The 144,179-nt window shown below is 41.1% G+C and overlaps 2 protein-coding genes and 1 non-coding gene across 4 annotated transcripts; 2 read left to right on the top strand and 1 right to left on the bottom strand.

The window, feature by feature from the left end:
- Positions 1–2,424: 2,424 nt before the first annotated feature.
- LAMTOR3 (late endosomal/lysosomal adaptor, MAPK and MTOR activator 3) lies at positions 2,425–13,853 on the top strand. The gene is made up of 7 exons (XM_005910305.3): positions 2,425–2,532; positions 2,833–2,878; positions 5,766–5,800; positions 8,043–8,101; positions 9,621–9,754; positions 11,043–11,106; positions 12,841–13,853. Exons 2-7 carry the CDS (start codon positions 2,870–2,872, stop codon positions 12,912–12,914), a joined length of 375 nt encoding a protein of 124 aa, XP_005910367.1. The 5' UTR covers positions 2,425–2,532; positions 2,833–2,869; the 3' UTR covers positions 12,915–13,853.
- Positions 13,854–14,678: 825 nt separating this feature from the next.
- On the top strand, positions 14,679–14,750 carry TRNAS-GGA (transfer RNA serine (anticodon GGA)). Its single transcript has one exon. It is a non-coding gene; the product is annotated as a tRNA-Ser (tRNA).
- Positions 14,751–17,209: 2,459 nt separating this feature from the next.
- On the bottom strand, positions 17,210–74,829 carry DAPP1 (dual adaptor of phosphotyrosine and 3-phosphoinositides 1). Of its 2 annotated transcripts, none has more exons than XM_070372102.1 (9): positions 74,606–74,829; positions 52,855–52,977; positions 50,340–50,473; positions 31,844–31,974; positions 26,818–26,865; positions 25,165–25,227; positions 24,397–24,482; positions 21,216–21,303; positions 17,210–19,707 (listed from the first exon to the last, which is right to left on the bottom strand). In XM_070372102.1, exons 1-9 carry the CDS (start codon positions 74,704–74,706, stop codon positions 19,651–19,653), a joined length of 831 nt encoding a protein of 276 aa, XP_070228203.1. In that variant the 5' UTR covers positions 74,707–74,829; the 3' UTR covers positions 17,210–19,650. The 2 variants fall into 2 exon arrangements, with proteins under 2 accessions (XP_070228203.1, XP_005910366.1); XM_005910304.2 differs by having other exon boundaries at positions 17,210–19,887.
- Between the last annotated feature and the right edge of the window lie 69,350 nt (positions 74,830–144,179).

Here is a 144,179-nt window from a genome sequence, read left to right on the forward strand (position 1 = left end):
CAGTTGTTCTTGGTAATATATAGGAACATTCAAGAGAATATGATGGATGAGAAGGTGTTATAAGGAAACAAGATTTAAATAGCTAAGGTAGAAAATAAAGGGGTTTAGAACACGTCACCCTGAAATATGCCACAGCAAATGCATGAAAGGCTCTCTGACCTCCCACCTTCACTTAAAGGCTTGTCATAAAACTTCCCATGGGAAATGTGCCCTCCTTCTACCAGGAAGAGAAGAACATTCTTATCACCAGAGATGGGACTGACACTGATATGGACCTATATAAACAAACCTACTAAAATAACCCTTATCTTCCACTAGTTTATTCCATGTTTAATAGTCACTGTCATACAATTTACTGCTCTTAGCCTAAGCCCCTTGTTTTGTCTCATCCTCACAAGTTTATTGTTCTTTGTGTAAAATGGCATATCAATTTTTGGGCCTAACCAAGTTTTGGAACTTCCATTTTTCTTCTGAAGACTCTCATGTACATGTAAAAGTAGTAAATGCATTTCTATGTTTTGCTCCTGTCAATCTGTCTGTCAATTTCACTGTTAGCCCAGCCACAAAATCTAATAAGGTATAAGGAAGTTTTTCCTCTCCTACAGGAGAAATAAACATTTCAGATTTAGGAATTTCCACAACTGCCTGGGATAATAGCCATTTTGATGGAAGGGTGAGATAATCAATTTGGCTGAAAAATAGGATTCACATTAGATTGCATTTACAAGTAAAATGATTAAAGACTATCAACTATTGTCTGCAGTGGTATGTAACTAAAGATTTGTTTGGTCAGCAATAATGTACATTGTTTTAGAAACGTTTAACTGGGCTTCCTTAAATGGCTACTGATACAAGTCTTGCTGAATAAGGGTTGAATGAAGAGCTGAAAAAATATAAATGTAAAAAATCATTGTTAAGTGAGAAAAGGACATGAGAAAGGAAAGAGAAAACATGATACCTGACAGAATCATGGAACCAACAAGGACATAGATCAGGAAACAGGTTTACTGGAGTTTTTAGTACCTTTGGGTTAGAACTGACAGAAGTATGTAGAAATATCCAATATCCAACCAGCAGCTGAAAATATGAACCTCGAACTCAGAGGAAAGGTGCAGATTTAGGAATCACATTCTCAGGATACTGTGGAAAGAAAAACAGCAGAAGAATTGAAGACAAGCTTTAAGATTAAGGAGATTGGGTGAGAAACTAAAATAAGTGCGGTGTTCCAGAGGCTAAGAAATCAACGGAAAAGGAAGTGGTCTTAAATGATGTCAGTTGCTATGGAACTGTCAAGTTCTCTTATAATGACAAGGAGATCATTTTTAACAGCTAGGTGCTTTGTAACTTACCATTTCATCCTCCTAAGGGTAACTAGCAAATTAGTATCTTTCCACCATACCTTGGTCTATAGCTGGTTCCTTTTGCACTTCTATCTTCAGGGATCCCTTGGATTTCAAGGAGCTCAAATCAGTCAATCCATCAACCCTAAATTTTCACTGGAAGGGTTGACGCTGATGCTGAAGCTCCAATACTTTGGCCACCTGATGCGAAGGTGACATTAGAAAAGACTTGATGCTGGGAAAGACTGAAGGCAGAAGGAGAAGGGGACGACAGATGAGATGGTTGGATGGCATCACAGACTCGATGGACAGGAGTTTGAGCAAGTTCTGGGAATTGGTGAAGGACAGGGAAGCCTGGCGTGCTGAAGTCCATGGGGTCGCAAAGACTCGGACAGGACTAAGCAACTGAACTGAACTTGATGACCTGTGGAAAAGAAGTTCCCCTAGAACTCATTTTCCTACCACTTACTGTAGGTTTTCCTTCAATGTGCAAACAAGCAATGCACCAAAAAAAAAAATTATAGACAGTCCTTAAAAGTACGGTCGTCTAAACAAAGAGCCAATGAAAGAAAGTTGCTCCATGTCTGCATATGTAAAAGCTTGATGTACACACAAAGGAGATCTCCAGAAAGCTCAAGGATCCTTGATTCAATCCAGACAAGTCACAGTACGAGGGTAGCTCCCACGGGAAGCGAAAGGATTATTAAATTGCTATCAGAGACCGACGGACCTGGGGCTTGCTCTTCAGTATGTAACACCACCCCCTTTAAATTTATTCATCTACAAGAAGAGGTTTTAAGATAACGGACCCTAAGAAAAAAATAATGAAATTTATGCACCCTCCCCAAACAAATACGTTTTCTTGCTTGCGTTTTCTGGGAAATCTTCAGGGTTCCGCGTTCTCAAAGCAAAGCAAGCTCTACTCAAGTGCAGAGGTCTGGGACAGCCGGAACTCCGCACGGCCGCAAAAAGCACCCGCGTTGAGTGGGCCGGGGCTTATCGCGCAAATGCGCGCTCCCTTGTCGAAGTACCGCCCCGGAAATCCCGAGTCACCCAGCGTCGGAGTCTTGGGAAGTGCTTCCGGGAGCACAGAAGAGGTCACAAATCATGTGACTGCGGCTTTTAGAGGAACCTGTCCGAGAAGTTGTCCCTGAAGTGGCAGTTCAGAGAACCAGGCAACCCAGAAAGCCAGGTAACTGCAGCCACTTTGCCCGGTGGCTTAGGCCGCAAGTGGCCCGGGCGGTGAGACGGAAGAGAAGACGCCGCTTTCGCCTCCCGGTTGGGCTTGGATCTTGGGGGTTAGTGAGCTGTCAGGCATCTCGGTTACCCGCCTGAGTATTTGGGAACTCCGACGCTAATCAGCCTCCTTGGCTGGAGCCCTGGAACCGTGGATCCTTGCCTGACCCAGCGGAGAACTGACACTGCTTATTAGGTTGGGGGTGGGAGGGAGAGGAAGTCTTGAGGGGAGAGTCACCCGGAGTTTCTCTTTCAGGCGTGGAGACTGATCCTGCGGGAGGAAAGGGTTCATCATGGCGGATGTGAGTTAACACCCCCACATAAGAGGAAGGAGAGAGTGGAGAGTAGGTTGAGACTGCTGGGTGGGGAGAGAGAGCGCTTCCCAAATACAAATTTGTTTCGTTTTACCGCTTCCCTCCAATTGCTTTGTCTAGGATCTAAAGTCAGAGACTAATACGAGTAATTTTCGGGGCCCTGAGTTTCTGCTTGGAATGGGGGTAGAAGACACTAAAGGTGCCTGAGGTTGAGACAATTTTATTTTTCCCACACCCCAGTTCTGCGGGCATAAGACAGGTTCTTCATATTTACCCATTCAGTTTGTAAATGGTGGTTTGCTGCTCTGAATCTTTTTCCAGTTATGTCTCTTTGGGTTCACTGTAGCAATTTCAGATGATTTATAACCATTGCCTTTTTAACACAGCAATATAATTAAAATTCTAAATTTAGGAAACTTTATTGTACTAGTTTCTGGAAACAACAGGGAATTAATATTATTAATGTTTATATTTGTTTATATTTTACATACTGTTATTTTGCTTATATTGGAGAAGGAAATGGCAACCCGCTCCAGTACTCTTGCCTGGAAAATTGCATGGATGGGGGAACCTGGTAGGCTACAGTCCATGGGATCACAAAGAGTCGGACATGACTGAGCGACTTCACTTTCTTTCTGTAATTCCTTTTGGAGAAAGAAATGGAAAGCCACTCCAGTGTTCTTGCCTGGAGAATCCCATGGACAGAGGGACCTGGTGGGCTGCAGTCTATGGGGTTGCAAAGAGTTGGACACGACTAAGCAACTAACACACACACATTTTGCTTATATACATGCTAAATATTCTTTGGAACGTTGAACAGATACTCATTTAATTATTACAATAACTTTCATGAGATATGCACTGTTATTATTATCACTGTGTTTATAGATGAAGATGCTAAGTCACAGAAAGATCCAGTAACTTCCTCAGATTACACAGCTAGTTTGTTGCTGAGTCAGGATACCAACCCAGGCAGACTCCAGAATCCATGCTTTTAACTACACTAAATGATTATTCAACAATATGAATCTGATTTTTCTTTTAGGTTGCAGGATTATGTGTTTCAACATTTAGCAACTTTTTATGTCTTTATCACTCCATTTTTGGGGGTCTTCCAGTATATTTTTGAGGCCTCATTCTCTAGGCATAATCAAATCGCTGAATTCTTTTGAGCATCTCCCTTGAAAAGATTGTTCTTTAAGGGCTGTGGGAGAAATAAAGATAACTAAGGTATAATTTCTCTCCTTAAGGATTTTTAAAGGTTAAAAAAAAAGTACAGTAGGCAAGTGATCATAGATATGCATACATTATTGTGTGAAAATTCAGAGAAGAGAGGGATTACCTCAGTTTGTCTTTATCAGGGAAGCCTGTTTGGAGTATTTGGTGGTTGAGATTAGCTCTAATTGATGAGTAGCATTTTTTTTTAAGATCCAGAGGGTATTAATATTAATAGTTAGAATGTAAGCATGAGCAAAATTAAAGATAGGAAACAGAAAGATGTGTGTTGCAGAGCTGTAAATAGCCCATTTCATCTGGGGCTGAGGAAATGTATGAGGGAGTGGTAGGAAGCAGGACTATAAAATGTGTTGTAGCCCATCCATATTGTAGAGAGCCTCAAATATCTACAGGATTTGTACATAATTCGGTAAACAGTGGAGAGCCATTCAAACATTGGTTCATGATCTTGGCTGCATGAAAAATCCTCTGGGGAGCATTTTCAATACAGGCATCAGAGTTCTTTTTATACTCTGCAAGTGTTGTCCGTAGCCAGGGTTGAGAGTCACTGCAATTGTCCATTTAGAGAAGGAGAATTATATGATTATTGGCTTTGTGTAGAAATGTGTGCGATAGAAGTGGTAGGCCATCATACCAATTGGGAGGCTGGTGTAAGTCATAAATATTAAAATGAACCTAAATTGTAATGTCATCCGAAAAGGAGAGGAGAACATCAGTTTAAAAATACTTGACTTCACAAGTGGTTTTTAAAGTGACACATGAGTTTAGGGTGATTATATTACCTTAAGTTTCAAAGCTAAGTAACAGGGAACAGTAATGCCATTAGTGGACGGAGGGAGAGATTGGGGAAATCCAGATTTTGGATGGAAAATGATGAGTTTTGTGATTTTGTGTTTAAGATGAGAGCAAAAGTAAGCTGGTGGTGATAGCATGGAATAAAATCAACATTCAGGTTTGGAGAGTAGTAGGAATTAGAGGGTCAAAACAAGATATATCTGATTTACCTATGTAGAACTCATGATTGCTACCTGGATTGTCAGTGAAATTCCCCAAATGAGAGTGTAATGAGACCAAGTAGTCTTCTAATTTTTTTAAAGTCATAATTATGTTCCATGCTGAATGCTTGACACACATTGTCATTGTCTTTAGTCATGTAAGAAAACTGAGTTTCATGAAGTTAGTTAACTTACCTTGGATCTTAAAGTGATGTTAAAAAAGTCTGTGGACGTGGATAAGTATTCATAATATATTCTCAAGTGAACTCAAAGTTAGCAACAAGATGTACAGTAGTATGAGAAGTGTGATCTAATATTATAGCTAATATGTATTTGTGTTTCCACTGATGGATATGCTAACCACTTGACATGAGTGTTTTCAATAAACTTTAGTAACAGTCTTATAATGTAGGTTCTTTAATTATGCTTACTCAGCAAATAATGAAACTGAGGCTTAGAGAAAAAGATTAGTTGTTGCAAGTTACACCACTCCTTAAAACATCAAAAGCAAAACGAGAAAGACAAAGCACAAGCAAGAATGGTTGTGAATGAATACTTAAGGTACCTGAGATGTGGCTAGGACAGTATCTAGAGAACCAGTACTGGGCATATTATTATAATATAATTTTTATACTCTCTTTCAGGATCTAAAACGATTCCTGTATAAAAAATTACCGAGGTAAAAAATTACTACTTTGTTACTAAATGAATTCTGCTTAACATGTTTTGTTTAGTATTTCGTTTCTGTTTATCTTAGACTAATCCTGTGTTCTGCTGTTATTTAGCACTTTCAAATAGCTAACATAATCGTAGGTAGCACAAGTGATACGGTTTGAGTTTGCAGATAAACAACATGATCCCCCAGGGAAGTTACATGCCTTGTCTCAAATTAAACAGCTGGTGAATGGTGAAGGGCTAGAACCCAGTTTTTGCCACTTTAGAGTTCTTTCATAGCAGTTTACTGGATTAAAAAACCTAGGAACTTGCCTTTATTTTTAATACTGCCTTTAAGACCTAATTGCTGCATCTACGTGGGGGTATACAGTATAGTGATGCACAATTTTTTGTAATGCAGGAGACTCAGCTTCAATCCCTGGGTCAGAAAGATCCTTTGGAGAAGGAAACGCCTACCCGCTCCATGGCTATAGCCCATGGAGTCACAGAAAGTTGGATACAACTTTGTGACTAACACTGCCACGTTTTGAGTAGGCAATATATTTATAAAGTTCAAGATGCAAAAGTTAATTGAAGGACACAGAGTGAGGAGCTTCTTATCCTTGTCCTCCAGCCACACGATTCCCGTCTCAGAGACACCCATTGTTACCGTCAGAGATACGCTATGCACCTGCAGATTAAGTTAATAGTAATACTCCTCATTCCTAAGCTAAAATATTAAGCTAATACTTCTCTTTCCTAAGCTAATAACAATCATCCCTTTATTTGGAGATGTAGTAGGAACAGCAAGCATTGCAGCTTGTAGATATTTTAAGATACAGGCATGCCTCAGAGAGGTTGTGGGTTTGGTTCCAGACCACTGCAATAAAGTGAATATTGAGATAAAGCAAGTCACAATTTTTTCTGTTTCCTGTTGCATACAAAAGTTACGTTTACACTCCACTGTAGTTTGTTAAGTGTGTAACAACATGATGTCTAAAAAAAACAATGTACATTGTTAGGTAAAAAATACCTTATTGCTAAAAAAGTGCTAACCATCATCTGAGCCTTTAATGAGTCTTAATGTTTTGCTGGTGGAGGATCTTGCCTCAGTATTGATGGCTGCTGACCAGTCTGGCAAGTGGTTGCTAAAGATTGGGTGACTGTGGCAATGTCTCCTGCATTAGCAGGCGGTTTCTTTACCACTGTACCATGTGGAAGCCCAGTATAAATGATGATGATTTGAATGTTTCCCCATTATAATTTTTAACATTTTGGGGCTCTAGGAATTCTCACTAATAATTTCATGTTTAAATTGCAGGGACAAATTATGTTATTCTCAGGGTGTACAGATGACAACATTGATATTAATTCATATTTTTGAATATTAATCATGTACCAGCCACCCTCCACTTTGCATGCATCATTGTATTAAACTTTATGGTAGCCAAAGGTTCAGCAGTAAAGAATCCGCCTGCAATGCAGGAGACCCTGGATCAGGAAGATCCCCTGGAGGAGGACATGGCAACCCACTCCAGTATTCCTGCCTGGAGAATCCCATGGACAGAGGAGCCTGGCGGGCTACAATCCATGGGATCACAGAGAGTTGAACAGGACTGAAACGACTTACACACACAGATGAGTACAAGTATCCCCGTTTTCATATTAACTGAGGCTTAGCGAGGTTTTGTAACTGATGCCAGGTAGCATAAACAGTAAACACCAGAGCCTGAACAGGAGCTCAGGTCTTTCTTACTTCAGAGCTGTGGTCTTGACCATTCTGTTTACTTCTTGTGTAGACGTGTTGAGGGGATTGCCCTGTGACCTCCCTTCTTTCTGTCCTCTTCTCTCGGCTTACAATGATCTCCCCACTCCACTTTTCTTATTACCATAATGTCTCAGCTGAGGAACCACTTCCTCCGGGAAGCCTTCCCTGACCCACCTATCTGAATCTACCCCTCCTTTTGTAAGCGCTCTCGTGGCCCCACACATCTCTTAATGGCAGTTCTCACAGTTGTAGTTTTACATTTGTGTGAGGTGATCTGAATGATAGCCACTCTTCCTTTTAGATTGTAAGTTGTGTGAAGGCAGCAACTGGATCTGTTTTTGCTTCTTATGGTGGAAGAGTTTTGCAAACGTTACAGGAGCTTATATCAGTGATTGAGTCCTCATGGTTTTTCAGAAATATACATGAGAATTATCATTGTGATTTTGAAGGTACATATTTTGAGACAATGTTTTATCGTATATTAACTTTTCCTTTCTAGTGTTGAGGGGCTCCATGCTATTGTTGTGTCAGATAGAGATGGAGTGCCTGTCATCAAAGGTAAAATGCCGCAATTACATGTCAGTGCCATGTTCGACTTCGAATAAAAATGTATTTCTATCTGAGTAATACAGAAAGCAAGCAAAAAATAACCCATTCAATACATTCAGGACATAGTCTTAGTTTGGAAGAAAATGTTTGATTTTGTGTGTTGAAGGATAGGTTGGAATCTTATTATATATCAACGATTTCATGATAGCATGAGTTTAAGTAAGGATTTATTGAAGGCCCAGTTTCCCATTAAAGACATTTTATGTATAACGTAAACGATTAGTAAATCTGAATGATGAGAATGAGCACATATACAGCTAGACATATTACACCCATGGACTCCCCCAGCATATATTTTTCATCAATATTGCTGGTGGTTTTAGGATAAACAGCCATACATTTGAATTAACATAAATTTATTGTTTTGTTTACTCTTTCTTGTTCTTCCTTATTGGAAATAAGATTTTGAAAAACTTTTAACTTCACAGTTACTTTAGTTAACCAGAATCTAGCAAGAATTTTTGCCTAAAGAAAAGTTGGTTAACCTAAAAAAAAAAAAGGAAAGAAAAGGTTTCTTTTTGCCTAAGGTTTAGCTTTTTTTTTTAAGTATATGTGATATGACAGAAAGGTTAAATAATGTCCTGCATATTTTGTTTATAATACATTCTCCACCTGGAGTTATCATATATGTCAGATAATTTCAGAGTTTAGAATTCAATCAAAGTTTAGAATTTAGCTAATGTAGTTCTTTCATTTTATTAATGAAAGTGGTCAGGTGCAAAGAGTACATTGTCAGCTGCAAGTTGCTCATGAGTCAGTGACGAGATAGTCATAGAACCCATCATCTTCTGATACGTGATCCAGTGTGCTTCCTAACCCAGCACAGAACATAGGTAGCCATGGGCAAATCACTTCCTTTTCTCAATTCTATAATGAGGACTTTGAACAAAGTAATCTCAGATTTTCAGTTCCAGTGTTCTTTTTGAGGATCTCTGTGTTAAAACCTTAAGCTCAGCACTTACGGTACAACCAACTCCATCTAGACCTTTCAGTGAGTGTAAAAAAACTTAAATCAGTGGCCAGGTGTACAAATATCATCGTCTACAAATGATGTTTCTGTGGGTTTTGTAAGAGCAAAGGTTTATGAAACTTTTTTTCAGTATTCTCACTTTGTTCATAGTTAACCAGAATGTTCAATTTATTAATTGTACTGATAATCCTAACCTGTTTTAAGTTAGATATTAAGAAAATAGAGATATTTAGTATTCATTTGAAATTTTTTGAAAAATTGTGAGAACCAGCATTTATTCCCTTAGTTGTGATCCCTCAACTTCTGATTGAATGGTTTTTCTCACCTAAACTGATGAGACCCAATTAGTATTATGAAGTTCAGTGTTGTGAAGCCTAACTCTTGTGCTTCTTTTTTTCTGTAAGTTTATGTTTTTGTCCAAAAAAGCAAATAACTACTGTAAATCTCTTCCCACTGTATATCCTGCATAATTTTTACTTAAATCACTTGTATTTCCAGTGGCCAATGATAATGCTCCAGAGCATGCTTTGAGACCTGGTTTCTTATCAACTTTTGCCCTTGCAACAGACCAAGGAAGCAAACTCGGACTTTCAAAAAATAAAAGTATCATCTGTTACTATAATACCTACCAGGTAAGTTCATAATTATCAAATGGTTTGCTGATGATTTCAACTATTATTATCTCTTCTTTGTAGAATAGTTTGTTTATATAATTCTAAATTTTGGTTTCCAAAGTGATGGAATTTTAACATCTTAACCTTCAAATTGGTTATGTTAAACTGTAGAGATTTTTTTTCACATTTTATTTCAGGAATTAATTAATATGAACAATTAGATTAAAAATTAAATAGTAAAATATATGTCATCCTGAAATGGGTAAGTCAGGTCACTGTTACTAATACCTCCAGTAGATGGTGCCCTGAGCTTATTTAACAACTGATTTCTCAAATGACACACTTGTCGTCGTCGTTGTTGTTGTTGTGACAGATACAGGATTTTCCTTGAAAGTCAAATGATAGTTATTTACATTTGTTATTGCTACTAATCCCATCTTTTGGCTTGAAATATATAAATATATAAAATAAATGAGGTTATTATTTGTGGGAGAGAAATTAGTTGCTACAGATCTCTTGATCTCCAGCTGCATTTTCTTTAGAATAAATCAGTAACTTCTTCACAGTAGTAAAGAATCTGCCTGCCAATGCAGGAGACACAAGACACTGTTTCAGTTCCTGGGTCGGGAAGATCCCCTGGAGTAGGACGTGGCAGCTTACTCCAGTATTGAGCAACTGAGCACACACGCTGCTTTCTACAGAGCAGTGTTTCCCAGGGTATAAGTCATGCACTACCAATGAAACATGTATGGTATTTTTTATTTTAAAAGTTGTATATTTTAGTGTCTATTAGGCAGAAGATAACCAGCTCATCTGACCTTTAATTTAGTCAGTAAAGGTTAGGTTGAAACTAAACTTTTTAAAAAGATGGCTGATTTAAAGTTAACTTAAATGTAAGTTAATTTAAATTATAGTGGTACAGAGGAGGCAAAAGATTGAGACTTTATAACCACTTGAATGACTGAGAAAAAATGCCTTTAGCTCCTTAATTATCAAATATTTATTGAGCCCCTACTATGTCATTGACACTTTGCAGGGCTTTAGAATATAAAAAAGATGAGGAAGATGCAGCCCCACCTTAGAAACTTTCCAGACTAAGTGGTATTAATGTCTCTAAGAAATAATTAGTAAGTCTGTTTTACGGAAATACTTATTTTCAACTCTTTCACCTTTCATGACATAATACCATGATGTCAAGCTAGTATCTTACACATTTAAAGTTTTTAGAAAGATTAAGATACTTGATTTGAATTATACCGCCTTTTCACTACATAACAGTATACTTTAGATCTTGTTCTCTTTTTAGGTGGTTCAATTCAATCGTTTACCTTTGGTAGTGAGTTTCATAGCCAGCAGCAATGCTAATACAGGTATGTTTTAATCACCTTAAATACAGCTTTTAATCTTTATAATACCAGATCTGAATAGTCTAATATGATAACACAGATTTAGAGTAAGAAAACCTTAATGCATGGCCCAGTGCTACCATCTATTCCTTGTTTTCTGGAAATATAACTTCTCTGAATTGTTTATATATATATATATATATGTATATCTGTATAATGGAGCTAAGAACTGCTTTCTTGATCTTGTGCTATTATTTTTTAGTTCAGATGAGATGACGTATAGATAAATATCATTTAAGATAGAACGGAAAATTAAATGTTATTTTCACCTCTTTAATACAGTATCTTGCTCATATTACAACAGTTTCAGAAAGCAAAAAAAAAAAAAAAACAGTAGAGAAAATAACCAAACAAAACATAAAAACGATCACAGATAAATTCAGGACCAATCTATAAAATCTTGAACAATAGTGGGCAAGGTAAATGTGTTTGGGAATTTAAAGAGTGTGACTAGGATGAATATACTCAGTTCTTTTTCACAGTGGAAGAATTTGAGGACAAACACTTGGAAGCTGTACTTTCTAGAGAGCATTGTAAGATCTCATTATATCCAGGGGTCTTCACTGGCTATCTTTGTGTAAAATCATAACAGTATTCAGTATTCAGTTGAATTACAATTTTTTTTTTTTTACTCTGTTTTAGTTTAAGTGGAATTTTTTAAAGGTCTATCTCCAGATTTCACCAATGTTAGAACTGCTTTACTTTCCTTTTCTGTTTTTTTATTTGCAAGATATTTGAGCCAGTTTTGTTTCCAGCTGTCACTGAAGCCTGTATTTAGATTGCTTATGTTTAAAATGTGGGGTTTAGATTGAATGAACTGTTGGGTGTCTTTCATTTCTAAATGCTTTCAAGCCGTAAAATACTGTGTGTGAAAACTCTTTGTAAATGTATAGGATAGTAGTGGTGTCGGTATTTTAAATATGTTAAACCTCAGTTGTGGTAAATCACTATCATACTATAAAATCATCAGTTATTATAAATTATGATAATCTCCAGAATTGTATTCTAGTACATAGAACATTTCCTTATGAATCCCAGGTGCTTTGAATGCTGTGTGAGACAGGAAGATCTTTAGTTGAGCGAAAAACAAGCAGTGTTTAAGATTATATAGCCTTCTACCCTAGGAAACTAACAAGCTGGATGTGCTGATTTCTAGATTAGCTTGCTGCTTTCGGTGTGTATTTTATAGTCCTATGAGGAGGCATCTTTAAAATATTTTTGCCTTTGAAATATGCATTTGTGCCTTAGCTTTACTGAATTTATATAATAAGTATCTAATTTTTCCTTTGCTATCTACCTATCTTTTAATAAAGTTCATTAAAATTGGCTCAGGAAAAAAGTCTTTTTTTTTTTTTCCTTTAGTAAAAATCATGTGTATTATTCCTGAATTGGTGCAAATTTTGAAATAATGAGGTATAAATGAATTGAAGTTTTTCATAAAACTCCAGCAAAATTATAGCACATATATAATTTATTTTGCATCTTCTAATGCATATCAATGGTTTTATTTACTTACATTAATAATAGATGATGAAAGTAAACTTCATAAGTGTGGGTTTTCAATTATTTTGTTCAGAATTACAGTATTTTGTTTTAAGTGTAGTTATGGAGAATGAACTATGTCTCATTTACTTTTTAGTATACAAATTTTGATAAGCATTTTTCTAATGTTCAAATTTCTTAATCTCTTTGCTTTAGGACTAATTGTCAGCCTGGAAAAGGAACTTGCTCCATTATTTGAAGAATTGAGACAAGTTGTGGAAGTTTCCTAATCTGGAGTTTTCTTCATCATATCATACACAATATCAATCCAGCAATCTTTAGGCCACAGTGACACTTGTATCCATGTACTCAAGGACCCCCTTTTTCCACTTTACTCTAGAAAAAGAGCCTTACAGATAGAATTTATGGACAGGTTGATGGTTATCTTTTTTTGTGTAGGGCTGTTTCTTATTTAGTGAGATCTGGGGATACCACAGAAATGGTTCACTCTATATCGCAGCTCCTGTGGAGTTAGTCCAACCAAATATGTGTGAGATCCTATTTGGTGGCTCAGAATCAAAATGATACTTTGATCCCCTTGAGCCATGAAGTGCTCCCTTTTATACCATGTGCCAGGCCTGCAGAATAGGGCAGACTCTTTTTATTGTGAATAGTGAGGACATATTTTTCTTCATATTATTTTCTTTGCATTGAGTGTGAGAAAGATAAAAGTGGCTTAGGAAAAGTGAATGAAACCAGTACAATCACTAACTTTCATTTGTATATATTGTTGTGCACTGTAGGTGAGTCTTACTAATGAATTTGTTTCTTCTTAGAGGGTGCTGCTCTTTGATGGAAATGAAGATGATAGCTAATGGTTTTTTCTTCCATTCTGCTTTCTATAACCAATCAGTGTTTTTTTAATGTTTGTTTATTCTTTGTAAAATTTAGGTGTGATTCATTATTGAATTCTGTTTCCAGTATTGGTATGTATGTACGCATGGTAGTATATCCCTTTTTTCATACATGAGGATAAATAGTATTTTTAAAAGTACAGTTTGAACACTATATAGCTTTCCTCCCCCTCCCCAGACTGTTTTCAAATGTTTAAACTCTGTAATTTAATTCACTCTTGCAACCACATAAATAAGTGTTTCTTGTCTAGTTTGGAGACTGTTTTACCTTAAATAAGTTGTCAGTTGGAAAATAAACCTCATCCAGGAGCCTAATGTAATCTCTGTGTAATTGGTCTCACAGTTCTAGCATGTGGCTTTTCATGTTTAGGAACGCAGTCTATCATTCAAGGTTTTAATTTCCTCCTGGGTTCTTTGACAGTCAGAGTTCATCACTGGTACCTGGCATTGAGTAGCAAATGTGTGCTGTTCACTAGAAGTACCACATTGCAGAATTCTAAGGCACACAAGTGTATGTCATATTTCTGTGCTCCAAGGATGCATTTTATGTGCCATAAGACTGAGTGCAGTCCCTTAAGTTGTGTGGTGAGATTGGCTAGGCACTGGGCCTGCCTCCTTCCTTCTTCCTCCCTCCTTCCCTTCTTCCCTCCCACTCTCCTCCCATCCCCTACAAATAAGAGACTAAATCGTGGTACCTATCGTTAAAGAATGTACAGCTCAGTAAACAAAACAGGCATAGGAAGTGTTGCGATGAAGCTGTGCACAGGATGCTATAGAAAACACAAGATGAGGCATTAAAATTTAGCAAGGACAATAGTCTTTACAAAGAAATTAGGACAAGAGAAATGTTTCACCTGCAGCAAGCTATAAATAGTTAGTTGTTACAACCTAATGAGGCATTAGACACATTGATAAAAATCTAGAATCCCCATTATCCCAATTTTTATTTAATTGTGCCCAGGAAGTTTTTGCCAGTGCAGTGATGCATGAAACAAGAAAGTCTTTTATAAATGAGGTGACCAAGATTGTGATTTTATTTCTCTATATATTATATATTTTATACACACACACATACACACAATGTGCATACATACACACACCCCAGGAAAGAGAACTAATAAATGGAGATACTTAGGGGCTTCCCTGGTGGCTCAGTGGTTAAAGCGTCTGCCTGGAATGCGGGAGACCCGGGTTCGATCCCTGGGTTGGGAAGATCCCCTGGAGAAGGAAATGGCAACCCACTCTAGTATTCTTGCCTGGAGAATCCCATGGAGGGAGGAGGCCATGGGGTCGAAAAGAGTCTGACACGACTGAGCGATTTCACTTCACTAACCTTTGCATAGTGAATAGTACTACTTTTAAAATTTCCATTTTAAGAGGTATAATAGATTCTATAATTATTCTATAGTTCATTGGAAAGGTAAAACTTAAGGAATTTTTGAAAAGATAATATAGAACTAGATTATTTTTAAAGATAGTACAAACCTACATCAGATGTATGACTAGACAGATCAGTAGAACAGAATAACCCAGAAACAGACTTTAGTACACACATATAAGACATAAAAAATTGTAACAATGACATCATAAGTCAATGGGGAAAGATTCAAAAAGCACATTTTTTAATTCCCCACTGTTGGAAATGTGAATTGTTATACCCTTTTAAGTAGCACAATTTGGCAATCTATACCAAGATCAAATGTGCATAATCTTTGACACATTGTATTAAGATTCTCCAAAGAAACAGAACCCACAGGCACAAATGTGTAATTTGGGCACCCAATGACTGGTGAAGTTGACACAAAAGCCCCCAATTCCACTTCTAGATATTTATGTTGCCAGTCCATAGGGACGTGTGAAAAGTGTATAGTACAAGTGTATTCACTGCAATTTAGTAACATTAAAGGATTAGAAACAGCTGAAGTATCAGGCACAAATGTTTAATTTGGGCACCCAATGACTGGTGAAGTTGACACAAAAGCCCCCAATTCCACTTCTAGATATTTATGTTGCCAGTCCATAGGGACGTGTGAAAAGTGTATAGTACAAGTGTATTCATTGCAGTTTAGTAACATTAAAGGATTAGAAACAGCTGAAGTATCTATCAGATAAGGTGACTTTTTTAAACGTCAGTTTATACCTGCTGTTCTTGGTGTAATCGTTAGTGCTCCTTTCAAGTGTCCCACTTTAGATAAATTATATGTTCACTCTAATATAGAGGATTGGTTAGAGAAATTTCTACATTGGCTCAATGGAAAAAAAAGAAGACATTAGGTACTGAGGTGGAATGATCTCCAAAACATAATGTTCAATGAAAAATAGTGTTCGGTGAAACTGCAATGCTGCAATTTATGTATAGGAAGAAAAAATACGTGTGCATGTTGATACTTGCTTGTATTGATATGATGGTGTCCGTGGAGATACACAGAATGGGGTGTCATTGATAACCTCCATGAAGTGGAACTGGATACTTGGGGAACAGAGATCCTAGGAATGACCCTTTTCACTGTAAACTTTATTGCACTTCTTAAATTTTTAACTATTCAAAAATAATAAAATATTTTAGCAAACAATAAAATATAAAATGATGAGGTATTTGGGAAAAGAAGTTGTATCACTCAGGGTTCACCGAAGAAACAACCAGTCGGATATATATGAACTAGATTAAATTCAAGGAACTGGTTACCTGATTTTGGAAATTGGCAAACCTCAAATCTGTAGGGCAGGCAAGAAAGCTGGAAAATCTCAGGCAGGAGCTGAGCCCGCCATCTGTTTCTTCTCTGTGGAAACCCCAGGTTTGCTCTTCAGGTCTTTCAAGGGCTTGAATGAGGCCCACACGTGTTACGGAGGATAACCTCTTTTATATAAATTCAAGGGGCTGTAGATGTTATTAAGCACATTATAGCAACATCAAGATGAATTCTTCCTCAAGAAGGCTCTGGTATGTTTTACTTGGCAGTCCACTAGCCAGAGCTACTTGAGATGTAGTCCACAGACTGGGCTGTTCTCTTAGTACATGACAAATTACAGAAGTTGAGAGTTCAGGGTATAAAAGAACAGCAGGTATACTACATCTATTGAATTTTAAAAAATATTTTATCTATTTATTTGGCTGCACTGGGTCTTAGGTGTGGCCCACAGAATCTTCCATCTTAGTTGCAGCATGTAGGATGTAGTTGCCTGATCAAGGATTAAACTTGGGCCGCCTGCATTGGGAGCTCAGGGTCTTAGCCACCGGACCATCAGGGACGTCCCAAGTCTATTGAATTTTAAAAAATGGATTGTGATAGTTGTATTTGTTTCTTCAGTTTTCTAGTAACTAGATTTTACAAAATCCCAGTGATCATAAATATCAAAAAAGAAAAAAAAATCTGCCCTTTTCCACAGATAATTTAAGAAACTCCTGAATCCATGGTAAGCAGTGTGTAAGGCTGCATGTGGCTGGAAAGATGGGCAGAAATTCAGGTTTGCTGCAGTTGACCTGAAGTAGCAGTAGAGGAGGGGAGCAGAATTTACATTCACCCTGTAGTAATTCTCTTGCTCTTTCCTGAAACCGACAGTGTGACTCCCTAAGCTGCACTCCCAGCGTGAGAGAGAGGAGAGGATCAAAGAGCCCACTTGTGGGTGCCGCCTGGCTGGATGAGAGGGCTCTGAGCACTGAGCATTCTGCCCAGCGGCCCTGGAATAAGGGCAGGTTTCTCTGGAGGCAGTTACAGCCATTCCCATTGTTGAGCGGGGCTCCCCTCATCCAGAGGCAACAGTGCTTCTGTGGGGCAAGATTTTCCCTGGAGGAATTTTGAGAACAACTGCTGATACTTCGGCAGGGTCTTGAGGTACTTCCTTTACAATGAGCACGTACTGTTAGTGACAGCTTGACACGGACCGCTATTATCTCAAACAACCCCACTTGCCTGCCATTGGCACGAAATATCCTTTGTTCGAGGCCCTTTTCCTGATCTCCCTCAGGAGGCGAAATCACGACCACTTTCCAGGGCTGTTGAGAGCAGGTAAACATCTGGGTTATTACTAATTACATAGTATGTGTTAGACTGCCCTTTTCATGTCAAAAGCCTCCCAAAGAATGATTTCCTCCATGCTGAATCCTAAAGGAAATCAATCCTGAATTTTCATTGGAAGGACTGATGCTAAAGCTAAAGCTCTAATACTTTGAACACCTGATACAAAGAGCTGACTCACTGGAAAAGACCCTGATGCTGGGAAAGATAGAGGGCAGGAGGAGAAGGGGATGACAGAGGATGAGATGGTTGGATGGCATCACCAGCTCAATGGACAGGAGTTTGAGCAAGCTCCTGAAGGACAAGGAAGCCTGGCGTGCTGCAGTCCATGGGGTCACAAAGAGTCAGACGTGACTTAGTGACTGAACAACAGTCCTGCTAAAGCACACCCCATCATCTAGCGCTGCCTCACTTTCAGCATTTATCGTGTTTACTTTTATGCGTTATTATGCATGTATTTCTTATCTTGCCTATATTCAACTAAAAACTCCTTGAGGACGGGGACTATTCAACTCTGAATCCTTCAATCCTTAGTAACTTGTAGTCTAACCAAAGTGGATTCTTCATTGCTATTTATGGTATTAATAAATTGTATTTTTTTAATTAGATACTAAAAACACTTTAATAGCAAAATATTACAGACAGCAAAATCATGCTCTTTTTGATACAACCAAAGGATATAAATAACATATTTTACAAAAAATAGAAACAATGCTACCTACACAAACACTTCTGGATCTAAAACAAAACATGAAACTACATCTCAGTGAACATTTATGTCTAACTTCTTACTTTGCAAACTTGACACAATACATTTTAACTTGACATTTGCTTTATCTCATATGATACAAACATTACAAAATACATTAAAAACCTTGTTGAAATGTAATTTTTGAGAGATGTTCAAATAACAGAAGAAATGTATTCAATAACAAAGTTGCCCTTTGGACTGTAAGAGCAGTGTCATAGCTTTGCCCTACAACATCTTTATTTGGTTTCTTCCTACACTTTAATCGCCCTTCAAACTTCAGCCTATTAAAGCATTATTAATAAAGATTCTAGAAGGAGTTAGAATCTACTTAGGAGCTCTGGATGATGGTATCTTATCTCCCAATTTCAACCCCCTTATTCTGGCTTGAAAATGCTGTGTAACACATCATTACACTCCGCATGTGGGTTAGTGTTGCTCCCTCAGTAGGCAAAAGAAGTTGCTCTTGAATAAGGTGTAGGATGCTCCTGGCAGTGCGGGATACATCTTACTTCTCTTGGGCCAGTACCTACTGCTCACTTTTTGGAAGGCACTGTTAAAACACACTCTCCTTGAGAAAGGCTGTTTGAGAAGTGTGGGATGAAGAACTTAGTGCTTACAAGTCCTCTCTTACTGTTACAGTAATAATTGTCATGATTATTATATTTAAACTAGAAACTACCTATACTTTCTCACTCTTCCTCTATTTGTTTTCTCATTCTTTATAAGAATGAGAATAATATAAGAATATTAATAATATAAGAATTCTATATTTCCCCCAAAATGACTAAAAGAGATGATTTTTTAATATTGTACCTCCTGTTATCTTTATCATTCTGCCTCATAGCCCATAGGAGATTTAGTTCTCACGGGTTTCTCATTAGAAGGAAAACAGGACCCATTAGATATCTGAGCTGTTTACAAAGAGAAAATAAATATTAAAAATATTTTCCATTTTTGTTTTGGAAATAGCTTTGTTTTTTGTATAAATGAGGGAAAAAATTAAAAACAAAAATACTGCCCTCCCACCAATCTTGGACGTTTTCTATCCCAATATACTTTCTGAAGAAGCAGTCTTACGCTTCAGGCTACATAAATAGCCATTTCCTTCCTGGTTAAACACACAGTCTGGGACTCAGATGAGCTGACTATGATGCAGGGTGGGACTCCGGGTAACCAGTCAACCAGCTTGGGGACAACAATGAGGGAATACAGAACCATCTCCTACTGCATGTTCTAAGAGCCAGCATGCCTGGTTGCAGTGGTCTGTCCATTCCTGTCAGAACGAGGACGCTTCGGTAGTCTCAGGGAGATGGCAGGATCCTGAAGGGCAGCAGTTTTCCCTGAGTCAGCAAATATGGTGTCTTCTGGACGGTCCAAATCTGCCTCTGCTTTTGATTTGTTTCTACAGAAAAGCCCTCAGTCAGTTCTCATGTGAAATGTGCCGAGGACCCCAGCATTGGGAGCATTCCACCCTGCTCCTGCGTCAGGGTCTCCCTCACCGAGGGGGATCTGTCTACTGAAAGATGAACGACCGAGATCGGACTGTGCCATCCCCTTGATCGAGCTGTTTTCTTATTTGAGACTGTAAGAAAGCACACCCACCTGTATGGACTATTGAGCAACTTTAAGATAACAAACTTTGGCTTTTAACCAATATTAAATACAAAATGCTGACCGGTAAGAAAAGTATGCAACAACAAGTAATTATCATATCCCCACTTCCCCAATTTTACTCTTGTTTTCTGTTTTTTTCTCAGGAGAAATACTATAAAGTGGTTGCTAAAACATACACAAATTGGGAACCGGCCTAGCACTTTTAGTAATAGCAACACTAATGAATCAAAATGAAGATATAAATCTAAATGTATTCATATGGAAAAATGTTCATGATATATTGTTAAGTGAGCAGATGAAGAACACTACAGAATGATTAAAATTGGTTTTAAATGTTTATATGCAAAGGGAGAAATCTGAAATGTTCATTTGCTGTTTTTACTTTAAATTTTCTATAATGATTATGTGTCACTTTCAAAGTTATCAAACAGAAACAATAAAAAATAATTCATATTTGAGCAAAGACTTCATATGGCAAAATATTTCCCCACTGAATATCAAATACATTGGAACTATCTCAAAAGGAGGGCTATAGCTCTTTGGATCTAAAATTGAAAAGACAACCAAAGGCAAAAATCCTAGTATTTAGAAAGGACTATTCAGTAAGATTCTAAATATAAGCTAATTTCATTTTGAAAATTGGAGATTACTGTCTATAGCTGAAAACATCAAGGGATTCAAGGTGGTATTTATATGAAATTTGAGAAAGCTTTGACAAGCTCTTGGCTAACAACTGACTAACTTGCAAACACACACACGCACAAAAATTGCATGAGACTAGTATGTTCTTATAAGCACTTTGTCTTCCTCCCAGGAGGTATATGGAAAGCAGATAAATTAGAATACCTTTTGTCCTTGACCTGCACAAAGTAACGATTATACAGGACACTAAGCTAAGTCTTTCTGGCAAGTCCACCTTCTCTGACAATATAAAAGGATTTTCTACTACAGAGGTATGTCAGCGTTCCTCTTATCTGTCCTTCTGGTACCACACGTCCTCCTCCAGGCCAACTTGGACCACCCACACACTAACAGGAAGTCTGACAGACATCAGAAGTCTGATACACACTAGGCTAGGCTCTGGCAATGAGACCCCGGTGCAGCCTCATTCTTCTGTCCTTACTCCTTTCTTCAACCCTTCCATGTTCGAGAAGAATGAAGAGACTCTTCCACAAGCCTGCATGTTGACTTCCCATAGGTTTTCAGGGGTTCCCTGACTCTTCCAGTAGAAATAAGTTTGAAATCATCAACATGTGATTTGGGAGTACTAGGCATTCAGAGACACGAATAACTTACCAACTTCCAGCGTAATATCTTGATCCACTCATCAGCTTCTACTCCTGTCTTTGCACAGAGGTAAAATGTCCTGAATGGAAATACTAAGCTGATAAGACAAAAGAAAGAATGTAAGATATTCCAGACCATTGAACATCTTATTAGTTGAGCACTCATTAAAGTATTCCAAGTGGAAAAAGAATTGACGTAGAACTTGGGTAAGAACCTCAGGAGTTGTATATAGAGAGCTAGGCCTGCTGGCAAACTGCAGAAATGTTGAGGATGTTGTAGATTCACATTATTATTTTTACAGGCATATTTATATATTTTAATGAGTCCAAAGAGTGGGATGGAGGTGGGAAAGAGGTCCAGGTCAAACCCAGATCCTTTCATTGTTCATGATCTAGGCTGAATACACACATGTGTTTATTCCGCTGATTTGTTACATGGCTCAGAACTTGTGCTACAATTCAAAGAACAAGCAACACAAATAAGAGAGTTTGCTGAAGGAATTCATTTGTGTTAGCTGGCTGCAACAAGGAAGACAGCGGCCTCTGTGAATGAAGGCAGTTTTAACTTTTCAGAGCGGCAAAGGAGACAATAAATCTCTTCAACTATTCACTTTGCCTCCTTCTTGCCATGAAAATCTTTGCTGAAGGGAAGACAAACTTGCCTACTGGCATGAAAGACTGTTCTAGGAACAGAATTAACTCCTCCTTTGATTGTGTCTTGGGTTATAGAGTCAAAATCATTTGACTCATGGACTTCCCTGGTGGTCTAGTGGCTAAAACTCCCAGCTCCCGATGCAGGGGTGCCCAGGTTCAATCCCACACGCTGCAACTAACAGTTCAAACGCTGCAGCTAAAAGATCCCACATGCCATAAATAAGACCTGATGCAGTCTAATTAATTAACTTAAAAAATCATCTGATTTATATCTTGCCCACACTTCCTATCCTAACAGTTGAGACACAAAACACTAAAAAAAATTTTTTGTCCTTTTCGTGAAAAAATAAAAATAAAAAAAGCCTTGAACTGAAACCAGAAGGGTTTCTATACTCTAAAACCAAAGCGACGTATCTTGTTTACACTAGTAAATAATGTTGAATAGACAAGAGGTAAGTCTCTGTGTATGAAAGGTAAACCTTGATGTGAAGTCCCCTTGGGCAACTAGTAGACAGAGGGGAAATTGGGGAGGGGGTGTGACTGATTGCTGGAATTGTCATTGTTTGGTACTCCTTATGAGAGACATGATTAACTACCTGTTAATAGAGATCATTTTTCCTTTCTTCTTGCTAACAGAACCCCAGGCAATAAATTACAATTAGAGCCAATTATAATCATGTGTGCATGCTCAATCACTCAGTTGTGTCCGACTCTTTGCGACCCCATGGACTGCAGCCTGACAGGCTTCTCTGTCCATGGGATTCTCCAGGCAAGAATACTGGAAAGGATTGCTGCGCCCTCCTGCAAGGGATCGTCCCGAGCCAGGAATTGAACCTGTGTCTCCTGCATTGGCAGGCAGATTCTTTACCACTTGAGCCACCTGGGAAGCGCAATCATGATCATACTAGTATCCTTTTCTAGCTTCCCTTGCTGCTGCCGATGGCCATTGGCTGCAGTCTTGGCCAATGAGATAGGAGGGAAAATATGATAGGAGAGTTTCTGAGAAAATGTCTGCTTTCCTGATAGGGCAGACCTGGCTCCTCCCATCCCAGCATCTTTCTTCATGGCTTACATGAAAATATGAGACCTACAGCTAGACTATTTCTCTTGGCCCCTGAAGTAGTAAGCAAGAGGAAAAGACCAAAAGAACTATATAGACATTGGACAGGACCTTGTCAGTGTAGCCGTCTGCCTCCCGATTGGTTGTTATATGAGACATATAAACCCCTGTTAGTGTGTACAGTGTCTTTATGTGAATTTAAAAAAGATTTCCATCATTGGCTGATACTATCCAATCATTAATTAACAATAGTTGATGTTAATTTTCTTAGGTAGGACAGTGATATTGTTCTACAGGTGATATTTTTATTCTTAGTAGATACAAATTTAAATATTCACGGGGAAAGTGCCATGATGTCTGCAATTTACTTTCAATTGGTTCAACAAAAGAAAGTGAATAGATAGAGATAAAGCAAATATGCAAAATATTAGTGATTGATGCATCTAGGTGAAGGGTATATGGGTATATAAGTCAACTTTTTTTATTCTTTTTTTTTTCAAACTTTTTATTTTGTATTGGAGTATAGCTGATGAACAATTTTATAATAGTTTCAGATGAAGAGCAAAGAGACTCCGTCATACATGTCCATATATCCATTCTCCCCCACACCCCTCTCCCATCCAGGCTGGCACATAACATTGAGCAGAGGTCCATGTAAGTCTTTCAAATTTTATATGTTTAAAAACTTTAAAATAAGTGGTGGGAAATAAAACACTTTTTTCTCAAGACACTTTACTCCTCCCAGTTGGAAAATTATCATGACACACTGATAGTGTTAGAATAAAACAGTTTGGTGCCATCTGCAAGAATTGTCATAATTACACAAATCACTCATTCTTGGAGTCAGCAAAGTTATAACTAAAATTGAATAAAACATCTCAAAGGAATGAAAGCTGTCTAACATGTGACTGGCATCCTGCCATGGGCATCATACTTGTTGCAGTGTGCGATGTAAAGAATCAGACCCAGCAGAACTGCTTATTTGTTTATACGGCTTTAAATGAGTATAGGGCTTCCATGTGGCTCAGTAGTAAAGAATCTACCTGCCAGTGCAGGAGATGTGGGTTTGACCCCTGGGTTGGGAAGATCCCCTGGAGAAGGGAATGGCATCCCCCTCCAGTATCCTTGCTTGGGAAATCCCATGGACAGAGGAGCCTGCTGGGTACAGTCCATGGGGTTACAGAAGAATCAGATACAACTTGGCGATTTTCCCAACCCAGGGATTGAACCCCCGTCTCTTACTTCTCCTGCATGGCAGGGAGATTCTTTACCGCTGTGCCACCTGGGAAGCCCAGCTTAGCGACTGAACAACAACAAATGAGATTTTATGTCACATTCAGCTGAAAGGACTCCTAATATGCATGTACCGCCTCAGATCAAAACATCTGTGTACATTAGACATACAATTTTTTATTCTGCTAAAATAAGTGTCTGGCAAGAAGATTTTAAAAAACATTTCCTCTATAAAACAACTTACCAGAAGCAGTTTACCCTTTCCTGTGAATAATCAAATTGTACAGCTGAACATTCCGTCAAATCTAGGATCCGAATTGGTTCTGGTGACTTAAAACAAAAGGACAAACTATGTCATGATAAAACACACACACACAAATCTGTTCCTCACTCATTCCCCAAACAAGTTTCCACTATGAGTGACTGTTAACTTTACTTCCACTACAGGAATTGATAATAGAAAAACTTCCTAAGGAAAGCCACATGCTTATCTGGGGATTGGCTTTTCATGAAATCGGACATTAGAAAGACACTTTCATTGTCAATTCAAATTCGGTGGAGATGGATTTTTAACACGTGGAAGGAAGGCATATTTTTCTCCTGTGTTTTTAGACATCCACTTTCTCAGAAATTTTGTGTAGGAAAAATGAGAAGAGATGAAATAATTTTAAATTTGCTTAATGAGTTAGACCTGATAAATGGACATATTTTTAATAGAGGAGAACACTGCTACAGAGACAGTCCACCCAATGTGGTAAGGGAACAATTCCACTGCTCTAAACATAGGGGGTGGCATGCCCCTGAGAGCTAGAGGTTAGCCAGACTGAGAACAGTGTCTGCTATACAGGTCTCATTTATGCAAGAAAGCTCTGCTCATATCAGGAATCAAGAACTCTCATCTCCAGTCATTTAAGGGATGTTTCCTATAAATTTCAGGGATTTTAAAAGGCAGATATTCTTTTCATTTCGAGAGCTCATTTTTAAAGGGAAAATATATGATCATGTTTCTTACCATCTGGTCTTTGAAGTACTTCAGTTCATTCCTGTGCAAAGTAAACCACCTCGTTTTCCAGGTCTGAAAAAAAAAAATGAAACATGTAGGCTTTGCATACACGATTATAATATCTGGACCGGATAATTTCCTTTTGTTGTAAAAGTACCTACAAGATTAGATACAATGAAATATTCTTGTGGTGTTATTTCTGAGAAAAAAAAACTTTCAAAGTGAGCCTTACAATTTTAAAGTTTAAAAAATTAAAATGATTCCATGCCTTAAGCTCATAACAGAGGCAAAGATATCATTAACATTTTTAAGCAAATAAAAAGAAATAACCTATCATAAATATTTAAGGTGATTTACATTACAATAAACCACTAAAATTTCCATCTTAGTAAGACTTAATAATCTTAATAAAACTATGGTAAGAATAGATATAATTTTTGAGCACCTATTGAAAATTCATACTATCCTTGGAGGTTTATATACATTATAGACAGCCCTCATACAATGCCAAATATTACTATTCTTGTTTTACAAACAAACAAACTGAGGTTTAGGAACCTCAAACCACATGCTATTCTAAACCTTGCCTAGAAATTCCAGGTCATTGGTGGAAAAATGTTACCCACTGTCTTGTTACCCTCTGTCTCCCTTTTTTTTTTTTGGTCTCCTTCTTCTGTACTAACTGAACGCTCATCATCTTTGGTGGCAATGTTCCCAATTAAAGGAAGTAACAGTGGATTTAAAAATAATGCTACGAACATGAATACTTCCTCTTCCCAGGAACAATACACTTGAGTCGGGACAAAATAACTAAATATTTAGGTTAAATTCAAGCAGGCCAGTACCCTTGAGAGATTCAGTGCCCTGACACTTTAAATGAGAAAGAACAGACACTCCATGAAGGCCTTCTTAGCCCATGAATATGAAATTGAGTACCTTTAAAGGTACAGTCACATAAACAAAACAGTTGAATACCTCCCAACTAGTAAAGTCCTAAATTTTGTTTTATTTGGGATTTTATAAGATAGTTACATTAGTACCAGTGAGATGGTTGGCCTGTTGTTCTTTTTTTTTTTTTTTGTCTACTGTTAAGTAAACATTTCATAAAATTTTGACTTTTTTTTAACTAAAAAAAATTCTTAAAAGGCAAAGGTATGTACTAGACATGGAACTCTGCTCAATGTTATATGACAGCCTGGATGGGAGGGGAGTTTGGGGGAGGATGGATACATGTATATGAATGGGTGAGTTCCTTTGCTGTTCACCTGAGACTACCATAACATTGTTAATTGGCTATATCCCAATATAAAATTAAAGGCTTAGAAAATGATTGAGATGGTAAAAAAATTATTGAATAAAAAAAAGATATGTGCTAGAGTTAATTTGCTACTTTAATCCTCAATTGTTGCATCAAAAGGATTTTGAGTATTAATGATAGGTAGGCTATTTTCATACATGTCACTTTGCCAAAGAATAGTCAAGTGATTTTATAGAATTTTGACTAACATTAGCCATCAAAATGAATTCTGTAAACAGGTAAATGTTATAGCTGGGTCAAAATGAGTAGGCAGTTCTGCTTTTTAAAAGTCAAAATGAGAACTGAGCCCCCAGGATGCGTTCTCTCTCTTTGTGGCTGATGCTGGAGGCCACGTGCTTCCTTACCTTGACCAGACCACCCTGTTTGGTGAGGTAGCCTTCTTTGGTGCCCAGCTGAAAAAGAAATAAACACTCAAATGAAGCCCAGGACTATCACAACTTGAATTTTGTCTATTTCTGTCCTATTTTAAAATGAAACGAATTTGCCTTTGATTTTTAGTAATTGCCTTTCCTTCTTCATTGAGGCACTTGAAAATCCTTCCCGTGTGGTAAAGACTGTTTTCAGACCAGATTGTCCGGTGTGATTTTGCAGCAACAGAGAACAGTGCACAGATTCTCCTCTGACGTGAGTTAGCACTTTGCAGTCAACCAGGTTATATAAGCTATACCATTTCTAAGAGCCTGCATTGGGCAAAGGATGTCTGTGCATCCCAGCTGCTCGGATTGTTGCTGGGGTGTTATGTACATAAACACGGCCACACACACTGCCATAAGCTCAGTACATGGGCAACTTTGGATAAAGCAAAGAAGAGGTATTTCTGTACTTCCCGGAGTCTGTATTCTGCTAAACTGCTTTGTGAATTAGAAAGCACGTTTTCTACAATTTATCATATAATTCTCCAACCCCACCCCTTTGTTTTTTTCACAGACTATCTCTTGAGACCTATATTCCATGGGATAGACTCTCAAGAGTGCATATCTATTTAGACTTAATTCATCCAGAAAGGATTTAAAGTGAGAATGAGTCATTTCTTTTATCTCACCTATCAATAACTCAAGGGTAACAGTATGACACATAGCTGGCACCTATGAAGTATAAGGAATGGTGGGAACAGTATGAATAGCAATTTGCATAAAACCAGAACCCTCAGGTGAAAAAATGTCAAAATTCATACGTTCCTGAAGAAATTAGATTCATGGTAGGCTATTTTGTTCTATGATATCATAATACATCTTATATTAGTAAGAAAAAAATGAATAAAAATTGGGAAATGATTTGATTGATGTCAATGTTTTTTCATGGGAGTTTCCACAGTATTTGTTCCTGAGATGAATTCTCCCTACCAAGGAAAAAGAGGAACAGCAACCATCAAAATAAAGATTTAAAGCCAGAAATAACATATGACTATGACCACTTCCTTTAAAATTCTTAGGGCATTGAAGTAACAATGAAATTCCCAGGTATTCATTTAAATAATGTTTAATAGCATTGGTGAATATGATATTGAATAATCAATTTGATTCATTTTGACATTAGAAGAAATTGAACTGACTGAATTGAGTTTGGATATTATATTATGGAAACAGAAAAAAATTACCATTTTGGATTATTGAGTCTACAGAGGCAAAATAAAGATAAATTATTTTGTGGAAGATACTGATAGAATTGAAATCACACTAAGAAATCATGCTACTGACTCCATCTTACCTCCATCCAAACAACATATGATAAATCTAGTATTTTTCTAAGGTTTTGATAGATAAGTGAAAGGCTGCAGAGAAAAGAGCTGAGCATACCAATTTTATTTATGGTCTTGGGAGGTAAGAAAGGAAATATCTATACAGCAGCAGATTTATTTTTTAAGTCTTCTCATCTAGAAGAAGAGAGTTAATAGCCCCAAATTGGAAACAACCTAAATATTTTAAAATTAAAGCATTAGTCCGGCTATCATCCTTTCTATCTGCCTGCCTTGTGTGTGCTCATGCCAGTCATGGCCAACTCTTTGCAGCCCGATGGACTGTAGCCCTCCATGATCCTCTGTCCATGGAATTTTCCAGCCAAGAATACTGGAGTGGGTAGCCATTTCCTACTCCGGGGTATCTTCCCTGATTTAGGGATCGAACCAGCATCTCTTATGTCTCCTGCATTGTCAGACAAGTTCTTTACCACTAGCACCACCTGGGAAGCCCTGCCTGCCTTAATTTTAGTCAAAAGCCATCAGGTGGGATAAACTGAGGACGTGTTCCAGAATGAAGCCTACTCAAGAGGCGGGACAGATAAAGGCAACTTGTGATTTTGGATTGCATCCTTATGCTCTAAGGCGCCTTACTAAGAAAACTGATGACTGACGCCTAAATGGAATCTGTGGATGGGAGTGTGGCACTGCATCAATGCTAATTTCCTATTAGAATCTGGGTTAGAATTCTGTTGATGATTGTCATGATCCCCCTACTACAGTGTGAGCTCAATGAGGGCAGAGCATTTGCCTAATTTATTGCCAACCCTCCAGTGCTTAAAACAGTCCTCAGTGCATTGTAGGCACTTTCTTAAAAAGTTTGCTAAGCAAATGAATTAATTAAATTCATCCTATCTCAGAAGCCCAACTCCATGTTGTGTATGAAATATATAAACAATCATTTCCCCAAATGCAGTTGCCAAAGGATGGTAAACAGTTTTACAGAAGCATCTACATTTCTGGGTGATAGGACACCTATTTTCATTTTCACTTCAAGCAAGAAGTTCTTTTTCCTGTAAATAGTACTTAATCACCTTCCTCCACTGCCAGTGCTTGTGCAAGAAGGGCATCTCCACAAGAGCAGGCAGAAGCCCAGAAGCAAGCCCTCAATCAAAGCTGTGAACTCCTGTGTTCAGCCAGGGGAAGAGAGTCCCTGATAAGACGGTGACTGTTCCCTAGCTGGCTGGTTCATTCCGTAGTGAGGAGTACTGTGACACAAGAATCCACTAGAAAATCTTTCTAGTTTTCTGTCCATATCAATGCACAACAAATGTCATGGACTTATCATTATACAGTGTGAGTGAAGACATTTTCAACTTATCCACTCACCATTGTTTCATTTTTTTTAATTAGTTAATTTTGGCCTTGTCACTGGCCTGCAGAATCTTAGTTGCTTGATCAGGGATTGAACCCAGCCTGGGCAGTGAAAACGGCTGAGTCCTAACTACAGGACCCCCAAGCTACTGGACCCCCAGGGAATTCCAGCACTGTTTTTAAAATGCCATTATGCAGAACCTGCATATATTCATTGCTGGATCCTTGGGCATGTGAGTCCATCTGACACCTGGAGTGGGCAAAGGAGGCAAGCAATAAAGCTTGCAGAATTTGATCCCAAGAAGGTTGTTTCTACCTAAGTATGCCCCATGTCTCATGCTCACACCAACTCCACAAGTGCGGTCTTATCTGCATTCTACTATTGAAAAAGGACGCACGCAGTAGGGTCTGGTTTGATCGACCTTGAGTGGATATCTTTAGGGGAAGGTAACAGAGAAGAATGTAAAGTAAAACTGAGAGTACGAATGAAAATGATGGTGAAGTGATTGGTGGTGGGGTAGGATGGTGAAGAGAAAGGACAGGAAGAGTACTGCCAAGTCGCTTCAGTCATGTCCGACTCTGTGCGACCCCATGGACTGCAGCCTGCCAGGCTTCTCTGTCCCTGGGATTCTCCAGGCAAGAACACTGGAGTGTGTTGCCATTTCCTTCTCCAATGCATGAAAGTGGAAAGTGAAAGTGAAGTCACTCAGTCGTGTCTGACTCTTAGCGACCCCATGGACTGCAGCCCACCAGGCTCCTCCATCCATGGGATTTTCCGGGCAACAGTACTGGAGTGGGGTGCCATTGCCTTCTCCCGGAAAAGCACAGTCGACCGGAAAACAAAGACTTGGTTGGATCATGTTGTATTGTCTGGTCTGTTTCGACTTGAGACTATTTACTGTCTTGCGTTCCTAAGTTTCTCTAGTTCAGAGGTCTTCTACGTCCCTTTGTAAAAAAGCTAAAACATCTTCCTCAGCCAATTTCCAGGATTTTTATTTTTGAGTGGACGTAGTGTAGTAATAATGTAATGTGTCGTGAACCTGATTAGCCTATAAAGCTACTGATTATGATTCCAGTTCCGGGTAAAGTCTCAGGCTCCTGGGAAGTGGGGACTCCGTGCAGGTAGCCAGCCTCCTGTCCGATGATTCTAGGATAAAGGTGAGCAGAGCATGCACAGAGGACGGGGTGTTAGAGGAAGCTAGAAGGGGTCAAGAGGGCTTTCTGGAAGAGACTGATCCCAGATGCAAGCCTCTAAGGATGAGGGAACAGCAGAGATGTTGGCAGGGTTTCAGATGCAGGGAGGAGAGGAGGAGCATTCAGAAACGCGGGGTCTTCCAGCGTGAATGTGGGACAGCAGCATAAGGTCAGGCCAGGGAGAAGAGGAGGATCCAGGCGGATGAAGACAGTGGCCATCCGCCGAAAACTGTTAAGGGGAAGTCACGGTAAATCTGCTTCTCAGGAGAGATGTCTCTGGTGGCAGGGTAGAAGAAGTACGGCCGCAGAGACAAAAAAGTCATGCATGTTTTCATTTAATCTGTAGCTAAATACGTATAATGATTGCTATCTAGAACTAGTGCTTGACATTTCATTTAGGTGTGATCCTCTTTATCATGAGGACACAGCCAGATACCTTATAGGAGAGCATGCAGCCAATGAGAAAGAGGAAAGGAATCAGGGCGCCCTGGGCACAGTGAAGGGAAGAAGGTGCTGGAGAGGAATCTTTGCAGGGTCACAGCTCACAGAACAAACGTCAGTGGACTCCAAAGAGAGCAATGAAAGCCCCCACTGCACTGAAAGTGAACAATGGCTCACATGCTACAAAGGAGTCCAAATGCTTCTGTCTGGATCCTTCATTTAGTGAAGGAAAAACATAAGCAATAAAAAGGCCAGGGAAGAAAATAATATCCTGAGAATTTATAGTAAAGGTGGAGAATCTTTTTCTTCCAGAGAAAGTTGAAATGTAAAATAACTTTTTTTTTTTTTTAATGAATTTATAGAATAACCGTTTAGACAACTGTGTGACCATAAACATCTTTCGCACATTCTACCATGAACTTGTTTGGTGAAGTAAGGACAGGATTTAAGTGCCATTTTTGAAATCTTTAAAATCCTATCACTATCGCATTTTAATTTTTTTTTTTTTTTTTTACACTTTACCCTGGACCACATGAGCCATAGGCTTAGAACTTTACGTTCCTTTTCCAGTTTTATATCCCAAGGTAGAATTTTATGTGAACAAAAGTACTGTAAAATGTGTGTAACTTATTGCATGTTATTGCTTTTGGACAGTGAGCCCGGTGGGCAGATGGATGGCCACTTACAGAAGGCGCAGTGGGCACCAGGTCATTTTCTGATCTTCCCGTCTGCATTGCTGTGTGAACCCGGACGGATTCATAAATGGATGGTTCTTCCACTTTTTTGGGATAGGGGTGTTTCAGAACAATCAGAGTGCCTGCATGTAGACCAAAAAAAAAAAAATCGAATATAAGCCCCAAAAAGAGAGTCCAAATGCTAACACCAGATCACTGTGCCTGGATCATAAAGTTTCTTGTTTTACATGGATTCACTGACTCACTGTCTCAACATTTATCAAGTACAAACTACATTCCAGGCTGTTAAACTGAACACTGGAGATATAAAGCATTGTGAGATAATTTCTGCCCTTCTAGTCTAGGACAGAATTAGCCATGAATATAGTCATTTAACTGAATAGGGTGATGAGACCACCGTCGGCAGTGTGAACCAAGCATGCTGGTTGTGCATGTGGTAACTCTGCTTTTTAGGAGAGATGTCTGTAGGTGGCAGGGTATAAAAAGTACCACAGAGACAAAAAAGATCATGCATAAGAAGTGCAGTTCTATAGAATGCTCTAGAAATGTTTTCCTAGGGGAGGCAACACCATTAGACTCCATTAGACCTTAGCAATAGCTGTTGGTTTTCCAGGTGGGCTTTATAAAAGTTGTGCAAACAAAACCACACAATGTACCAGGTATAGGAGGATTTATTCCACTGTTCTACTTTGTACTATTTTCAGAACAGCTTGTAACAAATCCATGGACCTAAAAAATATGACCTCATAGCATTTTCCCTACTGTCTCCTACCACCCCATTGACAGCTGAAGGAAAAGAAGGCTTTGCTTTTCTTTGGTGGATATGAAGTGAATAGGCTAAGGCCACTGTGTAATTACCTTCACTTCCATGTGAAGGAGGTGGTCCAGGCAGAAAAAGCCCACCCCACCCCCAGCCTGTGGGGGCCAGGTATTGGGGGCTGAGAGCTTTCAACTCAACACTGATATTTCCCCCTTCTGCATCCTTCCCTTCCCCTGATCAATCAGTCAATGAGAAACTAGAAAGTGACTACAAAAAGAGTAAGTTAAGGGTTTTCTCCCTTTTGCTCTGGCTTCTTGGGTTTTTGTTTTTTTTTTTTTTTCACTTGGGTCTTTCATACGGAAGGTCCAGGATTGTACCAGACACTGGGTGAGATGCAAAGATTTCAGTAGTTGATTCAACACATATTTCCTGAGCTCTCCTGAGTGCCAGGCACTTGTGTAGGCCCAGGGGATATAGCAGCAGACCAAGGAGACACAGCATTCACTCTCATGGCCACAGAGACAGAAACATTTTGGGAAAAAAAGAGAAGTCAGAGAATTGTTATGAAAACCCTAACAAAGCAAAGTGAAGGAATGAAGAGTGAAAAGAGAAAGGGGTCTGGGTAACGTGGTATTTATATCAGGTCAGGGAAATCTTCTTTGATGGGTGACAGAAAGCTCACAGAAAGTATAGACTTTGAATTGGAGTGAAAAAGACGCAACAAGGAAAGGAAAATACCTCTTCTGCAGTTAAAAAAAAAAAAAAGAACATAATAATGATAAACCTACAAACAAAGCAAAATCTTTCTATGAGATTTGAGTAGAGACAGTGAACTGACTGCAAAAACAGAACAATGTCTTCTGACACAGGGGCTCAGATAAGGCCCTGCTGGAAAGTGAAAGGGTCACTGAGAACAGCCAAAGAGGGGGACCCCAAACAGTGGCCTCCTCCTCGCTCTGCACCCAACTCATCTCAGGAGCACTGGGATCACAGTGAAAAGTGGCTTTTGCAGTTCTCAGAAGGCCCAGTCCTGCTCTTGCACACTGCCTGCACTCCTTTCTGTTGAGGAGATTCTTTCATGAGAACAGATCCAGTCATCTTGGGACGAGGGGCCGGTTACAGGTTTACAGTCATAGTGAAAGCAGCAACACCTAAACCCAGAGCAGCCGTTGTGCAGGGCCCGTATGGATGCAGCTGTGACACGGCAGAGGCTTGCTGAACTGGGGACCGGTTACTCAGGGACCTGCCTGAGAGAAACACTTTCTGGCAGCCACCCTGGCTTTGTGGAAAGAGCCACCATGGCACTCAGCCCCTGTTGCTTTGGACATTCTATTCCAAGCTTCTCTTTCTTCCTCTGACAAGTGAGAATGATTACCCTTTCTTCATGAAGCTGTTTTAAGCTCCAAATAAAGACGGGCTTGTGAAAGGATTATAAAAATGTTAGATGTTGTTACGTTCTGATATATTTTTAAATTCTTAAGTGAAATTCCAGTGAGCGCCATCTTTGGGAACATGGATTTTAAAATTAGGTAAAAAAGACCTAAATGGAACTATGTGCTAAGAATAACCATGGCAGTAGTCTAGAGAGTCACTGACTATAGCACTCAGACAGACGCCTCTGAACACTTCCGTCTGACAGTGGAGGAGAAGACCGGAGCTCAGGTCTCAATGCAGCTCACAAATTAGAAAAGAAATGTGAAATCTTGTGCTTCATCTTCAAGTGACGTGAAGTCGCTCAGTTGTGTCCGACTCTTTGCAATCCCAGGACTGTGGACTGCCAAGCTCCTCTGTCCATGGGATTTTCCAGGCAAGGATACTGGAGAGGGTTGCCATTCAAATTCAAAGTTGATGCTAAATTATTATCCTATTCATATGCTTAATATGAAAATAATATTTTAAATGATGCCCTAGAAAGATGCCCCTGGTCAATCCTCTGTCCTTTTGCATAGAACCAAGCATCACCCAGGTATATACTTGCCTATACTAGTTTCCTATGATGTTGAAGCTGAAACTCCAATACTTGGGCCACCTGATGCAGAGAGCTGACTCATTTGAAAAGACCCTGATGCTGGGAAAGATCAAGGGCAGGAGGAGAAGAGGACAACGGAGGATGAGATGGCTGGATGGCATCACCGATACAATGGACGTGGGTTTGAGTGAATTCCAGGAGTTGGTGATGGACAGGGAGGCCTGGCGTGCTGCAGTTCATGGGGTCGCAAAGAGTTGGACATGGCTGAGCCACTGAACTGAAGTGAACTGATTGCTGCTGTAACAAATCATCACAAATATAGTGACGTAACTTGACTTGATTATCCTAGAGTTCTGGAGGTCAGAAGTCTGAAGTGGGTCTCATAATTTAAAGGGAAGGTATTGGCAGAACTGCTTTCCTTTTGGAGGCTCTCAGAGACCATCCTTTCCCTTGCCTTTTCTAGCTTCTGTAGGCTGCCCGCATTCCTTGATTGGTGGCTCCGTTCCTCCATCTTTAAAGCCAGCAGCAGTGGGTCAGGTCCTTCTCATGCTGCTGTCTCTCCAGGTCTCCTTCTCTGCTTCCATCTTATAAGGACCACTGTGATCATAGTGGATGCTCCTGGGCAATCCAGGATAAGCTCTGCATCTCCAAGTCAGATAATTAGTAGCCTTAATTCTATCAGCAAATTTAATTCCTTTTTCCCATGTAACATAGCATTTACACTTCCAGGGAGGGATATGAACACCTTTGAAGTGGGGAGGCATCATTATTCTGTTTACTACAGTATCAGTTTCTGGGTGGTAAGCTTAGCCTCAGGGTCCTGTTGTGCTGCAGTGTAAGGATCTCTGGGCCAGGGTTGCTGCCTGAGCCTGCAGTGCTGTAATCACTTGGGACCATAAAGCCGTTGCGTTTCCAACACACACATTTCCAAGCCCTGTGAGTCCTTTCAGAGAAGGTATGGTGTCAAATTTATCTTTGTATTCCTACCTCCTGATACAGTTTCTGACATGCTGCTAAGTCACTTCAGTCGTGTCCGACTCTGTGTGACCCCATAGACAGCAGCCCACCAGGCTCCCCCGTCCCTGGGATTCTCCAGGCAAGAACACTGGAGTGGGTTGCCATTTCCTTCTCCAATGCATGAAAGTGAAAAGTGAAAGGGAAGTCGCTCAGTCATGTCTGACTCTTCGCGACCCCATGGACTGCAGCCTACCAGGCTCTCCGTTCATGGGATTTTCCAGGCAAGAGTACTGGAATGGGGTGCCATTGCCTTCTCCGAGAGTTTCTGACATAGGGAAAGCTTAATGAGTGAATGAATGAACAAATGCCACAGTAATTCAGGTGTAAGGCAGGGAAGAACATGAAATGAACCAGGCTTCCAGGTCCACAGTTAACTTGGCCAGGGCAAGGACAGGACAGGACAACAAACCCAAGTTCAGCTCTCCAAATCTCTGCTGTGCTGTGCTTAGTTGCTCAGTCATGTCCGACTCTTTGTGACCCCATGGACTGTAGCCTGCCAGGCTTCTCTGTCCATGGAGATTCTCCAGGCAAGAATACTGGAGTGAGTTGCCATGCCCTCCTCCAAGGGGATCTTCCCACCCAGGGACTGAACCCAGGCCTCCAGCATTACAGGCAGATTCTTTACCAACTGAGCCATCAGGGAAGCCCAAGAACACTGCAGTGGGTGGCTTATCCCTTCTCCAGGGGATCTTTCCAAGCCAGGAATCGAACTGGGGATTCCTTCATTGAAGGCAGGTTCTTTACCAGCTGAGCTACCAGGGAAGCCCCATATCTCCACTGGGAGCACTCAAATTCTATTTTGAAAACTTCCTCTGAAGTTTAATCAATGAGTAGCTAAACTAATGTAAATGATACTGAGTCAATCAGGAAAGCAGAACTGACATATTAATTTTAACTACGAAGACTATGCGTGAGGCTAGTTTGAATGGTGTCATGAAGAAAATAACAAGCTACTTATAAAATTCAAGCTTCCACTGATACAAATCTGGTCTCCTGAGAGACAGGTCTCCTTAGCCAACCATTCTGCCCAAGAAAGGGCCAATATATGGACTTCTTGGCATGGCTTCGAGGCTTACAATGATTTCCTCTTTTCTAAACACCATCCCATCCCCTTACACAGAGGTAGACCCCCAGAGATCCTAGCTCTCCCCAATAAACACCTAACCTGGACTCACTCATTGGACTGACCCAGGGATCTGCTTAATCACTTCTCTGGAGAGATGGTTCACTAACTTCAGTTTCTGTTCACGAAGGAGACTGTTGTTTCCTGCCTTTGACATGAAAGCTGGTTTCAGAAGCAACTCCATGAAGGCACAGTTTTGAGTTGATCAGAGCATGAGGAAGGCAGGTATTTCAGTGTGCTGAAAGCTTCAGAGTAGCCTCATGATCACTTGGCTGATTCCTTGTTGTCTCTTTCTGTTTCTCTTGCCCTTAAATTTTGAGTGGGAATACGAATATCTTTCCAAAAAATTCCCACTTTTCTCCCCGTATCTTTTTTTAGAGAAGTTCGGCTGGCTAGGGTTAGTTTCTGTCATTGGCAATTGAAAGAAACTTATCTAATGTAGACATCACAGACTTATTAAGTTAGAAGATTCAAGGTTCATGACAGCATGCTGACTTCATAAGAAAGAACTCCGGGTTAGTGATATTCAGACCAAACAAATTCCAGGACTTAGAAGATTCTGACAAAGGGCAACAAAAGGAGGCAGGGGCTGGTAGAGAGAGAAGAAAGATCTGCAACTACAGGTTGGAACCCTGGCTGTGTTTCACTTCAGTTTCCGAACTACATGAAGGAGATTGTTGTTTCCTGCCTTTGACATGAAACCTGGTATCAGAAACTCTTGGTGGGGGAATATTTTTGAACTGTAACTTACAGACACCTACTTAGGGTATAGTACTATGAGATTGCATTGAAAGACTCCTTATCTTATATTCCAGCAGGAATTCTGAAAATAAGTAAGGACAGTCTCAAGCCTCAGGCACTGGTTTGATATCTAAACTAGAGTATAGTGCAGGGCACACATAGCTCCCAAAAAGGAAACTTTGTTTAGAATATTTCCTTTTTCCACTGAAGTGAGCGCTGCCACCAGGTTCCCCACCTAGACTGGAAGACGGCTGGAGGGCAAGGACGATACCTGTTTCATCGCTATATTATCATTGGCCAGCAGTGCCCAGCTCATAACTGATTCTCAATACAAATGATTAATTATGAATTACATTAAAATAGATCATATCCATCTATGTTTCATTATTGCCCTCAGGTTCAGAAAACAGGCTTTCCTGCTGCATATGCATGGCAGATTCCTCCATCTCCTCCGGCTAATACAGGGTAACTTTCTAGGGGAGTTAAAAGAATATTGAAGATCTTTCTGTTTTCTTCTTTGCTACCTGCTCTGCAAATGGACTTGAACTCATCATAAAATAGTGCTAGTAAAATCACGTTTGTTTACACATGAAGGAGTTTTAATATTTGATTTCTAGTCTCATAGGGAGAAATACACTGAGTTAAGAAAAGCAGACGTGACAGCCAGGGCAAGAGAAGATTCTGTTATAATATCCAAGGCAAATCAGTTGGAGTACTTGATTCTACCTTTCGTATGAGTGCACTATGGAACTGACTTAAAATTTGAAGAAGACATCTCAAAGATTTAATGAAAACATTAATCCAATTGTCCCTCAACCAACGCTTCATGATATGTCAAAAAATATATAGCTCTAGCGTATAATTTGGAGAAGGCGATGGCATCCCACTCCAGTACTCTTGCCTGGCAAATCCCATGGACAGAGGAGCCTGGTAGGCTGCAGTCCATGGGGTTGCAAAGAGTCGGACATGACTGAAGTGACTTAGCAGTAGCAGCAGAAGCATATAATTATTGGAATGAATTACCATAAAAAGGCTTCTTAAAGTAACATTAATAATGATTATTTCTGCCATGCTAAGAATTATTATAAATATCATTATGCTACATGCCTAATCTTATTCAGTCTTCACAGCAAGTCATTAAAGTATCAACTATTACCATCAGCTCAATTTTATAAGATGATGAAACTGAAGCTCAGTGAGGTTACATAATTTGCCTGAAGACACACAGCTGGTACATAGCAAAGGCTGGAGTTAGACCTGAGGTTCACATGTTTACACATCATACCACCCATTTTTCTTAGCCTTAGTGTTAATCACCACCATGGAAACTCTCTATGGCATGTGAAATGTACTTTGGTTATTGTGGACAAGAGAATCACGTGTATCAATCAAAATTTGATGAAATGGATTCTTCAAGATGCAACTTAAGAAAAGAAAATGAGAGTTTTTACTTCAACGTTTCTCATCAGACCTCAGTTTCTTCATTTGTAAAGGAGTAATTAAAAGGTCTCTGAGCTCCCTTCCCTTAAACATTGCATAAATCTAGTTAACTGCACAAGCCCAACTGAAGGTGAAGAAATATTAGGATGTGTAGTAACCAAATGTTTATCCTGTTTCAGTAAATGTGCAATATTCATCTGATGTACTTCACTTCTGATGTCATTTTATTTTTGCCTCTCATTTTTCTTTTCCTCCCCCTTCTCTTCACACTGTAAATTTTATTTAACTTTACTGTAGTTACATAGGCTGTTTTATATCCTTTCTGGAGAGGCATGCATGAGGGCCTAAGTATTTGGGGGATGTGTTCTAGTCAACTTTTTTTTTAATGTATTTGATTATTTTATTTTTGGCTGCACTGGGTCTTTATTGCTGGTTCTCCAGTTGCTAGGGTGGGCTTCTCCTTGCGGTGGCGTCTCTTGTGGAGCATGCGCCTAGCGTGCATGGGCTCAGTAGTTGCAGCATGTGGCCAGAGTTGCCCCACGGCGTGTGGGATCTTAGTTCCCCGACCAGGGATCGAATCTATGTCCCCTGCCTTGCAAAGTGTATTCTTAACCACTGGACCGCCCTAGTCAACTTTTTTTGTGTTTTATGATTTTCTAGAATAATTTCTCCAGTAAAAATTCATGTTAATAAATTAAGAATAACAATAAATCCAAAGTTCAAACTGAGTCATATTCTTTAGAACAAGGATTTTATATCATATCAGAAATATTATTATAGGCTTTAAGGAGACTGAGGACTAAACCATGTACTGTAGGCCTGCCATATCCTACAAGCATTTTGTGCATCACGTGGCATGGACTCCTAATCCGCGTGGGGACTCCTAATCCCCATCCTAATCCATTCAGAGCCATGCTGTGCTGTGGCAATACTGCCTGTAGTGTCACTGGGACACCAGTTTTAGGAGAACACAAAGTGAGTGGAAAGCACACAGGCTTTAGAACCAGGTTAGCCTGGATTCCAATCTCAGCATTAATGTTTTCTATGTTTGCAACTTGGGCAAATAAATTAAAATCTCTGAGTTTTTATTTCCTAATCTGAAAATAGGATGACTTTACCCATTATTGTGGGTGGTCCAGAAGATTAAATAACTTGGCATGTGTGAAAATATCTAATAGCATGCCTGGAACTTAGTAAAACTCTGCAAAGTTTTGTTTCATTCTCTTCCTTGCCTGCTTTTTACTTTTCCAAACATGCCTCATCTACAAATGAAGATTTGTGTTTCTGGCAAACATAAACTAAAGAAGTGACTTCTGGGCTTCCCTAGTGGCTCTGTGGTAAAGAATTCACATGTCAATGCAGGAGACACCAGTTCAACCCATGATCCAAGAAGATCCTACATCCCTGGAGCAGCTAAGCCTGTGCACACAACTATTGAGCTTGTGCTCTAGAGCTCAGGAGTAAGCAACTACCGAGCCTACGTGCTGCAGCTACTAAAGCCCAGATGCCCTACAGCCTGTGCTCTGCAACAAGAGAAACCACTGCAACGAGAAGCCTGTGCCCTGCAACTAGAGAGCAGCCCAAGCAGCAATGGAGACCCAGCACAGCCAAAGGTAAACAAATAAATATAAATATTAAGGAAAAAAAAAAAGAAGTGACTCCTGGTCGTGGTTTGACAATATTCTAAGTTATCACCAATTATTTTCAGAAGTGTCACATAATTCTCAAATTAAAATTAATTTTAACTTAATTATTTTAAAATGTCGCCTGGATGAAATGGCCAGAGTCACAAAATAAAATAATAATAACCGTAGCAGTTATCAAAAGGTTGGGAATCCCCATATCAGAACAAAAAGAGAAGTGGAAATTTGACATTTAACAAACAACCAGATAGGATCTTCAAAACTGAGAACCAATCACTATAAAGGGTAAGCACAAACACAGCACTTATTCTTTTTTTCATGCTAGTTAGGTGATTAAAGTCACAACACAGTAATTTATATAATAAATTGTAGATGACAATTTCATGTACAAAAGTATTGCAATATAGAGAAAAGATAATGGAAAAGGCAATTTTTATTTTAATACTATTTGGACATGTAAGCATAAAGATAAATGCTGGGTACATTTTCCAAGACAAATCTTAGTCAAATACAAGCTGCTGCTGCTGCTGCTAAGTCACTTCAGTTGTGTCCGACTCTGTGCAGTCCCATAGACTGCAGCCTACCAGGCTCCTCCGTCCATGGGATTTTCCAGGCAAGAGTACTGGAGTGGGGTGCCATCGTCTTCTCTGGAGTCAAATACGCGAGGATTCATTAAAAATTAATAATGAACCAAACATGTCCATACTAAAAAAAACTCATATTTTCAAATCTATTTGAGTTGAATTTAGAAGCCATGTACAAATATGAGTAGAAGATTCACATAACATCTTACTATTACAGGGCTTCCCTAGTGGCTCAGATGGTAAGGAGTCTACCTGCAGTGTGGGAGACTCAGGTTCAATACCTGGATTGGGAAGATCCCCTGGAGAAGGAAATGGCAACCCACTCCAGAATTCTTGCCTGGAAAATCCCATGGGCGGAGGAGCCTGGTGGGCTACAGTCCATGGGGTTGCAGAGTCGGACATGACTGAGCCACTTCACTTTGCTATTACAAATGAAAGGCAGAGTCTGAATTTAATAATTACTGAGCATGCATACAACACAAATCATTTTCAAATTATGCTTTGTACATATTTTGGAAGTAAAAATTGCCAGCAGCTTGCTAGTTGTTATGTTGTCCCCAAAGCTGCAATGTGGACGTTGGTATTGGTATACTATCCAAGGAATGCTGTGGGTCATGATTAGCGTTTATTCTTTTAGGTGATGGGGCATAACAGGGAAAAAAAATGACAAGAATCCTTCTTCTCATAGACTTTATATATGAGTGTGAAGATATTTAAAAAAATAAGTGGGTTAAAAATAGGGACTTCCCTTGCAGTCCAGTGATTAAGACTTCACCTTTTGATGCAGTGGGTGCGGGTTCAATCCTTGGTTGGGAAGCTAATATCCCATGTGTCTCGTGGCCAAGACATGAAACAGAAACAATATTGTAGCAAATGCAATAAAGACTTAAAAAATGGTCCACATCAAACAGTTGAAATATCTTATAAAAATATGTTAAAAGGTAAAAGGGCTACTGAATAGAGTAAAAGCAAATGGGTACATTGTATATGTCTATGATATACTCGGGAGATGATTGGGTTTTGAGAAGGAGAAGTATCTTAAGAGAGAAATAAGAAGAAATTACAGTGAATGGAAACTTTAATGGAGATTAGAGATATTACAGCAAGGGAAAAGGAGACTTAAGAATAATAGAATCCTGAAGTTATTAGGAGGGTTAGATCTTATTCACAAGAATCTTCATTCTTTATTAACAAAACAGAAATCCTGGGAGTTTAAAGAAAAGAAAATAAGAATAAAATAGGGGAAATAATCTTAAAAAAGTATATATCCCTATAGGTTAACACTTTTACCTATCTTGAATATGAATATTTTCTGATGACCCAGAACCAAGCATTCTGGTTTCACTCTACCGAAGACATTATTCAGACCGAAAACTGTAAAGCAAAAGCTTACAGTTGTTGGTTATTTGATTATCTTTCCCATTGCCCTCAAAGATAAAGTCTCTCTTAAATAAACTCACTCCCAGGCCCTACAGACTGAGGCTGGCCTGAGTGGGCTCTGGCTGAGACGCCTGAAATACCCAGCTCTAGTCCTTCCCATTCCAGAGATCAGGATGTCAGGACCCTGACAGGGTCTCATCCACAATGCAGGAAAATGCATCCCCAGGTGATCCTTAACCAAGCAAAAATTTTAATAAGAATTTGCACTTCATCTGATAGTGAGCAAGGAATCATTAGCTGGAGGTCTTCTGATCACTAGAAGCCATTCCTTTTTTATTAATTTAAAATTGTTTTATTGAAGTATAGTTGATTTACAATTTGTATTAATTTTTGCTGCACAGCAAAGTGATTCAGCCATATATATGTGTATATATATATATATATATATATTCTTTTTATATTCTTTTCCATTATGGTTCTATATTCTTTTTATATTTTTTTCCATTATGGTTCATCACAGGACCAGGAATATTAGTTCTCTGTGATATAGAGTAGGACCTTGTAGCCCATCCATTCCATATATAATAGCTTTCGTCTGCTAACCCCAAATTCCCAATTCACCCTTCTTCTGCTGCCCCCTGCCCTTGGCAACCGCAAGTCTGTTCCCTATGTGAGTCAGTTTCTGTTGCACAGACAGATTCATTTGTGCCATGTTTTAGACTCCGTGTGTAAGTGATATCACATGGTATTTGTCTTTCTTTTTTTTGACTTATTTCACCTAGTATGATGATCTCTAGTTGCATCTTTGTTGCTGCAAATGGCAATGTTTCATTTTTGTGGCTTAGTAGTACTCCTGCGTGTGTGTATGTGTGTGTGTGTGTGATATATACATGTATATCACATCTCTGTCCATTCATCTGCCAGTGGGCATTAAGGTTGTTTCCACGTTTTGGCTGTTGTGAATAGCGCTGCTATGAATATAGGGTACACGTATCTTCTTGAATTACAATTTTGCAAGAGCCAGCCCTTAAATGAACAAGAGTTTGGTTTTTAGGAGATGGAATCCCAGTTTCTGTTCACGGTTGTTCATAGGTCACAGTGCTGACTCTGTGACTTCCAAGAATCATTGGGATTTAAGAGCCATCACAGCTTCTGCGTGTGGTGCATGTTATCTTATTTCCTGAGGCCTATTACTCCCAGAGGACAAAGTAGGAACACTCACAAGTTATGGGTTTTGCCTCTTGTTCCTAGCTTTGGTGGCTTTGCCTTCAGCTGGCAGGGACAGATAAGAGGAATTTTTATAGTTCCTGGAATATAACTCAAGGGCTGGAAGCCAGACTGTGAAGTGCAAATCTATCATCACTTGGAGTCTATAGCAGAGGTTTAAATAGTAGCAAATTCCCAACTTGGTAATGAATAGAAGAGAGGAGAGGCAATGGAGAGGATGAAAATCTCAGTTTCCCAAGTTTTATTGCAATAAACAAAATAAATATTATAGTAATGACAAGAGATGCAGCAAGCTTTAGATTTGGAGAAATCTACTATAGGAGTCTGGGTTACAGATCTTTATAATCCCTATTGTATTAGCCACAGACATTTACTCAGATGACTGTATTTGCTGGAAAAGCTTAACATTGTCCCAATGTCCCAACATTGTCCCAACCACCTAGTGATTGGATCAGTGAGAGGAGGTTCAGCCAGAAGTTACTGCAACATGTTCATTTCAAATAAAACACATACATATGCACACAATGAAATACTACTTAGCCATAAAAAATGAAATCTTGCCATTTGCAGCAATATGGATGGAGGGCATAAGGCTAAGTGAAGTAAGTCAGACAGAGAAAGACAAATATTGTATATCACTTATATGTGGAATCTAAAAAATAGAAAAAAATAGTAAATCTGCCTGCAATGCAGGAGACCCAGGTTTGATTCCTGGGTCAGGAAGATCCCCTAGAGAAGGAAATGGCAAGCCACTCCAGTATTCATGCCTGGAAAATCCCATGGACAGAGGAACCTGGTGGGCTACAGTCCATGGGGTCGTGAGAGTTGGACACGACTTAGCGACTAAACCACCACCATGGTGAATAAAATAAAAAAGAAGCAGACTCACAAATACTGAGAACAAACTAGTGGTTATCAGTGGAGAGAGGGAAAGGGGAGGCACAGCATAGGGGTAGTTGGTTAAGAGGTATAAACTATATGTATAAAAATAAGCTTCATGGATAATTGTATAGAACAGGGAATATAACCAATATTTTGTAATACTATAAATGGAATACAACTTTAAAATTGTGAATCACTATATGTACAATGACCTGCCTCTTGAAAAACCTACATGCAGGTCAGGAAGCAACAGTTAGAACTGGACATGGAACAACAGATTGGTTCCAAATAGGAAAAGGAGTACATCAAGGCTGTATATTGTCACCCTGCTTATTTAACTTATATGCAGAGTACATCATGAGAAATGCTGGGCTGGAAGAAGCACAAGCTGGAATCAAGATAGCTGGGAGAAATATCAATAACCTCAGATATGCAGATGACACCACCCTTATGGTAGAAAGTGAAGAGGAACTCAAAAGCCTCTTGATGAAAGTGAAAGTGGAAAGTGAAAAAGTTGGCTTAAAGCTCAACATTCAGAAAACGAAGATCATGGCAATGGTCCCATCAGTTCATGGCAAATAGATGGGGAAACAGTGGAAACAGTGTCAGACTTTATTTTTGGGGGCTCCAAAATCACTGCAGATGGTGACTGCAGCCATGAAATTAAAAGATGCTTACTCCTTGGAAGAAAAGTTATGACCAACCTAGATAGCATATTCAAAAGCAGAGACATTACTTTGCCAACAAAGGTTCATCTAGTCAAGGCTATGGTTTTTCCAGTGATCATGTATGGATGTGAGAGTTGGACTGTGAAGAAAGCTGAGCACCGAAGAATTGATGCTTTTGAACTGTGGTGTTGGAGAAGACTCTTGAGAGTCCTCTGGACTGCAAGGAGATCCAACCAGTCCATTCTGAAGGAGATCAGCCCTGGGATTTCTTTGGAAGGAATGATGCTAAAGCTGAAACTCCAATACTTTGGTCACCTCGTGCGAAGAGTTGACTCATTGGAAAAGACTCTGATGCTGGGAGGGATTGGGGGCAGGAGGAGAAGGGGACGACAGAGGATGAGATGGCTGGATGGCATCACTGACTCGATGGACGTGAGTCTCAGTGAACTCTGGGAGTTGGTGATGGACAGGGAGGCTTGGAGTGCTGCAATTCATGGGGTCACAAAGAGTCAGACACGACTGAGCAACTGAACTGAACTGAACTGAACTGATACACACACATATAGTATTATCCATCAACTACACTTCAGTTAAAAAAAACTTTAAAAAAATGATTTTTGAAATCTGCTGGTATGCAGAATATGTACCCTTTCCTAACTTGGAGAAAATCCATACAGGAGCATGGAGAATGACCAGAGAGATTGAAAATAGAATCTAGAGGGAGAGTTTAAAAGAAGGGAGTCAGCTTTGCTTGGAGAGAGAAAAGAAGGCTGAAAGCAATAATGATACTGGCTTTGAAAGACACAAAGAGCTGCAGCTCATAGTCATCATTCATTCATTCACTCATTCACTCACCCAAAGTATCACTCACTGTCCCAGCACCTGGGGGACAAAGAGAAGGACAAAAATCAAAGTAGGTGAAACAGAGTCCTTAGCTTCAACATCTACTGCCCATTGCCAGTGCCCAAGAATTGAACAAAAATAAGTGCAGGTTGGGACACAAGTAGGAAATAAGCCTGAAGGGAAGAGATTTGAGAAATTAAAAAACTTTCCAGGCAAGAGTGAACACCAACATCTTAGAAATCAGTGAACTAAAATGGACAGGAATGGGCAAATTTAATTCAGATGATCATTATATCTACTACTGTGGGGAAGAATCCCTTAGAAGAAATGGAGTAGGCCTCATAGTCAACAGAAGAGTCCAAAATGCAGTACTTGGGTACAATCTCAAAACTGGCAGAATGATCTCAGTTTGTTTCTGATGCAAACCATTCAACATCATTGTAATCCAAGTCTATGCCCCAACCACTAATGCCAAATAAATTGAAGTTGAATGGTTTTATGAAGACCTCCAAGACCTTCTAGAACTAATATAAGAGGTGAGAAAAAAAAAAAAAAAAAAAGATGTCCTTTTCATCATAGGGGATTGGAATGTAAAAGTAGGAAGTCAAGAGATACCTGGAGTTACAGGCAAGTTTGGCCTTGGAGTACAAAATGAAGCGGGACAAAGGCTAACACTTTTGCCAAGAGAATGCAGTGGTCATAGCAAACACTCTCTTTCAATAACACAAGAGACAACTCCACACATGTATAGGACCAAATGGCCAATACCAAAATCAGGTTGTTTATATTATTTGCAGCCGAAGATGAAGAAGCTCTGTATAGTCAGCAAAAATAAGAGTGGGAGGTGATGTGGCTCAGATCATGAACTCCTTATTGTCAAATTTAGATTTAAATTGAAGGAAGTAGGGAAAACCACTAGACCATTCAGGTATGACCTAAATCAAATCCCTTATGATTATACAGTGGAAGTGACAAATAGAGTCCAGGGATTAGATCTGATAGACAGAGTGCCTGAAGAACTATGAATGGAGGTTTGTAACATCGCACAGGTGGTGGTGACCAAAACCATCCCCCCAAAAAAGAAATGCAAGAAGGCAAAGTGGTTGTCTGAAGAGGATTTACAAATAGCTGAGAAAAGAGAAGCAAAAAGCAAGGAAGAAAGGGAAAGATAAGCCTATCTGAATGCAGAGTTTCAAAGAATAGCAAGGAGAGATAAGAAGGCCTTCTTAAGTGAACAATGCAAAGAAATAGAGGGAAATGATTGAATGAGGAAATGGGAAAGACTAGAAATCTCTTCAAGAAAATTGAAGATATTTAGGGAACATTTTATGCAAGGATGGACATGATAAAGAAAAGAAATGGTAAGGACCTAAGAAGCAGAAGAGATTAAGAAGAGGTGGCAAGAATACACAGAAGAACTGTTCATAGGTCACAGTGCTGACTCTGTGACTTCCAAGGAAGTCAAAAAATGTCCAAATGCCCCTGATAACTACCATGGTGTGGTCACTCACCTAGAGCTGGACGTCCTGGAGTGTGAAGTCAAGTCAAATGGGATTTAAGAAGCATTACTACTAACAAAGCTACTGGAGGTGATGGAATTCCAGCTGAGCTATTTCAAATCCTAAAAGATGATGCTGTGAAAGTGCTGCCCTCAATATGCCAGCAAATTTGGAAACCTCAGCAGTGGCCACAGGGCTGGAAAAGTTCAGTTTTCAATTCCAATCCCAAAGAAAGGCAATGCCAAAGAATGTTCAAACTACCACACAACTGTACTCATTTCACAAGCTAGCAAGGTAATGCTCAAAATCCTTCAGCTAGGCTTCAGCAGTATATGAACCAAGAACTTCCAGATGTACAAACTGGATTTAGAAAAGGCAGATGAACCAGAGATCAAATTGCCAATATCCATTGGATCATAGAAAAAGCAAGGGAATTCCAGAAAAACTTCTGCTTCATTGACTACACTAAAGCCTTTGACTGTGTGGATCACAACAAACTGTGGACAATTCTTAAAGAAATGGGAATATCAGACCACTATACCTGTCTCCTGAGAAACCTATATGCAGGACAAGAAGCAACAGTTAGAACTGGATATGGAACAACTGATTGGTTCCAAATTGGGAAAGGATTACATCAAGGCTGTATATTGTTACCCTGCATATTTAACTTATAAGCAGAGTACATCATGAGAAATGCTGGCTGGATGAATCACAAGTTGGAATCATGATTTCCAGGAGAAATATCAACAGCTTCAGATATGGAGATGATACTATTCTAATGGCAGAAATTAAAGAGGAACTGAAGAGCCTCTTGAAGAGGGTGAAAGAGGAGAGTGAAAAGGCTGGCTTAAAACTCAACATTCAAAAAGCTAAGATCACGGCATCCAGTCCAATTACTTCATGGCAAATAGAAGGGGAAATAAGTGGAAACAGTGAAAGATTTTATTTTCTTGGGCTCCAAAATTGCTGCAGATGGTGACTACAGCCATGAAATTAAAAGACTCTTGCTTCTTGGAAGGAAAGCTATGACAAACCTAGACAGCATGTTAAAAAGCAGACACATCACTTTGCTGACAAAGGTCCGTCTAGTCAAAGCCATGGTTTTCCAGTAGTCATTTAGGGATGTGAGGGTTGACCCATAAAGATGGCTGAGCACCAAAAAATTGACGCTTTTGAACTGTAGTGTGCTGGAAAAGACTCTTGAGAGTCTCTTGGACTGCAAGGAGATCAAACCAGTCAATCTTAAAGGAAATCAACCCTGAATATTCATTGAGGGACTGATGCTGAAGCTGAAGCTCCAATACTTTGGCCACCTGATGGGAAGAGCCGACTCATTGGAAAAGACCCTGATGCTGGGAAAAATCAAAGGCAAAAGAAGAAGGGGACGACAGAGTATGAGATGATTAGATAGCATCACCAACTTAGTGGACATGAATTTGAGCTAATTCTGGGAGATAGTGAAAGACAGGGGAGCCTGGCTTGCTGTAGTCCCATGAGGTCACAAAGAGTCAGACACAACTTAGCAACTGAACAACAGGGCCAAGGTAGCAATGGAAATAAATTCATCCCCACTTGCTCTTTATTTAAGAGAACTACTGCTGGTTAAATGGTAATTTTCAGGGTTGATTAGGAGAATTTCCACCAGAAAAAAAAAAAAGATGATCGCTTCAGTCTTACGGTTTGGAATATTCTATTAAAGATCTTGCACGGTCAGTATAAGGTAAGGCAACTATTTTGTGGTTTCCGTCTCTGCTCAACACTGTATGATTCATATCAGGGTCTGTTCGGGCCACAGAAATAGCAGAAGAGGAAAAGGCAATCGTATCTCTCCCCAGAGTGGTTAACAAAAAGCCCGCTAACCAAGTTTACCATGAACATGAGTGTGTACAAATTCTCAGCAACTGACTGTGTTATTAATGCTTGAGTTCCTTTTGTGCTTCATTCTTGGAATTGTCCAACTTTTGATTAACTGAGAATTAGCATCATTTAGGACATACAAAATTGTGATTCTTTTTACACAAATACAAAGGAAATCTTTTACATACTTTAAATAGTACAGACAAATGAGCTAGATCATTAAAAAGTCAAGAGAGTGTATTTTGTTTTTAATTTGAATTTTCTGGTTTGACTCTAACCACCCAAAAAGGAAATTTCAAACTTTTTCAGGCATACTTAAGCCCCATTTAAAAATTTACAAGAAACCAAGACTTAGGAGAACAATTTTTAGTCAGTATTTTCACTATTCAATGACCTTTGGGGAAATTTAAGTGTAAATTTCATTTTTTAAAATGCTCAAAAACTGTTCAAAATGAACATTTTGTGTCTCCCAGATAGGCAAACTGCCCATACCTAAACTTCTGATGAATCAAAAAGTTTTTTTTTTCCTCTATTCTTTATTGTATACATCATTAGGCCATTTTTTTTTAAATGTGTGCTTTTAGTCAATCCACTAAATAATATATCCTGAGAAAAATACCTATTTTGTACAAAGCACCTTGTTTTCTCCTAAGGATAATACTGAAATGTCTGTATATAATTTATTTATGTAGCCTATGGCACAGTAATTGAAAAAAAATGTTTCTAAACATACCCAATTGTATATAGTATGCACATAATCCAATAGAAGTGACAACCATTTACTTGAAATCCATTTTGTCCCACCTCCCTTCTGAAACAATATCTCTCAGGTCAACTATATGTGCATAGCTTACCTGTCTCACTTCCAATCAAAGGCTGATTTGCAAAATGCTTGACAAAATCCCTCAAAGATGAGAATTCATTAAAGCCAAATTTAAATGAATATCCAGTATATTCAACATGAAAGTGTTTGACTGAGTCTTTGGCTCTAAAAGAAAAAAAAAGGAAAAAAAACCTTAATGCTATTTAAGAAACAAGTATTTTTTGAAGGGAAACGTAACCTTAGGCATTAGTATCACCATGAAACCCTTCTCAAAACGGAGTTATGACACAATCACCAAAACCACTGGCATTTAAAGAATAGTACTCCTCTAATAATTAGTAGTGTTGAGAATCTTTTCATGTGCTTATCTGTGTGTCTTTTTTGGAGAAACATTTATTAAGGTCTGCTCGCTTTTCAAATGGGTTGTTTGTATTTTGCTGGAGGCATAAGTGTAAGAGAGACAGGAAGAGAGATGATAGAAACGGCAGGCCACCCTCTCCCCAGATTCTCCTCTGTGCCTGGTCCTCCTCCCTTACTTGGGAGTCAGTACAAATTCTGCCTCTTTTCACTTAAGCAGTTATGTGAGCCCAGTCCTTTTCTTCCCACACCTATTTCACTCCCTGCTGAATAAAATACCAACTTTCCTACATTGCCATTTTTGGAATAAGGCAGAAAATTAAATTTTATGTATATCTATAAGCATATACACATACACACTCATACACACACACACATGGCCTCACTTCCACTATTATTCTCTTTCAGGTAACTTTCCACCTTAAGCAAAAACCAGAAGTCAGAATCACCCAAAGGGTGCAAGTTTCTGGACCTTACCCCCTGAATTCCTGATTCAGTAGGTCCGGGGCTGGGCCCAAGACTTGTATTCCTAACATGCTCTGAAGTGATGCTACTGGTCTGGGGACCACATTCTGGCAACTGCCATAGTCCAGCCAGCTGTGCTTTTCTCCTAGGAGCTTCTGTCTTTGTCCCTTAGCTTGTACTGTTCCCTTCACCTGTGACTTCTTCTGCTTTGTTTTTGATTGTGTCAGTTCAAATGCCACTTATTCTATCAAATACTGCATGATATTCCAGCTTGAGTTACTTGTTTTTTCTCTTCTCAACAATCCACACACTTACCTTGCCGTCTTTCACGTCATTTATAGCACTCTCCTTTGTAGTAAAGTATTTATATGTGGCCTTATTGCCCCTGTGAGGCTAGACTTCCTGAAGACAAGGTCTTTAAATCTCCTACAACACTTATCAAAGTGGTAAGCACAGAATGGACGCTCTGAAATATTATTAAGGAAGTGAATGAACAAATGAATAAAAACAACCATTCTCTGGAGCTGGTCTTTGGTCCTTCTCACTTTTGCTGGTGGTTATTACTTTTTAAAGCATTTCCAAGTGCTTGTAATGGAAATTAACAATTTATATTTTAAATTTGTATATAGGTGTAATATATGTGTTATCTCTTTGTAAGCCTTATGAAACATGTAAAAGTGAAAAGTTAACTTTCTTTGAGCCAACAATTCCACAGGTTTGTCTGAGATTTTGGAGTGATCCATGCAATAAAGGATCAACAATCCAACCATTAAATATAATTTTAACATTTGCTGTTGATTCGAGAAAGCACAATTCCTGCTTCAACCCAGATTAAATTCCTACTTCAAGCAGAATTCCACTTTTGATTAAAAATTTTCCCAAAGATGTTGTTTAGAAAAATTTATAAACAAAATAAAACAATAACGGTTTGAGGTTAATGGATGGGTGGCCGAGGGCAATTTCATGGAGTCCTCAAATCCTAGCAACTGCCTGTGAACCCAGTGAGACTTGATATATGTCAGTGGAAGCCAAGGTGACAGATGTTAACAGATAACCAATGACTCCCCTTGATTATCAGGTGGCTAGGTCACCTTCTCTGAAAGGGAAGTCAGCCAGGATAAAGTGTGCGAGAGAAACCCTGAAAGGGCTGGCCAATGACTGTTTTGAGCCAGGCCTATCTGGTGGGGACTAGATTAACTTTCTTAACAGTGAGGGGAAATGGAACTTTGAGAAATTCTGTTTATAGAAAAAAATTAAAAGTTGCACATTGCCTGCTTGAGTTTGTGGTTATGAAAGTTGCATAGCCACAAGTCATTTTGATTTTCCAGAGGAGCAAAGAACAGTGAAAAGGGTACTGGGCCAGGCTCCAGGGATGAGGATTCTGGTGCTGTTTCTAGCATGGTTTTATTGGGTGGAAGACACTTTACCACTTCAGTTTCTTCATCAGTCAAGCAAGAGTTTTGGATTAAATAATTCATAAAATCTCCTTCAGCTTTACATTTTTATTTTGTCCCAGCTCTAATAATATTTTCCCTGCTAATGGAAGGAGCAGGCATGTTTTCTGCAGTCTCACCACTCAGAGCTTGGCATCCTTGGACCTGTTGATCTAACAAGAATCAAGCGAATTCCATTTTCTGGCAATCTGCCTGTGATGCTGAAGTCAGTGCCCATATAAGTAAGAGATGGGGCCCCACTAAATGCATTAGAGTTCTTATGAATCCTACCTCACAGAGAGGGAGTAGAGCCCAATCCTTTCATTGCTGTCCCGCAGAAGGTAGCTCCCATCACATCCATTGGAGAGGAGCAGTGCCTCAGCAGCATGGCGGGTGAGGTTGCCATGGTACCACCTGGGGAGGAGAGAGCAGCACTTTCACTCAGAGTGAACTACGGGGGACTCTTCCTGCACTGGGTTTTCCTCTCAGAGATTACCTCAGCAATATTCTCCACCCTGGTAGCCCTGAGACCAAACTCTGAGCCAAGACATCAGGAAAAGTAAATTGCTGGATGAGGCTGAAGGGGAAAGGAGGGATTTGCCTTATCCCAGAGTGTTATGGGTTGAATTGTGTCCTGAACACTCTTATGTTGAAGTGCTGAGCCCTAGTACCTCAGAATGCTTCCTTATTTGGAGACAGGGTCTTTAGCAAGTTATAATGAGGTTCTTAAGGTGGGTCCTAGGGGTCTCCTCCCTTGGTGGCTCAGATGGTAAAGAATCTGCCTGCAGTTCAGGAGACCTGGGTTTGACCCCTGGGATGGGAAGATCCCCTGGAGAATAGAGTGGCTACTCACTCCAGTATTCTTGCCTGGAGAATCCCTTGGACAGAGGAGCCTGGCGGGCTACAGTCCATGGGGTCACAAAGAGTCACACACGACTGAGTGACTAACACTTCCATTTTCAAGGTGGGTCCTAATTCAATAGGACCATAAAAAAGGGACTTTTGGAGACAGACTTGCACACAGGGAGAGTGCCTTGTGAACACTCTCCCTAAAGACGGCCATCTGTAAGTCAAGGAGGATGAGCTGGAGCAGATCCCCCTCATAGCCCTCAGAAGGAACCAACCCTACTTGGGGTTGACACCTTGGTTTGGGGCTTCTAATCTCCAGAACACGAGACAATCAGTTTCCTCTGTTTAAGTACTGCCATTTTGTGGTACTTACTCATGCAAGTCCTAGCAAACAAACACACATTACTTTGTAGACAGAAAGATTTTTAAAATTTCAAGTCAAAAATAACCATAAGAATAGGCTTGGGCCAATTATCTCTCTTTCTTTTGATCTATCACACTGTCTTTTAAAAGTGTGGTACCATGTTTTGTAATGTGTAAAACCACTGAGCTGTTATACCAGAGTCCATTGTCATGAGGGAAATGAAGTTGAACACAAGGAATTCAGACATTTTATACAGAGATGCAAGCCCTGTTCACTATTGTTTAAAACTCACAAATACCTGCAGAGTTGGGGAAGTCCCAAGGATATTCAGACTAATGTATGTGTTTAAAAAAATAAATAAATAAACTCCAAAAACACATTAGAAAAGGTAACACATGGTATAAAAAAATCTATATAGTTCAAAAGAAGGCATAATGAAAATGAAGTTTTTTTCTCCCCTTTAACCCACATCACCCCTTTTCCTTTCCTCAGAGGACCCCAATGTTACCCATTTTCTGTGCTTCCTCCTGAGAGGAATCCTTTGTGTCCAGAGGCATCCAGGCATGTCCCCAATCCCAGCTCTATGGAGACAAGAGCATCCCAGGCTCCCTGTTCTGCACCTCACTCCTTTTTCCTTTCCCATTCTTTTTAATGAGTCAATAGAGGCAGTTCAGTGTGGTGATTAGGACTGTGGTCTCTGGTGTCAGTTTGCCGGAGTCCTGATCCGCGTGAAACCTCTTATAGCTGTAACACCTTGGGCAAGTTATATAACCAATCTAAGCCTCAGTTTTCTCACCTCTAAAATAGAATTAATAACAGCAGTGCCTCATGGGCCAGCAGTAAGTTCTGCTTGCTATGGTCAAAGCAGTCTTGGCAAACAGTTGAGCTCAAAGCACATTAGTTGTCACGAAGCCATTGAGATCCCCAAAGCCATAACTTGTGATGTTGCCTTTGAGGTGTGATTTTCTTGTTGCTCAGATATACTTGTTGATTACTTTCAGCTTCTTTCAGATATGGGAAGCTAGGTCATGGTGGGTAGCAGCTGCTATTAGGAGCTACAGTGCAGGGCAGCGAAGGGGAAGGAGACCGGAGCAGCTACACAAATATTGCTGATAATGTCAGTGAACTCAGTACTATTACAGAGGTGTGCATGGTGTACAAGGAAGTGCCTTTCTCTGAGAGTGATGGATCTGCTGGGATGTGCTGTGCTATGATATTTTAGCCTGATAATAAAAAGTAAACATAAGACCAAAAGCAGAGGGAGTTTCTATATAGGTCTCTGAGCTATGTTTTCTAAATCAGCATGTCCTAATGTCTGCTTCTTTAGCACATTTCTGTGGGGCAGAGATGCCTCCGTCCTGAGTTAGAAATGTACTTGCTAACTAAAAACAATGGCAAGGAAAAGCATTTTTTATAAGAAATCCCATTGAGTTATTTACCCCTTCATTGGACTAATTCCCAAATGTGCTCAAATCTTCTTAGGATCAAATTCTTTAAATGTTGGAACCTAACACTAATATGTTGTATGTCAATGATACTTGAATTAAAAAAAAAAAGGAAAATTGGAGGAGCTAAAAGTGAGGCTATCAAAAACTTCAGGTTTGGTTACAGGCAGAATACTAATTTTTTTGATAAATGAAATCTTTATGAGGTCACAAGTTCTGAAATGTTGCCAATAATTTTATTTTGAATGGACATTTCAGTTTAAGTTAATAGATTACTTATCTGAAGCAACGAAATTCTAAAATGTAAAGAATTTGGACATTGGAATTCTTTTAAACAAGATCTAATGATGTCTGTTTAAAGCGTTTATAGAATTCTGATAATTACAGCTTGATAGCAGTTTTTATTGTTGTTGTTGTTGTTTCAATCCCTTGGTTGTGCTGCAGGGCATGTGGGATCTTAGTTCCCTGACCAGGATTCCAACCTGCATCCCCTGCATTGGCAACATGGACTCTTAACCACTGGACAACCAGAGAAGTCCCAGTTGAGAACTTTTTTATGGTAATTTTTTAAACAGGAACTATATATCATAAGCACATAAGAAATACTTGAATATAAAGCATTACACTGTGCTGTAATTTGGAACATCGCAGGGGTTGTTAATTTCTTGGTAGAGTTGTTAATTTCTTGGTAGCAGCTTGGTAGAGTCAGCATGGCCATGACAGGTTTCACGGAGTCCTGGGCCCAGGCAAATCTAAGACAGAGCCTGCCAGGCAGCCACCTACACTTCACCATGTCTGCATGGCAATGAGGATCTTCATTCCCCAAACAACTCTTCCACAAATGCCTAAACTTCCTCTCTTCATTGAGTTAAGCATCATTTCCCAGAAACTTTAGATCAGGTTATCTTTCAGGGAAGTGATTATAAAGCCAAACAGCATTACATATCCTTTGTAGGAATGTGTCCATCTTTGCTAAGGATGGTTCAAGATTGTGTTCATAAAGAGTGAAAGGTTAGGGACTTTCCTGGTGTCCAGTGGTTAAGAATCCACCTGCCAACACAGGGGATGCGGGTTTGGTTCTTGGTTCAGGGAGATTCCACATGCTGTGGGGCGACCAAGCCTGTGCGCATCAACTACTGAAGCCCGTGCACCTTGGAGCCTGAGCCCCACAGCAAGAGAAACCACTGCAAAGAGAAGCCCATGCACTGCAACTAGAGTAGCTCCTGCTCGCCGCAACTAGAGAAAACCCAAGTACAGCAGTGAAGACCCAGCACAGCCAAAAAGAAACCAACAAATAAATAAATAACAGTTTTTTCAAAAAGGATCAAAAGATTGAAAATATAGTCTTGGTCAGTCAGTAGTTTTCCTATAGTTAACCTTTTCTACTTTCTATCATTTGACTTTATAAATCTTTGTCTACTGAGTACTGCTGCTGCTGCTAAGTCACTTCAGTCGTGTCTGACTCTGCGACCCCATAGACGGCAGCCCACCAGGCTTCCCCGTCCCTGGGATTTTCCAGGCAAGAACACTGGAGTGGGTTGCCATTTCTTTCTCCAATGCATGAAACTGAAAGTGAAGTTGCTCAGTCGTGCAACTTAGTGACCCCATGGACTACATCCTACCAGACTCCTCCATCCATGGGATTTTCCAGGCAAGAGTACTAGAGTGGGGTGCCATTGCCTTCTCCCTACTGAGTACAAATCTGTGCAAAGCATTATACTAGGCAGGTCAAAGGGAATAAAAACCCAGGCTGGGCTTCAAGAAACCATTAATCTAGTCAAGAGGGTGAGAGAAGTACTTTGTGAACTACACCCAAGACAGAGTAAAGATCAAGGCCATTTTTTGAAAGGCCCAACATCTAAGCAGGCCTTAAGGAACACACAAATTATTTTAAAACTGTGCTTTTTCTCTGGTAACAAAGCATATATAGTAAGAATTAAAATATGTACATATACAGAAGAGGAAATGAAAGTCATTCACAGAAGAGAAAATATGTATTGCAAATAAATAGTCTCACTATTAATCAGAGAAATGCAAACTAAAACAATAATGTAGTATTTTTTTTAATCCACCAGACTGGTTAGTATTAAGTATTAGAGAATTTAGGGGCAATGGATATTATCATCTACTGTTGGCAGGTGTTTAAGTTGGAGGGGAACTTACATATCTAGTATAACCGGACATGCCCACATGACCAGTGACTCCACTTCTGATGTCTGATTAGTGAAACACTCACAAGTACACAGAAGGAAGTGTGAATGAAGATGTTTACCGTAGAGCATTGGTGAGAATAAAAATTAGGAGCCATCCTAATTTTCCACCAACAGTGAGATGATAAAGTTGAGTGCTCAGAGGATGAGGTTTTGTTAAAAGTTAATCAGGTAAGGAACAAAACTGGGTCATTTGTAGTGATGCGGATGAATCGAAGTCTGTCACATGGAATGAAGTAAGTCAGAAAGAGAAAAACAGATATCTAATATTAACACATGTTATAGATGAAATCTCGAAAAATGGTACGGATGAACCTATTTGTAGGGCAGGAACAGGGATGCAGATGTGAAGAACGGACAGTTGGAACAGTGGGGAAGGGGAGGGTGGGGTGAACTGAGGGAGTGGCGCTGACATGTATACACTATCGTGTGTAAAACACACACACGATAGAGCCTGGCGCTCTGTGACGGCCTAGACGGGTGGGATTGCGGTGGGAGGCTCAAGAGAGAGGGGATATATGCATCCTTATAGCTGTTTCACATTGTTGTACAGCAGAAACTAGCACAACTTTGTAAAGAAATAATCCTCCAGTTATTTTTTTTTTTAAAGCTATGAAAAAAAAAAAGTTAATCAGAATTTGAAAAGGTGAGAGCATGTTGGTCACCAAATGCTTGGGGCAGAAGGTCGGGTGCAACCAGCACTCCTTGAGGCAATGCCAAGATGCTTACCACCCTGTGAAGACTGACGTAGTTCTGAGCAACTGAGAATTGGCACGCTCAGAATGCCAGTTGCACCCCCATGGGAAAACACGGAATGCTTATGTCCACACATGTCAGAGCCGACAGATCCCAAAATGTACTATCAGGTACAGTATGAAACCACTAAAGAAAAACTCTCTCATCTCCAAATAATACAACACATACACATATAAAAGTACATAAAAGCACAAAATGGGAAGCTAATAAAATATACTCCAAACTCATAAGAATGGTCCTTAATGGAAAGAACCATGATTGAGAGTATTGTTAAGAGTCCTTAGTTTGATTAAATTTTCCTAATTTAGCTTGTTCTAATAAAAAAAATACATATATTAATTGAGTAACTAAAATTTGAAAAAGAGAAGACAGTATTTCTACCTTAATCCAACCTCCAGGGCCCTGGTAATGCTTATTGTATTTAATTATTTTATTTTATTTACCTATTCAACTACTATTTATTGAATTCTGGAAGCGACCTAGTACTTGAATGGAGAGGGGGAGAGAGACTTTCTCTATTTAAAGTCTGGTGGAATTTGGAGCGACAATTGTTCAGGAAGCTATTTGTGCAAAGGGAATAACAGGAGCAAAGGCCAGGAAGCAGGCAGACACCAGGTATGTATCAGGTCAGAGCCCTGCATAGTGGGGTGGGCAATATCCAGGTGAGTGTCCAAGGGCAGCAGCCAGGCATGGTGAGATGAGCCTGGGAGGATATTGATGCTATCTTATGCTTGGCTCTGGATGCTGACTGTTCCTTGGCTGATGTCTACAGAGCTTTTTATGGCTTAAAATGCATACACGACAGCTCATTACATAGAGTACTAATTGCCTGGGCCGAAATTCCTATAACTGGGGCTGTGTTTAAAGTGTTTTTATTTGATTATTCTGACTTTAGATGGAAGATTCGAATTTTAAGGGACTTGAAGCTTGTAAAATTTGGAAGTCTCTTTAAGAAAAATTAATATTAAATTACCAAAAGAGAAAAGTTTTTTAGAGTAAGAGTTCATAATAGATTGCAAATTTTAAAAGCTGACATCAACAAAATGAAAAGGCAACCTACTGAATGGGAGAAAATATTTGCAAGTCATATATCCAATAAGGGGTTAATATTCAGACTAGAGAAAGAACTCAATAGCAAAAAAAAAAAAAAAATATCCAAAGCAATCCAATATTAAAATGGACTGAAGATCTGAATACACATTTTCCAAAGAAGACAGATGGCCAACAGATATATGAAAAGATGCTCAACATCACTAATCAACGGGGAAATGCAAATCAAAACCACAATGAGATATCACCTCACACCTGTTAGAATGGTGTCATCAAACAGACAAGAACTAACCAGTGTTGGTGAGGATGTGGAAAAAAAGGTTGGTGGGAATGTAAATTGATGCAACCACTATATAAAACAGATTGGAGGTTTGTCAAAAAATTAAAAATAGGACTGCTATATGACCCAGCAATTCTACTCTTGGGTATTTATCTGAAGAAAATTAAAGCACTGGTTAGAAAACATATATGTTAAAAAAAAAAACCCATGTTAATTGCTGCATTATTTACAGTAGACAAGATGCAGAAATAACCTAAACATCCATTAATGGATGAATGGATAAGGGAAATGTTACTAAGCCATAAAGCGTTAAATCTGGCCATTTTCAACATGAGTGGACCTTAAGGGCCTTGTGCTAAACAAAATGTCAGACAGAAAAAAGACAAATACTGTATGATATCACCTATACGGGAAATCTAAAATACAAAACAACCAACCAAACAGAACAAAACAGATTCATAGATCCAGAAAACAAATGTATAGTTTCCAGAAAGGAAAGGATTGTGTGTGAATCATGTGTAGGTGATTAAAGGGTACTAAGTTCTGGTTATAAAATAAATAAGCCACAGGGATGTAATATACAGCATAAGGAATAATGGTGATAATATTGTAAGAGCTTTGTAGGGGACAGATGGTTACTTATTGTGGTGATCATTTCATAATGTATACAAGTATCAAGTCACTGTGTAGTACTCCTGAAACTAACATAACGGTGTATGTCAGCTATATGTGTGCGTGTGTTCAGTTGCTCAGTCATGTCCAACTCTTTGTGACCCCATGGACCATAGCCTGCCAAGCTCCTCTGTCCATGGAATCTTCCAGGCAACAATGGAGAATAAAGGGTGCCATTTCCTACTCCAGGGGATCTTCCTGACCCAGGGATTGAGCATTGGCAGGCAGATTCTTTAGCACTGTGCCACCTATATTTCAATTAAAAAAGAATGAAATACACCAACATTTAACTATGAAAAATAAGAAAAAATAAAACAACAAAAAGCAAACAAAACACCAAGTTCACAGATACAGAGAACAGATTGGTGAATGCTGGAGATGCATGTTGAGGGGGTAGTAAAATGAATACAGAGTATCAAAAGGCACAAATTTCCTCTTGAAAGTTCTCATCACAAGAAAAAATGTTTTGTTACCCATGTGGTGATGGATGGTAACTGAACTTACTGTGGTGGTCATTTTGCGATATACATAAATATTGAATCATTATGTTGTACCCCTGAAACAAATATAATGTTATATGTTAATTATATCACAAATTTAAAAAATTAAAAGCTGATAAACTGAGAAAACAACTTATATTCATTAAATACCTGTTTAACACACCTCCATACTTTTTTCTCTACACTTTTGGCCAGGTCATCTTTAGTTATTTTTTCATGTAAAACAATGTTTTACTGTAATTTTCTATAGAGAGAACAGAATAATTCAGTCTTTCACCTATAATTTTTTAAATTATTGATAGCAGAGAAAAGTTATTTTCAACTTCATAATGTGATGTTGATAATGACGTTTTTAGGACTGTTGGAAAATTTGAGAACCTCTATCAAATTTCTTTCATAAATGAGCTGTAAGTGTATTTAAAATTTTAATGCTCAGGGACTACTCTTAAATATTTTTCCAACTGATGCATTTATTTTAACTGCCTCACTAGGGTCTGTGCAAGACAGAGGCCCTGAAGCTGAAGCTTCATTGGCTTCACAGTAAACTCACAGATTATAAAAGTCACATCTGCTTTTTTTTTTTTTTAGAGTAAACAATTAAAATGTTTGACTTAGTAAATAAAAGCTACATTTAGTCCCTAATTGCCAACAGCTTGGTTTATATTTCTAATTTTTGTACAGTGTGTGGGCAAAGTCTCAACCCTAGTAAGATTCTTATCCAATCTTTGTTTACATATTGCTCGTAATGGGGAACTCACAGCTTGTACAGGCAAACCTGTACATACTTCTATGATTTATGGCCAGAAAACTCTTGCCTACATCAGGTTACTGTTTCCTGATATACAGCTTTCAACAGATGATCTCAAAGTTACTTCTTGGAGTTATATAGATGTCACTTACCCAAATAGTTAAAAGTGTTTAAAATGTTCTCGCTTTTGTTTTCATCATCTTCAACTTCTCCTTTTATGACAGACTTTCAGTCCCTTGATCACCCAGAGAACTTATCTCTTCTGAATACTTTCCAAATATTTAAAATCTATCTTCAAGGTAAGATTTGATGTGCAAACCAAAAGCCCAGAGGATCTCCCTGTTCCAGCTGTCAGGTACATGGCAAGGCAGCCCAAGATTGCATTTGTTTCTTAATAGTTGCATCACGCTGCTGATTCATGCTGGACCTGCTGCTGATTAAAACCCCCAAATAAGTCCTGTTCCTCTGTGGCTCTCCCACATCTCCGCCAGCTGCATTAGATGACGTTTTTAGAATTTAGTGCAATAAAAAACCTTTTTACTTCTGGGAACTGCCAAGCGAAAAAGAATGCTAATACGCAGTCAACCTGGCTCACAAACACCCATGCAGTAGCCGTGAAAATTTTGTGAGGCAAGAGCATGCCTTTATCTCCACTCGTTTCCTCAGTGATGAGTCCATCTGCCCCAGTGACTTCTGACACATTGGTTATGACCCCATGCAAGTAGCAACCTTCATCTTTCTCATCTGTCAAGGTGACTAATAATAACACCTGGTAGGAAAACTCTCTTTTTTCATGCTGGAACATTGACTTCTTTAATAAACCTCTTATATGATTCTTTAACTTTTGCAGAAGAGAGCAAGATACAATCTTTGCAATTTATACAACATACATGGGGTTTCCTTGGTGGCTTAGTGGTAAAGAATCCATCTGCCAATGCAGGAGGTGCAGGTTTAGATCCCTGGGTCCATAAGATCCCCTGGAGAAGAAAATGGTAACCTACTCCAGTATTCTTGCCTAGGAAATCCCATGGACAGAGGAACCTGGAGTGCTACAGTCTATAGGGTTGCAAAGAGTCAGACACAATTGAGCGACTGAACAACAACAGTTATGAATATTCTAGGCATTGTGTTGGTTGCTGGGAATACAACTCCTCTGCTGTTTGGGATAAGGTTCATTTTCCAGAAACTTAAAAAAAAAAACAAAATTTTGTCTCATTGTTCCTGAAGAAGTGAAAAAGAGCCAGAAACTACTCTTTACAACAACACATTTGAAGCAATGTTGTATTTTCTTTTCTCCCAAGGCCCACATGTTGTCATAAATGGTTCAAGGGTAATAGAGTCAACAAAAGCTTACCAAACTTCCAAAGAATATTTGTACTGGGCTTACTAGCTTATCAAACCCGCAGCTGGCCTTGAAGGAAACTGTGGCGTTATCCCTTCCATGATACATTAACAAATTAGGAAACATCCACCCACTAAAGACTTTTCATAGCTGCCTCTCAGTGAGATACAGGAAATAAGCTCAACCACAGACAAAACAGACGAGCTCCATCCAGAAACCCCATCCTCAGTTCCGCCTCTTCTCTCATTCCAGTGCCCTTTGCGCTAGAGCCTTCTGGGAAACTGCCCCACTGTACTGGATTCTTCATGGTTTCTTATCCCTTTGATTTTAATTGTCTTAACTTAATTTGTTGATACAATTATTTCTCATTCTGCTCTGTCCTTTGAAAGAGAAGTTTTCAAGCTCTTTGAATTAACCAACAGCATAAAATATATTTTGTATCTCTGTGTGTGTGTGTGTTGTGTGTGTGTGTGTGTATACACAGTTACATTATAAACATGCATACAAAAAAATCCAAAAAGTGTTATAGGGAAAAATACTATCCTTTTAAATGCTGTTTACTATTTTCTTTCCTATTTCTTTTTTAACAAATATTGACTGTGGTCCCCTAAATTAACTTTAAGGACATGCTTGGGTTGTACCTGATGTTTGAAAAACAATGTGAGGTCTTTTGTCATTCAGAACCCTGAGATTTTGTTGGAATTCACATTAGCACATTCACATTCCTAGACCCCCTGAATTATAATCTGTTTTCATCATGAGCTCTACATGATTGGTATGAGTTTAGAGTTTGAGAAGCACAGAGTTGAAGGACTCTTGGTCCTAAAAACTTTAATTCACTTCAACAATCTTGATGGTTTGAGTGTAATGTATGTAGTATTAAAGAGGGAGACAAAGAGAGCAAAGAGTATACTAAGTGGCTTTACAGTACTTAGGAAGGAAAGAGAAGGGTCTGTGGCTAATTTAATTTAAAAAAAATCCCCAGATAGCTGCTATCTTAGTGATATGGACAGTAAATGATATAGAAGGGGGAGCTCCTGAGGAAATGAAATGATCAAGGAAAGCTTCATGGAGGAGGAAGACCATGAGTTGGAACTTGAAGAATAGATACAGAATTCATTAAGTGTAAGAGAAAAGAGCATTCCAACAGGAGCAGTAGCATCAGCAAAGGCACTGGGGTTGACGTATGCATGGGTCTACAGAAAACACAATGCCTACCTGGAACAGACGGTCTATACTGAAGAATCATGCAAAGTAACACCGGAGGAACAAGTGGACACAGAAACCAGTCTTGCATGTTAAAACATGAGCCATACATCCAGTTTTGGTTATATACATCTTGGGGAGAAAATCTCTTCCTAACTCACGTCTACAGATTATTCACATATTTAAATACCTATTGTCCCCCTTCCTGCCAAAGAGAAGTTACATAGAAATAAGATTCTGTCCCTTCAGACTTATGAGGACATATTTTAACCCAAAGCAATAACAGAAATTCCTGCTTGTATGAAAACAGCTTATAGGCTCTGGAGTTGAATGGCCAACAAAAGCACTCTTCTTTAGAGAGTTTTCACTTTTTATTCATTTTCAAAATTACGCTCACTTTTTTTCGTGTTCATGACAAGCATTTTTTTTTAGACAAAAAGTAAGATGGCAAGCCTTCTTAATCAAAAGCTTAAATATATTATATTTGAGAAGCTTTAGAATGCAAAAGAAACAGTTCTGAAAATTATTCTCACTTTTGAATGGCACTGACATGCTTTCTGAACTCTCTAGACCAAAGATGGCAAATTCATAACATATGATGCACTCCCCTTTTCTTTCTTTTTTTTTTTTAAATTTATTTGGCTGTGCAAATCTTAGTTGAGGTGCTCAGGATCTTCAGTCTTCGTGGCAGCATCTGAAATCTTTAGTGAAGCACACAAACTCTTAGTTGCAGCATGTGGGATCTAATTCCCAGACCAGGAATAGAGCCAGCCTCCTGCACTGGGAGCATGGAGTCTTAGCCACAGGAGCACAGGGAAAGTCTGCACTCTCTGTCTTCTTCCTTGCTAAGTTTATGCTTGGCCTCAGAATCCTTCTGAACACAATGGTGATACAACAACAAAAAAATAAATCTATTAGGCAATCGCAAACTAAGCCATCTTAACTCAGGCTATTTCATCCTCTGTGCTTGAGTCACTCCATGGGATTGCTTTTGTATTCATTTTTTCATGGGGTCGCACAGAGTCAGACATGACTGAAGCGACTTAGCAGCAGCAGCAGTGTTAGATACTTTGATTTCCTGAAAAAATGAAGCACTTGGCCATCAGAAATCATGGGTTAAGGAAAAGGAAATGTCTTATCAGCTCAGAAGATGTCAGTAGTGAAATTGGTACCATAGTCAGGCTATGGCATATTTTATGTGACAATGTGGTATTGTCCACATGAGCATGTTGAGTCCGCTGTTCACAGATGTGGGCTCATCTTTCCATTGATTGTAGCAAAGGATCCCATCCAAAAAAAACAGAACCAAGCAGAGGCTTGGCAAAGAAGTTTGAAAGCTCTGTGTATCATAGTGTGATACATGGGGCAGTTGTAGAAAGACCCACCACAGTCTTTCCAATTAGGAGGTTTCTGTGATGGAACCGGCTGGTCCGAGGCATTGTCCATTGCCATTCTAAATGCCCACATTTACAAATGATAGTAGCAGAGCTAAATGGGGCATACCTGAGTGATGACAGAGCCAGAGTATGTCTCTGGTCACACAGTGCACTGAAGGTGGGGCCTCCAGTGTTTTTTCGTGGAGCCAAGGCCCAGGTAAAAGGAAACAGACTGAACAGGTTTGATAATTCTGTGGGAGTCGGAAACCAGGCCAAACTTGTTCTTGAAGGAGCCTGAGCAGTGAGACAAGAAGTCCTGAGAGGTGGAAACACAGAAAGAGAGCCAGAGACTCGGAAATCCAGAGACACAGAGGGACACAAAGGGTCAGAGACACATAAGCCAAGAACTGTAGAAAGAGAGACACAAGGACCTGGAGACCGAGAAAGGCACACGTAGAGGCTCACATAGGTAGCCAGAAACACCTAGGGACTAACAGAGACCCACCCAGAGTGATCCAGGACACAGTACAGTGATCCAGGACACAGAAGTGGAGAACCCCAAGTGCCAGAAGGACGCAGACCCACAGAGCCTGACTTGAGTCAGTGGACACAGGAAGGTCAGAGACATGTGAGACCCTAGGGCAGAGCCACCAGGAATGGGGAGGGTGGAGGATGAGGGCAAACTGCATCTCATCCCAGCGGAGATCCTGCCCAGTCCCCTGGTCCGCCTGCAGCGTGCACAAATGGCTGTAAAACCAAAAGAGCATCATTGTTCTCCCCGTGGCTGGGGATCGGGGAATGTGTGATTGGGACTGCGAACCAAATTTCAGAGACTGACTAGAAAAACTATGTCATAGATAAGAGCTTGAGGGGGACTTGAATGACTGGGCAGACATCCCAAACCAGAGGGTCTCTCAAGAAGGCTCATATCTGAGTGGAAGCAAGCTTGACTCTGCACTTAGTCTGGTTACCCTTACAATCTAAACATCATGAAATGCTGCTTCAGAGGGGGTAAGTGTCCTCAGACTGTAGTTGTCATTGACAACCTACCATTGTGGGCTGGGACGGGAGACAGAGACTGTCACTTTCAGGAAGCTACATCTATAGGAAAAAGTCCCAAACTTTGGGGGAATGTAAAAAAAGAAAGATCCTTGTTTCATGATCTCCTGTCTATTTCATTGTTTAGGTGATGCCTCCAACTGAGGTCAATTTTTCCCAGCAGACAAACCATTTGTTAAGAGGACTGAGTGAGTCTGAGGGTAATATATACATCACCAGTGTTGGTGTGGAAAACTGAAGTCAGGGACCTTGAGTTCTTGTCTTGGTTTTGACCCAACTTGAGGCAATTCAGATATTTAGAATTCTGCTCTTTGTCAAGTGCTGGGCTTGGACAGAATAGACAAAGCTGTGTAACCTACAGCCCTGCCCCTAGGTTGCTCATTGTCAAAAGGAATACTCAGTGCTCAGCTTGGAGCAGATGTCCAAACCTCTGAGGGCCTTAGGACTGACATCATCTGGAAATGGTTCTAAGACTATGTGGAGGATTAATCCAAAACATAGACAAAACTGGTGGTGAGTCAGAATGCTCTGAGGAGTAAAATGAGACCCAGGCACCCTTAGATTTTTATAATGATAGAGCAAACAATAGATGAATTAGAAGACATTCATGACAGTAAGATTGTCAAAAATTTTTTGATGTCATTTTGAAAAACTATACAAAAGCAGAACTCATTCTTATTTGGGTATGAATCCCTTATGTTTTTAGCTCAGAGGAATTACTGGCATCTAACCCTGTTCCTTCCTTACTATTCCCAGATCCTCTCCCTAGTTTCTTATTCACAGATCTGTAAACTCCCTCATTCGTTAGCTTTCTTGGCTCTGAACTCATTGCTATGCATCATGCTCAACTCCCAGGTTAATCTATCCCAAAACAAAGCATGGTGGCCACACAATTCCACGTTCCTGTAAATGTTCAATATTTCCATACTGTCAAATGAAGTTTGACCCAAGTCCAAACTCCTAATCTATTTAAGGCTTTCTGGAATTTGGACCAGTCTAAATATTCAGATTTTAAAATAGAGAAACAGGCTGCCTAAGGAGAGACCAGACCCAGAATCCACTTTGAGAAAGAACCAAAAGTAGATGAAGAAGATATACGGTACCAGAAATCCAGAGCAAAATGATATACATGGTATGACTGCAATTCCATCTGTGTGTATTTACAGAAAACTGCTTTTAAAAGACTGGAAAGAAGTTGAATAATATGTCATTTTGGGGGTCATTTTGGGTGCTTTTCTTTGTTCCCCAAATCATCAATAATTAATGCATTTATTATTTTTTTAAACTGTGATGAATAATATCAGATATATAAGAAAGTAGAAAAATAGTATAAATAATATCCACATATTTAAATAATATCCATATTTTAGGTAAAATAATTTTTAACTTTTTGCCATATTTTCTTCCTATGTTTTTGGGTGAACATTTAAAAGTAAATTACAGATATCACAGCACTTTAATCTTAAGTAATTCGGCACGTGCCTCCAAAAAGTAACCTTGTCTGACATAGCTATATTTTTCTCAAAACAAATTGAACTCTTGCCTTTATGCTTTTTAAACTTTAAAGATTTTTAAACAAAGCAGTTCTAACAAGAGACAATGGGAGCAGACACTAGTGGGCAGGGAGTTGGGGGCACAGGACTACAGGGAGCCTAGAGGTGACCAAGCGACAGCTAAGACTCAGCTACCCAGCTGCAGTGGGGTTCAGATATGGGCCCACATCAGGGAGCAGGAGCCGGAGTGTGTGGGCTCAGACCAGGAGTTTATCCTAGCTGATGGGATAGTTGTGGGGAGGGAGTTGGTGGGAACAAGAAATTAACCCAGGTTTGAAAAAAAAAAAAAAGGGTAAGAAACCAGGTGGAAGCGTTCTCAAAGAATGTAGCCGAAGGTGGGGTCTCTCAGAGGTGAAGGCCAGAGTCAGGCTGAATGCTGAGTAATGACCCTCCCAGGGGCTGGGAGGGTCCGAGTCCACGTGGACGGTTTTCATTTTCTGAATATCCACACGCTTTTCCTCTTCTACTGTGTTATTCATGCCATTTTCTCTTTAGAAAATGTCTCTCTCTCTGCCTTCACCTGACAGAAATCCTATGGATCTCCTTCCTGCCGGCCATCTGCCGTGTGCCTTGTGCAGACACAGTGATGACCCGGCCCCTCCACTCTGCCTTCTAACTCCACCCACACGGGCACTCCCTGTCCTCTGCCCTGTAAACTCCTTCAGGGGATAGCCACTTCTTGCTGCCAGCATCTCCCACACTGCCTTGCATAATGTCATCATTCAACAGACGGATCTATGAAGGAATAGAAGGGAGAATGAATGAAGCAAAGTGACCCCACTCAGTGTGGAGAACCTGTGTGGCCAGACTTCCACATGTAAGTAGGAGGAAGTTCCCATAGAGGAACAGAAACACAGCAAGAGAAGAGGAAATTCGATTGCTTCGAGCAGAGATCGAACTGTGCACTACAAGTTACGTACTCTTGCTCAGCCACAAGAGAATCACCCTCATTTTTAGAGTCCGAGATTACAGAATTGTGCCAGAAGAGGAACAAGCTTCATTGCTCTACTTGGTATCAAGTAAACAGGTTCCTTTAAAGCTTTGACTCTACCATGTTTTTCTTAGCCTACTCAATTTGTCTAGCCTAGAAGAAAGGAATCTACCCTCAGTTTTTAAAAGTTCTGATGAGTTAGCGTATTGATCTGGCTTTGTGTGCATATTTATTATATGAAGAATGTGAAAGAATAATGTCTTTTAGTTAAAAAAAAAAAAAGTTTTGGTGGTAGTCATCACAGAACTTTTTTTTTCTCTCAGTTCTCACCAGCACTAATAGTGCAGGTATAATAAGAAGAGAGAAGTTGGACAGACATTAGGAAGTTGTATTAGTGGACAAAAATGTGTGCTCTGGAGCCAAACTCCTGGATTCGAAGCTTTGTGAGCTTGTAAACCTGGGCGTGTGATAATAAAAGCTCTGTCCTTCATTTCTCCGTTTGCAAACAAGAATGACGTAAGTGGTAGTATCTATCCCACAGTGATGTGTGAATTTAATAAGTCACACAAGCAAAGGGCTTAAAATAATGCCTGCTATATGGTGAGCATCCAGCAATGACTAATTGCCATTCTTAGAACATTTATGTTCTTTCATCTCGTGGAAGGAGTAGCAGCTTTGGAGCAAGTTCCTAGGCACTGTCAGGGCACCAACATCGAGGTCTGTGACCTAGAGACAGTTCACCTGACTGACTTGAAGTCACCTCCTGAATTTATGAAATGAGCATAATCACACTGTGCTGATGGTGGTATTGTGAAGGTCAAATGATGTGAATGGCCTGGGGCTGGCACGTGACTCTTAGAACAGGAGAACAACCTGGTTCCATGGGATAAGCATGGACTGGGGACCCAGATTCTCTAGGATGCCAGGCAGTCTGATTGTTCTGCTGATGAGTCTCCTTGGATGTAGAGCTGGAACATCAGTATCATTCAAAGACCAGAGTGAGTGTATGTAAAATGCCTGCCTTGCCGTGAGAACTTGCTTTAGTTGTTATTACTCATTCCTTAGGTCAGCAAGTCATCATCCGAGGGCCAATTCCTGCCAAGGTACAAGATTTTGTTTCGACTGTGAACCAAGTGGAGTTCTATACTTAAACAGTTAGGGGGGAAAAAAGAATATTTTGTGACTCATGAAAATCATATGAAATTCAAATTTTAGGGTAGGTCCTTAAATAACATTGTGTTTGCACACCATCACAGTCATTTGTTTTTGTGTTATCTATGGCTGTTTTTACCCCACAAGGGCAGATGTGAGTAGCTGAAGCATAAGTCATAACGCCTGCAAAGTCTAAAATATTTATAACCTGGGTTTTGGACAAAAATGTTTGCTTACCCTTCATCTGGTCTAACCTTCTCTTAGAGGTGAGAAGTGAGAGACTTTTTAATTAATATATTTTAATATCCAGAGCTTAGAATCTACTTTCTTGACTTCGACAAACACAGCCAAACACAGATACTTTCTTATCAAATTTGAGACTTGGGAAAGTATATATATAAAACAAAAGAATATTTTTTAAAGGAATATTTACTATATTTCTCACTTGAAAGAATATGTATGACTAGATAATTTGAATGATTTTTTCTTTTCTTTTTACATTTTTGCCCCACAGCACGTGGGATCCCACGTCCCTTGTAATCTCTGGACCACCAGGAAGTCCCCATGAATATTTAGTTTTAAAATATCCTAAAATATTTTTATTTCATTGTATCCCTTTTGTGTCTGTAGTAATACCATTTGCAAGGGAGCATCCTTAAACAAACTACAAACCTACACCATTCCTACATTGTTTGTAGGAATTTTTGTTATAATAAAAGAATTGTGGGAATTTTAAATGGTTAAAATGAAAGTGAAACTGTTATTCGCTTTGTTTGTCTGACTCATTTCAACCCCATGGACTGTAGCACACCAGGCTCCTCCTCTGTCCTTGGAATTCTCCAGGCAAGAATACTGGAGTGGGCTGCCATTCCCTTCTCCAGGGAACCTTCCCGACCCAGGGATTGATCCTGGGTTTCAGGCATTGAAGGCAGATTCTTAACCGTCTGAGTCACCAGGGCAGCCCTTAAATGGGGAAGATCCCCTGGAGAAGGGAATACTCACTCCGGTATTCTTGCCTGGAAAATTCCATAGACGCCTGGCGGACCTAGTCCATGGGGTCCCAAAGAGTTGGACAACACGAAACTGATGAGCAATTCTAGCCTAGTTTGCTCCTTAGGTGGTATCTCGAATCATCATTATTTGTTTCCTTTCCCCATCACTTGATTTTGAAAGCCTCACACAGCCTGCCCTCTGTTCCCTGTCCACCTTCTCCTTCACACGGACCATCCTCCACGGCCCTTGCCCCTCCCTTCCCACCTCCCCCCAACCCCCATTCGGCCGGTGTGTAAGTGAAGCTGAGCAACCATTGCAGATTGTGTTATTTCCCCTTTGCTTCTGGCTGCGTGAATATGTTTAGGGTGAAGAAAAAAATGTTTTTAGGCTGACACTTGACAAATGAGACGCAGAACTGCATCCAAGTTGCTTTAGAGAGAATAAATGCATCTTCTGTGCAGGTCATGTGTGTCCTAGAAAGGCAGGGGATGGAGCTGCTGCAATTCAGGGGTTAGTTTGCAGAGCTGATAGATTCCAGAGCCCGGAGGAAAATAGGGACCGAAGAACAAAAATGCATGACATGTCTTCCATTTAACCATCACCTTATCTGTTTGTCTATATCAAAAATACAAACATTAAGAATCTACCTAACTATTCAAATAATCCTTTTAAAAACAATTTTAAAATGAAGGCAATAAAATCAGCCCCTTTTTATCTACCAACTGCATTAAATCATTTTGTTTTTAGGGAGCATTTGAAAAACTGAATTAATTAGAAGTTTAGGGATAGCTGGATTCCGAGGTAGCACAGTAGTAAAGAATCTGCCTGCCAATGTAGGTGATGCAAGAGACACAGGTTAGACCGATCCTTGAGTCATGAAGATCGCTTGGAGTAATATATGGCAACCTGCTCCAGTATTCTTGCCTGGACAGTTCCAAGGACAGAAGAGTCTGGTGGGCTACAGTCCATGGAGTTGCAAAGAGTCAGACATCACTGAGCCTCCACATTCTACTTGGGGGTAGATTCTACCTAACCAGTAGCTTATAGGTTCAAAGAAGAAGTTTCACTTTATTCAGAATTCCACCAGAGACAAGAAGTCATTTTCAAGTTTTCTCAGATCCTACGACCAACGAGAAGTGTATCAGGATTGTCCTAGAGGGACAAGAACTCAAGTCCATTATTAAATTCTCAGGGATTTTGTAAGCTTGTTGTTAAACCTTTGGCAGCTTGAAAATGCCCATGGTCAGAGTATTTATACCTGGGAAACAGGGCCATCCATCAGCCAGGTGATATATTAACCCAACACTGAGTATTAAAAAAAAATGCTCTTGTGGTTTCTTATCAGGATGATGAAAATGTTATAAAATTGGTTTATGGTGATGGTTGTAGCACTCTTTAAAGCCATTACAAATTATTGAACTGTACACTAGAAATGAGTGGATTCTATTATCTATTAAATACGTCTGTAAAAAACTGGTAAACAAAATGCTCCCAAACCCACAAATGAAATATCAGTATCTATTTATTCATGGCTTTAAGATTCCTCATGTACATACTCAACAAATGAAAAACAAGGGCACATTGACTCAGTGCTTCTGACGGATTTCTGTTCTGTGCAGGGATTCTCAACTTCAGTCTCTCTCTGGAATCACTTGGAAACTCTACAAAGAAAATGCTTGCCTCCCAAGACACTGATGTCATTTGTCTGGTGGGTGGCCTGGGCAGGGAATTTTTTTAAACTCCTTAGGTTATTCCAGTTCATGGCCAAGGTTAAGAAACACAACTGTAGAGCAATTTCCCTAGAAAACTGTGGCTGGCCTGTTGTTGCAGAATCCATCCTCCAATGTTAAAGACATATCCGGGCCTCCTGAAATAGAGGTCTGGACATAAAAGCACCTTTTGGGGGTAATTGGGCGTTGCAGTGGATGTCCATCTCCACATGTAGAGGAAAGACACCTGTTTCCTTGTGGGTTTTACCTGTAGTCATTTCCTGCTATGGGCACTAAGGTGAGGAGAAGAGACAGCATTAACTCATCTTTGTCATTGAAGTGAGTGCCAAGGGCACTCAATCACAGAGCCTCGGTTCAAGGATTGGTGAATTAAGGGAGCAGAGCTGAGTATTTCCTTTGTCTCTTCTCCTTTGGGGCTTCCTACCAGTTGTGGGCTGGGAATCTAGATAACCCATCACGTAAAGAATGATAGTTTAATAAGTTAATAAAGATCTAAGTGAGAGTCCAGCTTCCCGCTTTCATGCCTCGGCTTTGTGATGACTGTTTTGGATGCTCAGGGGGCATTTTACCTCTGCTGTTTGGGGATTTGGTCCAGGAGGCTAGAAGCTCTGACTTCTGGTCCTGGAGCTCTGACTCCACTCCCCTTAAGGGGAGTTTCCTTTACTGAAAAGTCTAGCTGTTATGTCTGATTTATCTTATGAAGGTAGAGTTCAATTCTGAGACCTCAAGTTTAAAATCTATTAATAAAGACAGGACTTGTTGAGAACTCTTATAGTAATACAACTCCAAAAGATACACTCTCTGTAGTCTTCATGGAGAGAGAGTTCATCCCTACTTTAGTTTTTCTCTGCTTAAGAACACAGACCTGGCAGATTGGAAACCTGACTCGTAATTGATTGGTAACCGCTGGAACTTATTCAGTCCCTTTGGTGCTTGTTTCCTTCCTTTGATAGATGGAGATGAGTGAAGGTCCTCTGTCCTTGGGTGTTTGTGAAGATCAGAGCTGTTTAGTAGGATAGCAGGTGCAGGGCTTACCTCTCTGGAATCACAGGTGTCAAAACCAGCCTCGCCAGTCTATTCCTGGTGCATCCGGGGAAAGGAGCAGTTTCTCTAGGAAATCCCCCGCCCTTCTCTTGTGCAATACTTGCTTCTTTTATTGAGTATCCTGATGAACTGTCTTATCTGGTCCCTTTCTAAAGACAGGACTATGATGACTTCACCTACTTAAATGTACAGCCTGTTTGGAGAAGAAAGTTTATCACCTTCCTCACTTGTTAGTATTTGAAAGGCTCAAAGTTGACCTTCCAGACATGCATGCATACAAGAGGTCACAAGTGCAGTGTCGGGAGAAAGAAACATATATGGGACACGGCTGCACACACTTCCTCATTCTTTCTCTTTTGAAAAAGTCCCTCTCCCTTACAGCAGGGTCTAGGCTTTCTGTTTATTTCACAGCTTGGAGCTCAGAACTGTTTAACAGTACATTTATTTATAAACCAGATCAATAACAGCAAGGAAACCCAGCAACATCAGTGACCCTAGCCCAATTCTGTCCGTAATCTCAAAGAATTTCCAATATTTTATTTTTGTCCCATTTTCTCCACCTATTTATTTTTAGATCTACAAAGATGATATGTGCTTTCACAGTGGAATTGGCCCCACACAGAGATGAGTATCTACTGTCCTTTGAGTAAAAAGGATAGAAGATTGAGACTCAGAAAGAGACAGTACTAAGGATAATCACTCATCAAGCTGAGCATTCAGGTAGGAGCAGTGAGTTAAGGTTCACCCAAGAAGCTCTTGGAGCAGGGGACCTGCCCTCTTACCCCAAGTCCTGGAGCAGCTCCGCTTCTCCATCCGACCTGCTCCACAGATCTGAAGGATCCTGGGTGCTCATCTTCCCTTCTAGAGATTCTGCTCTGCCCATTCACACCCCTCACGTCCACAAAGCCCCTGCCAAGGTGCTCTGGGTAAGAGGCAGAGAGGGACGGCTCTGCTGTTCCTCACAGTCTCCCCTCCTTAGTAAGACTCAAGCCGGCTGTAGCTGCAAGTCTCCAACCAGCAAGGAAGTGAAACTTGGTTACTCCTCCCACTGACACTCACCACCCCAGCCCCAAAGCACTGGCAGGAGTGTTGTGTCAGTCAGGAAACATGCAAAGTTAGGTAGCCACCCCTGAGGACACCCACACTGCCTCATGCAACACGCAGTTACTGTCAAAGTGCTGGGAGCAGGAGCTCCGCCCATGGCAAAGGTCATGAGGAAGGAGGCTCGGCATACGCAAAGGCGGGATCGAGCCTCAGGAGTCCCCCTGGAAATTCTCGAACATCTACCCCCAAAACCAGAGTCTGCCTACTTTCTGCTTTGTGCTCTCACCTACACCTCTGACTTTACGGGGGGCTGTCCCCCACTACCTCTCTCTGAAAAAAAGAGTTAACTTACAGCTCAAATTAATAAAGTTCCTGGGTGTGATAGTGTTTCAACCTACAAACTTCTTTGGAAGTCCTCTAGCCTGCCTGAATAGGTTTTTCTGGCCACATGTGATTGCTCAGAGCCTCCCAACTGTGAGAGGCATGAGATGTTTTAAACTGTCTAAATACAGATTCCTTTGAGCAGTTAAAAGATTGATTAGAAATTGTATTGGTGAAGGGTTTTTCACTTGTTGGGCCAATGTTTGCTGCTAAGTCTCCATATCCCTTATCTGCTGTGTCCCTGGCAGTGTATTGATTAATATAATTGGTGTAAGTAGTAGCTTTAATGTTTGTGACCTTGGACCCTTGAGTTAATTCTTTTTCTTGTTATACTCCACCACACCTTTGCCCTATAGGAATGCAACTTTATCTAATGCTTTCGGAGGGTGGCGCCTGACTAACCACCTTTAGAGAAAAATAAGTTTTCTGAAGAAAGGGTCTTAAAATGTTAACAGGCCTCCGGGCCAGAAGATGATGCAAATCACCTAAACTTTTGCATATGATAAGTTTGCAGGAAGAAAGCCTGGCTTACTGCCTGACTCTACCCCTTCCCCCATTATCCTCTATGCATAACTTAAGGTATAAAAACTACTTTGGAAAATAAAGTGCGGGCCTTGTTCACTGAAACTTGGTCTCCCCATGTCATTCTTTCTCTCACCTTCTGGCTGAATTATTCAGCCTCTTTTCTCCACTGAATTTCCTCACTGAGCTATCCTTATTTCAGCCTCTTTTCTCCACTGAATTTCCTCACTGAGCTATCCTTATTTAACCACTCTTTATATCCTTAATTAACGTTTAATTAAGCAATTTTTTTCTGATCCTCGCCAATGCCGTTTCCTCTTTGAATTCCCTGGATCCACCGGGGCTGGACTCCGGCATCAAAGGAAATACTCCAACTGAGATTGACTAGTAACTCCGACTCTCCTCGGGAGGCCAAACCATGGTTTTTCTTAATGCTGTTTGCCTCTGGTTTGTAGGGGATGCATTCCATCACCTCTGCTTCTGTCTCACACACAAGGAGCACGGAGATAGCTTCTAGGTCAGAAACATCTCTCAAGGAGGTAAAGAAGTCAGATTTGAACCAGTAGCCTCTGTCCTGAAGTCTGGTTTTTATCACTTTCTCAATATTGCTGCTTCCATTATTCAAGCTTTCCAACATACACTCGATGTTCAGGTTGAGCGTGATTCAGAGATAATTATTGTTCCTCCAGGGAAGAAGGATTAAGTGAGAACAAAGTAGAAGAGCTGCAGAGGCCAGCCAGGTGCCCAGCTCAAAGGACAGGTTAGAGCTCCCATAATCTCTGAGTTCCACTTCCTTCCCTGGGTGACTCACACCTGGTATTGCTCTGTGTCCAGTCTCATGGGTAGAGAATGCCAGCTCCCTAAAAGTTCTAAAGGGAAACTGTCATCACTCTGAATCCTGGGGAAACGGACAAAGTACTGTAATAAGGGAACAAAGAACATATGTTGCTTCCCGCATACTGTCTATAGGAACCTGCAGGAAAGAGTCTCTCATTCTCTCCCTTCCTCTTGTGACACCCGACTCAATCAGGGTTCGTCAGGGTGCTCTACAAATCACTCCTCCTAGTGCTGTCTGAAGACCAGCCGCATCACCAGAAGCTTGTAAGAATGTAGCATTTGGATTCATCCCAGCGCTTCTGAACCAGTGTCTACATTTGAACAATATCCCTAAGCTGACTCTGTAGTGCTTTCAAGTTTGAGGAGACTGCTTTATAGGAAATCAAGACGGCAAGAAGGGCTTCCCTGGTGGCTCAGTTGGCAAAGAATCCACTTGCCAATGTAGGAGATGCAGGTTCAATCCCTAATCCAGGAAAACCCCACATGCTGCAGAACAACTAAAGCCATGCACTGCAACTTCTGAAGCCCTAGCACCCTACAGCCTGCGCTGCACAAGAGAAGCCACTGCAGCGAGAAGCCAGGGCACCACGACTAGAGTAGCCCCCACTCACTACAACTAGAGAAAGCCCATGCAGCAGCGAAGACCCTGCACGGCCATAAATAAATTAATTAAATTATTAGAAAAAAAAATCTGCCTGCGATGCAGGAGACCCAGGCTCCATCCATGGGTTGAAAAGATTCCGATCTCCTGGAGAAGGGCGACAACCCATTCCAGTCTTCTTTCCTGGAAAATTTCACGGACAGAGGAGCCCAAAAGGTTACAGTCCATGAGTTGTAAAGAGATGGACACAACTGAGTGAATAAACCACCACCAGCAAGAAGAGGTCAGTCTGTACCTGACATTATTCTAGCTTTTCCCCAGGCCTTCCCTCTGGCATCTATTCATCCCTGTTGTCTGAGATCTTGACTTACCCTGCCTGCTGGGGAGGGATTCCTATGTGTCTAGAGATGGCCTGGTAAGCTCTGATAACACACAGGAATGAGTGGTACATCCATATTTAAAATTCTTTTAGCTACAGTTTGTTAAGAGAGAAGCACAGTGTTCACTCAGAACAGAGGCCAGTCCTGGCCAGGGAAGCGCTGAATGTGAACATTGCAGAGATAGGGGGACAGTCAGGCAGAGTTCCTATTCTCTTTCTACTGCTTTTTGTTCAGGGTTTTAGTATCTATTCTGATCCCATTTTAGCAAATTCTGGTTTTCCTTTCACTTAATCTTTTTTTTTTTTAATTTTTAGGAAAGTAGCAGCGTTCACTAAGATGACTGTCTTCCTCTTTTCACTCTTCCTTCCCCTCTCCCTTTCTCATCTTGCTGTCCCATCCGTTGCTCTTGCCTTTGATGTCATACTTTTTTGGGTCCTGTATCCCATGTTTTCCAGGATCCCTCATCCCTACCGTTCCCATACTCCACTGAGTTGGCATTAAGCATTGTAGGGAGACCAGTTCCCACAGCATCACTAGATGGTTTCAACAAAATGCTGAACAGTCATAAAATATTTGTAATTTTTATAATAAATTGGCCACACACCATATATATATAGGCTTATGTCACACGAGTGTATGTTCCTCAGTTCTTTGTCTCGTCACAACAAAGATTTGGAGCGACGGACATTAAAGCCCTCGGCGCGTCACAGTTCTCAGGTCTTAGACAAACCGTGCTACAGCTCTTAGGCAAATCAGTGTTACAGCTCCATTTTATTTAGAAGACAGCAGGAGAATCCAAGACTCAAAGAGAAGAGAGTGGAGGAGTGCGTAGGGAGGGAGGGAGGGGGAGAGAGAGAGGGAGGGGGAGAGAGAGAGAGAGAGAGAGAGAGAGAGCACGCGCCTGTGCACGCGGGAGAGGGAGTCCGAGAGAAAGCGCTTTGGCTCCTCCTTTTATATGTTTTTTCCTCCACCTGGGCCTGCCCTATGCAAATTGCGCTTAGCCAGGAGTGCTGTTTGTTCTGTTTGTTCTGCCTGAAGTCTTCACTCTGGTCCTCGGACCTTCCTTGTCTTTTAGCCACCGCCATTTTGGACTCCTTTTCCCTATTCTACCTACCTAACACTTACATATATTTGTATATATCAGATCAGATCAGTTGCTCAGTCGTGTCCGACTCTTTGCGACCCCATGAATTGCAGCACTCCAGGCCTCCCTGTCCATCACCAACTCCCGGAGTTCACTCAGACTCACGTCCATCAAGTCAGTGATGCCATCCAGCCATCTCACCCTCTGTCGTCCCCTTCTCCTCTTGCCCCCAATCCCTCCCAGCATCAGAGTCTTTTCCAATGAGTCAACTCTTCGCATGAGGTGGACAAAGTACTGGAGTTTCAGCTTTAGCATCAGTTCTTCCAAAGAAATCCCAGGGCTGATCTCCTTCAGAATGGACTGGTTGGATCTCCTTGCAGTCCAAGGGACTCTCAAGAGTCTTCTCCAACACCACAGTTCAAAAGCATCAATTCTTCGGCCCTCAGCCTTCTTCACAGTCCAACTCTCACATCCATACACGATCACTGGAAAAACCATAGCCTTGACTAGACGAACCTTTGTTGGCAAAGTAATGTCTCTGCTTTTGAATATGCTATTTAGGTTGGTCATAACTTTCCTTCCAAGGAGTAACCGTCTTTTAATTTCATGGCTGCAGTCACCATCTGCAGTGATTTTGGAGCCCCCAAAAATAAAGTCTGACACTGTTTCCACTGTTTCTCCATCTATTTGCCATGAAGTGATGGGACCAGATGCCATGATCTTCGTTTTCTGAATGTTGAGCTTTAAGCCAACTTTTTCACTCTCCTCTTTCACTTTCATCAAGAGGCTTTTTAGCTCCTCTTCACTTTCTGCCATAAGGGTGGTGTCATCTGCATATCTGAGGTTATTGATATTTCTCCCAGCAATCTTGATTCCAGCTTGTGTTTCTTCCAGTCCAGCGTTTCTCATGATGTACTCTGCATATAAGTTAAATAAGCAGGGTGACAATATACAGCCTTGACATACTCCTTTTCCTATTTGGAATCAGTCTGTTGTTCCATGTCCAGTTCTAACTGTTGCTTCCTGACCTGCATACAAATTTCTCAAGAGGCAGATCAGGTGGTCTGGTATTCCCATCTCTTTCAGAATTTTCCACAGTTTATTGTGATCCACACAGTCAAAGGCTTTGGCATAGTCAATAAAGCAGAAATAGATGTTTTTCTGGAACTCTCTTGCTTTTTCCATGATCCAGCAGATGTTGGAAATTTGATCTCTGGTTCCTCTGCCTTTTCTAAAACCAGCTTGAACATCAGCAAGTTCACGGTTCATATATTGCTGAAGTCTGGCTTGGAGAATTCTGAGCATTACTTTACTAGCATGTGAGATGAGTGCAATTGTGCAGTAGTTTGAGCATTCTTTGGCATTGCCTGTCTTTGGGACTGGAATGAAAACTGACCTTTTCCAGTCCTGTGGCCACTGCTGAGTTTTCCAAATTTGTTGGCATATTGAGTGCAGCACTTTCACAGCATCATCTTTCAGGATTTGGAATAGCTCAACTGGAATTCTATGACCTCCATTAGCTTTGTTCGTAGTGATGCTTTCTAAGGCCCACTTGATTTCACATTCCAGGATGTCTGGCTCTAGGTCAGTGATCACACCATCATGATTATCTGGGTCGTGAAGATCTTTTTTGTACAGTTCTTCTGTGTATTCTTGCCATCTCTTCTTAATATCTTCTGCTTCTGTTAGGTCCATACCATTTCTGTCCTTTATCGAGCCCATCTTTGCATGAAATGTTCCTTTGGTATCTCTGATTTTCTTGAAGAGATCTCTAGTCTTTCCCATTCTGTTGTTTTCCTCTATTTCTTTGCATTGATCACTGAAGAAGGCTTTCTTATCTCTTCTTGCTATTCTTTGGAACTCTGCATTCAGATGTTTATATCTTTCCTTTTCTCCTTTGCTTTTCGTGTCTCTTCTTTTCACAGCTATTTGTAAGGCCTCCCCAGACAGCCATTTTGCTTTTTTGCATTTCTTTTCCGTGGGGATGGTCTTGATCCCCGTCTCCTGTACAATGTCACGAACCTCATTCCATAGTTCATCAGGCACTCTATCTTTCAGATCTAGGTCCTTAAATCTATTTCTCACTTCCATATATTTCATCACTTCCAATCTATTTCATCCCTTTCAATCATAAGGGATTTGATTTAGGTCATACCTGAATGGTCTACTGGTTTTCCCTACTTTCTTCAATTTAAGTCTGCATTTGGCATAAGGAGTTCATGGTCTGAGCCACAGTCAGCTCCCGATCTTGTTTTTGCTGACTGTATAGAGCTTCTCCATCTTTGGCTGCAAAGAATATAATCAATCTGATTTCGATGTTGACCATCTGGTGATGTCTATGTATAGAGTCTTCTCTTGTGTTGTTGGAAGAGGGTGTTTGTTATGACCAGTGCATTTTCTTGGCAAAACTCTATTAGTCTTTGCCCTGTTTCATTTCGTATTCCAAGGCCAAATTTGCCTGTTACTCCAGGTGTTTCTTGACTTCCTACTTTTGCATTCCAGTCCCCTATAATGAAAAGGACATCTTTTTTGGGTGTTAGTTCTAAAAGGTCTAGTAGGTCTTCATAGAACCATTCAACTTCAGCTTCTTCAGCGTTACTGGTTGTGGCATACACTTGGATTATTGTGATATTGAATAGTTTGCCTTGGAAACGAACAGAGATCATTCTGTCGTTTTTGAGATTGCATCCAAGTACTGCATTTTGGACTCTTCCGTTGACCATGATGGCTACTCCATATATAAATAGTATATAATATATATTTGGGCTTCCCTGGTGGCCCAGTGGTAAAGAATCAGCCTGCCAATGCAGGAGACATGGGCTCACCCCCTGGGTTGGGAAGATCTCCTGGAGAAGAAAATGGCAACCCACTTCTTGCCTGGGAAATCGCATGGACAGAGGAACCTGACAGTCTACAGTCCACGAGGTCACAAAAGAGTTAGATATGATTTAGTGACTAAATAATAGCAACAACATGTATATATATTTATTAAAGAAACTGTAACTTTTGCTTTCAAACACCTTCCAAACAAGCACAAAGAATATTTTTTAAAAGCACATAGCTCACTTCATATTTATTTCATTATTCTCTTTTCAATGATGCTGGTTCATAGAACTGAATTCTTTCCACACTGTATTGGACATAGAAATGGGCACAAACAGTCTTGAGCTGTTTTGACAATTTTGGAACATCTTATTCTTCGACGGAAAATTATTTTCTTTATCAACCTTTGTCGGGAAGACTATCACATTTTAATCATCAATATTCTCATTAAGAGGATTCAGGGAGAGTTATTTTGTCCAGATTTGAATTTATTTATTAGAAAAATAGGTTTCTAACATTTGGGATTACTCTAAGAAGTTTTTCAAAAGAAACGACTCCATGTGGTTGAAGAAACTTTTAAATCTTTTCCTAATCTATTTTTCTCTATGGAAAGCGCAAATGTACAATGCTTCTTTGCACCTGGTTACCTGGAAATGGCAACTCTATCCATGCTCTTCAGAGTGCAAGGGGAATGGTTTTTTGGTTCCTTTGGTTGATTAACTGTTACATAAGCATGATCTCTTCTTCTCCATCATTTATGTTGGTGGGAAATAAATAATACATTCTGGAAAAGGGAACAATATATGGGATTACCATGGACTGCGGTTACCATAGCTTGGGCTTGAGGGACCCTCACCCTATTTATTACTGGCTGTTCTTCCCGCTCATGAAAAAGAAGAAAGTATCATTTCATATAAAGTTGGAAGAGAGGAACAATAGAGGAAGAAAGAACTAACCATTGTTTTTCGGCTGCAGGCCAGCTTTCCAAAAGGAAGGCTTCTCACTCTCTTTCTAACCCTGTGGCAAGCTCAGGGCTGCCATATTGCTTTTAAAAGTACGTCAGTTGGAGTTTTATTTCAAGCCACCATTTCTGTGTTCTCTGCCACAATTGTGTGATCAATATCAAAGGTCATGTGAATTAACTGGGACCCTTTCATTTTCTTCTCTTGTCTAGATAAGCAGTACTAGATTCTTTGTTGGATAACGCTGTCTGTAAGTGGCTATAACTTGGGCTTCCCTACTAGCTCAGCACCACCTCAATGCATGAGGCATAGGAGATGGTTTGATCCCTGGGTCAGGAAGATTCCCCTGGAGGAAGGCATGGCAACCTTATTCAGAAGTCTTCCCTGGAGAATCCCCATAGACATAGGATCCTGGCGGGCTATAGTCCATGGGGTCATAGAGTCAGATACGACTGACACGACTGAGCACACACACACGCATATGGCCGTAACTCACCAACAGCAAGGTATAAAATCCACTCTTCCCTTTCCTTTCTCAGGAGAGCAGGAAACTGGAAACAAAGAAAAGACGCTTTCTCTTGAAAGGGAAAGGAAGAATATAAACACGTTGGATTTTACTTTCCAAGTGCACTCCTAGAGAAAACATGGTTTCCTGGGTAACTTAAAATTCTGAAAAAATACGATCAGCAGACCCATGGTGTGGGCTCTAAGTTGCTTAGGAAATATTACATATTAGGAGATAAATTTTAGTTGTTGAGAATTATAAAGCAGACAAGTGAAGATGTCAGCTAGGCATATGATGGGGTGACACTCCTTGACTTTTGAGGGGAGGTCATCAGAAGCCTCACAGCTTCAGCCTGGTTTCTTTGAACATCCAATCTCCAGACATTCCTTCCAGAGTGTTCCCTTGTGGAACCCAGCAGTAACACTGGGAGAAGCCATGCTCCCTGACTGTGCTCTGTTTACAGTCCCAGGAGACCCAACTCAAGTTAACTCAGTCCCAGTTCCAAACAGTATTGAAGAACCACAAGATGACCCCAGCCTCCATCCAGCTGTCAGTCTCAGGGATATGTGTCTTGCTGAGTCCCAGACACTGAAGAGCAGAGATAAACCCTCCCTTCTACTCCCTGTTTGAATTTCAGATCTAAGGAACACACACACATGATAAGATGGCTGCTGTTTTAAGCCACCGAGTTTGGGGTGGTGTGTTACCCACTGATCAATAACTGAAACACTTGTTTATCCTCTAGGTCACTGCCCAGAATGTGATCTCTGTCTTCATATGCATGTGAGCTATATATCTACGATGGTTAATTTCATGTGTTGGCGTGACTGGGCAACAAGTTGCTCAGATACTTGGTCAAATATTATTCTGAGTATTTTAGTGAGTGCATTTTTTTTTAGTGAGATTAACATTTAAATTGGTGGATTTTGAGTAAAGTAAAATGCTTTTCATAAATGCAAAAGAAACAAAATAGACCATAGCAAAAATCAACAAAGCCAAAAGCTGGTTCTTTGAAAGGATAAATAAAATTGACAAACCATTAGCCAGACTCAAGAAACAAAGGCAGAAAAATCAAATCAATAAAATTAGAAATGAAAATGGAGAGATCACAACAGACAGCACAGAAATACAAAGGATCATAAGAGACTACTACCAGCAATTATATGCCAATAAAATGGACAACGAGGAAGAAATGGACAAATTCTTAGAAAAGTACAACTTTCCAAAACTGAACCAGGAAGAAATAGAAAATCTTAACAGACCCATCACAAGCACGGAAATTGAAACTGTAATCAGAAATCTTCCAACAAACAAAAGCCCAGGTCCAGATGATTTCACAGCTGAATTCTATCAAAAATTTAGAGAAGATCTAACACCTATCCTACTCAAACTCATCCAGAAAATTGCAGAGGAAGGTAAACTTCCAAACTCATACTATGAGGCCACCATCACCCTACTACCAAAACCTGACAAAGATCCCACAAAAAAAAGAAAACGACAGGCCAATATCACTGATAAACATAGATGCAAAAATCCTTAACAAAATTCTAGCAATCAGAATCCAACAACACATTAAAAAGATCATACACCATGACCAAGTGGGCTTTATCCAAGGGGTACAAGGATTCTTCAATATCCGCAAATCAATCAATGTAATACACCACATTAACAAATTAAAAAATAAAAGCCATATGATTATCTCAATAGATGCAGAGAAAGCCTTTGATAAAATTCAGCATCCATTTATGATAAAAACTCTCCAGAAAGCAGGAATAGAAGGAACATACCTCAACATAATAAAAGCTATATATGACAAACCCACAGCAAACATTATCCTCAATGGCGAAAAATTGAAAGCATTTCCTCTAAAGTCAGGAACAAGACAAGGGTGCTCACTCTCACCACTACTATTCAACATAGTTTTGGAAGTTGTGGCCACAGCAATCAGAGCAGAAAAAGAAATAAAAGGAATCCAAATTGGAAAAGAAGTAAAACTCTCACTGTTTGCAGATGACATGATCCTCTACATAGAAAACCCTAAAGACTCCACCAGAAAATTACTAGAGCTAATCAATGAATATAGTAAAGTTGCAAGATATAAAATCAACACACAGAAATCCCTTGCATTCCTATACACTAATAATAAGAAAACAGAAAGAGAAATTAAGGATAGAATTCCATTCACCATTGCAACGAAAAGAATAAAATGCTTAGGAATATATCTACCTAAAGGAACTTAAGACCTATATATAGAAAACTATAAAACACTGGTAAAAGAAATCAAAGAGGACACTAATAGATGGAGAAATATACCATGTTCATGGATGGGAAGAATCAATATAGTGAAAATGAGTATACTACCCAAAGCAATCTATAGATTCAATGCAATCCCTATCAAGCTACCAAGGGTATTTTTCACAGAGCTAGAACAAATAATTTCACAATTTGTATAGAAATACAAAAAATCTCAAATAGCCAAAGCAATCTTGAGAAAGAAGAATGAAACTGGAGCAATCAACCTGCCTGACTTCAGGCTCTACTACAAAGCCATAGTCATCAAGACAGTACGGTACTGGCACAAAGACAGACATATAGATCAATGGAGCAAAATAGAAAGCCCAGAGATAAATCCACACACCTATGGACACCTTATCTTTGACAAAGGAGGCAAGAATATACAATGGAGAAAAGACAATCTCTTTAACAAGTGGTGCTGGGAAAACTGGTCAACCACTTGCAAAAGAATGAAACTAGAACACTCGCTAACACCATACACAAAAATAAACTCAAAATAGATTAAAGATCTAAATGTAAGACCAGAAACTATAAAACTCCTAGAGGAGAACATAGGCAAAACACTCTCTGACATAAACCACAGCAGTATCCTCTATGACCCACCTCCCAGAATATTGGAAATAAAAGCAAAAATAAACAAATGGGACCTAATTAAAATTAAAAGCTTCTGCACAACAAAAGAAACTATAAGCAAGGTGAAAAGACAGCCTTCAGAATGGGACAAAATAATAGCAAATTAAACAACTGACAAGGGACTAATCTCAAAAATATACAAGCAACTCCTACAGCTCAATTCCAGAAAAATAAACGACCCAATCAAAAAAACGGGCCAAAGAACTAAACAGACATTTCTCCAAAGACATACAGATGGCTAACAAACACATGAAAAGATGCTCAACATCACTCATTATCAGAGAAATGCAAATCAAAACCACAGTGAGGTACCATTTCATGCCAGTCAGAATGGCTGTGATCCAAAAGTCTACAAGCAATCAATGCTGGAGAGGGTGTGGAGAAAGGGGAACCCTCTTACACTGTTGGTGGGAATGCAAACTAGTAGAGCCACTATGGGGAACAGTGTGGAGATTCCTTAAAAAACTGGAAATAGAACTGCCTTATGACCCAGCAATCCTACTGCTGGGCATACACACCAAGGAAACCAGAATTGAAAGAGACACGTGTACCCCAATGTTCATCGCAGCACTGTTTATAATAGCTAGGACATGGAAGCAACCTAGATGTCCATCAGCAGATGAATGGATAAGAAAGCTGTGCTACATATACACAATGGAGTATTACTCAGCCATTAAAAAGAATGCATTTGAGTCAGTTCTAATGAGGTGGATGAAACTGGAGCCTATTATACAGAGTGAAGTAAGCCAGAAAGAAAAACACCAATACAGTATACTAATGCATATATATGGAATTTAGAAAGATGGTAACGATAACCCTGTAGGCGAGACAGCAAAAAGAGACACAGATGTATAGAACAGTCTTTTGGACTCTGTGGGAGAGGGAGAGGGTGGGATGATTTGGGAGAATGGCATTGAAACATGTATATCATATATGAAACAAATTGCCAGTCCAGGTTTGATGTATGATACAGGATGCTTGGGGCTGGTGCATTGGGATGACCCAGAGGGATGGTATGGGGAGGGAGGTGGGAGGGGGGTTCAGGATGGGGAACACGTGTATACCTGTGGTGGATTCATGTTGATGTATTGCAGAACCAATACAATATTGTAAAGTAAAAAAAAAAAAATGCTTTTCATAATTTGGTGGGCCTCATCTAATCAGTTGAAGGCCTGCACAGAACAAAAGCAAGACAGTTCTCCAGCTGACTGCCCTCAGACTTCATGCATAACATCATTCTCCCTGATTCCACAGCAGACAATCTTGAAACTCAAACTGGAACATCAATTTTCCTGAGTCTCCAGCCTGCCAGCTCATCCTACAGACTTTTGATTTTCCAGCCTCCAATATCAGGTGAGCCAATTCCTTAAAATAAATCTTTTTATATATATAAATAGTTACATAGATAAATAGATACTGATATAGACAGATATATAGATATATACATACATATACTATTGACTCTTTTTCTCTGGAGAATCCTAATACATGGTCCATAGGCCTTAAAACTATGGTTCTCAACAGGGGCAATTTTGCCATCCAGTTTGGCAGCATCTAGAGACGGTTTGGTTCACAGCTTGGGGAACTACTGGCATCCAGTGAGCATCAGTGCATGAGACACCCCCCCCCACACACACACCCACACACACACAACACAACAAAGTATTGTCTCACCAAAACATCAAAACGGTCCATCTGGTCTACTTCAAGCTCATTTTTTTTCTCACACCAAGAGTATTCTATAAACAACGATACCATAGATCCACTGAAGGTAGTTATGCAAAGTCACTTACCTAACAAGAGAGCTGAAATGCAGCCAAAAGCCAGCCCTTCTCACCTGCTTCTGTCCACTTTACTAACTGCCTCCAAAGAGCCAGATTGGCTTAGCCAAAAGTGGTGTTCTGGGGAGCAGGTGGAGTCCTGTGCTACATAGAGCAACCTTAAGGAGGACGAGGGCTAAAGGGCTTTGGCAAAACCCTTGGCACCAAGAGTAGAGCAGGAGACTTGGTTTTGCACGTGTAAGCCGATGTTTCTGGAAAGTGAGAAATAACTGTGGAGGATGTGAGGGATAAAGGCTAAGGCCCCGCCTCTTCTAGGAAGAGCCTGAGTGAGTGATTGGAAGTGAGTAAACGTCAGGGAGCACTAACCCAGGATACTACAGTCACTCTTCCTTCGTGTCTACCATGTGTTCTGTGCCCAAGCCCATTCCTGGTGTTTCATCAGCTCTGCATGGTTACAGGAAGCCAATGTTCAATGTCAGTGAGGTCTGGTATAAAGGAACATTTTTATGCACTGCTCTGGGTATGAAAACTGGCCATTTAGCAGTTTATTTTTAATTTCTAAGCTCGGCTGGTAAAGAATCTGCCTGCAACACAGGAGACCCTGGTTCAATTCCTGGGTCGGGAAGATCCCCTGGAGAAGGGATAGGTTACCCACTCCAGGATTCTTGGGCTTCCCTGGTGGCTCAGATGATAAAGAATCTACCTGCAATGCAGGAGACCTGGGTTCAACTCCTGGGTTGGGAAGATCCCCCGGAGGAGGGCATGACAACCCACTCTAGTGTTCTTGCCTGGAGAATCCCCATGGACAGAGAAGCCTATCGGGCTACAGTCTGTGTGTGCGTTCTTAGTCGCTCAGTCATGTCAGACTCTTTGCGACCCCAAGGACTGTAGCCCTTCAGGCTCCTCTGTCCATGGGATTCTCCAGGCAAGAAAACTGGAGTGGGTTGCCATTTCCTTCTTCAGGGGATCTTCCCAACTCAGGGATTGAACCCAAGGCTCCTGTGTCTCCTGAATTACATGTGAATTCTTTTTTGTTGTTATTGTTAGCGACTGAATGAGCTGAATATCTATTTATTTATTTGACTGTGTCGGGTGTGAGCTGTGGCTCACAGTATCTTCATCGGGTCATGCAGGATCTCTTGCTGCGGCACACGGACTCTCTAGTTGTGGCACGCAGACTCAGTAGTTGTGGAGAGAGGGCTTAGCTGCTCTGCAGCATGTGGGATCTTAGTTCCCCAACCAGGGATCCAACTGGCATTGTCTGCATTACAAGGTGGATTCTTAACCCCTGGGTCCACCAGGGAAGTCCCTGCAGTCAGATTCTTTAACCATTGAGCCATTGGGGAAGTTTTGTAAAAATTTCTTAATGATCTTTGACCTAGTATTTCCATTTCTAGGAATTTCAACCCAAATAATGGTTGAAAATTTGCTTCAAATTTGGTTCAACCCAAATTTGGCCTATGTGGTTATTACCACATAGACCAAAATAGACAAATACAATAATAATACAGTAATCTTCATCTGATAAGACTGACAGGCTGGAAAGAGCCTAAATGCCTATTGTTAACAGAATAGTTAAGAAATGTATGGCCCAGCCATGGAGTGGATTTTTATATAGTCTTTAAAAATACAGTTTTCCAGGGAGTCTTTAGAATAGATATACAAATAATACTAATCATTTAAAGAAAAACTTGATAGAAGGAAATGTAGGAAATTTTCCAAAAGGTAGGCTGGAAACAGCTATGAATATGTGAAATTATATACAATTTCTTAAATCCTTCTTAATATTGTTTGTATTTCTTCTAAGATATAAAATACCACTTTAATAATTAGGAGATAGGAAGTTGAAAGTCCATTTTTAAAAAATTAGAAAGAAATGTGTTCTTAGTCAGACCTCCCTGGTGGCTCAGTGGTAAAGAATCCTCCTGCCAAGCCAGGAGGCAGAGGTTCCACCCTTGAGTCAGAAAGATTCCCTGGAGAAGGAAGTAGCAACCCACTCCAGTATGCTTTCCTGGAGAATTCCATGGACAGAGGCGCCTGGTGGGCTATGCTCCATGGGGTTGCAAGTAATCAGATGATTTAGTGACTGAGCAGGCATGCATGTACTCTTCAGTTCAGTTCAGTCACTCAGTCATGTCTGACTCTTTGCGACCCCATGAACTGCAACATGCCAGGCTTCCCTGTCCATCACCAATTCTTGAAGCTTGCTCAAACTTCTGTCCATCGAGTCAGTGAAGCCATCCAATTATCTCATCCTCTCTTGTCCCCTTCTCCTCCTGCTTTCAATCTTTCCCAGCACTAGGGTCTTTTCCAAGGAGTCAGTTCTAATTGCATCAGGTGCCAAAGTATTGGAGTTTCAGCTTCAGCATCAGTCCTTCCAATGAATATTCAGGACTGATTTCCTTTAGGATTGACTGGCTGGATCTCCTTGCAGTCCAAGGAACTCTCAAGAGTCTTCTCCAACACCACAGTTCAAAAGCATAAATTCTTTGGTGCTCAGCTTTCTTGATGGTCCAACTCTTACATCCATACATGACTACTGGAAAAACCACAGCTTTGACTAGACGAACCTTGTAGGCAAAGCAATGTTTCTGCTTTTTAATATGCTGTCTATGTTGGTCATAGCTTTTCTTCCAAGGAGCAAGTGTCTTTTAATTTCATGGCTTCAGTCACCATCTGCAGTGATTCTGGAGCCCCCCAAAATAAAGTCTCTCACTCTGGTTTATCACTGTTTCTCAATTTTTATCCTTGGGGTTAGATCGCTCTCACTCTCTCCTTTACTCTGACTTTGTAGCTACTGATAAAACGATTCTTAATGTTTGGAGGAAATCGCTTTTAAGATTCCTTTGAACTTTGAGATTTTGTGACTTTCCCACAGTCCCACAAAGTTGCTGAAGCTCTCCTGCCCACGCACAGTACATATCATGCTTTGCATTGAAGTCGGGGACCATTGCATTGAACCAAACACTGCTTATCACAGGGATCAACATACCTTCAGATAGAGCGGTGTTTGTAATAATTTGAAGAAAGCACATGTCCGTGTGGTTTAAGAATAGTGCTTTGTTTTGCCTGTCTCCTGATTTCCTAGAACTGCAGTACAATCTTTTTCACAAGTGATACAGGCAGATTAAATGATATTAAGCTTTCTTCTGCAATGCCTGTACTTCAGCACTCACTGTACCTTATTAAAGTCTCAAAAATAAGCAAATATCTGCATTTGAGGGTTAATATGATGGTGCTATTTGCTTGTGAAGGGTGGCACCATCTGTACAGAAAGGTCGTGCTTAATTGTCTTTCCATTGATTGCTGAATAGAGAAAGCAGGACTGAAATGAAACCTTGAACACAAGCTGGTGTTTTTCAGTTTGCAAAATTAGCTGCTAACTCAACAAAATGAAACCATGTCAGGTTACACACCTTCAGATCTTGTGGGCCTTATTTGAATCCTTTTTGTCTTCTTGGTCTGAGTTTACCTGAAAAGATTGCTATATGAACCAATAGGTGCAAATAGCAAAGAGGAAAAATTGTCGAACCAGCTGGCCAGCTGACATATTTCTGAGATATTCTCGTTTCCCTGGAGGCTCCAGGATAGAACTAGGTTATGAAAATGGGTCAGCCTTAAAATCACCCATAATAAGATGGGGGTGGAGCATGCAGAGGGAATGGAGCAGGTCAGCTAAAATTTCAAAACGTTTGGTCCCACTTAGGGAGGAAATGAATCAACAAGAGAGGTCTTAGAAATTTCATGGAGAGCATCTTAGGAGAGAGTCTATTTCAACTCCCCCGTTTAATAGGCTGGGCAAGTGGGTTGGCACATCATAAAGTTCTTGGCCTGAGGTCCAGCAGTCGGACCTGAGCAATCTTGCCTCAGTCCAGCCTGAGGTCAGTGGTGGAGCTGAGTGGATCTGACTTAGCTCATAGTTCTCTCTTTACCCATTCCAGGGATACAAAAGTCACCAAACTTCAGGGCTTTTTTTTTAAGTCACAAAGTGCCTTCTGGGCTAGAATTAAATTCATAGGGATTTATGTTTTATAAATGTATATATTATACACACACACACACACATATATGTATATATATATGATATATATTATTTGTCCATTTGGAGCCTGTATGAAATAAGATAAACTCCCTAAGAGTGAAAATCAAGGTTAACATGTCCTTACATAACTCCCTTTAAAACTATATCAATACAGACGTATTTCTTAAAATAGACCTTAAAATAGAAGCTGTAAGAGTTAACATGGTAGAAAGTTTAATTTTATTATAGTCACCTGATGCTTTTAGCTTGCAGATCAGCCCTGCAGTCGGGGAGCTTTCAGCACCCAACTCCTTGCCGTCCGCTCGGCAGGACGCTTGTGATGAGGATATTCTGCCACTAGGTGGCAGTCATACCGCACTGGTTAAGAGAAAGAAAGCGAGGTCGCTTACTAGTGTCCAACACTTGCCGACCCCATGGCCTGCATCCTACAAGGCTTCTCGGTCCATGGAATTTTCCAGGCGAGAGTACTGGAGTGGGTTGCTATTTCCTTTTCCAAGGGATCTTCCCGATCCAGGGATCAAACCCAGGTCTCCCGCATTGCGGGCAGACGCTTTACCATCTTTACCATCTGAGCCACCAGGGAAGCTCCAGTTAAGGGGCCATGCTACTTTATTCAGAGTGGAGATTAGTTCCATTGCTTTCCTTCATCTATAGAGGCAAGTATAAAGAAAAAACAGCTTTCTTTAAAGAGCTTCCCTGGTGGCTCAGAGGGTAAAGCATCTGCCTACAATGCAGGAGACCTGGGTTCGATCCCTGGGTCAGGAAGATCCCCTGGAGAAGGAAATGGCAACCCACTCCAGTACTCTTGCCTGAAAAATCCCATGGATGGAGAAGCCTGGTAGGTTACAGTAGGCTACAGTCCATGGGGTCGCAAAGAGTCGGACACGACTGAGCAACTCCACTTACTATAAAGAAAGTAGAAAAAGCAAGTATAGCTCTTTATTAAAGAAGCCGAATTTAAGGACTACTACCCAACACCTCATTTGTAGATTATTAAAAACGTTAAATGATTCAAGTATCGTTTGCTGTGTTTGCTGTGTGTCTCATCAAGCTTTAAATGGTCTAATTCTTAATTCTGCTCTCCTTTCCTTTAAAGCGTTCTGACCTTTACCAAAAGTATTTGAATAAGTAAAAAGTGATCTGAATCTAAAATTTCAGTTTTTATCTCAAAATGATTTTTGTCCCTGCGATTACAAAATATTTTAAGAACTTACTTCCCCCCTCATTTAGTAAATATAAATCTTCAAAACATTTCATTTTTCATTTACAATAAAGCATGTAGGTGACAAACTGCTAAAGCAGAAATCTTTTTTTTTTTTTTTTAACTGCTGCAGCTGCAGCTGCTAAGTCGCTTCAGTTGTGTCCAACTCTGTGCGACCCTATAGACGGCAGCCCACCAGGCTCCCCCTTCCCTGGGATTCTCCAGGCCAAGAACACTGGAGTGGGTTGCCATTTCCTTCTCCAGTGCATGAAAGTGAAAAGTGAAAGTGAATCACTCACTAGTGCCTGACTCAGCGACCCCATGGACTGCAGCCTACCAGGCTCCTCCATCCACGGGATTTTCCAGGCAAGAGTACTGGAGTGGGGTGCCATCGCCTTCTCCTTTTTTTTTTACTACTACACGTTAACTGTTAAACTACTAGAGCAGACTCCTTTCACTGAATGAAATTTCATTAGTAAATAGAAATCTTCAGAACATTTCCTTTCTTCACTGAGTGAAGTCTCATTTCATTTCCAGTCCCATCAGTAACTGAGAACAGTGACAACACCTCTGAGGTTCTTAGTCTCACAATGAGAGCAATTTGAGAGCAGTCCCCCCGCGCTGCACCGCCTTGACAGAGAACATGATTTGGCCCCAGCAACGATTCTGAACTAGACTATGTGTCACTGCTCCTTCCTGGCCCATAAGTTAATCATATAAACATGGACTTTTTGATGTTTTAAAAATTCTAATGATAACAAAGAGAAGTTTGCTTTAACATGTAATTGTGTTTTGTGTTGTTTTGTTTTTTTGGCTTTTTTGGTCTATATTAAGGGGACTATTACGAAGGTGAATTTTTTTCTAGAAAGTTAAGTGGAAAGAGGAAGCAGGAGGAAGGGTGGAATTATGAGAAACTAGAAGAGGGTTTTAGGGGGAAAAAATGAAGGGATCAGGGAAACTACAGAAGAGGGCCCTGGCTAAGCTGATGAAATAAAGTTTAGTCGTTCAGTCGAGTCCAACTCTTTATGACCCTGTGGACTGTACCTGCCAGGCTCCTCTGTCCATGGGATTCTCCAGGCAAGAATACCAGAATGGGTTGCCATATCCTTCTCTAGGGGATCTTCCCCCGGGACTGAACCTGTGTCTCCTGCATTAGGCAAAAGGGAGGAACCTGAAGGGAATTTAAGGAGCCAAAGGCCATGTAGAAGGAAAACTGAATGGCTCCCTCCAGAAGACCCTGGAGGGTGGAGAGCTTGTGCTCGAACACCGGATAACCAAGACCAAGCACTAGAACTGGGCTTCTCCCACGGTATCCACAGCCTCAGAACCCCAGCCACACCCAGGGCCCAGGACCTGCGTCCTTGACTGTCACCCCTGGTGGTTCATACGCCCTCCAAATGTTGAGGACACTTGGAGATGATGGAAAAGCCTGCAGACCAAGAGTGATATGGCAAGAGATTTGGGGGCTTCTGGGTAAAGGATGCATGCCATAAGCCTGAGCCAAAGAAGTTGGCCATGGTGTGACCTAACCTCCTGTGTTTACACGGGTCAGCACTCTGCACCAAGGAAGGCTCAGGCATTCCCTGGAAACATCTGTTTGTGCTGGCTGGCAGTGAGCTGGGGATGGGGAGAAAGGAGAACTTCCAGAAACAGAAAAGCCCAGCTCTGTTTTCTTGGCGGCAGCTAACATGAACCCAAGGTCTCTTGTACCCAGGTCTCTCGGCCGTAGCGCAGCTGAATTCTGCAGGTGTCAGGACAGGTTGCTTCCCCATGGAGATCTTCCCTGGGTGCTCCAAGCCTTCCTGTGGGTCAGGGGTTACTCAATATCACTGGTAATTCTGGAGCCCTAAAGACCCATGAAAAGGGATTTGAACTTTATCCAGACTTAGGGTTTAGACACACACATGCCTGACAAGGGCAGAAGCTGAATTTCAGGGGGTGAGAAAGGGGGTCCTCAAGGGCAGATGCAGGCAGGTAGCAGTGCCTTTTCTTGGCCTCAGCTCAACCTAATCTTTCTCACTCTCCTGCCCCTTTGTGTCCTGGAAGTAAAGGGCCCAGGGATACTCACTGTGTAACTGTTTCCTAGGTGATCCAAGTCTGTTTGGGGGCCACTCATTCCTTTAATTAAAAAAGTAAATTGTTCCAGGCTTTCCCATCCCATCATTGTTGTTCAGTTGCCAAGTCATGTCCAACTCTTTGCGATACCATGGACTGCAGCGTGCCAGGCTTCCCTGTCCGTCACCATCTCCCGGAGTTTGCCCAAGTTCATATCCATTAATGCCGTCCAACCATCTTATCCTCTGTCATCCCCTTCTCATCCCACCTTCAATCTTTCTTCCCAGCATCAGGGTATTTTCCAATGAGTCAGTTATTTGCATCAGGTGGCCAAAATATTGGAGCTTCAGTTTCAGCATCAGTCCTTCCAGTGAATATTCAGGGTTGATTTCTTTCAGGATTGACTGGTTTGATCTCCTTGTAGTCCAAGGGACTCTCAAGAGTCTTCTCCAACACCACAGTTTGAAAGCATCAGTTTTTCAGTGCTCCCATCCCCTATTCAGTGACAAATCCAGTGATATCCCCAAGATTTCCATGAATTTGGAGCACTGACACTTTCATAGTTACTGTTCTCTTCTATTTTTGGCTTCCACTGAAATGTTCATCTCTTCTGGCTTCTCAGGCCAGCAACGCCTCCTCTCAATACCACTCCCACCCCCCTGCCTCTGACCTCTAGCTATACCCACCCCCCCACCCCCAACCTCTGTCTATACATGGTCCTTCAAACCTCAGCTCTCCTAACAAAGAGCTGGAGACAGAAGACTTTACCAAAGATTTGCTTGGAGAATTGGAGGGAGGCTCATACTATGGCCTGGCTCAGGAAAACACCTTCATGCTGAACTCTAGTCTATGCTGAATGGCTTCTTCAGCACCACTGCAGAGCATCACCTGGGGCTGAGCTGAGCCACATTCTCCACCATCTTGCACGAGGCTCCTTTCTTCTCCCACCCTTCTCAGTCACTGGCCTCCTCTCCAGAAAAGAGGTGGCCACTTGGAGGAAGATGTTCTTAACCTGAAAAAGAGGTATCTGAGACCACAAAGCAGATGGTAAGGCTCTCCAGGTTGACAGTAGAACAGAGAGCAGCCGCTCTGGGCTCAGAGGTCCGGAACACGTCCGCTTTCTCTGAGGGTGGTTGGAGACATGTCTTCAGAAGTGTTAAAGCTTCAGGGATTGGATACAAAGAGAGCCAAGCAGCAGCTGGAGCGGCAGGTAGAGTGTCTATGAGGGAACCCCTTTCCTTTCCAGGACCCTCAAGACAGACACGAGAATGAGGAGTGACAGGGACCCTGACACGGGGTGGAGGATGTGGATCCAGCAGGCACGGGGACAAACTGGGAAAGAGTTTTGCCTAGGACGGCCAAGCTGATGGACCATGGAGACATTCAGGTAAATCTACCAGCGGATAGAATGAGGTCCATGTTCTTGTGTCCTCTTATCCCCTTTCAGCATCCAGAAACTGTCGGTTGCCTTTCCAACTTGCAAACCTAGAATAAGTAGGTCTACAATAAGGTGTGAGTCAGTGCTTCTTAAACTTTAATATGCAGATTTGTTATCTGTGGATCTTGTTAAAATACAGACTGTAATTCCGAACCATTGATATTTCATTTTTCATCAGCCTCGCATGTGATGCTGATGTTGCCAGTACACAGCCAAAGTTTGTGAAGTGAAGATACAAGCAATCTGGTGCTCTCCTCGCCTCCTTGCAAACCCTTACATTTGCAAACAACAATCGAAACTATACACTCGGGGAAATAGACAATTCTTATCCCAAAGGGCTGATTGTAAAGCAGGGGTGGTGGGAGTTGAGCAGCGGGAGTAACTGTCCTGAGATTCCTCCATGGACGTCCTTGATGAGAAAATCTATTTTAACTTCATTGATCTGGCCCAGGAAAAACACATTCATAAATTCTCTTCTCCAAAGCTTTTTCTTCTAAGGGGGCTTCTAAGACTGTGCTGTCTCCGAAGACAGTCCCCTGATTAGTCGGGTCAGGCTCTGACTTTAAAGTGCAAAGCACACACTGTGACTTTAGCAGGGGTGTTTAGATTCTACACTTGACCTTTTAATTATGGAATAAAAGGCTTGGACCATTTTCAGAGAACAAGGTAGGGGAATTATTTCAGGGGACTCTCTGGTGCCCCTGAATCAGCTGGGAGAGGCAGCCACCTTTCCCCGAATCAATGGTCCTTCCATCTCCTTCCTTGCACAGGTCTCCTTCCGAGCACCCAGGAAAACACAACAGTGTATCCTGGTAAACTTTTGCCCCCAGGGTTGTTGGTTGGGGCGCTAGCTGTGGCAGCTGCGTCCAGCCCCAAAGTGACATGTCTGTTTAATCCTTGCCAGTGTGTCTGGCCACCCGTCCAGCTCTTCTATAGCCCCGTGCAGAGCAACTCCCCAGAGAGTTATAATTAGAATTTTTAAAAGCACATCAACAAAATTCAAGCCAAAGATGTCTACCCACCCCACCCCACTAGCTTCAGAAAAGCTCAAAGTCTCAGAGTAAAAGCTTTTTTTTAAAAGAATGTATAGGAAGAAAACACAAAGGAGTCAACTTGGATGGAAATAATAGTCAAACAGAAAAGGGGCCAACTCGTGGCAAAATAAGGTTGTTTGTTTATTGCAGATTATGTTTAAAAGCAGGAGTGTGGGAGGTGAGAGTGGCTTTGATGAACTGGGAGACTCGGCTTGTAGGTTGTGTCTCTGGAGAAATCCCTCAGCGAAAAATGGTCCCACTGAGTCCAGTGTTGATTGACTACGAGCTCACAGAAAACTGGGGAGTCGGTAGGTTGGGGAAGCAGAGATCATGGCTTCTGCTTTGGGGAAAGGGGAACACACACGTGAAGATACGCGGGGCCCCCAGTGGCAAACGTACCACCAGAGCCGGTTCCGCACAGCTGGGCCCCGGCCCTCTTGCCTTCCAGCAAGGAGGGAAATTCATGTAAGTTGGGAGTCAAAAAATGAAAGAGGACATTTGAAATACCAGTGCAGAAGAGCGTCTCTTCCCTGTGTTTCTGGTAGTCATAAAGTAAGTTATTCTCTGGGTGTTACCCCATGGAACCACTGACATTGTAAAACTAAGGCTGTCCCCAATACTCTATTGCCGGTACCAGGCCGTGTTTTACAAAAGGGTTTTCATTGCACTAAAAGCAACTGCGATGACCTAAACTGTTCAAGGGGATTATTTAGATGCTAAGCAAGGACTCCTGAAAGCAGATGAGCCAGACCCTTTGGTAATCACCCTGCTGATCTCACGGCCTCTGTTTTAAGGCTGGTATTATTATTTCAGAGGTAGAAACAGATAATCCTAGGCTTGCATCTGGAAACATCAGTACGCGTGAAACCCTGGTTCCAACTCTAGGTCTCTCTGGCTCCAAAGCCCTTCTTCATCTCCACACTGTTCCATCACCCCACTGTACCCAAGGAGGTTGGAGCTCCCCAGGGAGTGGAGAAGGCACCTTGCTGGCCCAGCGGTGGGCTCACTTGGCCCTGTGTGGGGCTGACACCCCAGGATGCACACAGACAACTCCACGGGTGAGACGGACTGACCCTCAGAGCCCTGGAAGCAGTGAGCAATCACAGGTTGACAGAAAGAGTAAAGAACATAGTTGTCTGTTAAGACATTTTTTAAAAAGAAGAAAAAAAATTCAACATCATGCCCCAGCAACTCATGGTGTGTACCTCCTCCAATTTCCCAAGAATAACCCACCTCTTCTTCCTCCTCCTCACCACTACATCTTTTCATGCTGACTTTTCTAATGATAATACAATCAACCCTTGGAGTTAGACTCATTGAAGGTTTATTTTTAGGAGAGCTTTAAAAGAACTATGCAGCCCACCTGTGGCAATTAAGGATCCTAGAATGCTCCTATGAGTCTGGCAGCCCGAGCACTGGCTGTCCTCCAGTTCAGGTCACTATATTTAGCCTGACTCAAAGTTCTCCCCTGCCACGGAGCCCGAGACTACATTTTCACTTCCAGAGTTTGCCTTTGGGGTGACCTATTTCTTTGGGGGCCCTCCTGTCCTCTGAACCTGGCTCTGCCACTGCTCTGTGAGGGATTTTCAGACTGCAAGTCATTCAATCCTGGGGACTCAGCCTGGCCATCTATAGAGTAGAGTGATTCGTGGACCCCTGCCATGAAAAATAGTGAATTCCTGGCAAGTGACTCTGGAAGCCTGGAGTATTACATGTCAGGAGCGTCTTCCAGCAGGGAAGATGGGAAATAACATGTGCAGATGCTAAGTTTCCACCAGGCATAGGACCTGGTGGGGCTGGCAGATTTACACAAGGTTCCACAAGGTTCCACTTGAGAGGCCACAGCTGGGAATGAGCCAGGAGGAGGCCTGGGGCAGAGAGGACTGGATCTGAGAGGGTGTCTAAGGCTCTGAGAACCAGCCTGCATCTTCCATTCCGAATATCACACAGCCCCTGCACCATGGGAATATGCGTCATGGCTAGCCATAATAACCCAAATTCATTAGTGACAAGATGGCTTTGTTACAAAGAATGTTTTCTCTTGTTTTCATCTGTTTTCCTTTGCTAGAGAAGTTCGTATCTTGAGAATGTTTGGTTTTAGGTCCAAATAAGGGGTAAAACTCATTCTTTGTTAAAAAACATCTTAATTATACATATATGTCTCTTTCTTTTGTAACAGAAACAGTCACAAAGAAAAAACCCCATGTCGGCTTTTTGGAAACTACCTAAAAATCAAAAAGAGGCGTAGTGAATTTCCTAAGCACATTTTCCCTTTCAGATGACATTTTCATCTTCCTCAAACTGTAAGGTAATGATACAGGACAGGAATCAAGAATTCTTTTGGGGCAAAAATAGTTTCCCATATGACTAATTTATACAATTTTTCTTCTGCAAGTTGAGGCAAACCTCAAACATACATACACATGCATATGTACACACACTCACAATTACTTTGAAATCCAAGGCTATGAATACTCCTTTGCAGGCAACAACAATCATAAATGTCAATTGCATCAACACACTGCTAAATTATAACTATGAATGAACTTATCAAAATGCTCACATCTGGGTACCAAATTTACTTTATGTTTTTGCTTTTGTCATACAGGAATGTGTTTTCCAAACCATGTTTTACAAAAGTGTTTTGGAAGAAATGAAAGCAACTGTTATTACTGAAGTTAAGATAATTGTATAGATGCTGAGCAAGATAATTTCAAGGTATTAATTCTAGTAATCTGAATCTTTCCAAAGTTTTCAACCAATAAAAACGTTAATAATTGCTCTGGAAGTACTGGAGCACTTTAGCATTACTCTCAGAAGAATCTGAAACTCCTCTGCATGAATTCTATCAAACTGCTTTAATTCCCGCTGCTCCTGAATAAGCTCTTTGGTCAAAGGGTGGCTTCTCCTTCTGTTCCTGAGGCAAAGCCTGCAGGCTACTCAGAACACAGGTGTGTTCCTGGGGGGCCACTTCTTTGGAGGTCCCCACGAACAGAGTTCCCCTCCTCAGGATCTTTGGGAAAGAGGAAGTTCTAGGATTTGATTCAGGAAAGGCATAATCCATGATAACTGGCCAAAGACAATTGCTTATGTAGATAAGGGTCTTAGTAGATGGAATTAAAATAAATGAACCTCATCCTGTGCCTTCAGGCCAAAGGCCTGGTCTCCCCTCTTCAAAGACAAACGATTATGACCTTTGTAGCACAGAGTCAGACACAGTGGAAGCAACTTAGCAGCAGCAGCAGCAGCAGCAGCTCTGTTAAGATTTCCCATAATGTCTGCTTCTACACTCTGCTGAAGTTTTCCAGAAGAGATTTGACCTCAGAATATTTTCTTTCTTCTTGTTTTTAGTTTGGGAGATTCACCAGAAATGAAACTTACATTTATAAATATAAATATATTTATAAATATATTTATATTTCATATACAGTTAGCTTTTCAAACAAATAAATGAATGGAAAAACAAAACATCACTCTAAATGTTCTGAAAATTTCTGAAATAGCAGCCATCACCTCTATCAGGTCCTATACTACGCCGTTTTGAAACTGGACTCTCCAGGCAGTTTGATCTCTGGTTCCTCTGCCTTTTCTAAATCCAGCTTGTATATCCGGAAGTTCTTGGTTCATGTACTGTTGAAACCCGGCATGGAGAATTTTGAGCATTACTTTGCTAGCATGTGAAATGAGTCCAATTGTGTGATGGCATTGCCCTTCTTTGGAACTGGAATGAAAACTGACCTTTTCCAGTCCTGTGGCCGCTGCTGAGTTTTCCAAATTTGCCGGCATACTGAGTGTCTGGCGTGCTGCAGTCCATGGGGTCGCAAAGAGTCGGACACGGCCGAGCAACTGAACAACAACACCACCTCTATTAAATGCTGTGAGAGAGTAAGTGAGCATTTCTAATCAGCTGGATGGTCACTACCCTGACGGCCCCCTGGCAGCTGAAGACCCAGTGTGTTCTTCAATCTTCTTTCACGACCTGGTTCTTGAGATTCCCCTCCTCCTCATTTACAACTATTTTATTCTCCCAGTTCCTGGATTTAAGTCAGATCCTTGGCCAACCTTCATCTACTCATCACTAGTTGTGGTCTGGGAAACTCTAGAAGTCTGTAGAGGTCTGTAAGTTAAAGTTTCTTTACTTGTGACTAGGTTGAGGTCCCAACTATCATCAGGATGCTCATGAAAAGTGTGGTGGAGGATGGCATTCAGACATCAGCTCCAGGTGCATTCAGAGCCATGTTCTCTTCCTCTCTGGACCTTGGTCCACGTTGCGAACCAGCCTCTTTTTTAGGCCTTCTCACTCTCCCTGGACTAGGTCAGGCCTCCATCATCTCACTCTAGGAATAAGGTGATCGCTGGTCCTAACTGGCCTTTTTTATCTCCAGTCCATCATTCCTGCTCCCTGTAGCACATGTAGGGTAGGGAAAAGTTAGTTCTTGCCTCCCATCTTAGGTCTGGTGAATGGGCCCCTTAAATTAGACTGACAGCGGGAGGGTGGGGTTTTTCTCACATCTGCTCTTTCTCAATTACCTTCAGTTCAAAACAATACATATGCCAAAGTGGCCTATTTTAGGGTAGCCTATGCTGCTATCTTTCATACACTAATATTTAAAAATCAGCTTGCTATATTCTCCTGCTCAAAACTTTCAGTAACTCTTTATTATTTGTATATATTTAAAAAAAAAAATCTATATCCTTAGCCCGGCATTCAACTTCCGCATCATCTAGCTTCAACGCACTTTTAAAAACATATTTTTACATTATAGCCCTTCTAACCACACTGGGTTACTCTTTTCAAATATACCACGTGTTTGCCTATTTCTGTACCTTTGTCTACATACTTCTGTTATGGTAGAATGTTTTCTTCCCAATCAGAATATTGTCTGTTTTGGCAAATACAAGTCGAAAGATACTTATGAGGTGACAGTCCAGAAAATTTCCCTCAAAATTAATCATGCCATTCCCTGCCTCCTCTTGGCATATTCTGTGCGAGAAGTTGAATGGAAGTTGAATGCCAGGCTAAGGAGATAGAAATTTTTTTATATACAAACAATAAAGATTTATGCAAAGTTTTTTTTTTTTATGCAAAGTTTTGAGACTTCCTCTCCCCTATAGAGCTACCAAAGATTTTACACTGTGTGAAGATATAAGTTGCCTCATTCACCTTTTTGCACTCAGTTTTTCTCTCAAACATTTGGCAGGGAGCCTTGCACAGAGTAAATGCTCAGTAAACATGTTTGGACAAACTGAAAAAGTAATAATGCAGAAGTTATACCTTTGCCTGACTTCGAGTTACACGGGAGCTCAGAGAGACCCAGCATTGTTCCAGAAGGCACTGAACCCAGGACAGATAGTCCGGAATACTCTGTATTCTTCTGGGGACAGAACGTCAGAGTTAAATGTAGCCATAGACTGTGACAGTTCATTAAGTACAGGTGTCCTCAGAAGCCATCTGTAGAGAAGATAATCTTGGGCCTGCCTCATGCTCTTTAATCCCTGGGGTTGCAGAGGAGGGCTGTGCCATTTTAAATCAGTTTGGCTAGCAGAAGCTTTGTTTAGACACCTGCTCCTCCTCAGTAACCAAAGGTAACTGATATCTGTGTGCTTGTACGTGCCCAGACAGGCTTCCAGTTCCAAAGAGTCAACTAAAATTATCCTTCTTGGGGGATCTATTTGAATCTGACATTTGCTCATTTATTTTCTTCAAAATCTAATGGAAAAGTCAAGAGACTACTCATAGCTATTCTGGGGATAGACATCAAATGTCTTCTCTCACTTGACACACGTGGGCTTAAGTCTTCTTGTGTTTTCAGAAACTCATGGGGCAGGCACCCAGACATCTTGGGGGAAGGGAGGAAAGGACTGGAGGCTGGAGATTTTTCTTCTCCATTGAGATTTCCAGGAAAGATGTTCATGCTTTGCCTGTGCTGTTTCGGTTGACCATAATGCCCTCCTGAAACCATTTACCTCAGACTGACACTTGAAACCACTTGCAGGACTCAAATCCAATCAAAACCCAGTTTGGGACTTGAACCCATAAGGCCAGGACTTAAACTTGGTCAAAACCGTGCTTGGGATTTGAATCCACATGGCCAGGACTCAAACCCAGCCAAGCCCATGCGCTTCCAACTGAGATCACAGACCTGGTTTCAGGACCTAATGAAGCTCTGGTTCTTAATGTCTCATCGCAGAAAGAATTCAGAGAGAGATAGTGATAGATAAGAAGTGGATTTGTTCAGAGAGAAATAGACTTCACAGACAAGGGTGGGCCATCACAGAGAGCGGAGTGTGGCCTTGAAATGTGGTGTGGTTAGCTTTTATGGGCTGGGTAATTTCAAAAGGCTAATGAGTGGGATTATTCCAACCATTTTGGGGAAGAGGCGGAGATTTCCAGGAATTGGTCCACCGTGTACTTTTTGGTCTTTGATGGTTGGCCTTGGAACTGTCATGGCACTTCTGGCTGTGTCATTTAGCTTGCTAAAGTGTTACAATAAGCATATACTGAGGATCAAGAACTAGCTGAAGCGGACTTATCTGCCACCTTGGACCCATTTGATTCTGATCAGTTTATGTTGTGTTCTCAGGCTATGTCATTCTCTTCAAAGGTTGTGCTCTGCCCCCTCCCCTCCTGGTTCACTCTTGCCTACCTCATCAACCCCAGTGCTCCTAAATTCAACCTAAAATGCTGCCTGTTTCCCTGAGGCCTACCCTGATCGTGCAGACCGCACTTCTCCCTTTTCTCTGAACTGCTCTTATACTTCTCATTAGTACCACCCGATTTGCATTTTTGGCCTCTCACTGTTTTAAAGACGTTAGTTCATTTGATGTTTCCTGCCAGGAGGCAAGCATTTTTAAGGCTGAGATTTTGCATCTCTTCTGCCTCCCACCATGGTCTCACTTGGCAAATACTTGTCAGAAGCTGCTGAAATCAAGTGAAATTAAGTCAGAAGCTTCAATGGCTAGAACAGTCTCTTTATAACTCTGATTCCTAAACATCCTTTAGAAACCGAAAAGAAAGCTGAAGTGTTGCTTACAAACATATTTACTTAAAGATTAAAAATATTTCAACAATGACTCTTATACCAACGACAGCTTAAATAATTTGTGGGCAAGTTCATTACCCAATGTGAGTAACAGTCATAGACTCTCGATCGGAGAGACTTTAGGGAAGATACAGTTTTTAATCTTGCAAGTCACATGATGGAGAGAAAAGTAGCCATCAAAAAAGTCCTTCAAAAAGGGCAGAATGAGGGCTTCCTGGTGGTGCAATAGATAGCAATTCACCTCCCAATGCATGGGACACAGGTTTGATCCCTAGTCTAGGAAGATTCTGCATGCTGTGGAGCAACTAGTCCTACACCACAGCTAATGAGCTTAGGTTCTAGAGCCCAAGCCACAACTAGTGAACCCGCGTGCTGCTACTACTGAACTCTGTGTGCCTAGAGCCCGTCCTCCACAACAAGAAAAGACTGCTCACCGCAACAAAGAGAAGCCCCTGCTCAATACAACTAGAGAAAGCCTGTGCAAGCAAGGAAGACCCATGCAACCAAAAATAAATAAAGTTTTTTTTTTTTTTTTTCACTAAGGGCAGGATGAGCTCAGGGGCTTCTAAGATATATTGAAGATGCTGAATGCTTAAAATCATTCTGAAACTTTTCCAGGCCATTTTTTTTTAAATTTTAATACAGCCTTTCTAACTCTCGTCAAGTTTAGAATATGGTTCAACCTTCAGAGATTAAGACATCTCTTACTATTTATCCTTAGCAGCTTATTAAAGTATAATGGTTTTAGTTTTGTTCAGAATTTCTTTTCATGTAGAAAGCATGCTGCTGCTGCTTGCTAAGTCACTTCAGCCGTGTCTGACTCTGTGCGACCCCATAGATGACGGCCCGCCAGGCTCCCCCGTCCCTGGGATTCTCCAGGCAAGAACACTGGAGTGGGTTGCCATTGCCTTCTCCAGTAGAAAGTATGACTTTATGGATTTACTAGGGAAGTAGACATTATACATTGGCCACAGCAAGGCAGTGAGAACTTTGATTACTAGTTTCATTGAGATAAAACCAAGGAATATGGTTGTAGCAATTCAAAATTCTGTGAAGAAAGAATAGATATGCAGGAGAATAGAACTTTATGGCCAGGACAAACATTATGAATGGGGAACTCAGGAACAGCAAAGAAACTATATTTGCTTTAGATTTATTAGGTTTATTTTCTCAGGAAAAGGGATAATAAAAAGAGCCATTGATAGTTATAAAGGGAAAAAAGTTCTCATTCTCTTTCAGAACTGATTAGGATTTTTTTTTTTTTTGAGGATAATTGCTTTACATTGTTATGTTAGTTTCTGCTGTGTAACAATGTGAATCAGCTGTAAATAGACATATATCCCCCTCCTTCTTGGACCTCCCTCCCTCCCTCCCCCTAAGCCCTGATTTGAAGTTTTAAATGGTATTAAACTGTGGTTAAATATAGTGTGAAAAGTTAATAGCACCAGTAAAACTATCAGACAAAGTTTTACATTACAATGTGCTATAAACTGTGGAAAGGGAAGGATGAAGTCAATTGTATAACTGAAGATTTAAGAAAAAAAACATTCTAATTTATATTAAATTTTTCTTCATTCATGAATTCAGTTATTCATTCAAAAACTAATTATTGAGTACCAATTATGTATTAGGAACTATACATAAAGGAATGACTGCTACTGCTAAGTCACTTCAGTCATGTCCGACTCTGTGCGACCCCATAGACGGCAGCCCAGCAGGCTCCCCCATCCCTGGGATTCTCCAGGCAAGAATACTGGAGTGGGTTGCCATTTCCTTCTCCAGTACATGAAAGGGAAAAGTGAAAGTGAAGTCGCTCAGTCGTATCTGACTCCTAGCGACCACATGGACTGCAGCCTATCAGGCTCCTCCGTCCATGGGGTTTTCCAGGCAAGAGTACTGGAGTGGGGTGCCATCGCCTTCTCTGAAAGGAGTGACTAAAGTAGTCAAAATTCCTTGCCTTCAGTAAAACTTATTCTAGCAGGGTGACAGACAATATTAAAATTGAAATATCCTATGTTGGAGAGTAACATGGGCTACAGAGCTTGAGAATGCAGCCAAGTAGGATGCGAGGAGTTGTAAATTTAAATCAAATGGCCAGGAAGGGCCTCACTGGAAAGGCTGTACCTGGGCCGGGTGAAGAGCCTGGGAAGAGCGCTTGAGGCAGAAGGCTCAGCAGTACAGGGGAGGCCAGAGAGGGGGGTGAGTGGAGGCTGCAGGACAGGAGGTTGGGAAGACGGGAGGGCATGTGGATCACTCTGGCCATGGGGAGTTTTAATAAAGAAGAGATGTGATTTGACTTCTTGGGGTCCAGGGCAGGCGGCCCCCAAATACACCACAATGGCATTATTTTGACTTAAAGTTATTTAAGAAATGGCCAGTGCAAGAGGGACACTCTGACTCTCCTCCTGATCCTTCAAAGCAGGAGACAAATCTCTCCAGGGAAAGTAGCCCTTCCCTGTACTTGGAGGCAGGAAGATACTCTTATCACCAGAAAGGGAATTCTGGCTGAGAAACCTGTATAAACAAGCTTTGCATGAAGTGTGCTAAGTTGCTTCAGGCGTGTCCGACTTTTTGGAACCCTGTGGGTTGGTCCATGGGGATTCTCCAGGCAAGAATACTGGAGTGGGTAACCTATCCCTCCTCCAAGGGATCTTGCCAACCCAGGGATCAAACCCGTGTCTCTTGTGTCTCCTGCAGTGGGAGGCGAGTTCTTTACCACTAGCACCATCTGCGAAGTCCAAATCAGCCTTGAAACTTCTTTAAAGTATTACCTTAAGCCCATGTTCTGTATGCATTCTTCACTAATTGGGTACTGCAAACTGAAGTTTCTTGGTCCTTCAATTCCTCACAAGTATTGTTTCTTTGTCTAAAAAGTACAAAAGTTTCCTGCTTTGGCCATCTCTCAGGTCCCATTTCTGTGAGACCTCTGTGACATGAATTAAAATGTCTTTTTCTTCTGTTCATCTTTCCTGCGTCAATTTTGTTATTAGTGCCACCATAAGAACTCACAAGGGGTAGAAATCCCCCTTCCAACAGACTCAGGGTTTATTTTGTTTGTTTTTTAGAATTCAATTACAGTTCCTATTTCCTTTTATTTTCCTTTCTTTCTTTTTCCATATCCCCACAGACTCATGTTGTCACAGGGTTACCCTGCTGCTCTCTTGAACAAAGTGAAGGAGGGTGTATGAGTCTTCTCAGGTTGCTGTAACAAAGCATACAGATTGGGTGGCTTAAGCAATAGAAATTTATTTCTCACAGCTTTGGAGACTAGAGATCTGAGACTAAGGAGGCAGCACAGTTGGTTCCTCCTGAGAGCTCTGAGGGAAGAATCTAAGCCTCTCAACTTGGTTCAAAGAAGGTTGTCTTTTCCCTGTGTGATAAAGGCCATATGAAAAGTTAGAGATGAAATATTCCTTTAAAAAGTTATATAGGATTACACATATATATGTTAATATATGATATTTGTGTTTCTCTTTCTGACTTACTTCACTCTCTGTGACAGACTCTAGGTATATCCACATCTCTACAAATGACCCAATCTCATTCTTTTTAATGGCTGAGTAATATTCCATTGTATTTGTATGGTAGAGGGAGCTCATCTCGGTGCCATGATTACCTAGAGGGGTGGGATGATGGAATTGGGAGGGAGGTCCAAGAAGGAGGGGATATATGGATACATGTAGCTGATTCACTTCATTGTACAGCAGAAACTAACAACATTGTAAAGCGAACATACTACGAAAAAATTATATAGGAAATAAGGAAAATAAATTCCATGAAATTATGGGAAAAGAAGGAGGAAAGTAAAGTGAAACAGAAGGAACATGAGAGCATTTAGAAATTTTACTGGAAGCTCAAGAGGAAAGACCTGAATTAACTGCTGTCATTGTAAATTAGGAAGTATAATTTAAAAGTATAACTTTCTGTCTCACCTTAAAAAATCTGAAGATCTGGAGTCTAAGGTGTGTTCCCACATGTAAATGTGGGCCCTTGAGCCCTCAGAGAGACTCCATCACTCAGTGATGCAGCGCTTCTAAACCTGGACTCTGCACAGACCAGCCTCAAGCTCGTACTGAGCATGCGCCCCTAGAACAATGCGGTCTAGGACCCGTGGCCACTTCCATGCATCATCGTTTGCACCCTTGTGTTTCTGACACACGGCATGTCTCACTCCCTTTTGTTCACCTGCTTGGTCCTCTAGACATTTGAATTTACCCTAATTTTGAGAAATTCATATAAAGAAGGATTAAAGAACATAATAACAGATTCTCCAACAGAAATGGGAGCTAAGATGTGGCAAAGAGGAAAGGAAATAGTCTTTAGAGTCAGAAAAACCAGGTTTTCTGTATGATCTTAGGGAATTTACTTAACCTTGTCTATAAATAAATGGACGTAAGTGATACAACCTGGTTTGGTTGCTCCAAAGATTAAATAAGATAATGTACGGAAACAGAGTGATGGATCAAAGCAAGCCATTAGTAATTATGGGAGAAGCAACTTTCCTTTTGAGGGCTCACTCCTCACTTGTAAAATAAGGCTGGAACCACATGCCTCATAGCTCATTGTGAAGGTTAAATAAGACATTTGAAAAGACACCCTCTCTTCTGGCCTAAGAGCCAGTTGATAAGCTTTAATTTCCTTTCTCCTTCTCTAAAATAAGTGTAGAAGTGAGTTTGACTTTGGAGTGTTTATGGTGTTTGTCCTGTTTATGATATAATAGGACTTAACTATGTTACAGAAAGCATTCAAATGAGATCAGATATAACAAAAAAGTGACTGGAAATCAAATACCTCAGATCACCTTGCATAAATAGAGGACTGAAGAATATAGCAGTAAACAGGAATATTCTTCCAAAAAAGAGTAATCATCATTAAGGTTCGTGGCATTTATGTGCCTAGAAGAATAAAGATTATGAGAGATGCTGTACTTTCTTTTTCTGATCCTGCTGTACTAATAGGAGAACTTAGGTTCTCAAAGGGCTTCCTTGGTGGCTCAGATGGTAAAGAATCCACCTGCAATGCGGGAAACCTGGGTTTAATCTCTAGGTTGGGAAGATCCCCTGGGAGAAGGGCATGACAACCCGCTCCAGTATTCTTGTTTAGAGAATCCCCATGGACAGAGGAGCCTGGCGGGCTACAGTTCATGGGGTCACAGAGAGTCGTACATGACTGAGCGGCTAAGCACAGCATCAGTCAGTTCAGTCGCTCAGTCTTGTCTGACTCTTTGCAACCCCATGGACTGCAGCAGGCCAGGCTTTACCATCCATCACCAACTCCCAGAGCTTGCTCAAACTCATGTTCATCGAGTCAGTGGTGCCATCCAACCAGTGTAGTTTCTCAGAAAGTGGTAATTTGGATAAAGGAAATGAGAGATGGAAAAAGTTATTGTAAATTAAGAAAAATGTTGTAACAAGAAGATATGAAAATATGAGAGGGAACATAACAAAATACTCAAGAGGATGGATTTTGTAGTCTGAATATTAGCTCCATCTCTTATTAGCTGTGTGGCCTTAGGCAAGTCACTTAGCCTCTCTGTGCCTCAGTTTCCTCTTTCCTCCATATCTCATTTCCATCTTTAAAATGTGTATAATAATAATAGATATCTTATCAAATGTTTCTGTATAGTAATTGAGTTAGCTTAATATAGATAAAGTATCTAAAACGGTGCCTAGAACATCATACATACTATGATGACATGCACATGTGGTCAGTCATGTCCGACTCTTTGCAATCCGATGCACTGTAGCTCCTCTCTCCACTGAATTTTCCAGGCAAGAATACTGGAGTGGGTTGTCATGCCCTCCTCCAGGGGAGCTTCTCAACTCAGGGATCAAACCCACATCACTTGTGTCTCCTGCATTGGCAGGCAGATTCTTTACCACTGCACCATCTGGAAAGAGATATACATACTATATAGGCTATTACTATAAGAGGGAAGGTCAATAGAATTCTGAATTAGTTTTTCTCAATATCAGAGACTGATACTTTAAAACATGCCAAAATTTTCTCAAGTGAAAGAATCAGTAGTGACCCTTTGGTGCAGAAAATTCTAAAAACAAATATTTCCCCAACTTCCAAACACAGAAGTGAAAAATAGAAAAAATCTGAAGAGCAAGTCAAAGATAACTGTGGGGACCTAACAGAGCTGTTAAAAGAAGCAAACAGTCTCTGCTCCTTGGTGCCACACCCATTATTATCCTCGGAATGCAGATTGAATCTGTGACTTGCTTCAAACAATAGAATGTGGCAAAGGTGATAGAATGTCACCCCTTTGATTAGGTTACATTATGTGGTGAAAGGCACGTGATTGTGTTACATCATTTAAGACTCCTGTTTGGCAGACTTGAGCTAGAGACTCTCCTGCTCACAGAAGTAAGTGGCCTTGTTGGAGAAGCCATGAGTCAAGGAACTGACATCTTACACCTGAAGGCAGACTCCAGTCAACAGCCAGTAAGAAGGTGGGGTCCACAGTCCTGTTGCCGCAAGGAAAAAACTTCTTCCAACAAACCAAGGGAGTTTGGAAGCAGATTCTTCCCCTATCAAGTCTCTAAATGAAAACGCAGCCCAGTCGATGCCCTGACGGCAGCCTGGTGAGGACTTGAGCAGTGGAGCTGGGCTAAGCTCTACCTGGACTCCTAATCCACAGAAACTGTGAGATAATAATAATACCCACATGCTGTTCTAAGCCACTACGTTTGTGGTGATTTGTTACATGGCAATAGAAAATTAGTACAGATGACCTGTTCTCACTCTACATATGAGGAAAGTGGAATCTAAGAAGTCAGTAACTTGTTCAAGACCTCACTGCTAGAAAGTGGTAAAGAGTGGGTTCAAGTGTATGGCTGTGTGCTTAACCACTGTACTCTCCTGCCTCCCAAAGCAAAGGGTCCAGGGAATAAAGGAGCTTCAAATTATTAAAGCTGTACAAGTGGAGGATGGTTTAGAGAATACTGGTATGCCATTCAGAGGAGATGAAGGCAGCAGAAGAAATTCAGAAATCAAAACCTGAGGAAAAAATCCTGAGGAAGAAAGAGACTGATCAGAAGAGTTTTCAGGAAACAAGATAAAGTTGGTCATGTTATCTCTGGAGCCACATCTCTCTCCCAGTGGCCAAGTTTGACTGGGTTGTAAGGACCACGATCTACAGAGGGCATCTTATTTTGACCCCATAGTAGAGGACAGTTGGTGGCTCACGTACCTATGTGTAGGTCACCACATGGTCATACTCTTTCATTTCTAAGGCAACAGGTGACAAGAAAGAAAGTTTTTAAAGTTCCTCACAAAGGTGTGTGTTAACCTAGGAACTCTGCTAACAGAGAAAGGAACTTCTATGAAAGTATCCTAGGAGATGAAAGAAAGACAAGGGTGAAAATCAGGGAAATGTATCCTAGAAAAAGCATGAGGATCCCAGCTATCATGACATTTTACTAAGAAGCCTTTCTTGACCACTATTAGTAGGTCTGCTCTTTCGTTCTCCTCAGTGATTCTCCATTATTTCCTTCCAGGCACTTAACCCAATTGCAAGAACATTTGTTTACTTCCTGCAGCTCCATAGGACCTGAGATGATGTCTGTTTTGTTGATCATTGGATACACAGAGATAACACACCTGTGCCTGGCACATACTATAAGCTCAACAAACAGTATTTGTCAGATGAATGAATGAAAAGAGATTCAAATACCTGCTTTATATGATACAAAGAAGAGCCTTAGAAGGGAGTGGACTTGAGGATGAGGCATGAGCTCAGGAAATAGATGGGCTCAGACAGCAGAAATACATGGAAAACTCACATACCCATCTGCTGGCTTCAGGCAACGAGGCCTTCAGGGCCAATAGCACACTCTGACCAAATGATGGAGGGGTCTGGGGGAAAGATGACCTTGCAAGGTCTCTGAATTCTGTGAATAAAAGTTGGTTAGATGTGAGCAAATTGAAGGAGGAAAGGACACACACAGAATCATATTTGCATGAATAAGGTTGTAAATCTAGTGGAAATGCCTAAGTCAGAGATTTGTAAAGATCCAGAAGAGCCAACTGGAAGAACAGGACACTTTCCAGATGAAATAAAAAGGAAAGGAAAATAATGGAAACTTGAGGACTATGGCTATATGAAATGGCTATTATACACCTATGGAAAGTTCTTGGTAATTGGGAAATGTACAAATATTGTCATTAAATAAATTTTTTGGTATTACAGTTTTCATATTTAAATCTATAATTATAGTGTAATTTAATTCTAATTTAAATACAAGTTACATATTTAAATCTGTGTAAAGATGTATGTAGAATAACTTAAAGAACAGAAATGTAAGCAATTTATTTTTCTTTTAAATCCCAGTAGCACAAAAAACCTATCATTAACGTGAGCACCCCCAGAAGGAGATGAAATCCCTTGCCGGCCAAGCAGTCTTTAGGCATGGATTATCTTTCTCACAGAAATACTCCAAGTGAAGCAATAAGGTACTTAGGAAAGGAGGGGCTCTGTAGAAGGAGAAAATAATAAAATGAAGTGCAAATTGTCAACACATTGCTTCCCTTTTTCCTGAATCTTGCTTCTAATATTTTTCTTTTTTTTTCTAAACCAATTTTTATACATGGATGTTCAGTTCTTTTTCAGATATGCTCCATAACTATCCGAGTCAGTATTTATGAAGCTCTTAAAACAGTTCCTGGCACATAGTAAACAACTCCATAAATAGTTAATAAATAAATGCATGATACTAAAATGTCAACTCTCAAGGTTTGAATTTAACCCTAAATATGCTGTCCTTCATTATATTTGAAATCAACTTGGCTAATGATATGAAATAGAACTCACGGTTTACAAAACCAGTGAAGATGGGTATGTTAAGGGGGTTGGTACACTTACAAAAAGAGCTAACTGCCTCGTTTTTTCATAATGATTTTATGCTATGCTCCTCCTTCACATTCTCTTCTCCACTTGGTGTGATCTATTAAGGTCTTAACTAAACACAATGGGAATTTTATTCTGAGACTTTTAAACATCTCAGTGCTTATACATCTACAAAAGTAACCATTTTCTTTTCATTTGTGACAGATAACTTCCCCCTCCTCATCCTTAAAAGAAACCTCATAATAAAGTTACCATTCATGTATCTATATTTACTTCACTGTTCTAGTTCTAGAAAATACAGGATACAGATGGAAGAAACTGGAGTCTGGTTTTCAATATTGCTTTGTCAGTGGATGACCCGAGACCAAATTCAGGCCTCTTCAACTCCAGATCTCTAAATGACTCCATTAAAATCCTTCTGGTGAGCTGCGGGAAGCTCAGTTTTCCTTCTCAGTGGGTGCTGCCTGAACTACATTTAGACTCTGCAGCCTGGGCCTCTTGCCTTGTGCTCCTCCTCTACCCAAATGTGGAAGAGCTGGACCGAAGGAGGAGGAGGGATGCAGAGGCAGGACCATCCTTCAGTTCAGTTCAGTTCAGTCGCTCAGTCGTGTCCGGCTCTTTGGGACCCCAGGAATCGCAGCACGCCAGGCCTCCGTGTCCATCACCAACTCCCGGAGTTCACCCAGACTCACGTTCATCGAGTCCGTGATGCCATCCAGCCATCTCATCCTCTGTCGTCCCCTTCTCCTCTTGCCCCCAGTCACTCCCAGCATCAGAGTCTTTTCCAATGAGTCAACTCTTCACATGAGGTGGCCAAAGTACTGGAGTTTCAGCTTTAGCATCATTGCTTCCAAAGAAATCCCAGGGCCGATCTCCTTCATAATGGACTGGTTGGATCTCCTTGCAGTCCAAGGGACTCTCAAGAGTCTTCTCCAACACCACAGTTCAAAAGCATCAATTCTTCGGCACTCAGCCTTCTTCACAGTCCAACTCTCACATCCATACATGACCACAGGAAAAACCATAGCCTTGACTAGACGAACCTTTGTTGGCAAAGTAATGTCTCTGCTTTTTAATATGCTATCTAGGTTGGTCATAACTTTCCTTCCACTGCCTGCCCCTATCTGGATGGCAGGTCCTCCACTGCCTCTCTCCTCACATCTCCATCTCTGAAGCTTCTGCACCCTTATCCCTTAGCTTGTCTCTGGATGCCTGAAAGGTAGATGAGGGAAAGGGTGAAAGCGGGGGTGGGGGTGGGGGTGGGGGTGGGGAAGAGAGATAGGGGACCCAGGCGTGTCCTGGGGTATAAGGAGAGTGAATAAATGTGCAGGTGACCCACCTCTGTGAATCAATCATAGTGACTCTATCTTGGAAAACCATGTTACTTACTGTGTGGGACTTCCTGTAATTCAGACAGTAAGGAGCCTGCCTGCAATGCAGGAGACCTGGGTCAGAAATATCCCCTGAAGGAGGGTATGGCCATCCACTCCAGTATTCTTGCCTGGAGAATCCCATGGACAGAGGAGCCCGGTGGGCTACAGTCCATGGGGTCTCAAACAGTCAGACACAACTGAGCGACTACTACTTACTGTAGGTGGCGCAAGTGGTAAAGAACCTACTTGCTGATGCGGTAGACCAAAGAGATGTGGGTTTGTTCCCCTGGAGGCGGGATGACCCCCTGGAGAAGTGAATGGCAACCCACTCCAGTATTGTTGCCTGGAGAATCCGATGGATAGAGAAGCCTGGTGGGCTACAGTCCATGGGGTCTCAAAGAGTCAGACACGACTGAAGCAATTTAGCATGCAGGCTATTCATTTACTTTAGGAAAAAAATTTACACAGTCCTTCACATTTTAACATAAAGTTGGTCATTGAATTAAGGAAGAACAATTAGTAATACAGGACAAAGGGAATTTATTTCAGAGATAGCAGCAAAATGCTAAAAACTGTATTTTATTCAACAGTGAGTGAAAGGAAGTTCAGAGCTATTTGCTGTTTTTATTATTGTTCTTTAGAATTATTATTATCTGGAATTACTGTGGCAATGTATCCAGTTCATTCTTTGGCAAGTTGATTGCTAATTCTCTTTTAAATTGATTGCTTTTCTCTTTTTAAAAGACAATGCAGGCTGTATCTCAAGATTTGGATTCTAGCCTAAGCAGCTTTTCAAGTGTCATTTAAATTCTCTGGATTTCAGCTTTCTCATTTGTGAAATAAAGAGTTTAGTCTAAATCAGGAGGCTCTGGGGAAGGAAATGGCAACCCACTCCAGTATTCTTTCCTGGAGAATCCCATGGACAGAGGAACCTGGCGGGCTGCAGTCCATGCGGTCATGAAGAGTTGGACACGACTGAGTGACTAAACAACAAGTAGCTCAGAGTTGAGCCAACTTCTGTAAAGGACCAGATGGGAAATATTTCCTCTCTGTTGTCTCCATAATCCATGTCACAGCTTAACTCTACTGCTATAGCACGAATGCAGACAATGAGTGTGTGTAGCTATACTCCAGTATCTTTATCCAAAAGCAGGTGGTGAGCAGGATATGACCCAAAGGAGGCATTTTTTGACCACTAGTCCAGATAAATCATTTTCCAAGTGTTCCTCAGAGATTTCTGGGACCATCTCAAGGAAACAAAAAGAAGTGGGGAGCCTGAGCAAGTGAGATTCTGCAGCTTTCACCCCCATTTCAGCCAGAGCAACTCTTTTTCATAAGTGGACTTTCAAGTAAGATTATTTTTAAAGCCTCCTCTAACTAAGACTGAAAGCATTTAAAGAAAACATAAAATCTCTATAGTCCTGGGAAAACTGCATGTTTCTAAGTAGTGTCAACCTCTCTCATGTTCTGAGTCCCCCTGCCTTATCCGACACCCTGACCCCTGATGATCCAACAATTTCCGGATCTCTAATTCCAAATCAGAATCCTTCCTAAATTACACTCCTATACTCAATTTCTTATCTCAAGCACCTCATAACCCAAATATCCAAAACTCATTGTTTTCACCCCAGACATGCTCTTTCTCTCTCTCTCTCTTTTTTTTTCCATCTGAGTTAATGGCTCCAAGAAGCTTCCCTGGTGGCTCAGATGGTAAAGAATCTGCCTGCATTGCAGGGGACCCAGGTTCAATCCCTTCCAGCATTGGAAAAGACCCCAGTGCCGGGAAAGAATGAGGGCAGGATGAGATGGTTGGATGGCATCACCAAGTCAATGGACATGAGTTTGAGCAAACTTCAGGAGATAGTGAACGACACAGAAGCCAGGTGTGTTGCAGTCCATGGGGTCGCAAAGAGTCGGACATCAACTGAACATCAACACCAATGGCTCCAAATTCCCTCCTGTGAAGCAAACCAGAAACATGGGACTTTCTTCTTTCTCATCTTCTCCACTGAAAATTAGTCACTGACTCCAATAGATTTTCTCTTGTGATTACATGTTTGCTCCTTTGCACTAGTACCTCAGTCTTAGTCCAGACCCCTGCTATCTGTTATCTAGGCTATGACCAGATGGGAGAAAATAAGAGAAGCTGGAGATGACGGGTAAAGTGGTTCTGGCCACCCTCTTCATCTGTGAGAACAGTCTGTCTAAAATCTTAGCTGGAAACTCCCCTAGTTACAATTCTTCATTATTTTCCCACTCCAAGCAAGATGAAGTGCAAATTCTTCCACCTGGAGTTAGTAAAAGTTGTCTGAAACTGACTTTCCTGATGGTTGGTGGAACCATATGAAATTGTCATTTTTGTAGACCAAAATGCTTGGCTCTAGTAATGTTTTATGATTAATCTAAAACTTCTCTGTCTTCACCTGCTGTCATTCCTTCATGTCTGAATCTTTGAGATCCCATGGAATATAGCCTGCCAGGCTCCTCTGTCCACTGAATTCTCCAAGCAAGAATATCAGAGTGGGTTGCCGTGCGCTTCTCCAGGGGATCTTCCCGACCCAGGGACTGAACCTGGGTCTCCTGCATTGCAAGCAGATTCTTTACCATCTGAGCCACCTGGGGAGCCTGACTCACATGTCAAACATGGGTAAATCACTTTGCTGGAAAGTAGATGTCCACCCTCTCCCCTGGCCAGGCCAATTTCTACATATCTTTCATATTTTAGGTCTGGTGAACACTTCCTCCAGATATCTCTAAACTGTTCAGTCGCTCAGTCGTGTCTGACTCTTTGCAACCCCATGGACTGCAGCACATCAGGCTTACCTGTCCATCACCAACTCCCTGAGCTTGCTCAAATTCACATCCATCGAATTGGTAATGCCATCCAATCATCTCATCCTCTGTTGTCCCCTTTTCCTCCTGCCTTCAATCTTTCCCAGCATCAGGGTTTTTTCCAATGAGTCAGTTCTTCGCATCAGATGGCCAAAGTATTGGAGCTTCAGCTTCAACATCAGACCTTCCAATGAATATGCAGGACTGATTTCCTTTAGGATGGATTGGTTTGATCTCCTTGCAGCCAAAGGGATTCTCAAGAGTCTTCTCCAACACCACAGTTCAAAAGCATCAGTTCTTCAGCACTCAGCTTTTTTTATGGTCTAAACTCTCACATCCATACATGACTACTGGAAAAACCATAGCTTTGACTGCTGCTGCTGCTGCTAAGTCGCTTCAGTCGTGTCAGACTCTGTGCGACTCCATAGACGGAAGCCCACCAGGCTCCTCTGTCCCTGGGATTCTCCAGGCAAGAATACTGGAGTGGGTTGCCATTTCCTTCTCCAATGCATGAAAGTGAAAAGTGAAAGTGAAGTCGCTCAGTCGTGTCCTGACTCTTAGCGACCCCATAGACTGCAGCCTACCAGGCTCCTCCATCCATGGGACTTTCCAGGCAAGAGTACTGGAGTGGGTTGCCATTGCCTTCTCCTAGCTTTGACTAGACAGATTTTATTGGCAAAGTAATGTCTCTGCTTTCTAATATGCCGTCTAGTTTAGTCATAGCTTTTCTTCCAAGGAGTAAGTGTCTTTTAATTTCATGGCTGCAGTCACCATCTGCAGTGATTTTGGAGCTCAAGAAAATAAAATCTGTCACTGTTTCCATTGTTTCCCTATCTATTTGCCATGAGGTAATGGGACTGGATGCCATAATCTTCATTTTTTGAATGTTGAGTTTTAAGCCAGCTTTTTCACTCTCTTGTCTTGTTCCCTTTCTGAGTTCCCATGGCAACCCCTGTGAGGCACCCTGTTGAAATGATGTGGTTGCCCTAGGAGACTTTCAAGGGTTTGAGAGCATTTTTGTCTGCCCTCTGCCTGGCTCAACACATTCCATTTGTTGAACTGTTAGCATTGTTAGCTAACTGTTCCATTGTTAGCAATGGAACCAAGCTAACAGGTCCGTCACAAATAAAGATAACTTGCCAATTAAGCTGACTTTGGATTTTAATGTTGTGTTTGAGTTTCAGAAGACTTTGGGGATTTCAGCCTGGCCAGTGTTTTCATATGCTAATAAATTTGAATTGAGACTGACTCATTAATTATATGAACAGATAGTTTTGAGACTTGGAGGAAAGAATAAGCCAAAGGCTTGTACTTTTAGTCACAATATTTATATCACAGTAGATGATTTGAATAAAGGATTTCTGGAGTTGTATTATGGAAGAAAAGCATTTTTATGGTATAAATAATGTATAATTTCATTTCCAAGTTCTCTGAATGGGCAAAATTGTTTTTTCCTGAATCTCTGTACATCAGATATGCATAGATTAAGATGAGATATTTCAGCCCCATTTTCCTTAAAAAAAAAAAAAAAACTTCTAAGAAGAGATTGTAGGCAAACAGTAATGTTAATTTAGATAAAAAACAATTCTCTGTTATCATTACAGCAACCCAGCTGTGAAACTGTAAGAGGTGTGGGCACAGACATATATATTGGTCTGTTGGGGGAGATAAGTAATATTTTACTCACTCCAGGATAGAATGTTCCCCAGTAGAGCTCTCCGGCCTGGCAGAGAAGTAGACAACAATCTAGCCTGCAGACATGTCTGCTCATCAGTCAGATAGTTGGGCAGGGTTCCCTGAGAGGACAGTCCAGAGACCAACAGAGCCTTTCACCCATGCACTCATCATGGGGGCCGGGACCTGTCACAGTGTAGGCTAGAAACAGGTGACAGCTCCATAAATTCAAAGAACTGCAGTGAAATAACAACAACAAGAGCAGGCTTAAACAGGGGCAAATATTGAACACCTCTCCTAGATCCTGTATGGGATGGACCGCTTGCCCAGAGAAAGCCTCACTGTGGCATCTCCCCTTTCCTTGAAATGTCCATCCTGAGTGGTAAGCCATCTTGCTCACCTATGTGTGTCTGGAGCCTTGTCTCCAGCACAGCAACAGCCATAGCAGCTAGTAAAGGTTTCTCAATAGTTAAAAGGGCCTTGCACAGGAAGACAAGGGAATGAAGAAGTGAGTCCCTCTGCAAAAGCAGTGTGAGAACACCCAGGCTGCAATATATTCTGTGCTCAGAGGTGGCTTGGTGCCTGGATACTGAAGCCACCTCTCTGGAGGATGCTTATAGGATCCATGGCCCTTACCACCATCAGGGGAAAGTCTAAATATAATGGATGCTATTTTTTCTGCTCTTCCTCCCCCTCCTTCCCTGTTGCTTGTGTGTGGCTCAGCAGAGGAAACAGGATGGCCCTTCTAAATTCAGCTTCCTGGAGTTTGATTTTACTTCCATGCCAGGTTCCATATCTATAGTGATCCCATATACACCCTCATTTTCCTTCACCCCAAGTTCCTTGGTGAAGGAAAGCGGTGGCTAAGCAGTAAAGAATCCTCCTGCAATGGATGAGACTCAGAAGAGGCAGGTTCGGTCCCTGGGTGGGAAGATCCGCTGGAAGAGAAAATGGCAAGCCACTACAGTATTCTTGCCTGGAGAATCCCATGGATAGAGGAACCTGGCAGGATACAGTCCATAGAGTCACACATGACTGAGCAACTGAGCACGCATGCACGCAAAATTTCCTCAAGTATCTGGTTGATCTATCTTCCATCTTCTTTTCCGGCTCTCGCTCATTATCCATGCAATGACCTCTAACAGCTTCCTCTAGGCCTGGACCAGGAGCGGCTTTCTAGCTTTTCATACAATGCCTTTTCTAATGATGGTAGTGGTGATGTTGATAATGATGATGATCTGTTTTGTTTAGCCATTGTTTACTGAACGTCTATTCTATGCCATTTACACATTATTTACTCTCATTTACTCATTATCTGCTTTTATTCTCTGGACATCTTATTTAATAGGTGTGACCATCTCCACCTTTTAGATGAGGAAACTGATGATGAGAGAGATCTGGTCACTTCTGGTCATCTTACCATCGGTAACTAGCAAAGCTGCATTATAATTTATGTTCTGTGTGGCCTCAAAGCTCAGGCTACTTCTACTTGACAGCTTTCATGGCAAATGGTGACATGTGGTTCTCCACTGTCATCTCTTTTAGTTCCTCTTCCGTCTGAGTTGGCTTCATGGACTTTTGTTATCTGCTCTTAACACAATAAATGGAGAAGAGAACGGCAACCCACTCCAGTAATCTTGCCTGGAAAATTCCATGTGTTGTAGCCACGCGTTCCGGGAAACAAACTCAGAAGGACAATGCAGATAGTGGAGTGCAGTTATTACACCAGCGGGCCCAAGGCAGAGTCTCCTCTTAGCCAAGGACCCCAACCAGCATTTGTGAAAATCTTTCATATCCCATGTGTACGTGTCTGAAGCCACCACTCCAAATTCCTTGAGACTTACATAAACCAAGGAAAATACAATCCCAATAACCCCATCATTCATGTGCTATGGGCTCAAGTGCTCAAACAGTCAAACAATTAGCCAACAATCAATAAACCTGAGGTTACACTCTGATAGATACAGAAAAATTTATGGCCTGTCTGGAGGAAGGGGTGATTAGTGTATGTTTATTCTTAGGCGATGAGTAATCTAGATATGATCTTCAAGGTTCCCCCGTCTGGAGGGGGTCTTATCCTTCTGTTGTTGTTTTCATAGGCACTAAACACAGAGTTCAGAGTCCATTGGAAAGGTGGTCGAGCATGATCAGCATGAACAGGCCTAAGATGGAGTCCAGGCCCTGTGAATTCCTTCTTCACATGGACAGAGGAGCCTGGCAGGCTACAGTCCATGGTGTCACAAAGGGTTGGACACGACTGAGCAACTAACCAACAACAACACAATTAAAAAAAAAGAAAAGTAATACTTGAGTCTACATAGATTTTTCATGGGGTGCAGATGTGCCCAGGTGCTGACGTGCCCGGGTGCTGACTTATAGGAGCACAGCTGTTCTTTGAGCATCATTGATCCATAGAGGCTAGGATTGGGAAGAAGAGTCCTCCAAGAATGAGGATCCCAGTGGCCAAAGACTATGTAGTCACTGGCAATGGAAGACTTTATCCAAAAAGTCAGGTAAGACTCGTTGCCCCTCAGGGATCAAGGAACACCTGAGACCAGCCACTTTGCAGCAGAGCATGGCACGATCTAGAGAATTCTGCATGGATTCATGTCTTACCCACCTTCCCTTCAACCATGTGAGCCAGAGTGCCCTCTCATAAATGTGAGGCTACCTTGAAAATGACCAAAGAGAAGAAAAGACACTAGAGAGACTAAGCAATCCTAATTATGAAATCAACTCAGACTCATTAGAGAAAAAAACTACAGATGATCTGGACAAAAAGAAGAAAACAACAAAATTCACAATCCCATACAAATGGCAAGAACAGCTTTTAACATCTTGCAGCAGATACTTTTTTTGTCAAAATGTTTTGCCCATTTTTATTGTTTATTTTCTTTTTTATTGGAGCATAAGTGCTTTACAGTGTTGTGCTAGCTTCTGCTGTGCAACAAAGTGGTGCAGTATACATCTGTCTCTACCTTCTGAACTCTCCCTTTCTCTCCCTCACTATCTTTTCTGTGGTTCTGCTGTTTACTACCCCTATGACCTTGAGAACATTCATCATTTGTAAAGTGAAAGTAACAGTAATATCTACTTGATAAAACTGTGTCAAATACAGTTTTCTATTTTAAATACAAATACAAAATACAAAAGTTTTTAAAAACAGTTTAAATACAAAACTGTTTTAAATACAGAAGATGCATAGAAATGTTGGTATACGTAAACACTGAACACATTTTAGCTGTTGAGTTTTTCTTTAAGAGTGTGTAACATATATTGTTTTTAAAGTTAAGCATGTATAGTGAATATCTTTTAATTTCAGTGATACTTTTTCTATGACTTCCTTCTGAAGAGCTGGATAATACTTACGCATATGGCTGGGCTATAATTGATTTAACCAATCCTCTGTTGTTGGGCATTTAGGTTATTTCTGACTCTTCATGCTTACAAATAGTTCTCACACAAATATTCTTAGAGGTATGTATTTGGAACGAAGATTTAACTGTTTCTTTCCAGAAGTGAAGTTTCTTAGTTGAATCACAGGCATATTTAGAACTTTGAGTACCTATTTTCATATTGCTTTCCAATAAGGCTAACTCAAAATTGAGATGCCTTTTAACAAATTCAGCAAAACATATCTGAGTATGTGTCATTTTTCTTCCTTGACAATGTTAAATGTGATTCAAGACAAGATAAAGTTCTGCTGTAAATCAAAGAAATGGAATAAGAGGTCTGACATTTATCTTCCCAGGTACAGTAAAATCTGTAAGAAGTGGGGAAGAAGGGTCTCACCTACTCCCTGGTCTTTGATTACCATATGTCATCATTTCTTTACAAATGCAACAGACACACCTGTCTTTTCTTTGTAAATCATTTGGTAAAGGTTCTTGTTTAAAACATACCTGCAAGTTTTAATACCTGCTAGCATTCTACATAATTGCTACATTCTAACATTAAAAAAAAACAAAACTATTACGCTGAAAACTTCTCCAGTCTTGAGTTTAGTTCTCACCCCCGCATGGATCATCATGGCTATAACTTCCTTAGGGCTTACTCACAGGAGTGAGAACAGTCTGCTTGGTGCATGAAAAGACTGAAATACACTAATCTACAGAACTTAATTTAGCAACTACCTGCCAAAGATGAGCTATTGAAGGTTAACTGATCCCTCCCTGGAGATGGTTCTCCTGGCTTAGCTATAACTCTGCAAAGCCTTTCTTTTGCATCTGTTACACACAGGAGGCCAGAGAGAGAAAAAAGACCAACCTGAGACAAATAGAGTCAGCCCTTCTTCCGGATCCCTGCACTACTTAGGAAGGGAGTGTGGGTTCATCTCAGAAATGAATGCACACTTTCTCAAACAGATATTCACAGTCCTCTCCAGATTAAAGCTCCACGGGATAATAATTATCAGACTCAGTCTATTTAACTGTGTATGACAAACCTTGATGCAGAAACATATTGAGCCATAAAATAATAACCTCTTGATCATTTGATTCAGATGTTTCAATATTAATTTTCTAATATTAGATTTCTTTTGTGATGTAAGATGTGCCTTGATAATTTTCCAGGCAAGAGTACTGGAGTGGGTTGCCACTTCCTTCTCCAGGGGATCTTCCCGACCCAGGGATTGAACCGGGGTCTCCCGCATTGCAGGTAGATGCTTTATCATCTGAGCCACCAGGGAAGCTTTGATAATATTAACATTCTTAAATGAATTAATTAATTCAACAAGTTCTTGATAAACATCTCTGATGGACACAGTACGTTTAAGCAATGCAACTACTTTTCTCTCAAAAGAGCTGAGTCTGAAATAGGCAAAATGAAAACAAATAATTAAAATGTAAGGTAGAGGATGCTCTTGCCACAAGAGACATGTAGATTAAGTATGCCAGGATGTCAGAGGAGAGGGAGGTGGTATCAACAGGATGAACTCGAGGAGAGTTTGCTGAAGGAAGAGGTATTCTGAATGGGTCTGGACACAAGCAAAATTGTTTACTAAGCACAGATTCCTTTTGAGATCCTTTCAAAAGCCTCACCTACTAGAGTTTCCTCCTTTTCACCTTCTCTGGGATATCACAGCCCCATTGACACCTCTTCCCAGTCCCTTCTCTTATTGTGTATCCTAATGGAAGGGTGGGGCAGGAACTGAATTTAAAAGTATCTCTCCTAGGTCTCCATTTGTACTTTGTTCTTATGAGCACTTTTATGAGTCCTTTAATGTGGGAAAGTGGGCCTGGAGCTGAATTGGAGAGTATGGACAAAAGAGAGTTTGATTGAATTAAGAGAGAAAAATCTAGATTAGAGCAGTAAAAGGACTCAATTCTGGAGGGAGTGTAAAAGGAGAAGAAATGGGAGGGGAGAGGGCTGTTCAGAATCCAGCCGCTGAGAAATTCCCAACGGAGGGCATCTAAATGGTTTCTTAATTTAATTTTTAAATTTGAATTTTCTGAAAAATAAAACAATTTACATAATTCATAAATCAAAATGACGTAGAGGACAGAGTGAAATGTCTTAGTTCAGCTTTTGTCCCTATACACCCACCACCCCACTCCGACCACTCCCACTAGGCAATTCCTTTTTTACTTCCTAGTATTTCTTTCCAGTGTTTATGCAAATATAAACCAAAATTAATTTATATTTTATTTTCTGCCTTCCAAATATATTTTAATAGTGATGTCTAGTATTCAAGTTATTTGAGCTGTGAAGCAAATCCTTGAAATTTGGTAAACTCTGCTTCACACAACAGTGTTGTATAAGGGTATGGTTGTGTGTGTGTGTGTGTGTGTATGTCAAGGAAAGGGACTGAGTTTCACATCTGGGCTGACATGATGTGGAACAGTAACAGGTGAGGGATGGAGAGGTAATCCATGGGGCTTCCCTGTGGCTCAAATGGTTAAGAATATGCCTGCAATTCAGGAGACCTGGGTTTGATCCCTGGGTTGGGAAGATCCCCTGGAGAAGGGAATGGCAACCCACTCCAATATTCTTGCCGGGAGAATTTCATGGACAGAGGAGACTGTCAGACTACAGTCCATAGAGTTGCAAAGAGTTGGACATGAGTCGCAGAGTTGAACACTTACCCTGACTTAACTCAGCAAAGGTGAAATGAAGCCAGAGGTAATTGTGGGAACAAAAACCCACCAAGAATTGGTAGGAACCTTGGGAAGGATGTTGAATCTTCTGCAAAGTTGTGTAGTAGTGGTTGGAATCAATCTTATTCAGCTTTTAGGGAACAGAGCAGCCTCGGTTGATAACTGAATTATACAGTATTGCCTTCAACTAATCCCTAATCAATTATTAACTGGTATACTGGGACTTGGTGATAAAGCAGCATCATTGCCAAGTTGAGAGGCTTAGGTATTTTCTAGAGGCAAATGAGAAGTCACGGGAATGACAGAATCAGACCTTTATTTCAGAAAGTTTAATTTGGCAGCAGAAAAACTAACAATGCTATTCCTGGATTGGGTACTGGCTCTCTATTGCTACATGACGGATTATCTCAAAATGTAGCATTTTAAATGAGTAAGTGTTCTTTGTCTCATAGTTTCTGTAGCTCCAAAATCTGGATGGAGTTACAGGCAGGATTCAGCTCTTCATAGGCATGTGGACTGGGAATCCTAGTTCCTTGATGCCATTGGCACAGAAACCTCCTTTATTCCCCCACCCCTGTGAGCCTTTCCATTGTTCTTGTTTCAGTTGCTAAATCATGTTGACTCTTTGTGGTGCCATGGACGGTAGCCGTCCAGTCTCCTCTGTCCATGGGATTCTCCAGGGAAGAATACTGGAGTGGGTTGTCATGCCCTTCTCCAGGGGATTTTCCCAACCCAGGGATCAAACCAGCATCTCCTGCATTGCAGACGGTTTCCTTACCTCTGAGCCACCAGGGAAGCCCAAGAGCCTTTCCATAGGGCAACTCATAACATGGCAGCCAGCGTCCATCAAAGCCAGTGGGAGAGAGCAAGAAAGGGCAAGCAGAATGGAAACCAGTCTTTTGTGTAACCTAATCACAGAAGTGATTTCCCACCCACGTGCCATATTCTGTTTACTATGTTATTCTATTCATTCAAAGTGAGTTGCCAAGCCCAGGGCACATGCAGGTGGAGGGGATTATTCAATGGTGTAAATATCAGCAGGCAGGGATCATTGGGAGCCATTTGAGGGGTTACTTCAACCTAGTAAGCTAGAAATAGGGCAGCATTGCAGTAGGTGGTTTCTGTCAGGCAGAGACAGGGGAGTGATGTGAAAATGAAGACAAGGTTAGAATTGCCAGAACTTGCAAGCAGATTGGATGGGGGATGGATGGAAGAAAAGCATCAAGCCTGACTAATTGGGATGAATGCCAGGGGAGACACAGAGAGAAATAAGAAGAAGCAGATTTGGGAGAAATGTCTATGAAGGAGAATAGATTTTAACAGACTCAGCCTTAAGGAATCAGAAGAGAAAGAAATGAGAATCCTTTTAGTTCTGTTCATTTGCAGTAGCTGGTGTTGAAGCAAGACTGTGGACTGGAGTCAGACACACAGGCTTCAAATAACAACTCACCCCATCATCACAAGTCCCAGCCTAGTGGACAAACTACCATGAGTCTCAGCTGCTGTTCCGTTAAATGTGGAAGCCAACTCCTAGCTCTTTTGTTTGTTTTCAGATCTACATGAAATCACCTCTTCAAAATTCCTAGTACAGAGTAGGTGCTCAATAAACAGAACTGAGTATGGTTCTCCTACACATTCTCAAAAGCAGGTATGAAAATTTTCTATCAGAATCATCTTACAACCATCAAATATTCCCTTCCCCTTGTATCGTATTACTTTAACTTGAACAACTGTATTCATGAAGTTTACTTCTAAATAACTGTACAGCTAAAAATCATTTTATAGGTATAGATTATATATATATATATATATATATATATATATATATATATATATATCTTAATCATGTCATACAAATGCACTCAAGTGAGGGTACCTAAACATTTAGACTGTATCACTAGCTTATTATTCCTCATGTGCATAATTTACTGTATTGCTTTCCTTCTCTTTCATTTTTTTTTTTGAAGTCCTACTCTAATCTCTATGTATAATGTTATTTTTAATGGCCTCTCTTTTTATTCTATAGAAAGACAGATTAATAGATATATATATTTAAGACTAGACTGCATTTGAAGGCCTGGGCTTGAATCCTGACTATCCTTTTCATCAGCCACATATATTTTTTTGGGCTCCAGCTTCCTCATTTATAAGAATAGGGACAGTATGCTGCTGCTGCTAAGTCACTTCAGTCGTGTCCGACTCTGTGTGACCCCACAGACGGCAGCCCACCAGGCTCCCCCGTCCCTGGGATTCTCCAGGCAAGAACACTGGAGTGGGTTGCCATTTCCTTCTCCAATGCATGAAAGTGAAAAGTGAAAGTGAAGTCGCTCAGCCATGTCTTACTCTTCACGACCCCATGGACTGCAGCCCACCAGGCTCTTCCACCCATGGGATTTTCCAGGCAGGAGTACTGGAGTGGGTAGGGACAGTATGACTTGCCTTATATCTCTACAGAGGAAATGGCTGAGAATTATGCAGGTGGAAATTGTCATCAACCTTGTCTTCATCGTAGCAAATCAGAGGGCTGGGCTGAATTATGATATCTGAGTACTTAAGCATCAGGGCAGAGTGAGTTTGGCAAGTGCTTGGTGTCGCCCACTGAGCAGTATGACGGGTGGTCGGGTGAAAAGATGCGGCCCAATCAGAGCTCATCACACACATCGCCGTTCGAATGCGGCAGGGAAGAAGCATATCACAAAAATGATAATCATCTTTACACTATTTGATCAGTATTTCCAATACTGTTTCTGACTTCCTCTCATTTTTAACATTTTTAAATAATTGTACTGAGTTCAGGAGTTTCAGGACAGGCAGAAAGGAATAACATATTTGACCGATCAGTGGAGACAGAAATGGACATTGATGCAAATTTTATTCTTTCTTCTTGTACCAGAAATCTTGAGGCCTACAAAAATCCATGAGGCTTGAAATTTCACATGTAAATTTTGCTAAACAGGTTTTCCAGCACTTTTGTGTAAGTTTGCAGCTAATTGCTAACATTAAGAATTCAAACTGTACTAGGTGCTGTACTTTACATTCATTAACTTGTCTAATCTCTGCAACCACCCAGTCAGGTAGGTATCATCACCCCCTTTTACAGCTGAGAAAACTGAGGCATAGGCTGACCTTCTGGGAGTCTGTGGGCAGTGACAGAGCTGGGCATTGATATCTATGCAGCCTTGCTATGAAGCCCACACTCTTAGCCATTAGGCTAAATTTCAAGTTCCAAATAACTGTTTTCAAAGCGTGATCTGCCCCTTCTTGGCCTCAGAATTACCCACAAGTCTTCATAAAACACTAAAACATAAAAAATATGATGGAGTTGGTAGCCATTCCCTCTCCAGACTGACACTGCATTTCACTCCTGCTCAGCTGGATTGGCATGCCTAGAGGTGAGCCCTAGAAACCTGTATTTTAGCAAGGATTCACATTATTTTGATGCAGACTAAAGTTTAAGAAATAACGCACAGCCTCACACTTTCTGTGGGTCAGGAACTATTGTATGCTGGGTCCTGCTTATTTTCTCCACCATCAGGACCACTGATGGACCCTCGTTGAAAGCTCAGTCCATGCAGTCTCCCAGTCTGTTCTGCAGATCTCTGATTTCATGGAGGCAGTGGCATCCAGTCTTACTACCCCAGGTCTGCTCTGACTTTAGGCACCAGGGATATCACCATTTCCGCCTTGCTTTGCAAAGTTAATTTCAAGCAGACTTTTTCCCCTTACTCATCTTGTGTGGTCTGAGATGCTTTCTGAGAACCTACTCTTCTGGCAAGAAGCTTGGGGCTCGGTATGAAGGGATGTTTGTCCAGACGTTGTGAGGTTAGCTCCTGACACTTACTTGCTTCGTCTTCACTCTGGCATTAGCTTCTTGATACTCTTGTCTGAGGTCTCCTCTGCCCATCTACTGCCTCATCCTCTCAGCTCCTTCACTCTGGCATTAGCTTCTTGATACTCTTGTCTGAGGTCTCCTCTGCCCATCTACTGCCTCATCCTCTCAGCTCCTGCTCCACCTCGCCTCTCAGGGTCCCTCCCTGCCTCTCCTGGTCCTCTTTGTGCCGGTCACTTTCATGAAAATGACCGCGTCTGATATGAACAAACGAGAGACCTCCCATCTTAGATGCTACCCACGTTGGCTAGACCTCCCGCCCGATACTATTCTAGCCTCATGATTCCTGTCTGGAGGACTCCAGGGCTGCGCCTTCCTTTCCCTCTCTTTGAGCTTTCCTGCCTCCTGAGGTTGCGGTCCTACCCCGTTGCCCCATCTGAAACCCTGCACTGGGTTGCTACTCCCTTGTCAATATTGCTGCCTCAGTGTGGCATGCATAGCTCTAGACACCTTTCGGCTGCTTTGGGGGACTGGTTCTTTCTTGCTCCAGGGTCATCTCTGTTCCCAGTGCTATAACTCATGGTCTGGAATATTCTCTGCTTCCCTGTCTTCCACTTCCAACTCTTTCTTAAGTGAAAGAAAGATGGGTTTCTGAGAAGCTGCTCTTCTCCTGGCAAGAGAGAAGTTTCACTTCCAACTCTTTCTTAACTCTTTCTTTCTTTCGTGCCATTGTTACTTCTTCTTTTCACCCCTCTTGATTTTTAATTCTTGGTCAAATGTTCCCCTTAAGAAATCCCCACCACCCTGTGTTCTGTCACAGACCTCCTCACATTGTAGTGACCTTTTCACTTAGACACAGTTGTTCCTGAATTCTGAGTGCCATGATGTCAGGGAGTCAATCTTCACACTGTAGCCTTAGTGCCCATAGTTCTTTTTTTTTTAATTCAATTACTTTATTTTTTTTTTCCTTTTAATTGGAGGCTAATTACTTTACAATATTGTAGTGGTCTGTGCCATACACTCACATGAATCAGCCATGGGTGTACATGTGTACCCCATCCTGAACCCCCTTCCCACCTCCCTCTCCATCCCATCCCTCAGGGTCATCCCAGTGCACCAGCCCTGAGCACCCTGTCTCATGCATCGAACCTGGACTGGTGATCTGTTTCACATATGATAATATACATGTTTCAATGCTATTCTCTCAAATCATTCCACCCTTGCCTTCTCTGACAGAATCAAACAGTCTGTTCTTTATATCTGTGTTTCTTTTGCTGTCTCGCTCATAGTTCTTCAGTAAACATTTACTAAATAAGTGAATGATAACTATTTTCCCAGATGCTGCTCCATGCCCATTTGAATCAAATACTTCCTGCTCTGACATGAATCATGGCCATGTTTTGATGCCTGATCTGAGCCCTTGTGATACTACATGCGTGGCCCTCTACATTCTAGATGTGACATGGCTGCCATCCCTTCCAAATGCTGCATCTGACAAGTGGGTTGTCCCCTGAAGGACAGTAGTTGGTCTCCGTGTGGTGTGTTTGGTTCCATGATGTACTCCTCCCCCGTAGGCCCTTCCCTGTTCTAGTTACTGTCCTGTGTGTGGTAGGAGGCCTCCAAGATGGCCCTCGATGACTCATCTCCTGTACTCATGCCTGCATTATACTAAATAAAGCTGATCCCCTTACCTTTCACGGTTCTGAGCTGGAACAAACTTCTGACCCACTGAAGCATAATACAAATGCTGAAACAAGGTACAATTTTGCTCTAAAGGAAACACAATAAAACACAGGATTCACGTTTGGCTTTTCAGATGCAGGGCTAATTCTACACCTCAAGAAAATCCACTAGTCAATTGAAAAAAGAGAGGCAAGAGGACTGAAAATAGCTACAATAATAAAGGGGCATCTATATGAGTCAGATATTTCTCAACCTAGGAAGGTAAGGGTTGAAAGGAAATATAATGTAAGTCTTTAATATCCTACGGGAGCTGGACAAGTTAAAGAGGAGTTGTTCATCTGATGATGGTGTGAATGCTTAGGTCTTTAACAAGATGGTCTTTGTGGATGTCTTGTCCATATTTGGAATATAAAAAAAGCATCCATGCCAAGAAATATATGTTTTTTAATCATACAGACCTTTCAAGTCGACAACATAAATAGATACGTGTAAAACTTACACAAATTATAAGCTTGGAAGACAATGATGTGAAAAGGTAATATCTCATCCTCTCATCAACTAGCCCTTAGTCTTAGGGGATTAGAGCGTTCTTACATTTTTGCAACATCCTCATCCACATTAGCCTTTTAACTAGTGCTCTCAGTTTCACCCGTGCCCCTTTTCAAGACAGCTGGCATGTTTGTTTTAAAATATAAACCAGATCACCTGTCCTTTGCTGAAGCCCTTCAGGGCCTTCTCCTTGTCCCTGCCATAAAGCACAGCCTCCTCACTGTGACTTACAGGTCCTGCAGCCTGGACCCTGCCTCTTCTGCCCCTTCGTCCCCCCACCTCCCGCCTCTTCCGCGCACTTTCCTGTACTCCTGTGTTCTGGCTTTGGCACCGGGAGTGCCTCCCAGGGCCGACTTGCTCTCCTTTTTCTAACACCTCCTAGAAAGGCCTCCACTGAAAAATCCCATCAGAAGTATCCCATACAAGGTAAGTGCCATTCGGTTACTCAGTTGTTCTCCTTCACAGCATTTATCTGAAATCATTTTTCTTACTTGTTTATTGTCTGTTTACGTCACCAAGCTCTAAGTTTCAAATGCCTTGTTCCTCACTGTACTCCCCAAGCCGTGCACACTGATAGACGTTTATCAGCATCAGCAGCAGAGTCATGAATGTGATGAAACGGACGACTTAAATGGCAGATATGCATGGAAAATTTCCATAACCAACACTATTTCACAAACTCTTCCCTGCCTCTTTGTCTTCCTCCCTCTGTCCCTTTCCCAACACTTTCTGTCTTTCATTTCTCTATGGCTTGAAATGTGTAAAGTTTCAGCTTCAAACTTGGCTGCTCATAGAAAGTGCAAGACACTTGTATTCTGCTCTCAACTCCTGATGGAAAGACTACATGAGTCTTTACTGCTGGCTCATCGCCTCCCTTAGTTTACCTGTCAGTGTCATGAGCACTCATGCTCTTCTTGGTACTTCTTAGTGTATTTGGTTCAGAGGTGCTTTTCCTGTGGTGGAGTACTACTAATGCGTGACAGCAAGTGCTGAGTGGGGGAGGGAAGGTGCCATGGTCGGCAGTACTATTAATAGTCATTTGGGAAACAGAGCTCCACAGGGTGAGACTCACGTCCAACCCACCTGAGCCTTCTCATAGCACTGCCATGGGAATGATATTCACCGAATTCTGTTCCCTTTTCCTTTTTCCAAGCTGCAGGTTGACATGACCCTAATTAATATAAATAAAACAATAATACTTTATTTATTTTATTTGTTAAATTGTGTTGTCTTTATTTTGGTAAGTTTTCATTCAGTTATTCTTTTCATTAAATTCATTATATGTAAAACTAAGGGAAAAGAATTCATTTCATTTTCCATCTATACTTTTCTCATACACATTGCTGCTGGTGCTGCTGCTAAGTTGCTTCAGTCATGTCCGACTCTGTGCGACCCCATAGACGGAAGCCCACCAGGCTCCCCCATCCCTGGGATTCTCCAGGCAAGAACACTGGAGTGGGTTGCCATTTCCTTCTCCAATGCATGAAAGTGAAAAGTGAAAGTGAAGTCGCTCAGTCATGTCTTACTCTTCACGATCCCATGGACTGCAGCCTACCAGGCTCCTCCACCCATGGGCTTTTCCAGGCAAGAGTACTGGAGTAGGTTGCTATTGCCGTCTCCGTCCCATACACATTACCTGGGATAATAAATTTTGCATTATAATTAAATGTTAAAATCAAAATTAAGGCCTGAAAAAAAAGCCGATTGTGTTAACTTTGAAATTCGGAAGCCAGAAGAATAAATATTAAGAAAAGACCTTTTATTTTTTTAAATAAAATTATCTCCCAAAGGGTTAAAAAGTGTTCTTATGCTTATTTTGCAGATTTTACTTACCTATAACTTGATTTATTAATGAATTATCATTAATCAGAATTGAGTACATATACATGATTACACAGTCTTCCCTTGTGGCTCAGCTGGTAAAGAATCCACCTGCAATGTGGGAGACCTGGGTTCGATCTCTGGGTTGGGAAGATCCCCTGGAGAAGGGAAAGGCTACCCACTCCAGTATTCTGGCCTAGAGAATTCCATGGACTGTATAGTCCATGAGGTTGCAAAGAGTCAGACACAACTGAGTGACTTGCACTCCTATGATTACATACCCACAATTCTGACTTTAAAAGCGGTGTAAAAACCAAAAGAGTGTTTGTTTGTTTGTATTTGTGGCAAACTTGTTTGGCAACAAAATCTTACCTGAACTTAAGTGAGGCTGTTCATTATATTCATTTATTTCACCAAGTGTGAACAGCCAAACATTTTACTGCAGAAACATTAATGTGTTTGATTGGAGAGTGCTGCCTCAGCCCCCTTGAAAGTGTTATTTAAAACATTTTATGCCCTTTATTACCTTTGAAAAACAGAAACACTTGAATTCAAGAACACACGCAATATCCAGGTTTGCAGATAGAAGATCAAGAACCTGTTATCATGGAATCATCAGTAAATGTTTATATTGGAAGGTGCATGGGTGCTCAGTCGCTCAATCGTGTCCAACTCTTTATGATCCCACGACTGTAGCCCACCAGCCTCCTTTGTCCATGGAATTCTCTAGGCAGGAATACTTGAGTGGGTTGCCATTTCCTTCTCCAGAGGATCTTCCCAACTCAGGATCAAACCTGAAGCTCTTGTATCTCCTGCATTGGCAGGCAGATTTTTACCACTGCACCACCTGGGAAGCCTATGAGAAAATACATTCCAACCTCATTTTGTGAATGAGGACTCTGAGTTCAGAGACTGGCAGTAACCTGCCAAAGGTCTTACTACTCGGTTAGCAGCAGAGATAGAAATAGACTCCACTTCCAAGGTGCTCAAATCCTGGGCTCCTTCTACTCACAGCCCTTTAATGAGCTCCTCTATGGTGGCTGGGATTTCTAAACAAATGAAATATACATGAGTGCATCCTGTGCTCAAGACTCGCTATTGCCACGTGCAGGGAGACGCAGCCTTGTGCACATACCTATGTATGAGAGAAACAATGTCCCTCTTTTCTTCCCAAATTGATCCCTATAAAACTAATCTGCTGATCAGCACAAGCACAGTCGCCACCACAGCCTTCCTGATTTGTTAGGCACCGTTCCAAACTCTAAAACAGGCAATGTCCTTGACCTTACACACCATCTTAACTTCACTGTCGGACTGGTTTCTTTTAAAAGCATTTCAGAATGCGTGTAAGCTTTCAGTCAATCACTAGAAATTTACTGGGTTTCTCCTCTGTGCTTAGGACTGCGAAGTGACTAAATCACTGATTTTCAACTGGGATGATCTGCCCTCCAGGGAATATTTGGAATGCCTGCTTGCATATTTACTTTCCACAGCTTGGAGAACACTACTGGCCTTAGTGGTCTAGTGGGTAGAGGCCAGGATTGCTACCTAACACCCTATAATGCACAGGACAACCTGTGGCTAAGATCAAGAAACTCCAGGACCACATACACACTATCATCCTCTGCTTCAGAGAATTTATACTCTAATTGCAAACCAGCAACCTAACACTCATGAAGTTATGAAAAATAATTAAATACTAAATTCAGTGCCCTGAAGATTTGGAGTCAGCAGACTAAAGGTCAAGCCCCACCCTACCACCTACTTCCCCTGTGACCTCTGGAAAATCATTCAGCATTTGGGGCCTCAGTTTTCTTATCTCTAAAACAAGGCTATTGATAACTAACCTGCATACTTTGTCAGATTGCTGTGTCAGAAGAGATAGTGATTTTGAAAATACTTTGAGAACTACAAAACATTATATAAATATAGCCCTAGTCCTGCCATTCTCTATAACACTGTCTTTTACCCAGTGCAGACAGATGTGTTCTGCACTTACCAGTCTAGCACTGAACTTGTAGAAATGCCCATAGTGAGCACAGTGAAGGGCCCATTACCCACTGGTGATCCACGTCAGGAACCCCGCATCCTTCTGATCCCTTTTCCCCCTCTCATTTCCCAGTCAGTCACTGAGTCTTGGGGCATCTCTCTCTATACATACATATATTTTTTCTTTTTTAAAGGGGGTAAATGCAGGAATAGGAATCCAAATTAATCCAGGTACTCACTGATACAATTGCACTCATCTCACACGCTAGTAAAGTAATGCTTAAAATTCTCCAAGCCAGGCTTCAGCAATACCTGAACTGTGAAATTCCAGATGTTCAAGCTGGTTTTAGAAAAGGCAGAGGAACCAGAGATCAAATTGCCAACATTTGCTGGATCATGGAAAAAGCAAGAGAGTTCCAGAAAAACATCTATTTCTGCTTTGTTGACTATGCCAAAGCCTTTGACTGTGTGGATCACAATAAACTGTGGAAAATTCTGAAAGAGATGGGAAGACCAGACCACCTGACCTGCCTCTTGAGAAACCTGTATGCAGGTCAGGAAGCAACAGTTAGAACTGGACATGGAACAACAGACTGGTTCCAAATAGGAAAAGGAGTACGTCAAGGCTGTATATTGTCACCCTGCTTATTTAACTCATATGCAGAGTACATCATGAGAAATGCTGGGCTGGATGAAGCACAAGCTGGAATCAAGATTGCTGGGAGAGATATCAATAACCTCAGATATGCAGATGACACCACCCTTATGGCAGAAAGTAAAGAAGAACTAAAAAGCCTCTTGATGAAAGTGAAAGAGGAGAGTGAAAAAGTTGGCTTAAAGTTCAACATTCAGAAAACCAAGATCATGGTATCTGGTCCCATCACTTTATGGCACATAAATGGGGAAACAGGGGAAACAGTGGCTGACTTTATTTTTGAGGGCTCCAAAATCACTGCAGATATTGATTGTAGCCATGAAATTATAAGACACTCCTTGGAAGTAAAGTTATAACCAACCTAGATAGCATATTAAAAGGCAGAGACATTACTTTGTCAACAAAGGTCCATCTAGTCAAGTCTATGGTTTTTCCAGTGATCATGTATGGATGTGAGAGTTGGACTATAAAGAAAGCTGAGCACTGAAGAATTGATGCTTTTGAACTGTGGTGTTGGAGAAGACTCTTGCGAGTCCCTTGGACTGCAAGGAGATCCAACCAGTCCATCCTAAAGCAGATCAGTCCTGGGTGTTCATTGGAAGGACTGATGTTGAAGCTGAAACTCCAATACTTTGGCCACCTGATACAAAGAGCTGACTCATTGGAAAAGACCCTTATGCTGGGAAAGATTGAGGGCAGGAGGAGAAGGGGACGACAGAGGATGAGATAGTTGGATGGCATCACCAACTCAATGGACATGGGTTTGGGTGGACTCCAGGAGTTGGTGATGGACAGGGAGGCCTGGCATGCTGCGGTTCATGGGGTCGCAACAAGTTGGACGACAGAGTGACTGAACTGAACTCACTTATAAGCCTAATGTTGAATCACAGACTAGTGCCATGACACTTAATTATGCTTTTTTGTCTTCTTCCTAATCTTGCATCTTGCTTTCAGCCCCTTGAGATTTCTTCCTTGATTCTTTGGAAGAAAATATCTTCCTGGAGACTCTTAGAGTGGAAATCAGGAGGTAAATGAAGGCATGTGAGGTTGTCATTGGAAGTCTAGGAAAGGAGGCTAGACCTTTGGAATCTTTGAGAACCTCTCAGACATCTTTCTAGAAAACAAGAGCTAGTTGGCCAAGCTGGGAACACCTGCCATATATGAAGAGAGCACCACAATCTATTACACTGTGGAGTATGAACTTTTTATAAGAAAAGATTTACAACAGTTTAATTACTTACCTCCTAAAAGATGTTTTTTTTCTCTGAAATTATTTCTAATAGTGTAATCGAACCCAGGTCTCCTTCATTGCAGGCAGATTCTTTTCCAGCTGAGCCACCAGGGAAGCCCAAGAACAGTGGAGTGGGTAGCCTATCCCTTCTCCAGCATATCTTCCTAACCCAGGAATCAAACCAGGGTCTCCTGAACTGTAGGCAGATTCTTTGCCAGCTGAGCTACCAGGGAAGCCCAAAGTGTAGTAGACTTGCATTGCATTAGGCACTCAGTCATGTCCAACTCTTTGTGACACATGGACTGTAGCCCGCCGGGCTTCTCTGTCCATGGGATTCTCCAGGCAGGAACACTGGAGTGGATTGCCATGCCCTTCTCCAAAGCGTAGTAGACTATCTATAGCAATTAAAAACATTTTGATTTGTAAAAGTTTTAAAGGCACATCTATTATGACATGTCAAGTGATGCAGACAGGAAGAAAGAAAAGGAAAAATAGTCCATCCCTGCATGAAGAGAAGAATTGCACCTGTGTGTATGAGAAAAGAGAAGGAAAATGACTTTTTTCAAAAACTGATCGGTACAGATCAGTTCATAGAACCAAATTCACCTTTTAAATGCTTATAGTATGATGTTTTAGTGTGGGTACAAACAAATAAGTGACATGATTTATTTTTATTTTCTTTCCCTTGGTGTTTTAAGCTCATGGTAATGTAAAATATCATCACACAGAAGTGTTTAGATGAAATGTCCTTCACAAATTCCCAGTGTCACTCAATGTGATATAAATGGTTATGATACAATTAAATTATATTACTGGCTTGGTATTAAGAAAACCCTTTGAGGTTTTTGTTTTTTTTTTACACTCCATGTCCCTCAGAAATGCTGTATTTTTCCCATGACATACACATTTTCCTTATTACATAGGATCCTGTACGTCCTGATTTGGCCCTATCCGCAAAGCAAAGAGAATAATCTTTCCTGGTTGGGCAGTTGGCTCAGCCATCATGCCCCCTAGCACAAAGAACCAGACTGGAAACTGGCTTTTAACCGTGAACACTCAGTGACCTTTCTCTTTTCAGGCTGCATGTCTCTTTGACTCTAGTTTTCTCCTTTTTTGGGGGAGACGGTAGTGTGGTTAACTGAGAAGCACGGAGGTGGGGTGAGCTAGATGGTGGCACTCGGGTAAAGAATCCACCTGCCAATGCAGGAGATGAAAGAGTCATGGGTTCGATCCTTGGGTTGGAAAGAATCCCCTGGAGTAAGAAATGGCAAACCGTGCCAGTATTCTTGCCTAGAAAATTCCATGGACAGAGGAGCCTGGCAAGCTACAGTTCATGGGGTCACAGAGAGTCTGACTGAACATGAGCACACATGTAGATAGACTTCACTTTATAAATTATGAGGACTCTGTGTTTACTCATATACACTACACCCTGTCATATAAACTAGATTATTCTATTAGGTTTGATATCATTTCCTAGGGCCTTATATTTCACATTTAACAGTTTCCTCTCTGATGTTCATGCTCGTGGGTTTGCACTGATGACATTAATGTCAGACAGATATCTGCTGAGTTTACATTACTGAGGAGGTTTCCCCTGTAAAACCATATACCAGAGTGAAACTTGCCCCCTTCACACTTCTAATACTATTCCCAGGAAAAATCTCTTTCTAACACAGAAATAGCCCATTCTCTATTCTTTCTTTCATTGAGCTCCATCTAATGGCAAATCTGTGATTTTTAACATGGAGGGAAATTCCTAGTCTCCAGATAAAAGGTAAACTCCCCTAAAGAGATCAAAGAAACTGAACATGGGCTTTTCTCAATAACAATAAGAAGCCTTGGGTTTTCTCATCTGCTTCATCAGGGTTAACCTGATTGGGCTGATTGCTGCTCTGAGCACAGAGAAAGCCAACACAGAGGAAAGCATATGCTTTCACTTAACCGTGTCATAAAGCAACACACCCCCAGTGCACAGCTCCAAGCAATGTTTGCCAGGGGTTGGAGCTATCCAACTGTTCTAAAGGCCAAGTCGGATCGGAAAATTGCAGACTTGAGACTGAAGACTGCAGGAGGTCTCTCTAGCAGCACTTTACTGGGGTACTTTATAATAAGGAGACAATGTAGAAACATACAGAAAATGCACGCAGTGGTGGACATGCATGTCAAAACGGAAACAGGAAGAACAAAGACACGACACCTCACCGGTCACTCTTAGAAGAGTGGAGAGACCACAGCTGCAGCTGGCAGGGTGTCATTCAGTAGCTGCTGGAGGCACTCTCTGCTGAGTCACTGGCCTTGGCAACATGAATTGGCCAGACCGGGTAGGCAGGTGATGGAGAGAAAAAAAAAAAGCCTGCTCTGTAAGTAGCAAGACCCTTTCCTAGGACTTTTTATTTAGTCCAATCATTTCTTCTTTATGTTTCTTATATCTGAGCCATTCAGAAAATACTGTAAATATATTTATTTATAAACATCTCATATGATGATTGCAAATATGTCAGTCTCCAGGGAGAAAGAGGCTTTTTCTTCCTTCTCATTTTCCTTTCTCTCCAAACATACAGGACAAATGCACCCCCCCCACACACATACATACACATATAGCTGCTCAGAAAGGATTTATGGTTATGATTGAAAAAATTATTAAAGACTCCAACACCAGAAATGACATAATACAGAAAAAGTGAGCAGGACTCCATCCTCAGCACCCTGGTCCCTTGTCTGCGACCACAGCATCTGATGTGCATAGAGGCACCCTTGTCCTCAGCAGGGACTCAGGTTGCCATGTGAGGTGGACCCCTCCGGGAGACTTTGCCAGCTCTCATCTTGTGCCTTTATGCTTAATTGGAAAGATTTTCTATCCCACAAGTGAGCCAATAACTGTTTCCGCTGAAAGACTGTGAAAGGTGGGAATGCTCCATCCGGAAGCAGCTGTTTGAGTTCCTAAACACCCATCAGGCCAGCTGGAGTCGCTTTATTATCTCTTTGTCATCGGGATGAGGTGGCTTCCTATAGAGGATCCTGGCTCCTCAAAGGCCTGCGTTTCCAGTGTCTTTCTATATTTACCTGTAACAGTGGGACTTTGCTTCTCCAGGCAAAAGTAAATGATTGTTACAAAGATGATCTAAGCACCGAGGTGACTTCAAAGGAGAGGCAGGAAATGTAGTCGTGTCACTCCATTTCATTTCATTTAACATCAATCCCCTCCTCTAAATCCCCTCTACCAGGGGGTTTGACTTTCAGCTACAATTTGTTTGCTAAGAAGGAAATTCTTGTCCCAGACCACCTTCTCTCAAAGGGCATCGGTAACAGTGTCTATAAGGAAATCTGGATTTAGAGAAATAAGAAATAAATGCCTTCTGTATCCTCCTGTGGACTTCCCTGGTGGCTCAGATGGTAAAGAATCTGCCAGCAATGAAGGAGAGCTGGGTTCAATCCCTGGACTGGGAAGAACCCCTTGAGAAGGGAATGGCAACCCACTCCAGTATTCTTGCCTGGAGAATTCCATGGACAGAGGAGCCTGGAGGGCTATCGTTCACAGGGTCTCTAAGTGTTGGACGTGACTGAGCGACTACAAACACACACATCCTCCTGTAAAGATCATATTGCCTCCCTGGGAAGGGCCAGATTGCTGCCCTGGAGGTGTTTCATAGCACAATGGGAACTGACCTTCATTTTGAACTTTATTTCTTTACCCCTCCCCAGAACACAGCCATTCACACATGGCTACTTTGCAACAAACACCCACACTGTGTCTTTGGCCTAATGGTAATCATATGGGCCCATAATCCTCTTCCTTCCCTAAAACAGAGGAAGATGTATTTCCTCAATTCTTCTCATTCATCCACCCACAGAGAAGATTTCAGGTTGGTCGGGAGATAAAAGGCTCAGGATATGAGACATCAACATTTAAGCCCCATCATTCTTCCGGCAGATAACTGCCACTCTTCAACTGGGCTTGCCTGGCTATATTGTCAGAACTTCACTCAGCTGCAAGTAACAAAGAATTGGCCCCCAAATGACTTAAGAGCATAAAGATGATCTCCCAGAAACCTTTAGTTTATATTTTATTGTTCATGATGGTGTGACTCTGCCACACTTAATTCTGAGACTTCACAAAGCTGAGACTTTCAGTTCAACACGTTGTTGTTGTTGTTTGGTTACTCAGCTGTGTCTGACTCTTTGCAACCCCATGGACTGTAACCCACCAGGCGCCTCTGTCCATAGAATTCTCCAGGCAAGAATACTGGAGTGGGTTTCCATTTCCTTCTTCAGGGGATCTTCTCGACCCAGGGATCGAACCCACATCTCCTGCACTGGCAGGTGGATTCTTTACCACTGAGCCACCAGGGAAACCCCAGCACACTGTTACCTTGAACAAAATTAATAAGGAAGTAGGGGGCAAGACAATTGGATTTTGAGTAGGACAAGATTAGTGATGGCTGCAATCTCAGTGTCTATCATTGTGCCCAGAAGATAGTAAATTGTACATTTTTATTGAGTGAAGTTTTAATATGTTAAAAAAAAAAGACATGGTCTAACTCTAAAATAATAAACTCTTTTCAAGTGTCACTAATATTTTTGACTGTGAAAATTTCATGATCATGGAGATAAGCATACAAGGCAAAAATTGATTTAATTCTTTTTGAATCTTGCCCTTCTTCATGAAATAGAAAGAGAACTCAGAAGGTCCTTAACATACTTCAGCTCTCCCTTTAATAACTGTAACTCTCAGAGTTACAAGGATCTTGACATCAGCTCTTCCCTCAATAATTTTTATGAATCCCAAGGACAATGACTCTGATAAGCCTCCCAGGTGGCTCAGTGGTAAATAATCTGCCTACTAATGCAGGAGATGTGGGTTCAATCTTGGGTTGGGAAGATTCCATGGAGGAAGAAATGGCAACCCCCTCCAGTATTCTTGTCTGGGAAATCCCATGGATGCACAAACAGATCTGAGACTGTTTCTATAATTTTAAAGAAAATTGTCACAAAGACAGAATATCAAGTGTTAGCCTTATCTTGGGACTGTCTTTATTTTTTAGATCTTGATCATGGATGAGTTTTCATAAAAAAGAGGTGTCCAAAGGTGTCTTTGACTTCAATAGAGTCTTGAAAATTCAACTCAATATGGAGTTACTTCCCCTGTATTCCAGGGATGGTGCTGGGCTCTGAGAATGCACAGAAGAATCATATACTGTTTCTCTTCTCAAGAAGTGTGTATGCCAGCGTTGAGAGGCATTTCTCGTGTGCTGAGTGCTATTACAGGTGGACAAACATGGTGCTGTAAGACACTTGAGAGGATGGGACTAGATCCACCTGGAGAAGGGTCTTCAAGGTTGTTAGAGGGCTCTGAGTTCAGTGTAGAGTAGGACTTAATCAAGTAGAGGGATGTGGTGGAAAACTTTATCCTTTGCCCTTGGTTCATATTAAAATAATGGCAATATGCACAAGGCAAGAAAGAAATTAAGCGTGAAAGACTCAGTGTTTGGGAGAGCAGAAGTTTGCATTTGAATTAATATTATACCTTTGGAGGTTATTAAAGCTGTTCTAAATTATAGTTGTGCTTAGAAGAGTGGACAGACCCCCAGCTGCAGCTCACAGAGTATCATTCTGGCACTTCACTGCCACAGTCCCTGGAGAAAGGAAAAAGACTGGTAGGGATTTTGTAGGCTGCATGAACATTCTAAAGACCAAAGAGTTAAACCCTTTCCACCCCCACCACCAACCTTCCTTTTCACTTGAGAAAAAATTTGGGAGTTTAAAGTCACAGGCAACTTTCCCTTAACTTCGTAATGGTGGGTTGGGAACTGCCATTGGGCTCCTTGGAGAACAGAACATCTCCCAAACTAAAGATTCTCAGAGTATAGCACTGACTTCAAAATATTTGAAAGGCTATTTAAAAATAAATCAGACTCAAGGGCAGAGGGGGTTAGAGAGGGTGGGACGAATTGAGAGTAGCAGTAAAACATATACATTACCATATGTAAAACAGATAGCTAATGGGAAGTTACTGTATAACACAGGGATTTCAATGCAGTACTGTGACAACCTAGAGGGGTGGGAGGTCAAGAGGGAGGGGACATATGTATACTTACAGCTGATTCACATTGTTGTATGGCAGAAACCAAGACAAATATTGTAAAGCAATTACCCTCCAATTAAAATTTTTAAAAAGTAAGTCAGCATAGCTATCTTCTGTAGTAATTAAAAACACCCAAATATTTATAGAATTCAAATTTGAAAGGCTGGAGAAAAGGTAAAGAGCACTGTGACAAAAATTTTCAGACTGAAATGCAGTCCCTGCTAGAAGGTAATAGCTGTTTCTCTGACAGCCTGAGAAGAAATTCAGGCTCCCTCCAGCCTCAACTGTCATTCCTTTTCCTCAGCTAGCATCAGGGGAGCAGAAGGGAATGGAGCTCAGAAGTCACATAGAGGTGGATATTACAAATATCCCAAACTGTAGTCGGTCAGGGCATCCCATACGGTTTTAGGTGACCGATTAAATTGGAGTTTCAAATCAATGGGGTGCTTTGGCACTCTGCATATACTAGCTTGATATTTTCTTCCTTCCTAGATGGGCTTTCCTGGTGGCTTGGTGGTAAAGAATCTGCCTGCCAATGGAGGTGATAACAGGAGGTGTGGGTTCGATTCCTGGGTTGGGAAGGTCTCCTGGAGAGGGAAAGGGCAACCCACTCCCATATTCTTGGCTGGGAAATCCTTTCTAGACACTCCATGTTGTTTGTTGTTTTATTTATTTTTTAAACTTCCATTAGATTGGATTCCTCAGGTGTTTTTTTGTTTTGTTTTGTTTTTCAAAGCTCTGGTGTGTGTTCCAAATGAGAGGCATCAAATTACCATGTGTTTTTCTTGAGAGGGTGTGCTTGCTGTGTTTTACAGCATGTTTGCTGTGGTATTACTTTGCTTTAGTTGTGGTTATGACGTAGTATGGCCTGTTTTTTATGTTTAATTCAATTTTATTCTCTTGCTCTGGTCCTGCCTTTTTGAAGGAAATTGACATCCAAGCCAGGAGAATAGCTGTTTCCTCAGTGAGAGTAGCTCATATGCTCCTCTGGGAATGTAAGAAATGGAGCAGCCCTTGTCTCTCTG

The sequence above is a fragment of the Bos mutus genome, chromosome 6 (genome assembly GCF_027580195.1).
Source record: "Bos mutus isolate GX-2022 chromosome 6, NWIPB_WYAK_1.1, whole genome shotgun sequence".
NCBI classification, from domain to species: Eukaryota; Metazoa; Chordata; class Mammalia; order Artiodactyla; family Bovidae; genus Bos; species Bos mutus.

What these genes read in the sequence shown, in the direction of transcription:
- LAMTOR3 (XM_005910305.3), top strand. An exon ending in TGGAGTGCCTGTCATCAAAG is followed by an intron (nt 8,102 to 9,620) that starts GTAAAATGCCGC and finishes TTGTATTTCCAG; the next exon opens with TGGCCAATGATAATGCTCCA. An exon ending in CAGCAGCAATGCTAATACAG is followed by an intron (nt 11,107 to 12,840) that starts GTATGTTTTAAT and finishes TCTTTGCTTTAG; the next exon opens with GACTAATTGTCAGCCTGGAA.
- DAPP1 (XM_005910304.2), bottom strand. Translation starts at nt 74,706, where the DNA reads ATGGGCAGAGCAGAATCTCTAGAAGGGAAGATGAGCACCCAGGATCCT. An exon ending in GAGCTGCTCCAGGACTTGGG is followed by an intron (nt 52,978 to 74,605) that starts GTAAGAGGGCAG and finishes TCTCCTCCCCAG; the next exon opens with GTGGTACCATGGCAACCTCA. An exon ending in AACAGGGTGGTCTGGTCAAG is followed by an intron (nt 25,228 to 26,817) that starts GTAAGGAAGCAC and finishes TTTTTTTTTCAG; the next exon opens with ACCTGGAAAACGAGGTGGTT.